At 44.3% G+C, this 139,621-nt stretch overlaps 13 protein-coding genes and 4 pseudogenes across 16 annotated transcripts in view; 6 read left to right on the top strand and 11 right to left on the bottom strand.

Annotated features, from left to right (window-relative positions):
• The window catches only part of LOC133924977 (protein argonaute 2-like), a 4,880-nt gene extending 3,343 nt beyond the window's left edge, over nt 1–1,537 (bottom strand). The window contains exon 1 of the mRNA XM_062370746.1: nt 1,050–1,537. Within this exon, the coding sequence (XP_062226730.1) occupies nt 1,050–1,467 (418 nt within the window). The 5' untranslated portion in view covers nt 1,468–1,537. The remainder of the gene's footprint in view (nt 1–1,049) is intronic.
• A 1,268-nt stretch (nt 1,538–2,805) lies between these two features.
• LOC133924976 (APO protein 1, chloroplastic) lies at nt 2,806–5,525 on the bottom strand. Of its 2 annotated transcripts, XM_062370744.1 has the most exons (6): nt 5,397–5,517; nt 5,171–5,246; nt 4,980–5,084; nt 4,845–4,900; nt 4,005–4,369; nt 2,806–3,860 (listed from the first exon to the last, which is right to left on the bottom strand). In XM_062370744.1, exons 3-6 carry the CDS (start codon nt 4,993–4,995, stop codon nt 3,026–3,028), a joined length of 1,272 nt encoding a protein of 423 aa, XP_062226728.1. In that variant the 5' UTR covers nt 4,996–5,084; nt 5,171–5,246; nt 5,397–5,517; the 3' UTR covers nt 2,806–3,025. The 2 variants fall into 2 exon arrangements, with proteins under 2 accessions (XP_062226728.1, XP_062226727.1); XM_062370743.1 differs by lacking the exon at nt 5,171–5,246 and having other exon boundaries at nt 5,397–5,525.
• A 1,451-nt stretch (nt 5,526–6,976) lies between these two features.
• On the top strand, nt 6,977–8,222 carry LOC133924975 (cysteine-rich and transmembrane domain-containing protein B-like). The gene is made up of 3 exons (XM_062370742.1): nt 6,977–7,329; nt 7,575–7,776; nt 7,938–8,222. The coding sequence occupies exons 1-3, from the start codon at nt 7,296–7,298 to the stop codon at nt 7,981–7,983; spliced, it is 282 nt and encodes a 93-aa protein (XP_062226726.1). The 5' UTR covers nt 6,977–7,295; the 3' UTR covers nt 7,984–8,222.
• A 5,252-nt stretch (nt 8,223–13,474) lies between these two features.
• LOC133925616 (lecithin-cholesterol acyltransferase-like 4) lies at nt 13,475–16,685 on the bottom strand (annotated as a pseudogene).
• A 7,253-nt stretch (nt 16,686–23,938) lies between these two features.
• Nucleotides 23,939–29,202, bottom strand: LOC133924974 (protein NARROW LEAF 1-like). 2 transcript variants are annotated; one of them, XM_062370740.1, is made up of 6 exons: nt 28,746–29,202; nt 26,992–27,518; nt 26,733–26,876; nt 25,792–26,032; nt 24,921–25,421; nt 23,939–24,661 (listed from the first exon to the last, which is right to left on the bottom strand). In XM_062370740.1, the coding sequence occupies exons 2-6, from the start codon at nt 27,469–27,471 to the stop codon at nt 24,273–24,275; spliced, it is 1,755 nt and encodes a 584-aa protein (XP_062226724.1). In that variant the 5' UTR covers nt 27,472–27,518; nt 28,746–29,202; the 3' UTR covers nt 23,939–24,272. The 2 variants fall into 2 exon arrangements, with proteins under 2 accessions (XP_062226724.1, XP_062226725.1); XM_062370741.1 differs by lacking the exon at nt 28,746–29,202 and having other exon boundaries at nt 26,992–28,695.
• Nucleotides 29,203–38,369: 9,167 nt separating this feature from the next.
• On the bottom strand, nt 38,370–40,370 carry LOC133923653 (uncharacterized). Its single transcript, XM_062368940.1, has 2 exons — nt 39,638–40,370; nt 38,370–39,565 (listed from the first exon to the last, which is right to left on the bottom strand). The coding sequence occupies exons 1-2, from the start codon at nt 39,898–39,900 to the stop codon at nt 39,181–39,183; spliced, it is 648 nt and encodes a 215-aa protein (XP_062224924.1). The 5' UTR covers nt 39,901–40,370; the 3' UTR covers nt 38,370–39,180.
• Nucleotides 38,527–39,087, bottom strand: LOC133925614 (uncharacterized). Its single transcript, XM_062371481.1, has one exon. The coding sequence runs from the start codon at nt 39,085–39,087 to the stop codon at nt 38,527–38,529; it is 561 nt and encodes a 186-aa protein (XP_062227465.1).
• A 6,794-nt stretch (nt 40,371–47,164) lies between the features above and the next one.
• Nucleotides 47,165–49,138, top strand: LOC133924973 (probable flavin-containing monooxygenase 1; annotated as a pseudogene).
• An 87-nt stretch (nt 49,139–49,225) lies between these two features.
• Nucleotides 49,226–58,784, bottom strand: LOC133924972 (uncharacterized). 2 transcript variants are annotated; one of them, XM_062370737.1, is made up of 9 exons: nt 58,609–58,784; nt 57,520–57,619; nt 52,370–56,854; nt 52,018–52,242; nt 51,768–51,926; nt 51,149–51,307; nt 50,434–50,592; nt 49,977–50,123; nt 49,226–49,896 (listed from the first exon to the last, which is right to left on the bottom strand). In XM_062370737.1, the coding sequence occupies exons 2-9, from the start codon at nt 57,589–57,591 to the stop codon at nt 49,678–49,680; spliced, it is 5,625 nt and encodes a 1,874-aa protein (XP_062226721.1). In that variant the 5' UTR covers nt 57,592–57,619; nt 58,609–58,784; the 3' UTR covers nt 49,226–49,677. The 2 variants fall into 2 exon arrangements, with proteins under 2 accessions (XP_062226721.1, XP_062226723.1); XM_062370739.1 differs by having other exon boundaries at nt 50,004–50,123.
• A 10,048-nt stretch (nt 58,785–68,832) lies between these two features.
• LOC133924971 (gamma-aminobutyrate transaminase 1, mitochondrial) lies at nt 68,833–74,172 on the bottom strand. Its single transcript, XM_062370736.1, has 19 exons — nt 73,904–74,172; nt 72,986–73,116; nt 72,770–72,854; nt 72,542–72,614; nt 72,330–72,427; nt 72,104–72,196; nt 71,604–71,677; nt 71,376–71,414; nt 71,159–71,247; nt 70,983–71,059; nt 70,819–70,893; nt 70,523–70,570; nt 70,344–70,427; nt 70,170–70,257; nt 69,986–70,064; nt 69,799–69,889; nt 69,633–69,711; nt 69,273–69,388; nt 68,833–69,187 (listed from the first exon to the last, which is right to left on the bottom strand). The coding sequence occupies exons 1-19, from the start codon at nt 73,943–73,945 to the stop codon at nt 69,113–69,115; spliced, it is 1,536 nt and encodes a 511-aa protein (XP_062226720.1). The 5' UTR covers nt 73,946–74,172; the 3' UTR covers nt 68,833–69,112.
• A 1,234-nt stretch (nt 74,173–75,406) lies between these two features.
• LOC133925613 (MADS-box protein ZMM17-like) lies at nt 75,407–78,522 on the bottom strand. The gene is made up of 7 exons (XM_062371480.1): nt 78,133–78,522; nt 77,543–77,759; nt 76,941–77,010; nt 76,679–76,861; nt 76,517–76,586; nt 76,178–76,371; nt 75,407–75,644 (listed from the first exon to the last, which is right to left on the bottom strand). Exons 1-7 carry the CDS (start codon nt 78,302–78,304, stop codon nt 75,561–75,563), a joined length of 990 nt encoding a protein of 329 aa, XP_062227464.1. The 5' UTR covers nt 78,305–78,522; the 3' UTR covers nt 75,407–75,560.
• A 7,946-nt stretch (nt 78,523–86,468) lies between these two features.
• Nucleotides 86,469–88,070, bottom strand: LOC133925612 (peroxisomal 2,4-dienoyl-CoA reductase [(3E)-enoyl-CoA-producing]-like; annotated as a pseudogene).
• An 8,769-nt stretch (nt 88,071–96,839) lies between these two features.
• LOC133924970 (probable potassium transporter 11) lies at nt 96,840–102,463 on the top strand. Its single transcript, XM_062370735.1, has 9 exons — nt 96,840–97,709; nt 98,157–98,382; nt 98,721–98,966; nt 99,068–99,118; nt 99,504–99,767; nt 99,866–99,918; nt 99,996–100,110; nt 100,304–100,558; nt 100,992–102,463. The coding sequence occupies exons 1-9, from the start codon at nt 97,590–97,592 to the stop codon at nt 102,032–102,034; spliced, it is 2,373 nt and encodes a 790-aa protein (XP_062226719.1). The 5' UTR covers nt 96,840–97,589; the 3' UTR covers nt 102,035–102,463.
• A 2,236-nt stretch (nt 102,464–104,699) lies between these two features.
• Nucleotides 104,700–108,825, top strand: LOC133924969 (uncharacterized). The gene is made up of 12 exons (XM_062370734.1): nt 104,700–105,271; nt 105,372–105,459; nt 105,801–105,882; nt 106,066–106,162; nt 106,243–106,345; nt 106,473–106,603; nt 106,740–106,917; nt 106,996–107,153; nt 107,408–107,617; nt 107,702–108,049; nt 108,149–108,275; nt 108,357–108,825. The coding sequence occupies exons 1-12, from the start codon at nt 105,161–105,163 to the stop codon at nt 108,506–108,508; spliced, it is 1,785 nt and encodes a 594-aa protein (XP_062226718.1). The 5' UTR covers nt 104,700–105,160; the 3' UTR covers nt 108,509–108,825.
• Nucleotides 108,826–109,886: 1,061 nt separating this feature from the next.
• Nucleotides 109,887–113,691, top strand: LOC133924968 (uncharacterized; annotated as a pseudogene).
• A 12,361-nt stretch (nt 113,692–126,052) lies between these two features.
• Nucleotides 126,053–130,528, top strand: LOC133924967 (UDP-N-acetylglucosamine diphosphorylase 1-like). Its single transcript, XM_062370733.1, has 15 exons — nt 126,053–126,404; nt 127,054–127,108; nt 127,209–127,360; nt 127,470–127,509; nt 127,832–127,921; nt 128,008–128,120; nt 128,246–128,320; nt 128,544–128,583; nt 128,675–128,757; nt 128,837–128,914; nt 129,008–129,151; nt 129,230–129,297; nt 129,584–129,698; nt 129,795–129,951; nt 130,070–130,528. Exons 1-15 carry the CDS (start codon nt 126,231–126,233, stop codon nt 130,165–130,167), a joined length of 1,482 nt encoding a protein of 493 aa, XP_062226717.1. The 5' UTR covers nt 126,053–126,230; the 3' UTR covers nt 130,168–130,528.
• A 6,974-nt stretch (nt 130,529–137,502) lies between these two features.
• The window catches only part of LOC133924966 (small ribosomal subunit protein uS17-like), a 2,174-nt gene continuing 55 nt past the window's right edge, over nt 137,503–139,621 (bottom strand). The window contains exons 1-6 of the mRNA XM_062370732.1: nt 139,522–139,621; nt 138,842–138,882; nt 138,654–138,754; nt 138,187–138,331; nt 138,002–138,091; nt 137,503–137,768 (exon numbers count right to left, since the gene is read on the bottom strand). The exon at nt 139,522–139,621 is cut by the window's right edge and continues 55 nt beyond it. Coding sequence (XP_062226716.1) covers nt 137,672–137,768; nt 138,002–138,091; nt 138,187–138,331; nt 138,654–138,754; nt 138,842–138,882; nt 139,522–139,533 — 486 coding nt within the window. The 5' untranslated portion in view covers nt 139,534–139,621 and the 3' untranslated portion in view covers nt 137,503–137,671. The remainder of the gene's footprint in view (nt 137,769–138,001; nt 138,092–138,186; nt 138,332–138,653; nt 138,755–138,841; nt 138,883–139,521) is intronic.

Below are 139,621 nucleotides of genomic sequence, written 5' to 3'. Positions count from 1 at the left end.
CAAAATATAGCATGACTCAATTTATATTGACAACTGCCTAGCATACTTATAGAATAACACACTACCAAGAAAAAGCGAAAAAAAAGAGAAAGGTGAATTGTTCAGCGCTTAAGACACAGAGCCCTGAATTTTCACCGGCAATAGTTCTGAGTGCTTTCTCAATACGTTTCCTATCTAAGGATACGAGAATTAAATGATATACCCTGGATCTTCGAAATGAAGCTGGCAAACCAGAAAAGAGGGTGACTATTTTTTCAAGTGTTTGAAACCAACTTATTTTTCTCAGTTGTGATTGGAAACCAAGTTTCAAGCACTTGAAAAATAGCAAAACTAAAAAATATTAACCTCCAATGCTAGCTACATTGGTTTTGTTCTCTAATTTCTCACGTTCTGTTCATCTCGAATGATCAATTCTGATCTCAAAATGGTGGGGTAGGATAAAGTTTGCAAAAGGTGTAAAGTGTTTTTTTTGGGTACGTGCTCATCGCCACACCTCCCTCACTGTGACCTTCTCGAGCTAAGGAACAAAAGATTCTTATGTATACAAGCTGTAAGTGCATAAGGCTAATCAATGACTGCTATGGTGCTACCTAATGCATCCATCCAATTCACAAAAATGACCTTATCATACAGAGAGATGTTCCTTGTTTGAATCTCTATATCTCTATTCGCAAACCCGGAGCACCCATCTCATCTACAACACAGATGCATCTGGAACATATTTAATTCTAGAAACTAATTCATCGCACAACACTAACAATCACGGACTAATCTCGCACCGAGAGAACGCAAATGGTAACCCCTGATGAGAATGAGCACGCGGAAATTGCAAGCACAAGTCCGTAATTGCACAACATAAGCAGTGCCTAACCGTACCATCAACCAACATAGCGAAACGCACCGCCTCGACCCGTCATTCGCCTAAGAGAAATCAATCGGAGCAGGGCAATCAACCATCAGGAAACCGCCTTAGCAGGTTTCGAACATCACGAAGAAAGTAATGTACGAAGCTGCACAATTCGTGCGAGAAAATCCGGAAAAGCACTTACCGACGGACCCCGACGAGCTCGCCGCATCCTCGGTCGCGATCCCCCTCGCCGTGGTCGCCTGCGCAGGCGCCCTCACCGGGACGTACTCCCCTGGGCCGCCTCCGCGGCCTCTCCCCGACGTCGCCCACGCGTTCCCGCCACGCCCACCGCTTGACACGTACGCGTGTCCACCGCCACCGCCAGGGCCACGCCCACCGCGCCCGTCCGCGCCATAGCCCCCTCCTCCTCCGCCTCCGCGAGACCCGTGGTAGCCTCCGCCTCCACGGGTCCCGTTGTAGCCTCCTCCTTCTCCTCCACCCTCACCGCTTCCGTCATGCCCGTAGCCCCCTCCTCCGCGAGGCCCGTAGCCGCCTCCCCTACGCCCGCCACCGCGACCCCTCCCGCGGCCTCGCGCCCCACCGCCGTGCTCGTAGTCCATCGCAGCGATCGATCAAACGGTGAGGGTTTTGGATTTTGGAGCAGATTGGTTTCTAGGCTACTACTTCGCTAAAGGGCAGGCGGGGTGGGAGAGCGGTAGTTTATACTAGGTGCGTGGCGGCCTCAATGACGGTTTTGCCCCCTCGAGGGTTAGCGGATGGTATGCCACTATGCGGACGTTCGGCCGAGGGTAATATGCGGGTGTTTGCAGGGGTAGAATTGGAATCGGCGAGTCAATGCAAGTCAAGTCGTTGTGGACTCCGTACAGGGATGTTGCCGCGTGGAGTCGTGGTCGCCATCTTGGGCAGTGAGGCGCCCGGAAGGAAAGAATCCGCGGAATACCTTGGGGGCAACGCGATGCGAGTCTTCGCGAGTACTCATGGAACCGCCCCGCCGTGTTCTAGAAAGTTCTTGCTTCCATAGCAAGCAACTTTTACCAGGCCAATTCAGGTCCACAGCCGCGTGTCGCACCCGAGATGTACTAGGCCCAGCCCAATAATTTGGGTCCATAGATTATTGGGCCAGGCTCAGGCACTAGTGTTCGGCCCAAAAACAGACAGCGCTCCAAAAGCTAGGTGCTCTCCTCACTTGGGTTACAAGGCCGCTCTCAATGCCTTATTTCTCAAGTGATACCTAGGAGACTAGGAAGAGAGAGTTAAAAATTTCTGTAAAGAAACAAGTTTTCAATATACTATGCATGTGTGATGCTAGTTTTTTGAGATCTTACAAGGCAATACATTGTCTCACAGGAAGATGTCTCCCATTTAGGATTAGCCTTTTTTCATTGAGAAATATCCCATAAGAAACATGAAAATCGTATGCATATACTCGTTCGGAAGAGTAGCAACTCATGCTATTACGGCTTTTATTATGTTTTGTATTTTGGAGACCGTGTTGACGATCAAAACGCTTGTATTCGTGACCAAGGGATCGTGCAGACTGGGATACTAATCACTCAATACCTCTGCTCAATTGTGAATGTAATGAGCGGTGCCGTTTAGTTTGCCTCTCGACATCACTTTAGTTATTCTGTTGTCGAACGAACAAAAGGGTCGAGACCAAAGCAACTAAGCGAGCGCCAGGGTCGTTTGATCCTCGAGGGTGAGCATTGTAACTTGGAAGTGCCTCACGGTCTAGCACAGGCAAGAATAAAGCAGCTGCGGCCATTAAACAAGGTGGTATGTTGTGGAGGCTTTTCACTTTCAGGCTTCGCAGTCGTGCATCCTCGGTTCATGCCTTAAACCTGCAAAAGTAGCAGTCCTATGGTTCATTAGGTAAATGAATTGAATAGTATCGCCGAAAAGGCGATGACAGGATATTCGGGGGTCACCTTCTGACGAATACTTAAACTAGGTCTTTCTATCAATTTGAAACTCTAGCCGATCATGGTTCAGCCATGCTACTTATATTATACAGACTAAGCATGTGTTGCTTCCTGAGCAATACAATTACAGGGCCAACAGCCCCAACAATCACAGCATGCCTAGAAAACGGCACCTTTGATTGGAATCTGGACTCTGGAGAGCTACAGAAGTGCAGGGAAGAGTATAACACTGTTGTTATGCAGCTATCCGAGCTTCCTCTGAATCTGGGATGACAATGTCAGTCCTCATCATCGGCCGATACTCATCAGGTATTTCAGCTCCGGCCTGCACACACAGCTCGACAACAGCCGGAGCTTTGCCATAGAAACTCCTGAGGGAGGATCTGAGAGGAGGGCCAGTGGGGTCAGGGACATGCCACACATAATTTGGGGGGATGACCTCGTCCACAACAGCGTCCTGCCACCCGTGCTTGCCATCCCTCCACTGGTGCTTGAAAGCCCCGCAGAGCTTCACATTGTGTCCCCATGGACCAATATGTACCTCAGAGCAGTACCCGCATGCTTTTACAGTGTACTTGTGCATCAGCTGCCCAACGCCTCGCCGGACATTGAGGTATGCTTCCAGTGTCCTGTCTGCAAGCTCTTTCACATTGGATGGCAACGGTGACTGGCCTTGTTGGTTACTAAATGTGTCGAGTTCAGCAAGCAGCGATACACAGTCTTCTGACCGGTGTGGCTTAGGCTCATCAACAATCCCACCACGGTAAATCACCTTCTTGCCTATCATCCGGACAGGTGCAGTCCGTCGCCTTGAGGGATATTGCGGTAAGTTGACACCAGCCTGAATGCATAGCTCAACGATTGCTGGAATCCTGTCATAGTAAAACCTGGTCTCATGCTTGACTCTCCGCCCAAATGGATCAAAAAGATGGTAAGATTCAATTGGGATGAGGATGTCATTGATGGAACCCGCGATCCAAGAGTGATGACTATTCCGACGCTCGCTTCCTGAACCGTAGCAATCTTGGATCTGGTGGCCAACCGGACCAACATGGACTTGAGGGCACTTTCTGCAAAATCACCAGCCAGCGAGAATTCAGGATGCTTGGCAAATCATGTCGCATGACGATGATTTACAGCATGCCTATAAGAATGTCTTTAGATAATATTGTGCATATTAACAGATTGTGATACACATTAGTATTTTTAGTTACCTGCAACCATAAACTGTAACAACATTCAGAAGTTGAGAGAGTCCTCTGATGAGCACTTTCCAGTTATCAAGGACTTCATAAGCAACAGGGATAAGCTCTGGTACAAGCAAACCGTTCTTTGGGGGCACAAGAGGCTTGTCTATCCTCATTTGTGCAAGCCTCTTATCTCGCCGAGAAGCTTGTAACATCTTTTTAATTGGAACAGGAAAGGGCTTCTTTTTGTTTTTTGGTTGTGATTCTGGGAGATCAACGTTCTGTGGTTGTCGCTGATACCTCCCATGCCTCTTGTTGTTAGCAGTACCAGGAGAGTACTCGCAACATGTCCTTGACAATGCCCAGCCAATTCTTTGTGGTTGGGATCCTACCTGATGTTGTAAACAAAAGGAAGAGTGTAAATTGATCTCAATGTTTGCAAACAAAGAAGATAAGCACTAAAAACTTTCTGTTTGCAGCAGCACCGACCACTCACAGAAAATAATGAATAGATGCTGAAAAAATTCTATTTTTGTAGCATTTCAGTATCGAACATCGCCATTTGTCACACTAGTCTCATCTATTGATCTTAAAATTAGCTACAGCAATAAGGTAGATCAGGGGTGTAGTATTGGTGCCTTACTATATACGACGAGTACTGACAAAGTACTGCTCGGCAATGTGCTGATGCTTATCATTCGTAAGACCATTAACGTTAATTAACTTCCTTTTTTTATTATCTAGAAAGAATGGATGGTACACTTTTTCCTCGATGGGATTAAACCTACAGACAATTTCAGTTTTCTTTTCTTTGAGCGACATTATCGTAACAAAACGAACTGCAAAGCAAGGGCATGAAATCGGTACCTTTACTAACTTGTTTATTCTGGTTCTGTGGATGCCTATCGAGCTAAAGCAAGCACCTGAAATTAAGGGTCCAATAGTAAAGGTAAGAAGCCTGTAATACAGGATCCCAACTAAGATGCTTAGAAGCAAACTTACTGTTAATTATCTCCATGGCAATGGCCCAAGCCCCAAACAGGGGCTAAAACTTTTCTTCGCCAGATAATGTACTCTCCGTGCGATCAATGCATACAAGCACGTGAACTAGATGTTTCAAGAGAAATAGAATGGTTAACACAGGGTAAACTGGGGAAATTTTTTGGAAGAATAAACTGGTTCCAGCACTCAACGCAGCAAACGAATCTCCAACAAACTAAATCTTGAACAGTCCATCCGAGCAAGGGCGGATTTACCGCCCGGCGAGCTCTGTCGGGCGGCAGAGGTGGCCGGCGGAGCAACAACCCCCGGTTGGCAGATACACCACCCCGAGCGAAGCGACGGCGAGGGAGAAAACCATCAGAAACGCAGTCTCTCTCAATCAGCATCAGGCGGGATAGAAGGGGAGCGTGGACGTACTGTTGCGATAGGCGACGCATGCGGAAAGCGGAAGCCGAGACCGAGAGCGCCGGCCGGTGGATGGGCGACGTGCGGGGGGAGGCTGGCTTGGCGAGGTGAATTCGGGATGAGAAGGCACGAGAGGAGAGCAAGAAACAGCACACGGGGCGAGGAAAATATCTACGGTCACATTACAGCTACGTGGGCCTTGGGCTCGTTTGGTTCTAAAACGAGAAAGATATACGGGCCTTACTATGGGTGGCAGTCCGAAGGCCCATTTTGGTACATGCATTTAATTTTAGAGAAAATTTCACAAAATTACAAATTTTTGCACCTAACTATTACAAAACTATAATTTCTGAAATAAGTTTTATAAAAACTACAAGTACGTGTATCTCTAATAACACAAAATTATATTTTTTTAGGTTCACAAAACTACAGCTATTTTTCGTAAAACTATATTTTTTACGTTTCACAAATACAACTATTTTGCGCAAAATAGTTATAATTTTATAAAAAATGTATTTTTAAGTTACTAGCGCACAAGAACTTATAGTTCCGTAAAACTTATTTTAAAAATTATAGTTTTATGATAGTTATATATAAATAGTTATAGTTTTATAAAATTTACTCTTGATTTTAATTCGGACGAGGAGCAGGACGCAAGCGTAGACTTGGATGTGGAAGGGGTGAGCCGCGTGGAGGCGACTACGGCGAGCAGCCCGGCGGGCGCCCATGGCGCCAATGAGATCTCCGCGTCCTAGCGCTCTTATTCGAGGAGGCGGCGCGCTCCGGCGAGCCGGCGATCTTGCAATCTTTTCTCGGACGAGCGTGGCAATAGACGGGCGCAGGTAGCGCAGCGCTACGTGCACCTATCGCCCGGACGACGGGAGAACAAATTTGCAATTTTTTAAAACAAACATATGTATTTGCAAATTCCCAAAATAAAAAATCAAAGATAAATAAAAACACATTTATTAGGCCTGAGCGCATAGTCGGGGGCCAACCCGGAGTTAGTGAACCGGTTTATTTGGTGGCCCATATATATATGTATTAGGCCTAAACGGCTAGACGTGTGGCGGCCCAACGTTATTGAATTGATTTTTCTTATTAAAAAAATCCATGGCAAAAAAACACATGGATGCCTGCAAATGCAAAATAGACGGACGGAAAAGCACATGCAATTTATCTTCGATTTGATGATATGGATGGGCCATGGGAAAGCTTTGAATGTCAACGATGCATCGGTCATGCAATTTATCTTCGATGATGATATGGATGGGCCATGAAGTTCGAGCAACGAATTATTGGTCTAATCCGAAAGTCCGTATAAAACTGAGCTCGGAACACCAATCTCCACCTGCTCGACGACCTGATTCGTTTGGAAGCTGTTTGCGCTGCCCGAGTCAGTAGTGGAGCAGTTTGAAAGGGGTGATGGCCGATGGACTCGAAGAAGCAGCCCCAGCGGAAAAGGAAACGTCCAAATAGAAAGCAGACGTCCCTCCTGTCTAAATCAATGGAGCCGCGTGTGCATGGAAGCTTAGAGGTTAAGGGATTGCCCGGAACGGATGAGCTCTCAGTGTTTACAATTTCACAAGAAAAACAGTTCACTTCTCGCGGGGTCTAGTAAGGTTATCTTATTGGAGCAATCTGAAATCGACGTTTCTTGTTGCGAGCAGAAACCGATGCCCAGCTCGGCCGCGTAAGCGTAGGCGACGCGTTATTGAGAAGAGGAGGAAGAGGAAGCTGATTCAGCAGCCAGCAGGCGCCTAGCGAACCGTCTGGTGCTCCATCGTCACAGTTATATAAGGAGCAAGCTCCGCTTACTTTCCTCCATCCCATCTTGCGTTATTGATCTTGCTTGTCTACATCATCACGGTTCAGAGCCAGCTGGCGTAGCTTGATTTGTTGCCACTCACCATGAGCTACCAGGCTCCTCCTCCAGGCACTGCAGGTACTGAACCATGCTTTCCTTCCTCCTTGGTTCTTGCTCTGACAGGAAAACTTCTGCTCGTTTGCTACCAGCTATATTTGTTTGCAAGAGATCGTAGGAGATTAGTTCTCATGGTATATCAGTTGCTTTCACAGAGATTTCGCAGCTAGCATACACATGCGCATGGATCTCTCGAGAATTTCAGTCGGTCTCTGTTATTGCTGCGCGCGTCTCGATCTGATCTCTTTGAGTTTTTGGCTTCGCAGCTTACCCGCCACCGGGCACGGCGTACCCTCCGCCAGGCCAGCAGGCCTACCCGCCACCGGCCGAGGGCTACCCACAGCCAGCCTACGGCGCGCCGCCTCCCATGGACGCCGGCTACCCGCCCAAGGACGGCACCGCCGGGTACCCGCCCCCGCCGCCGCAGGACTCGCAGAACCGCGGCAACGACGGCTGCTTGAAAGGATGGTAAGAACCAGCTGATGGATGACAAGACTGGCCTAGGTTCCCTGCGTGCTTCCAAACCATCTCATGCACGCGTGCATCATGCCTACTTTTCCTTCTGCTTTTCGCAATTAACCTGATGGTCTGTGTTGCTGCTGATCTGTGTTTGTGTTTCCGGTTTGCAGTTTGGCTGCTCTGTGCTGCTGCTGCGTGCTCGACATGTGCTTCTGAGTCCCCATCAGGGGATTGCGTCAAGCTGGATCTTGCAGGCAGGAGAATCGACATGGTTTAGAGATGTGTTCATGAGTCATCGTCTTTGTTTCCACCGTGTATATGCGTGTCGCTATGAATTTATTATGGTGTCTAGTAGTTAATCCTGGCTTCTTGGAGTTCATGTGCTGTGAAAAAAGAAAAATCCTGCCAATTTGTACGATGATATGGTAAGCATGGTGTGGTGCTTGTTGCCGTAATTCTCGTCTCCTTCTCCTTTGCTGACTTCATGATCTGAAGACAACGAACACTTCGAATTTTCGGCATCCAGTTGTCAGCTCTAGGCCGGCGTTGCACGCCACCGGCGAGAGCAGGAGCTCGGCGACGAAGATGAGGAACTCAGGAACTCACGCGAACACTTGGAAACACGAGAGAGAACGAGTTTGGTGCTGCACTGGAATCACTTACTTTTCTGTTCTATTGATTCTCCTTTTATTCTGTGAAAGATACAGAGAGCAAAGCTCTCGGAGATCGACCGCACGTCGCGCTCTAGCGCGTCCATCCCCACGCGTACGACGCCGTCCACTCCCGATCGCCCAGGCTCGTGGCGAGCTATTCTCGGCCACTACCTCCTACACGCACGGCGTCCACATCCTGGTGCTCGTGCGCATCCAATGCGAAAACAAAGGAAACAAACTCTATCTAATTACAGCACAAGACTTAGCTAACAAATCTCCTCCCTAAGTCTTGCGCGACTGCTTGAGATTGACAAGGCCGAGTTTAGTGCGGAGCTCACAGAAACGCTCGCGCGCCAACGCCTTCGTCATGACGGCCGCCAGATGCTCGGTGGTGGGCTTCTCCATGAAGCGGCTGACATAGCCCACCGAGTAGGCCAGGTCCGGCCTTGTGTTCACTAGATACCGGAGCGACCCGACGATGCTCCTGTACATGGTTGCGTCGACGGCGGGAGCTGTACTTGCCTTGCTTAGCTTCAGGCGTGGCTCCATCGGGATGTAGCTGGGATTGCACCCAGCCAGCCCGGCGTTCTTCAGGATCTTCGCCGCATACGCGCTCTGGCCCAAGGTGATGCTGTCCGCCGACTGTGTCACCTCCAGGCCGAGGTAGTAGTGCAGCAGTCCCAGATCGCTCATCTGGAATGTGGCCTTCATTTGCGACTTGAACTCGTCGATGTTGCCAGCGCTGCCACCCGTGATCACCAGATCATCGACGTACACCCCCACGACAAGGCGGCGTGCGCCCTCGCCGCGGAGGTATACTGCGTGCTCTGAGCTGCTGCGCCTGAAACCGAGCTTGAGCAGGGAGCCATCCAGCTTTGCGTACCAGGCGCGCGGAGCTTGTCGTAGGCCGTAGAGCGCCTTGACAAGGCGCAGAACCTTGGCTTCTTCTCCCTTGAGGACGAAACCGGGTGGCTGCTCGACGTGGACCTCCTCCTGCAGCTCACCGTTGAGGAAGGCAGACTTGACGTCCATGTGATGGACAGCCCAGCCCTCGCTCGCGGCGTGTGCAAGAAGAAGCCGCACAGACTCCAGCCGCGCCACCGGCGCGAACACCTCGTCGAAGTCGACTCCTTGCCGCTGAACGTAGCCCTTGGCGACCAGACGGGCTTTGTACTTGGAGACGATCCCGGCTGCGTCCTTCTTCACCTTGTAAACCCATTTGAGCCCAATGGGTCGTGTCCGCGGCGGTGGGTCGACGAGCTCCCAGGTGCCATTTGCCTCAATTGCCGTCATCTCGTCGAGCATGGCGTGACGCCAGCACTCGTGCTCCTGCGCTTCGGCGAACGTGGACGGCTCAACATCGCTGGCCATTAGCAGTTGCTCCGTCGTCTCCCGATGCGCCAGGCCAGGCGGCGTTGCTGGACCAAGCACGTTGTCGACCCTGCGGAAACGGAGCGGCGCATCATCGTGATCGACATCCAGATCAGCTTCATCGGTACCCAGAGGCGTGGCGAACTCCAGCCCCTGCCCAACAGCTTGTGCTGGAGTGCTAGGAGTCTGCAGCGCGACGTCATGGAACGGCGACAAAGGCGAGGGCGTCCGCGCAGGCGATGTCGAGCTGGACGCCGTGGCTGCTGTAGACGCGGTAGTCGACGAAGTCACAGTGACCACCTGGGGCAAGCCCGCGGTGGCCTCCTCGATGTTGAAGTCATCTGCAGCATCAGCAAGTTCTCCCGCCCAGGTCCACTGAGCGGCCTCGTCGAAGGCGACGTCACGGCTGATGTGAACCCGCCGCGTCGACGGGTCGAACAGGCGATAGGCCTTGGAACCCGCCTCGTACCCGACGAAGATAGTGCGCCTGCTCCGGTCGTCGAGCTTCTTCTGGTTCGGTGTCGTCAGCTTCATGTGCGCGACGCAGCCGAACGTGCGCAGGTGCTGAACTCCCGGCGTGCTCCCGGTCCAGAGCTCATAGGGGGTCTTGCCTCCTATGCTTTTGGACGAGGACCGGTTGAGCAGGTAAACGGCCGTCGTGACCGCCTCACCCCAGAACACACCCGGGAGCTGCTTCGCCTTGAGCATACACCGAGCAGTCCCGACCACTGACTGGTTGCGTCGCTCGACAACGCCGTTTTGCTGGGGCGAGTAGGGCGCCGTGAGCTCGCGCCGCACGCCGAGCTCAGCGCAGTACTGCTCAAAGTCACCTGCCAGGAATTCTCCTCCCCGATCCGTGCGAAGTGCACGGACCCGCTTGCCTGTCTTGCGTTCCGCCGCGGCCTGGATACGCTTGATCGCCGTGGCCGCGCCATCCTTGCTGGGAAGCAATGCGATCCACATGTACCGGGAGAAGTCGTCGACGAGGAGGAGGAAATAACGGTTTCCGCTCGGCGTTGCTGGCGAGATGGGGCCGCAGAGATCGCCGTGCAGCAGCTGGAGCACCTCCGTGGAGCGCGACAGGGCGCGCTGCGGGAATGGTGTGCGCCTGTGCTTGCCCGCCAGGCAGGCGTCGCACATCTGCTCGACCTTGTTGAGCAGAGGCATCCCGCGGACGAGCTCCTCTCGTCCCATCTTCCTCAGCGCGCCGAAGTTGACATGCCCAAATCGGGCGTGCCACAGCCACGCGTCCTCCTTGGCGTGCGCTGCCAAGCACACCGGCCGAGCGATGTCGACGTCGAGCACGTAGAGCCGGCTTGGGCTCCGGTGGATCTTGGCGAGCAGGCGGTGCTCCTCGTCGCGGATCCGCATCACTCCTCCCTCCACGAGCACCTGGAACCCCACCTCGTCGAGCTGCCCGACGCTGATGATGTTCGCAGTGAGGCGGGGGATGAAGTACGCATTGGCGAGGGCGCGGTGCTCCCCGTTCTTGCACGCGAACAGGATGGTCCCGCGGCCCTCGATCTTGACGACGGAGGCGTCGCCGAACCGCACCGTGCCGACGATGCCGGTGTCGAGGTCGGAGAAGGCGGCGCGGGATCCGGTCATATGGTTCGTGGCGCCGGTGTCCAGGACCCAACGCTTCGGGTCCCGGTCCTCAGCCGCGTCGAACGCGGCAAACACCTTCGCCTCCACAAGCTCGAGCTGGCGCGGCGCCGCTGTGGTGACATCGCGGCTGCGAAGCGACGTCGGCGACGGTGGAGAAGGGGGCTGAGTGAGAGACGAACCAGAGACCTCTGCCCCAAAAGCAAACATCAGTGTGGGCTCGTCGTCTTGGGCGACATGGACCTGCTCCTCCGTCTTGAGCTTGCCACGGCAGTCTTTGGCCCAGTGGCCTTTCTTGCCGCAGCGCTTGCAGACGTCGTCTTGGCCGGCGCGACCCGAGCTCGATCCACCGCGCGCGTTGGAGCTGTTACCGTCGCCGCGACCGCGCGGCTTCCCGCGTCGCTTGCCGCGGCCACCAGAGCCCGAACCGCCGCGCCCGGACTCCGTCTCCTTCTTCTTGTACCTCTCCAGCCACTGCTCCTCCGTGAGAAGCAATTTGCCGCCGGCAGCTTGAGGCGGGGAGGGCTCGACGTCGTCTGCCGCCTTCAATCTCCCAGTGACCTCCTCGATCGAGAGTTGCGAGATATCAAGAAGAGTCTCAATGGAGATAACCAATTGCTTGTACCTCGGGCGCACAACACGCAGGTACTTGGCCACCACCTTGTGATCGGCCTCTGGATCGCCAAGCGTCGCCAGGCGTTGGACGATCCCAGTCAGGCGCAGCGCGAAATCTTCAATCGGCTCGCCGTCCCGGAGCGCGATCGCCTCGTACTCAGCGCGAAGGTTCTGCGCTGTCGCCTTCCGCACTCGATCGTCGCCGATGCGGAGGGTCTTGATGGCTTCCCAGGCGTCCTTCGCCGTCTCCTTCGTCGCGAGCGGGGCGACCATCTCCTGTGGAACCGCGCTACAAATGGCTTCCAGCGCAGTACGGTCGTCGTGGAACTCACCCTCGCCGTGCGCGACGACATCCCACAGGTGGCGGGCTTGTAGCTTCAGCTTCATCAGCAGCGACCACTCATTGTAGTTAGTCTTCGTCAGCTGCGGCCAGTTGCCGGAGCCACCAGTCTCCCGGATGACGCGCTCGACGATGACTTCCCGCGGACGTCTTGCGTCCCGGGTGCGCGAACGGCGAGACGGCGAGCGACGCGGACGGCGCGATGGCGAGCGCGATGGCGAGTGCGATGGCGACGTGTTGCCTCCGCCGTGGGCAGATGGCCCCGTCTTGTCGCTGCCCGGCGGGGTACGGCCACGAGGTCTCGTCGGCGACACCATGGTGGCCGCAGGATCCTAACGCGGGCTCTGATACCACTTGTCAGCTCTAGGCCGGCGTTGCACGCCACCGGCGAGAGCAGGAGCTCGGCGACGAAGATGAGGAACTCAGGAACTCACGCGAACACTTGGAAACACGAGAGAGAACGAGTTTGGTGCTGCACTGGAATCACTTACTTTTCTGTTCTATTGATTCTCCTTTTATTCTGTGAAAGATACAGAGAGCAAAGCTCTCGGAGATCGACCGCACGTCGCGCTCTAGCGCGTCCATCCCCACGCGTACGACGCCGTCCACTCCCGATCGCCCAGGCTCGTGGCGAGCTATTCTCGGCCACTACCTCCTACACGCACGGCGTCCACATCCTGGTGCTCGTGCGCATCCAATGCGAAAACAAAGGAAACAAACTCTATCTAATTACAGCACAAGACTTAGCTAACACCAGTTGGGTCAAAGATTGCACTTGTACCTAACATCATGCCAGAAAGAATTGCTTGTTCAACGAATCAACTTCATCCGGAGAAATGGCAGAGTCCAAAGCGAAGCAAGGCCAAGATAGCATGACAAATGTCAGACAAGACAACTAGATCCATTGGAAGAAATCGCATATTCTGCGTACTGTTTTGCAACACATTCGACCTTTACGGCTTAAGAAATGAATAGCGCAGAATATGCTGCAAGGCATATATCCTATCTAGAGTTGCATAAATACAAGGCCTTACCACCTGGACTGAGACAAGCTAAAGAACATTTCAACAATAGATACGAGCAAGTTATAATCCCTTCCTTCCGCGAAGGACTTATAATCCGATTGCGAACATGATGCTCTTTCATTCTTTGCAAACATGATTCCAGTCGCCGTATTTTTCAGTTCCGAACATTTATTTTACAGACAGTATATTTACAGTCCTGCAGACGTACTTCTTAGCCAGGCCTTATGTACACCCCCTTTACAGTTTGTGTTACAGGTTTACTACTTCACTACCAGCGTGTTCCCTATGCCTGGCCACCATGGCTGACTCCAGTGTGCCACCCTTGCCCTCACGACTTGCGGACAGCGTGCTGACCATAGGAGGAAGCTCAGCTGGCCTCATGGTTTTGCCGTCGCTGGGGGAGATGATCTCCCATTCCTCTCTTACTGACGTGAGATCACCACGTGTCTCACGATGCTTCTCGATCTCAAAGACTGTTGGGAGGATGACATAGTCGTTGAGCGGGTCATAGAATGGGTCAGGTTCTCCAGCGTGCAGCCAGTGCTGAACTATCCAGAACACATGCCGACTGGCAATGATTCCTCGGTGGTCAGCAGCAACCCCAACTCTTGCCACTGCATCAAGTCCGTCTGCCTGCAAAATTAACGTTTCCACTCAATTATATCAATAATTGGGTTCCTTCGAATTCTCAATAATAAACCAAAGCACAAATAATACCTTCGCTGATTCTGCTGGGACAGAGATCCATCGCCATCAACATAGATGTATTTTCCCTGAAAAAAAATAACATGGCTCAGATACAATATCAGGGGGATCTGTTCTGCTCCAGGAAGCCAGAAACATGGTTGGTATACACGGAAGACGGAACACAAAAAAATTAGCGGAAGAACTAACCTGAGCATATAAGAGGTGACTGAGATTTGAAATCGGATGATGTTCACTCCCATAGCTGCAAAAGACATGGGTATTAGATTATTAGCACATCCAAATTGCGAACATCCTGTCTAAGTAGCCATCCCACAGAGATGGTTTTTATCATGCCTTAGCGCATGGTCCTGCATGTTTGGGCTTTGTTACATCTTTTGTATTCTAGAATATAAAAGAAAAAACATGTTTACAATTCGTAGTGATACTAGTATTTTGACACTGAAAAACATGCTATAATCTGACACATCCACCACTCCTATTTACTGAGCCATTTATGAACAGGGGTAAACCCATCATCCCACCTAATATCATTGGGGCCAATGGAGATTGTTCTTTGTACATGCACACACACACACACACACAAAATCAGAACTATCCAGATGGGCAAGTACCAAACAGTTTGTGGAGTGTCAAAATCAATCCCGTAAATATTGTAGAACTACACTGATTCTGGAAGCTTTGTACTGGATAAAATGTCATGAGTTTCCTTTGCCCACTTAAATATATCCAAATTAAGGGGCAAGGGAACGTGCATCCCATCAGAGATGATCTGCCATGACAGTTTAATTGTCAGAAGAAAAGGCATCAATGTAAGCTTTACTGTGCCAGAATATGAAATGTGAATGACTCACCTCATGCTTGGAAAGAGCCTTTTCGATCATCTTTATTGCTTCAGCTGGCTCCTACGACTCTAACAAGGCATTTTTCTTGCTATTGTCATCCAGCTTTTCTCTCCAGATCTGTAGTAATGGAGTGTCTTTCCAGTGGAAGTTGGGGTTCACCTCAGTTTTTGTGGGATTAAGGTGTAAGAGGGGACTTTCGTTGTTGAGGATATTTGTTACTTCGATAGTGAAACTTTAGCTGGTAGACACTTGTTGGGAGAAGGTTTTGTAAATGTCTTATAGTGAGAATCCTAGCCGTACACCTCGAAAGTGTGTAATTGTTATACGAACACGGACAAGACAGATAATTACATCTTGTGGATAAAACTATATAGTGTAAAACTGATATATCAACCATGATCATGAGCGCCAAGGAATATCACACATGATTAAATTCCCTGTTTTGGAAAAACTTTGTTTGGATGGGTCATTCATGATTGTGGAAACTATGTTTAGGGTGGTCAACTTCGGTTGAGGTCAAAGGGTCAACTATTGAGGTTATTTAATTTTAGCAATTACTTTCATTTTTATTAAATGTTTTAATTCAAATTTTGTCTTTATGCAAGTAAGCCCCCGCTGTCTTATTATCTGTGAATGTCTTTATATCATATTTTATTATAACTTGCGAAGTACGAGACGTACTCATACTTGATATAACCATATTGCTCAGTCGGAAAATACTCTAAGAATGAAGGATTCTAAGGTGGTGCTCTACATTGACTGCCTGTGGATGAGAAGACTACGCTAGGTACGGTGTTTATTTGCTTTTTAACCCTCAAAGATCCTCTCTATAAGAATGACTTTTCAAGTTAAGATAATGACAATATATTTTGTTACCATCTATAAAAGTCTTCATATATTAAGATCAAGTCCTGTCTCAATATACGGTAAGGATAGAAATTTGTCCTTAGACCGGTCCCGACACATAACCTAGCATGTAGCGCAAGATACTGAACATGGCAAATTTAAAGCAAAGATTCAAAATGCGTGGAGAAGTACTCACATCACTATGAAGGGATATGAAACACTTGACGAGCAACCCTCCCATTGAACGAGTAATGAGATTGATCTTTTCCCCCAGAAGCTGTGTATACTGACTCCAGCTTTTTGGAAAACCTGTCAAGTGTTTCTGAAAGCCTGAAGAAAAGAAGGGTGTCAAAAGGACGGAAAAGATAAAATAACTTATATTACCAGAGAATGAGCAAACCCACAAAAATTATGTCATATACTGAGAAAAGAATGGCTTACAATCAGTAAAGGATAAAAAACTGGGTAACATACAGAAAACAAGAACAAAATGCATAACTCAATGTTACTTTGGTGGAAATCATAACCAAATCCAAATAGCGTTTTTTATTCTTGATATCCTCATTTAATCATTTCCCTTATCATGCCATGATAGTAGTACACAGTTTCATCGCAAATGATCTGTTAATTCAAAATGCAGTAAATGTGACGACCGTTTTCTTGCCGGCCCGGCCAATCTCTTCGCGCACCAAAGCCCAGCCCACTCCTTAGCTCTTTCTTTGACAGCTCGAGCCCGCCTGTCATCCCAGTCACTCCGCTTCGCCCACACCGCACGCAACCGCGCCACTTGATTTCGCCGTCCTCGTCTCTGCGTCCGCGCCCACGATCCCACAACCACCCAGCTCTCCCTCACGCCTATAAATGCTGCCCCAACCCCATCGTTCTCCCGTTCTCCCTCAGCCCCGCCACCCATTCACCCCGAGCCACCATTGCCGGCCACAGAGCTCCACCGAGCGTCGACCGCCGCAGCCGAGCCCTCTCTGGCATTTTTGAGGTCGTCATCGGCTTCGCAGGAACGCGAGGAGTCTTCTCCGTCGCCGCACGACCCTTCCCGCCGAGCTCCGGTGATCACCGTCGCCACCTATCTATCGTCATCCCTTCCCGTTATGCCCTGAAGGTCACTGACCACCTCTTTGGCATCGCAGGACCCTAAGAAAGCTTCGCCGACCTTCAATTTCGTTTCTCCGCCGTCGAGACCGTCATCCTGTCGAGTTCCGATCTCCGTCGCCAGCCACCTCCGAGCTTTCTCCGGCCGTCACGAGCCCTCGGTAAGGATCTCTGTGCACCTCTCTTCATTTTCCGCCGCTCACCGTAGGTCCTAGTGCCCCGTAGCACTTTCCCGCGTGTTGCTGGTGACACTTCTACGAAATCCACGGTGGCGTCGTCGCTTTTCTATCGTCGTCGACCGCCAACCTCCCATTTCGCCCTTGGTCGTCCAATCGTAAATGAGCGACCACGATTAAACCAGCCCGTACCTCTTTGCAGACTAGTAAGATCGCACCACGTGTCACCATAGTCCTAGTCAGCCTTACCACGTGTGCATGCCATGCGTGCACCTGCGTCCCACGTGGCACGACCACATCATTCATTTGAGCCTAGTCAGCTTGCTGACGCAATAATTAGGATTTTCAATTCAAAAATAAATTAGTTATTATCTGAAATTTGGTAATTTTACATTTAGGCTCCCAAACTTTTCTGTTTTCACAAAAAGATCCTTTTCAGTCCTTGAAATTTTACTTTTATCCCCCTGTAGTTTTATTTAATTGCATATAGGTCTTTGAATTTTACAAATAAGCCTTGTAACTTTTTGTTCTTACAAATTAACCCTTGTTCTTTTCAAAAAAAAAAACCATGTAGCTTTAAACCTTCATAATTTTTCTGTTATAGCTCCGTTTTAGGCGATTATTGCGCTCACGCGATCGTAGCAGTGAGTACTATCCATTACTAGGCTTTTCATAGCGTCTTGCTTCTGTTTAGTATAATTTTCTTAGATGTTTGTGCTTGCTTGTTTCCAGTGTGCATGGTTGCAATAGGAAACGAGTAGTACGTGAGATTGCAGGACCAAATCTTTGAAGAGTTTGAGCAACCAGCTGCTAAAGGCATGTGCCCTTGATTACATTGATCCTATTGTTAAAGTGTCTTTTACTTTCTAAATACATGCTTGCCAATATGAATCTCATGTTTATGGTTTATTAGTATTTTTCATGATTATCCTTGTCGCCAGTGTTGTAGTTAGGTGTCAAGGGTAGGAATGCTTAGTTGTGCTGTCAAGTTAGGTAGGATAAATGTTAATTTGATTAATGGTCTATGCAACATAAACTGATTTGGGTAATCTTTTGTAGCAACATGCAACATAGGAATCTAGACAAGTTGGTTTGGTTAGTATGGTTGTTGTGTGCGCATTAGGTAATGTGCAAGTAACTGCTTTAGATCTTAAGGACCGGTTCATGGACATACAACCTGGCATAACAGTGCAACCACGATGCTTATATGATACGGCCTAACCGATTAATTGGATGTCCTCCTTATTCTGTACGTAACAGTGGACGGTTGAGTGGCACAAAAGGGGCCTCTGCAGTGTATAGAATCCCTGTTAACGGTGAAACCTTAGTGGGTGTTTATGGATTTGGAGGCACCTTGTAAAGTCCTTGTAGTGATCTCTCGACATACACCTCGGAAGTGTGTAAGGTACCGACGGGTACTGGCAAAATGGTTGATCAAGACTCGTGGATAAAGTGTGCAGACTCTGCAGAGTGTAAAACTGATCGATTAGCCATGCTCACAGTTAAGAGCGGGCTTATACTTCTTCATGATTAGGATCTTGAATGGTTGATTTTGGGTAGTCGGGTGGTGGTACCTCGATGAGTTGGTAGCTGAATATGGGATATCTGGTGAGTCTGGTAGTCGGATAGAATCCGATGAGTTGTTCCTTTAATGTTGGTATCGTCACATATAGTAAATAGGATTGCTAAGTCATTTTTTAGTCGTAGATTAGGATAGTATAAATGCAATAAACATGAGTCAAGCTTTTCTTATCTTAATCTTTCATATCATATTTTTCCGCACTTGCTGAGTATTGCATGTACTCACGCTTGCCTTCTCCCAACCTCTTAATACTGTTCAGAAGATGAGGACTTCGAGGACATTCTAGCGGATGGAGCTAAATTCTAAACGAAGAAAAACATGATGAAGAGACCTAAATTTGTAATTTTGCTTATCAAGCCAAAAAAAAAAAGATGCTGATATTATTTTTATAACCATTGCCTCTTAAGGCCATGCTGACTTTTGTAAGCGTGCCTTCATTTTTGTTACGTCCAAACAAAGTATTTACTTGTTACTAATAAAAAAGTCTAGCCTATGTTCTTCCTTCAACATTCTTAGGCATTTCGTTTTATTTTTGCCAATCATGTAAAAATAAGTAAATCAATACAATTCATAACGTTAGAATTTAAAGTATAATAGCCCATTCAACCTAAATTACGGCAATATGCAAACTGATGGAGAAGAGCCTTGCTCATACCAATGGAGGCATCAAACGTGGACTAGAGCTTCTCTCGGAACACTCATGCTCCTTGGCAAGGATGCGCACCCACACCCTCTCCTTGTTTCCAGCCTCATCAACAGATTCAAGAATGGAGCCGGCAATACCAGGAACGAGTAGCACCGGGTCAAGGGTGGGATCCACCAAGGGCACCTGCTCCTTAGGAATCCGCAGCCAGAGCTCTATAGTTGTGGTCAAGAGGAGTCGTGACCTCTACCTCAACGAATTTTATATATTTTGTAGCCTATTTTTCTTTTGATTTAACAAGTTTTATGTATTTATACTGTATTTTAAATTTAAATTCTCATATTTTATTAATTCAACCTCATGTTATTCAGTTGGAGCTCATTTGGATTTACCAACCACTGCTATCAGCAGCTCTAAAGTGAGCAGCAATGGCTCGAAAAGATGAGCGTTTTCAGCAAATATCAAGGAAATCAAGAATTCAAGATGAGCCAAAGATGATATTTTTATGAGCAGCTTGCACTTTGCTTCGCAAGCCGAACAGATGATATATTAACGCGGCTCTGGGAGGCGAAATACGGCACAAATCGAACAATCGAATGAAACTGGATCTGGAGCAGTCCAGATTGGCTGCGGCGGCGAGAAATTTGCTCCCACCAAGAAATCTCCAACTCCTCGGAGGAAAGGCGAAAAAAAAACGCCCGACAATTTTGACTCCCCCACTACAAGATGAGCACCGACCAAACCCCGATTGCTCGAGCTGAAACGCCGGGAGAGCAAGAGGCTTCCCGCCAAACTAGCTTCCACGGCACGAACGAAGCCGCAGGGTTGGAGCCAATCAGGAGACGACGACGGAGAAACGGATCGCGGCCGTGGAATCTTCCGGTGCTTATTTACTCGCTTCAGGAATCGGGGCCCCGGAGCCGATCACTACCTCTCTCTCACTGACAGGCGTACCGCACAGGTACCGGGCGCTATCGTCAGTGACTCTAGCTGGAAGCGGCTGTGTGTGATCGGCTCGGAGAAGTTCTAGTTTAGTACGGTTAGGTTACGTGGCGACTCATGCCGATTGGGCTCACATGTCAGTGAAGACGCTTCTGGAGTGGATGAGGCCTTTCGCGGAGGATCTAACGACAAGATATGACCAACGGTTCGGCATATTCGTTCTAATCCTGCCAGTTGATAGTAGTCCCGGTCCATAGACCGTAGACACAGATACTTCGTCTGGTCGTTAATACATGTAGCTTTAGAAAAAAATTCGATCTAGCTTTCAAAATTTTAATTAATAATAACTTTAAAAATACTCCTTCCAATCTAAAATAAAATAAATATTATTTTAAACATAGACACGGTCTCTAAAATACAATTTTAACTACTATTTTTTATTGTAATATTATTGCACATGTTTTTTTCAAAAGAATAACCAGATGCATTCCACGTGTATACCAATATCAGTTTCATCTCACATACGGTGGCATTATAAGTGATATACAGTTCTATATCAAATAAAACAACTTTATTAAAATAAAAATACTAGAGTCTACAAGTCAGCGGCGGAAGAACAGAAAATGACTCATATGGATCTTCTGGGCACACCACATGCAATCGACTGGGGGCAACGCGACCTAGGATGCTCCGTTTTTCTTGTAGCATTCATCTTCCTTGATCCCCACGTAATCTTCTCCAACTGAGCAGCATTTATTATTAGAAATAGCAATTGTGAATACATATCGTACTTCGCAAGTGTGAAAAATATAACATGAGAGCTTTAGACAATGAAGGCTTCACTCAGGTTTACTGCAACTAAGCCATCCTAACCTAGAACTCAAAAAGATATAGTAGCCATATTTAATATGTGTGACAACACTGGCTTCACAAAAACAGCTCATTGGATTCCCAAACTCACCAGATATTCTATATCCGACTACCAATATCGGCTTACCACCACCCGACTACCAGAACCAACCATCTAAGATCCTCCTAACCAAGAAGAAGTCCAAGCCACTCTTGACTGTGAGCACGACTGATCGATCAGTTTTATACTATGTAGAGTTTACATACTCTATTCGCAAGTCATTATTTAATCACCCGTATTACCAGGTAACAGTCTCCATATTGCCATGCTAATCAAGCACTTGCACACTTCCTATAGTGTGCTGCCAGGAGATCACTACAAGTCCTTTATAAAGCTCTTGCTGACCCGTAAACACCCACCAAGGTTTCACCACTAACAGTGATTCCATCGCTATATAGGCCTCCTCTTGTGCCACTCAATTGTCCACTGGTACCCACAAAACTAAATGGGTGGCTAATTAATTGGTAAGGCAATACTCATATAAGCCTCGTGATTGCGTTGTTTAGTCGGGTTACAGGCTTCAGGAACTGGTCCTTAGGTCTCAAGCAAGTACTACCACCAGTCCATAGTGCATAACCACACCTATGCATACCCGCACCATCATCATACTACCTCCTGCTCAGAATTCATATGTTACATGTTGCTACAAAGATTATCCAAACCAGTCCATATTGCATGGACTATTAAACATATTAACATTTAAACCACACGACTAGACAACACGATTAAGCATCTCTACCATTGACACCCAAACAAAAACACAAGTGATAAGGATAATCATAAAAATATCTAGTAAACCCTAGCAATGAGATTCATATTGACAAGCATACAACTAAAAGTAAAGGACACACTTTCCTACAATAGAGTCAATGTGATCAAGGATACTTGCGTGGATGCTGCTTACTGATCTTCAAAATCTTGATCTTGAAGTCACTCGAACTGTTCCAGAACGTTATCGACTAATCACGGGAACCACCGACAAACAACACAAAGAAAATACTAAGAAAAGGACACCAAACAGCAGCAAGGTGCTATAAAAAGCCTACTAACAGAAAATACTCGTTACTACGATCGCGTGAGCGCAATAATCGCCTAAAAAGGAGCTATAACAGAAGAGTTATAAGGGTTTGAAATTACAAGGGTTTTTCTGTAAAAGAGCAGCGACTACTTGGTAAATTAGAAAAGTCTAGGGGCTTATTTGTAAAATTTTAGAGACCTATATGTAAATAAATAAAACTAGAAGGGGTGAAAAGTAAAATAAAAGTACTGAGAAGGGCTATTTGTGAAAACAGAAAAGTCTAGGTGTTAAAGTGTAAAAAGACCTAATTTCGATAATAAAAAGGATTTATTTTTAACTAAAAATCTATATATTGTTTAGGTTGACGTCAGCACGACTGGGCTCAGCTTGATTGCAGCGTCGAACAAAAAGATGATGTGGCGCGCTGACGTGGACCACATAATCTGACTAAGATTATGTGCACACGTGGTGACTTCTAATCGGCCAACGAAGGGGTACGGGTTGTGTTTAATCTCGATTGCTCATCAACGATCGGACAACCCAGATCAAAGGGGAGGGTTGGCGGGCGGCAATGATAGAAACTCGGTGCCGCCGCCTCGGACATCGTTGAAAGCTTGCCGGAAGTTCACCATAGATGAGCGTGCACGCGCTATGAACCAAACGCGGCGAAAAATGGCGCAAAATAGAGAGGGGGTGACGGGGATCTCACCGATGGGTGTGCGCACACTGGAGAGAGCTCGGAGGTGGCTAACAATGACGAGATGGCAGTGGCGAGGCTGGAGCTCGGTATGGCTCGGCTACGACGACAAAGAAGCGGAGCTGTGGGTCGGCAAAGCTCATTGGAGGTCCTGCAAAGCTAAAGAGATGGTCAGCCGATCTCGAGGCGTAGCGGGGAGTGCTGACAACGGAGAAAAGGCGGTGAGGCTCACCAAAGTTTGGTAGGGACAGCGTGCAGCAGCGGAACGGTGTCGAGTTGCGACGGGGAAGGCTTCTCGTGCTCCTACAAAGCCTATAATAGCCTTAGATGCGACAGAAAGGGCTCGGACGTGACGGACGGCGCGCGACGAAGCTCTGTGGCTGGCAATGACGATGGCGCGATGGGGTTGGGGGACGTGAGAACAGCGAGGCTGGGGCAGCCTTTATAGGCACAGGCCGCGAGCGGTTGCGAGGTCGAGGCACAGAGTGGAGGACGTGGGCAACGGTTTCGACCGACAATTGCGAGAGCGAGCACAGGAGGTTGGGGACGACGGCAGATCGCGCGTCAGCAATAGAACAAGAGAAGGAGAAGCGGGTTAGACTGGGCCATGCACGCAGGGAGATGGGTTGGCCTAATAGGAAAAGAAACGGGCATCACAAATATACTCCCTAAATTATATCTAGTGTCTGAATAACCTCAAACTTTAAAACCGTTTATTTAACCCTCCGAACTTCAAATACTGAATCACATAACTCCAAATATCTAAACTCAATACATAAAAAATAATTGGTACCTAAAGTTTGAAACAGTTAACTGCATACAACCTAAAACAACACTTATTTTGAACTGGATAGAGTATTTAGTTTAGAAACCTTAAAATCATATGTCTAGATTTATCTTAAAAAATACTTTCATAATATCACAAATTCAACAGATTTTATAAATATATTCTAATATAAAATAGTGATTAAAATTATACATTAGAGACAATATCTTATTCAAAATAGTATGTATTTACGACCGAAAAGAGCATATAAGATGCTACCAGCAGAAATAGCGCAGTTTAGTTTCGGAAATGAAGACAGAAGATCTCCAGAAACTGGTCATGAAACATCATGAATGATTATAAGGGAAAAGTGATGAAGGCCATCTATCTCATCACTCCCTGCACACTGTTCTCCAAGATAGGGGATTCAGCAATGTGTATATCAAGGTCTCAAGGGCACAGCAAAACTGCTGGGGTACCACCTAACATCCTACAGGGGCTGAATCAAGTTTCACCATGGTGCATGATATGCTTTGCTTCGCCAGTAAGCTGCTGGTTCAAGCTAATACTGCAGGTTCAGTTTGCTGAACCGCAGGGAACCTTTGGACTACCACTTCTGATTGTCCACATGATCATCCTGAGACGCCGAAACGAGCGCTTCACTTCTCCAGGTCGAGCTCTGACTCTGGGTCCGTGCGTAGCCGCTTGGGCTCCCGGTCGCCTAGGTGCAGCGACATGGCGAGTTCTTCCTCCGATGGATTGTTCAGGTTGGCGATGTGCCTGGGAGCATCCTGGTCACGGCGCACGGGGGACATGCCGGCGAAATTTGAGATGAACTGATGCTCTTCCACATTGGTCACAGCTGCGTCCTCCCCTTCAGTTCCAGAGACCGGCAGGCCATCCCGAGGCAGCTGCTCAATTTTGATCCCTAGAGGCTCAAAGATCTCTTCCACCTTTTCTTCAGGGACGGTAACAGCTGCTGTGGAAGACTCCCCAACGGCAGAGTTAGCTGCAGCCACCAAAGCAAGCCTTTGCTGCTGCACGGAATCTTTATCACGGACAAATTCTATCAGTTTTGTATCATGAAACAAAAACAATATAAGTGTGCAAAATCAGTTATGCAACCATGGAAATATCATGAACAACTACAATGCCATCAGCAGGTCCTTTTCAGTTAACTTATTTTTTGTTTGAGCATTTCATCATAATTTTGAAATTTGGACAGCACATTGTATTTTCAAATTATCTGAACAGAACTGCAAAAATGAATAAAACACATATAACTGAAAACAGAGGAAAATATCAACCTTTGAGTGATTCGTTTGTTATGATAAGATCAAGTTCCAGACGATCTAGAAGGCGGCCAAGATCGACTCCACTGGTCCAATTTTCAGGGCCATGATCACTTGTAAGCTTTAGCCTCCCGCGGTTTGCTGTTCCACCCCATATTATTCCAATAGGGCGTGGCTTCTCAGCATCTTGGCCAGTCAGGATAATAAGGCTTCCACTATCACCTTCCAAATCAAATGTTTGGCGGTTCTCACCAACAACAAGGAGGTCAGTGAAGAAGCTTATTCCTTTCTCATCATTGTACTCGAGGGCATAAGCCATCACAGTTCCAGTTGTGTGACCAGAACTTCGGCCGACTTTGCATACTTGCCTCCCTATGAGACTATTAAGCGGACACTGTAGATCTATAACCTTGACATCCCCAATGTCACCAACGCCCCTAACTGTAGTTGTGACAGTTGAGATGTCGAAGTCATCAGCAAATGGGATGAATGCCCCGTCGGCTCGTACAAATGTCTCTGCAGGTCCATTGGAATGTAGCATATATGTTTGGGAATTGGAAGGGTAAGTATAGTCATTTGGAATCATCAACCAAACAAAAGGTAAATGTACTACTTGACCAGTGTAACACAAAAATAAGTTTTATTTAAACCCGTAATAAAATTAATGTAGCTTTGTTTGCAAGTAGTAGTCCAAAGGGCAAATTGGCATTAATTTGGCTGACAAAAATCAGTAGAATCACAAATGTCAAGTCTTGCTTGATACGAATAGATCAATTAATGGCGGCGTCTCTTGCATATTTAAATAGACAATAAATGAACTGAGCAATTAACCCTGTAAGTAATACATAATTTCCTATATTAAACAGATAATCTGTAACTGCTCTACCTGGGTTTGTTCCAGCATAAATTCCATACCAAACATCATCCGTGATGAACGATGTTGCCCTTTCGACAGCCCCAAGATAAACACCAGGCCCAAGATTGGGTGGCAATGGGTGAAACATCTTCTGGTTTGGATAGTCCAAGTCAACTGCGACATGCCGATTGGTAAGGAAACCGACCTGCTTGTTGCCAGTTCGCCGTTTTACTACTGCACCCAAAGTTCCAAAAGTGTCCTGACTTGCAATCTGAAACAACGAAACAAGATCTGTAAGGAGGAAGTGTCCAGAAGCAAGCCCTCTTGAATCATCCATTGCATCATCAAGAGAAGCGCTATCAGCTGCTTTAACTTCAAGAGTACGCAATTCAAGTATATTTTTCCAACAAAAATGCTGAAAGACAAAACAGTCTATTTGTTTCAAAGAGAAGCGATGACTAAGGAAAGAAACACAGCAACACATAAAAGGCCTGAGTGTTGAAGCCTCAGCCAGATTTGTGTAGGTTACCAAGCTTTAAGCACAAAATCCAATCACAGTATCTCAAATGATATGCTGCATTAGCCGCTACAGCAGCGACTTCAACAGGGAAAATTAATTATAATTGCTTATCAGAACATTCAATTGAATGGACTGAACATTTGCAGGATTCAGGGTAGCAGCTTTAACCCGGCATCTTACATGATAAGGCTAACTGACAAAGTAACTGTCAGTCCTTGGCATAATCTTATGCATGACGTACAATTAGTACCCCCCCCCCCCCTTACTAGTAAAATCTTGAGAAAAAACTTGACAAATTTGAATTCCTTGCAAAACTAGTAGTACAGTTGGTGGTACATGATTTTGTCCAATAAAACCATTGTGCACAGCTGCACATGGTAGCATGCTCCGCTTAATCCACGTGATATATATCTTTTTAAATCAATCAATGCAGAAAAGAACAAAGGTGTACCTGAGAGCCTGAACCTATACATTCATCACTGCCGCACAACCTATTAACAAGCTCACTGAACATTTGTTCTTTAGGAGTTTGAGCTGGTGCACCATAGTAGGAAAACTCAACAACATCAACATCACACCAAACACCTCCTGGACCCTGTCAATGATCGAACTAAGTGAAAGCTATTAAGACCATGACAAAACCAATTCAAAGTACAAAAGACAAGCTTTGTCCATTAAACTAAAATACATATGGATTAAAGTTTCCCTACCTCAACAATAGCAGGAAGGCATTCGGTTGGATCAAGCCACTTCCTGTGAACCTTTCGAGCAACAAAGATAAGAATCGCAGGGATATCTGTCAGAACCCCTTTCCTGATGCGGAAGCCCACTGCCGTCCCAAGGCTAAAACGGCGCAATATCTTGCTATGGAAAGCTCTTATAGTCATCAAGTCAAGCAAACTATTTGCTTGCTGGCCCTTGGGCAACCTGCCAGACTTGGGCAGAAGTCCTTTCGAAAGGTTGCCAAAGTAGTTTGCACGTCCCTCGGCAGCACAATGCTGCAGGTTCGACGTTGGCCATAAGAAGTATGCCGCGCTGTTCTCTGTGTGTGTGCACCCAGAAGCAATTGGTTGCATTGATGGAGAACAAGGGAATGACTGCTGATGGTAGCAATGCCCCTCCACATCCAGTGACGATTCTTCCGAATGTGCAAAACCTGAGATTTGTGCCCTGTCATCTGAAGGCCTCATTTTGCCAACAATTTGAGGACCTATAATAGATAGGAGAATATGTGGCCCTAAAAATGAGAAGCAACAAGTCAGAAAACATGATCTTCAAGACTAATAACCTGAGGTAGAAAATGTCAGAAAAGACTCGAAAGCTGGTAATCTTGTGAATGCGCTTCCAATTTATAGACTCATAATGAATCGGGCAATCAATAGTCAAAATAGCAAATCTGCGAATAAAACAGCTACTTGTGGAACAGTCTGCTATTCTTCAGGAATAGATTCTGGTTGCAAGGAGAGCCACGCAAACAAAGCAATCTGAATTTAGTATCTCTGGCAGGTGATAGAATAAGCATACTCCACCAATCAGCTGTATAAAGAAATATGATCCATTTGAATGGCGCATCTGATATAGAAATAAACAGGTAAGAGGAATCTGCAAAAGCCATGGCTCAGGTCTGCACCCCTTGTTCTCTATAGGTGATAGTGACTAGACAAATTATAAAATTAGGGCCTAGAAGGTTAAGGGATGGCACAAATTCTCCCTTCAATCACAGGATGTCATCATTCCACATGACAACTACTTGCAATGATAGTCCCATTTCGGGGCAAAAGGTAGGACCTACACAATTTTAGTAGTCGGCACTGAAAATGAAGTTGGGCAAAGGCATCGTGTACTTTCTTGATAGAGAAAAGTAGAAATAAAAGTCACAAAAAAGCGCCACCAGGAATTGGTATTTGGTAGCAAAAAATGAGCCACTTGTTCTAGCTAAATCTCGAATACACAGATGAGCAATGCTACTTCCATGGCATTTCCCAAATCCATAAAAAACACTGAAGGCAAAACTTGGCAAGGCGGCGATCACACCCCCAAGGTTGTTTCTACAAGGACAGGACCTCACTTTCCATGACATTTGGGGCCCAAAGCAGATTAACAGAAACCAGGAAACACACTTACCAATGCTACGACCGAACTTAAAAGGGGAAAGAAGGGGGGGGGGGGTAAACAAAAAGGCAAAAGAAGAGAAACCACGCCTAGCTGTTGCCCTACTCTGCTAAGGAACATCAAGAACCCGCGTTTCCGTGGGAATAGGGAGCTCGAACAGATGAACCAACTACCCGTAGAATGAATAAGCAGACTCACAAATGCAACCATGAATCAAGAAATGATAAAGAAAACCCCCCACGGAACCAAGAAAGGCAGGAGAAGGCGCCGCCAAGATCCCGCCTTTCTCCATTACCGGGCCTAAAAGATCCAATCTTGGTAGGATTCCAGGGGAGGAATTCCAGCCGCTTACCACAACCGGAAGCAATGGCGAGCGGCCTCAGACTTGTCCCGCTCGCTGCTGGCTGTCCATAATTGGGAAAAGGCTCAGCTTGACAAGCTACCTTTCCTCTTGATCTGGGGGATGAGAATCTTCACTGTTTGGGGCAACGCAGCGAGCAGAACCGGCCAGCTTTGCAGCCTTCCTGCAGTGCAGTGCCCTCCTCAATACAGCCTCCTCTACTGTTCGAGACTGTGCGCCTGTGCGCGCACAACAAGAAGAGGCCGGAGGGGGGAAGAGGAGCGGAGGGGGCGGGAATCTGGGGAGGGAGGAGAGTGAGGGATGGGAGCTCGGCTAGGTGATCATGGATTCATGGTCAGAGATGGATGAACAGAGTTAATACTGTTGTGCTTGTGTGATGACAGCCCGGGTGTTTGTTTGGAGCTGTGGCTACATAGTCCTCCATGTCTCCCGGATAAATGGACGGCCCGGATAGCGTGGCCCTTCCCGGATCCCTGATCCTGGGTTAGGGTTCGTGGGAGGAGTGTTGTGCCGTGGAATATGGCCAGAGATGCTCAATTGGGTTATTTGGGTCGGTCTGATACGAATCTAGTTCGGTATGATCTGACTACGGTATAGTTCGAACAGTTCGATTATTGTAACAGGTTGTATCATGTTGGCCCGTGTGCCTCCCTTCGGTTCACAGTACGGTCCGTCAATCACCGTACCGTGTTGAGTCGGTTCAGGCACGATTGCGGTTCGACGGTACGGTCGGCCTGAGAGGCCTAGAGGCACGGGCGGCCCAGCGGAGGCACGAGCGATCCGAACGGCACGGTTGTGCTACATCGGCCCAACAACACTTCGGAAATAAAAAAATAAAAAATAAAGAAAAATCATAAAAAAATCAAAAATAATGACGACATAATTAATTCTAAAAATGAGCTTTATTGATAGGTTGTCTGATTAAAAAAAATTCTATAAAGGAAAAAAGAGTACAACCTAGCTAAAAAAATTGGAAATTACATGTTCTTAAGTGTCAACAACATCCAGATACAAATTTTCAAATGAAACTTCAAGCTCAGTGTTCTCTGCAGTGTGTTGCATTCGCGCTTTAGCTTGCTCTTAGTCTTTTACTATGGTGGGTATTTTCACCATCTCACTTGAGAGATTTGTTCTTCTCTCTTCGATTATCCTTCCAGTAAGACTGAATACGGCCTCAGAAGAAACTGTAGATACTGGAAACGTAAACAAATCTCGTGCTAATAGTGAAAGCACTGGATAATTCGTCTTATGCTCATGTCACCAATGCAATATGTTAAAATTTTCTTTTTCATGACTAATAACGTCGTTGCCGATGAAGGTAGTTAGCTCCCCTCTGGATGTTGTAATTCTAGCACTCATAGTCGTAGACGATCGTGACGAAAATTCTGAACTTCTTGATGAAGAACCTCTACTAAATATTTTTCCTCACGTTGTCGTTTTCTTACTGGTTGTGGGTGCTAGTGGAGGTCGTTGCAAGCGAACTCCAGCATACTTTGTTTCATATTCACTATAAATATCGAATAACTTAGAACGAACATTAGTATAATAAGTAGAATAATTATAGCCAAGAGCATTACCTAGAATTGTGAGAAATCTAAAAAAACCCTACGTTTTTAGCTCTATGATCTAAAATAAAAGCAAATGCATACAATAAAGGAATTTTTTTCTAATATTTTAAAAATTTAAATTTCATAGAAACTACATAATCTCTCAGAAGATTATTATTTTCATACATGTTTAAATGAGTAGCAATTTCAATAATATTATGCACTACTAAACAAGATGTTGGTTAATAAACAACGATGCAAAAAATCATCAAGATTTCTTCAATGTTAAGACAGCAGGATGACGGTTTTGGACATCTTTAAACAATTGCTCAGATTTTTGGCAACAATTTAAACTAATTTTGCCAAATTATCGCTAATTCTCAATAACTTTGAGACGAGAATGAGAGAAGGAAATAAGAGAACAAATAGTGTTGCTGGTGTGCAATGAAAGGACATAGTGATCCTCTATTTATAGGTGAAAAGTAGTAATTTTTGTAACTTTTTTCCTATTGTTTGAGCTCAAACGGTCACAAAATGCTATAAATTTCAAAAGTATCGGGTTAACGGGTTAACCCGTTTAACCCACGTGCCCCCGTGTGCCGTCCGTGCCCCCACGTGCCTCCGCGTGCCGGGTCCACGCACAACGGTTATGCGTGCCGCACCGGGCCGACCGTGCCTCCTATGCCGCTGCGTGCCTGGGCTGGTTCGCGTCGTGCTCGTGCCTGCTCGGGTTGGGCCATGCTTGTGCCGGCTCAAAAAATACGAGTTGGGCCGTACCAGCCTGTTGTGTCGCGCACTAAGTCCAGGCACGGCCATGGGCCTTGTGCCTTGCCGACCCGACCAGTCTAGCCTCGAACCGGGTCGTGCTTGGTCCGTGCTTACAGTGTCATGCTTCGGGTCAGCCCAGCAGACACGACCCATTTTGAGATCTTTAAATATGGCTCCCTAAGTAGACCTAAGCATGGGTTGGGCCGGGGCCGGGCCTAGGTTGGACCGAAGAAAAGCCCAATTTGTTCTGTGCTGAAAGTGGTTGTCCAAGTTTGATCCAATAATTCCACTGAACAACAAAGTCAAGCCATAGTTGGGTCGAGTTTGTGTTGAATTTTATGTGTAAATATAATTAAAATTAATGTTTTAGATGGATCGGGTCTAATTTTAGGGGCTCATAAACTACTGTCCAAACATGTCCATAACAACTAACATGTCAGTATTGCCGGGCTAGGGGCGGGCCGTGTTTTTTTGGGGCCGAGCTTTTTATGCTCAGGTCTACTCCTAAGAGACGTGGCCTTAGGGACAAAAAGAAATTTAGGATGATAAATACAAGACTAAAACTTCAAATGATTAATAGCCTCGTCACGCTCGCGCCTCGCGCATGTGCAACTATCGTGGATTGCCCCTCCGTGATCAACCCCTGTTGCCCTACGCGATGGCCAATGACGCGCGCTGCCATCACTAATAGTACAATTCGCCATCCAAACCTCCCCCGCTCCTAAACATCTTCTCACTAATCGAAGAATCGGCGAAGTAGATTGGTTGGGTATGTAATTTTGGGTGAATTAGAGTTGTGTTGGGGATTCGCGAGGAGATTGCTAAATTAGGGTCTACAATAAGTAGTTAACTCTTATTAGTTCATATGAAATTATACTGCAGCCGGTGGAGATCGTTATATTAATAGACGACTAGAATGCATTCCTAAGCATATCATTGAGATTCATGGAGGGAACTTGGGAATTTGTCAAACTAGTTTTAATTATGAAACGATTTCTTAATTTCTAGACCACATTTGTACCATTCAGTTTATATTTTATTAAGCAACGACATATCACTGTGTGAAGCTTTTATATTAAATATTCTGTGACACCAATTGTAATGGAAATATGTGTTGGAATCGAAGTCCTGAACATGGAAAACCCGCCGAAGGCTCCTGGATGTGACACATGTTTAGAAGTAAATAGTCTTGATTCCTCCCTCATCTTGGGTACAGTATGACCCTATTTATAGACCGTACTCAACCACTCCACGCTAGAGTTTACAGTTTCACCCCATCACCTGCCACATTCTCGACATATTTGGAGGCATTATGGTACAATCAAGTATATTTACATACTTACAACTTTGCCCTGTGCAGTTAAGTGGGCCTCGACGTTCATTTGTAGTCTTCGGCCAATCTCATGGCTGCGCTGAAGGCTCCTCCCCAGCTTCCAGCCGAAGGTTTGCCACAAGCTTCGCTCCTGCCCTCTGGCGCCGTGAGTCAATCTTCGGCCTCCGGCTGAAGATATGCTAGTACCTTTGCACCCTTCGGTCAGCGGAATTGCCGGTCGACCTTCGGCTTCCGACCGAAGGCATGTCGATGCCTTCGTCGACGCGGGTGGCAGGAACCGCAGATGTGCCAACCGAAGGCCTGTCGATGCCTTCGCCGACACGGGTGGCAGGAACCACAAACGTGCCTCCGGGCTTCGACCGAAGGTCCGTCCTGGCCTTCGCTCGCACGGATGGAGGATATGGGTCAACCTTCGGACTTCGATCGAAGGTACGCCATGGTCTTCACCTATATTTTCTGAAACATCCCTGCAACACTTATGAGTGTTTAGCCACCGGTAGACTTCGACTTACCATACGTGGGGAGAGGTCGGGAGATCATCCCAACAATATGTAACTTTTTTATCCATATCATCATAACTTTATTTATTATTTGATGATTAGATTATATCGATTGAATTTTGGTGGATCCACTTAACTTTATACCTCTATAGTTAAAATCTTGAAAACTGCTGCTAAAAGAAATTTTCAACTAAACGTTACGTTCAAATGAAGAAAGAAAACATGCTCTCAAAAGTAGCAAACAGAGCATAAGCCACGCCTACACGCAAGAGTTTCAACTAAATTTAACAAGAATCTCACAAAAAAAGCCCACGGTAAAACCACATGAAAAACCCACCCCAAGTTGATACTGCTGTAGCAGCTAATGGCTGCAAGCCGTGCCTCCATTTTGCTCTTAGAAAGTGTAGTGCTTCTCCATTTTTCTTTGCCTACACAAGACGAAGGTACCAACAGTCAAATTGCTGCACATCGCATCAGCCATAAGATTGGCAGGCTGGGCCACTTGTAGTACGTAATTTCTCAAAGATTATGAATACCTCTTTTGGAAAAAGATGCACGAGTCTTTCCGTCGCTGTACGAATCTAAAAAAGCTTTTGGTGGCTATATATCTTGCCTGAAATTTGTAAGGCCAACTGAAAGCCTTTTCTTCTGTTGGAAATGCTTCCAATCACCATCGACTGAGATGTGGATGGCAACTTGGACGAGCAACGAGCTGCTCTTTATTTTGGATAAGTTCGTTACGTTTGCTGCTGATTGTGTGAGCCAGAAGATCACAGAAAATATCTGGTTTTCGCTGTAGTAAAATTTTATGGACGTCGGCGGCGATAGTATCTTGTCTAGGATGCTGGATCGTGATGGATGGAATCGAGCTGGAAAGGAAGCAATTCAGCTGCTATCTGATGTGAATGGCGATGGCGATCGAAGCGATTTGGTAGTAAGAGGCTCGCCATTAGAAGCCAAGTAGCTCTAACCCCTCTCTTGATTCTCTTCGCGCTCACCAGAAACGGGAGCACGTCGGTAGCAGCCAGAATCGAGTTGGCCTGGCCACCGGTGTAATGACTCGACCTGAATCGCCGGTCACGCATGCGTTAATAGCACTGCAGTCTGCAATATAGCTTTCCATTTCTGAATCTCTGATGCGTGCTCTGGTAAAGCCTGAATCGTTATCGTGCGAATACATACGCGGCTCGTTAGTTGTCGATGAACATTGATCGTCTCTGATCACGTCCATATCATCCAAGGCAGCAGCTTCCTGTAGACGGATAGCGCCATGACACTGCTGCCGTACGCCCCCCCTCCTCCGGCGCCCCTCTGCGCCCACGCTGATGCCGTACTCTCTCTCTCTCTCTCTCTCTCTCTCTCTCTTAGCGGCATCTTGAAACGTGCGGGTGCCGCTGCTCCGCGTACCAAATGTCTCCGAAAGGGTCATTTCGAACAGTGACCGGTCGACAAATAGACCCAGCCTTGGTGTAATAGGTAAGGGTGCCCCCACTGGGTGGTCCTTACACTACTAAATATCAGCCGACAATTGATATTTCTGGGACCACGGCTTAGGCCGACTCCAGCGGACCCCGTATCCGGGCCGGGAGCGGAATCCACGTCGGATACGGGCCGTTTGGCGTGCGGCTACCGTCTCCAGCAGAGCCCGTTTCAGGTTGAACAGCGATGCGGGGAGAAGCAAAGCGTCGGCAAAACTGCGGACGAATGCAGCGGCTGCATCACTGTGGGCGAGGGCAGTTGTGCGGCGCGCGGCACTCCCGCGGTGGGAAGGAAGCGGAGCTGGAGGGGGAGCGCAGAGGGGAGGCTGGCGGCGTCGGCGGGCGGCGCAGGCGAGAAGAAGCAGGAGGCGCGGGCGAAGAGGACGCGTCCCCGGGTCCGGAAGACTGGGCGGCGGCGGATCTGGCGACCCAGATCCCTGGATCTCCCCCTTCGGTGTGCTCCGCGGCGGTCGTAGGGGGTCCCTGGTACGTCCTCGTCGCTTCTTGTTGCCGCAAGGCGGGGTGGGGAGGGTGTCGGTTGCGGTAGAGGTGCATAGGCGGTGGGCAGGAGTTCGGAGGCGGTGGGCGGAGGGGGTGGACAGGGTGGGGTGTGGGGAGGTCGGAGTACAGCGCATCCGACCACGGCGGGGAGTCCGATTGATGGGGGTTGTTCGGAGAATGTGCTCCTATGGTACATAGGAGTGGGGGAACAATTGCATTTGTGGTCATGCCTTCTGAGTCGGTTGAAGGCGACGGTGGTGGTCGCCGGCGTTCGGTCGTAGGGCCTTGTTGCGAAGGTCGTGCAGGGGATGTAATTGCTGCAGCGTAGGGGACGGTGGGGCGAAGGGCTGCTGCTCGTGCATAGATGCAGGGGAGAAGGCAGTGGGACGATTATGAGATGAAGGAGACAGTAAGCTAGTATGTTGAACGAGTTGTGTGCAATCCATACCGATTTTGTATGTTGAATGCCATGGTTGTGAGCTTCCTGTACATGCACTGATGAATGGAAAAGATGAACACAATTAGGGTGAAGGTGTAGTTGTAATTTCGACTGAGCATGGCACTTGCATGGGTTATACCTGCTGGTGCTTCATCTGTTTTAGGAGGTGAATTTTCATACTCAATGTTTAGGGTGAAGGTGTAGTGGTACTGCTTTGTAAAACATGAACTCACTTCGGGTTAACCCTTTGTGCTATATCCTGCTGTTAATGGCTCTGCAACCATCCTATGGTCGGTTGTCCTGCACCTGTTTTGGGAGGTTAGGGCAATGTTCACATGTGTAGTTAGGGCAATGTTAGTTTTAGCGCTGGACTTGGTGTAGGTAACTGATGAACCGAAGTAGGGTGTGGTACTGCAAGCCTAATGGAGTAGAAGGAAACTTTACAAATTGGTAGGAATGAATTGTAATGGAACTGATGTAGAATTGGGAAGTGTTGAACTGTACAGAACTTTGGGCACTCTTTAGGTACCCTGTCATTTCATTGCAGTAGGAATGGAATGATGAACCACAATTAGGAACCAAACAAGTGGTAGTTGCCAACACATGAACTACATACATTGGTAGGCATTGAGGTAGGCCCTGTTAGGTTAATCTTGTGTGTAGGTGAGATGGTTCCATAATATGGGTTAGGGTGGGATGTCTTTTGGAATATTGGATAGTATGCGTGTTGATGATTGGCCTCATTATAGATGGACGCTCCAGAGCTGTCGGCCCTTCTGTCAACGCTCCAGGACAATGTCCAGGAGGCTGCACAAGCGTTGAAGAAGGTTGCCGTCAACAATTTGACAACCGACAGCTGCCCTGCGGCCATGGATATGAATCGGGCCCTACTTGAGGTAGAGAGCATAGCTCAGGACTTGGAACAGCTTGTGTTTCAGGTAGAAGATGCTTTGATCAGAGCTAGAGAAGGCGACCAGTCAGGCCCCGAAGACAACATTAGCGTACCTCGCTTCGATGAAGCATCGGTTGGATCGGGCAGTGCAGAAGACGATGTACTGTCCGACGAGTGGAGCTCGGAGACCGTGTTGTGTGCTGAGTCCGTCGAGGAGTACTCCATTGAGTCAGACCGATCATGGAGGCTATAGGATGCTATGCTGCCTAGAGGCTACTATAGGCCGATTAACGTAGAACTATGTGCTGTAAACTTATTTGAATCGTGTTTGAAACATGTTATGTACCCTCTCTAATATGGAATGCTACATGCTGCTATTGTTATATATATGTGTGGTGCATGCGCTTATACCAAAGTATGCAGGGATTCTATGGAGTACGCAGATTTTCTGAGAGGGGACGACGATGCTATTCCATGGGATGATGTAGTACCACTGACCCAAGAAGGATTGAGTGGCTCACAGGCCCCAGAGGCCGTGGTGCAGAATGACGATGCACAAACAGATATACCTGCTGGTGGAGGCCGTGGGCAGAGCTACACAATGAAGGAAGACCTCCTACTTGTTTCTGCCTGGCTCAACATTAGCATGGATCCGGTGGTGGGTTCGAACCAAAGTTTGGGCGCGTTTTGGCAGCGGATCGAGTCTTACTACCACGAGCACAAAGACTTCCCGTCGACGCGCAACAAGAAGTCGTTACAAGGGAGGTGGGCATTCATTAATGGGATGGTACAAAAGTTTTGCGGCCACTACGCGCGTGCAATGCGTAGTAGACGCAGCGGTACCACGGAGGGGGAGACGGTACGATGTTGTATGCCACCGTCACATTTCTCTTGTAAATGATGTTGCACTAGTCCTGTACTATAATGGTGCCTTGTTGTGCAGGTTGTTGAGGCTTGCAAAATGTTCCAGGCAGTTGAACATAAAGAGTTCACGTTGCTTCCTTGTTGGCGTGAATTGCGACACCATCCGAAGTGGCAGTCAGAGGCTTCCAGGAAGAAGCAAAAGACTTCCAGCGCAGCAGGAGATGGCAGCCCTTCATTGACTCAGAACATGTCACCATCACAGCCTGCGGGAATTTCACATGAAACAGGAAGCGAAGGCGCAGTCCGAGCTAAGAGACCTGTTGGCCGGACCCGGTCGAAGGAAATAGGGCGTGGTTCCTTGACTGCTTCCAACTCGGCGTCGGCACCAATGAAGGAAGTCTTCGACAGGCAATTTAGTATGAAGGAAAAGTTCGAGAAGGAAAGGGCTGAGAGGTTCGCGGAGATGATGTATGTCGAGCGGCAGCGCCTTCGCCTCGACGAGGAGCGAATGCAACTAGAGAAGGTGAAGGAGGAAATGAGGATAATGAACATGGATTTATCGCAAATGGATGATGACCAAAAAGAGTATTACAAAAGTCTTCGACAGAGTATCATTGCTGCTAGGCGCGCCTCATCGGGTTCTACGTTCTGAAATTTGAAGTTCTGATTTAAACAATGTTTTGTTGGTTCGGACTACTTTCCAGTTTGTATGCAGTTTGTATGCAGTTTGTTATGGAACCATGTGTTCCGAACTTGGATGTCAGTTTGTGTTCTGGAATTTGAGGTTCAAAACTGATAATCGGTGCTGTATGTCAGTTTGTGTTATGTAATTTGAGGTTCCAAACATTGCAGCCATCAGTATGTGTTATGTAATTTGAGGTTCCAAACTAAATTTGGTGCTGTATGTCAGTTTGTGTTATGTAATTTGAGGTTCCAAACATTGCAGCCATCAGTTTATGTTCTGAAATTTGAGGATGTGCAAACATTGCTGTGTTCTGTAATTTGCGTTCAAATCTGACATTGATGATTGCTGCAATGGCAGCGCGTGTGCTGAAATTTGAGATTCAAAACTGATAATCGGTTGTCCACCTGTATGTTAGCTGAATTTTTGAGGGTACATGGTCTTGGTGTAGTGCTGAAATTTTGAGGATGTGCTGAAGTTTTGCCTTCTGATGTGCAGCCTGATTTTGAGTTCTGCAATTGGGGCATGGTTCCTATAATTTTCGTTTATGGTGTCAATTTTGCAGATTGTGTCCTCCAAATTTCAGGTTATTTGCCGAATTCAGAATTTGCAGAATGAGTACCATACGAAACATAGTTCATTGACAATCACGAACTACCACATTACAACAAAGATAGTTTGACACACTATCAGTACGAAGCACAGTACAATGCACTAAACATGCAGCTCCGTACGAAACATAGTTCTTTGACAATTAATACCAAGCCGCTACACGTCGCCTCCGTGTAACTGCCAAAGGTGTTCGACAAGGTCTTCCCGGAGATTAACATGTGCCTGCTTGCATCGAATTGCATTGTACCGTTGGCTCAAGACCATCAATGGTGGCGTCACGTCGTGCGAAGCCTCCACGTCTTCACCTGCTCCCTCGTACACATAGTCCACATCGTCGTCTTCGCGCTCGTCTTCAATAATCATGTTGTGCATGATTATGCATGCGGTCATGATGGCGGACAAGGTTTCCTCGTCCCACAACCGTGTTGCCCCGCGAACAATAGGAAACCGCGACTGGAGTACTCCAAAGGCGCGCTCCACGTCCTTGCGGGCCGCCGCTTGTTGCACGACAAAGTGTTGCCGCTTGCGGCCGACAGGAGCCGGAATGGGCTTCACAAACGTGGCCCATTCCGGGTAAATTCCGTCGGCAAGGTAGTAACCCATTGTGTAGTCCTGACCATTGATTGTGTAATTAACCTTCGGTGCCTGTCCGGCGGCTAAGTCGTCGAGGAGATGTGATCGGTGGAGGACATTGATGTCGTTTAGCGAACCAGGCATGCCGAAAAATGCATGCCAGATCCACAGATCCTGCGACGCGACCGCCTCAAGAATGATAGTTGGAGCGTTAACATGCCCCGTGTAAGACCCCGCTCACGCCGTAGGGCAGTTCTTCCACCTCCAATGCATACAATCAACGCTTCCTAACATACCGGGGAAGCCTCTGCGCGAGTTGATGGCGAGCAACCTCGCAGCGTCCACCTCATTAGGAGAACGAAGGTACTCATCGCCGAATACCTGCACAACAGCATTGACGAAACGACGCATACTCTCAATGATGGTGCTCTCACCAAGACGAATGCACTCATCGAGAGAATCAGCCGGCGCATCGTATGCAAGCATACGAAATGCCGCAGTCACTTTTTGCAATGCTGACAGCCCGAGCTCTCCAGCTGCGTTTCTCCGCTGCACGAACCATGGGTCCTTCTCTTCAACAGCTGCAACTATCTTCATAAACAGGTCGCGTTTCATCCGAAACCTGCAACAACGCACATGTTTATGAACAACACACCCTTTTTAAACACTTTAACAGTTGAGAATGTAACAATACCTGCGCCGGAATATGTAGTCGGGGTACACAGGAGGATCGGCAAAGTAGTCGTTGAACAACCTCATATGGCCATCGTGCCGATAGCGGTTGATACGCTTTCGACCTGGGACTGAGCCCCCCCATGGTCGCCTCTCTGATTGCTCCAGGTCGGCTTGCCAAGCTCTCATACCCTCCATGAACAAATCATCGTCTTCATCGGACGAGTCGTTGGACGGGAAACACAACTCCCTCAAGTATTCATTCCAAGCTTGCCGAGGATCCATTTAGCTACCTTGCATTTGCAACCATCCTCCTGCCTCCTTCTTATAGTGCCTCGAACAAACTTCTAGGGGAAGCAAGCACCCTACCTTCCACGAGAAGCCACTACTCCAAAACCTTCCACGAGAAGCCACTACTCCAACACCTTCCCCTGCAAGCCACGTTATCTTCCGCAACAAGCCCGTCAAAAAATCATACCTAATTTCACGAATTATAAAACCTAATGAATGTCTTCACAAATTTTCTACGTACCATTCATTTGCGTAACATGACCGCGAAAATTAAAAAAAAAATCCTGCACCGGCGGTTATGGCGGTTACCAACAAAACATTTAAAAACATGAAAGAGAAAATAGAGATCCAGATATAAGGGTTCTGCTGGAGATGAATGGAATGGGAGAGGCTGTAATAGTGATAGGGGATGCTGTAATAGTGTTTTTGAGGATGAAAATTTAGAGTACCTGCTGGAGTTGGCCTTAACCCTAAGATCAGGGCAGGGCTCGGTCGAGTAACCCCTGATGGAGGGAGAAAACCTTACGATTAATCTTTGCTGATCGCAGAATAAGTTTTCATATAATTAATCAAATCATATTAAATACTATCCACTTAAGTTTTTTCTTCGCTAGATACCTCCTTTCGGTGAGCATAATTGTGGACATACGTAATGTTGGAGTGACTCGTCCTGTAGTACTCGGCAGACGTGACAAACCTGCAGGACGACCAGAGCAGCTTAGGTGTGCATACCCTCCGTAATGATGACATATGAGTAGTTGGTTTCGTCATAAGTAGGTCTGTTATAGATTTTGACACGGTTCATTTGTATATGCATCATTTCCCCTGTTATATAAAAAGAGGACCCAACTTGTAAAGCGTGATATTTTTTCGGAACAAGTTCATTCAATACATAAGAAAATATATAAAATATAGGGCTATTATCCCACATAAGGTTTCAACTGAGATAAATCTCCACATTCTTAGGTCCATCCAATCTCACATAAAAAACACCGATCAACATGCACACCATCCGGTACACCCCAGATTTATTGTCATGGTATGACATATACATACTTAATGCTTATGTCTACGTGTTAAAAAATAAAATGTTAAATACTACATAAAAATTATATTTTTCAATACAAATTAAGACTACATATGCTTAACTATACTGAACTATCTTATTAGTATTAATATAAATTACGTGCTTAAGTAAGCACCGTACCTTCCTCTATCTAAACACCTTCTCAGTGCAGTTAAAAAAACCTAATTTTTTTTCATAAATATCTCATCTAAACATCCTATTGTATATGCGGTTAGTAGCACTACTGAATAGTGAGAGTGAGAGCTTACTTGTCGGTGATATAGTTCGCAGCACTTCCCCGTACCATGCTTTTAGCGATGTATATATACGTTGGGAGTGGAATGCAGTACGTTGATCCAGACTGAATGACGTCGTATCTGCAACGCCAAATTGTGCTTCCAGTCACCATCGATACAGAGTCATTCCATGTCGAGAAAGGATTTATCATAGAAGATTTTACATCACCAGCGATACCATTCAGCAGCGGTGTAGAGAGCGCGATTAAGCTCGCCATCGCTAGAACTAATCCTTTCCTCTCTCTTTTTTGTTCTCTTTCTCTTTTCCCTCACTCGAGGTGGTCGTAGCATGCGAGGCTATGAACCAAACATGGCCTCGTTGGCTCGTTCTCGTCCTCTTCCTCACCGACTCGAACGCTATATGCGTGTTGCACTGCACTGCTGCCATGCATGGGATATTGGGATGGCAGTGCAGGCTCTGAGCTTTTCTTTTCTGAATCCTCTGGTGCTTTGGTAGATTGTCGATCACGTAGATGGTGTCCATATCATTCAAGGCACAACAGCTTTGCTGTAGACGATGCCGCCGTGGCCACGCTGGAGCCACGACTTCTCTCTTTCTTTCTTTTTAAGATGCAATACAGCTTATTCACATCACATTTACACCCGGGCTAGGTCAAACACAGATGGGTGGGACGACGCCACAACGCACCCACCGCCGAGCTCGTTCGCTCCCTCTTTCTTCTTTAGCAGCATCTGGAATTCTGAAATTCGTGCCGGTGCGCCTGCTCGGCGTATCGACCTTTCCAACGGAGTAGATGCGACGGTCACGGCTGTGTTAAAATAGTTATTAAAGAGTTACACGCGGCACCGTCAGGGTTTTAGTTACCGTTTTACAAATGATTCTCGGTCTCCGGCGGTAATCGCATAGTAATTCGATTGAAATCGGTCGAATTTTATCAAATTTTTTATGTTATCTAAATTTAAATTTGATCGGTAACTACCGGTTTATAAAATCGGTGGGGACCAAATCGTCTAGTAATTACGATAAATAAATGGTTACCAATGATATTAGTAACCGTGTGCACCGTCCGATCATGATTTTCAACGGCTGACGTGACGAGGCATGGTCGAGCGGCTTCGATCGATAGCTTGACGGTTGGAGGGTCCCATGGACGATGGACCTCTCTACGCTCATACTGTGCCCCCCTTTTTGTGTTTGTACGTGTCTGACTATTGATTAGGAGCGAGCGATCAGGGTCCTCAAGGACAGGACAGAGGCGTACCTAAAACAAAAATTGATTGGAGGTTTATCTTACATTGTTGTTTCGGAGCCAAATAATTCATTTGTGTGGAGACATACATGATAAAAATTAGTTAAATGATATTGTTTAACAAATTTGAGTGAACATCTATGCTCCCGGTTAAACTTGAAGTAAATTTTACTGGATCATGTTCTATGAAAGATCTTCTCTTCTATGATAATATATATCTACTCTATCACTCTTCTCTTTTATTTACTATTAGATCACAAAATGTATAGTACGAATAAGATCTAGTAAATATCTTTCTGAATTCGCTTTCCATCGGTCTTAGGAAGAAGAGAACAAAAGAGAAAGCAGGATCTAAGGGCAAATTAGGGGAGAGCTGACCGTGTGCGCATTGCACTGCACATATATAAAATATGCGGACCTGCTGCAAAGGCGTGCAGCAGGGAACAGGATAGGGTTCCAGCTGCAGCAGATTGGGAGACCACAGCAGCCTGCCTGCCTGCTGCTTGGCCTCACCTTTGACCACACTCATCTCTCTCATCATGGCAATGGCGATGACGGGCCAGGCCAGGACCTTGGCGCATTGCTGGAGAGCATCCCCAACAGTGCCACGTCCTTCTCTCTCTCCCCCGACTCGTCTCCTTTTGGTCGACATCCTGGCCGTCGGATTGGAAACGAGCGAATGAGATGAAGGCAAGTTTCCTCCGTGCGCTCTGAGGTACAGGGCAGTATTGGCCATGTTTGTCACGGTTTCAAGTTGTCCTATAAATATTTCAGATTCGTTTTCTCACAAGAAACGTTTATACGATGAATCATAATTAAATTTTGTAGTCGTTTGATTAATTTCATAGATTTGGATTCTCGAAGTTTGTACGTGTGAGCGAGAGATGATTCTAACGAGAAACGTCATTTAAATGATTGTTCGGCTAGTACAAAAATCAGAAACGTTTCAACATAAACCAAAATATCTATTTGGCAGGAATTTGACTGTTTCTAGCCAAAAACGCACCGATAGCATTCCAGCCTTTTCCAAAATGCATTTCCAGCCTCTTCGGAACTCGCAGTCCTCGCTGTAAGTTTTAGAGGGTTTCATATGAAACAGTTCAACTCCCGTAAAATAATTTCGAGAAAAACACTGCGTGCAAAATGCGCCTCCTCGTTGCTGCAGAGCATGATGATATATGAATATATGATGCGGAGGTGTTCTTCTGTTGTTCCGACTATTAGTCAAAATGTTGTTTCAGTCATCAATCACCGATGTGGGTGAGGATGTTTGTTTGATTGCAAGTGGGAGGAAACTAGAGCTTTTTATTTTTATATTTCAAAAATCAAAAAAATTACAAAACTAAATATCCGTTCGAAAAAAAAAATGCAAAAATAGACTATCGTCATCCTTTGAAGGGTGATAGTAGCCTTTCTAATGAGTGATAGTCTTAAAAAATAAAGATATCATCATTTTAACAGACGACATGTTAAAAAATAAAAAAAATTATGTTCCCTTACTCATAAAATTTAAAACACTACCACAATAAGAATGATTTTTTTTATAAAAAAAGTATGTTGTAGAGGATGCTATAAACTATCTCTTAAAAAAAATTCAACTCAAACAATTACTTTTACAATGAGACAGACTATGTATAATAAAATTTGTCTTTTTTTTTCTCATTTCACAAATCATATGTTTGTCTGAACTTTTTTATAGGTAGAACATAGTATCCTATTTTTTGTTTGAATTTTCATTGTACACCTTGTTGTAACTTTTTTAATGAGCGATAGTAGCCTATTTTTACAATCTTTTCAAACAGATGTTTATTTTTACGATTTTTTTATTTTCGAAATATAAAAAAAATCGAGGAATCGGTGTATGCTGCTGCTGTGCATCCCATTTTGAGCCAATCCAAGGGAAGGAGCCACATATCATATCATAGGGGCGGCATGCTATTCCCTATCCCACATTCTCGGCCTTTGCCTCCTTTCACTCTCCCCACTTTTCCTCTCAAAAAAGTTCATTTGGGGATCTTGTGAAACGAGCACCATGTAGGTGTGGTTGCAACTTGCATGTGTGTAAGAACTAAGGAGCTATCTGTTTGGGTTAGTGTGCATGAAAACACACAAGAAAACTGGTGATTAGTAGATAGCACACCTTACAGATGTATAAAATGATGAGTGTCCTATCCATTCATTTCGTCTGTGCAAAGTGTCAGGATAACACATTTCAGAGGTTAGATGGAGGTTCAGACCAAACACTATTGCAAAGCAGCATGGGTTAATAATAGTAACCCCACTACTTAACCCACAGGACAAGGTTGAAAGAACGCTGATGGACTTAGTCACTGAATTTGTCGTATAATCACATGGCTGTGACCAGAGCAGGGTCCTAAACATTTTATATCATCATAAACAATACAAACCACACCAAAACACTTGACCATACGGACTAAAACCAGAATAATGAGCCAGTTATTACAAACAATATGCAGTGAAATTGGAATTCAGAGATCACAAGTACATCATCATTTTGGGTGGAGATTAACAGCGACGAAAAGGCTCACCGTGCAGTACGAATACATTCCATGCAACTTGAAGACAAAAAAGAAAAAGAATGGGTAGGTCTTGACCAAACCTTCAGATATACTTCAAACTTTCAAAGGGTAAGCATTTCAGAGGAACTCCTCCAAACTGGTTTTGCTCTGTCAAACTACGAAGCTCGTAAGTAACAATCACAAGGCAGCCACTGGATTCAATTCACCGGTTCCTGACTCACAATCGATTCAATGGAGGTTGGCTGGAGATCCATCTGCTCCCCGTGCGCAACCGATCCATTCAACTGAATCCATGGAGGAGTTCCGAGTTCCCAGGGTCCTAACATTTTTTTTTTGTCTGAGGTAGAGAAAGAAGAAAAGAGAAAAGAAGAAGAGGAAGATGAGAAAGGGAGAGAAAGGTGGATGAGCCCTAGCTGGTTCCTGTACGTCCGCCACTGCGAGTTCCTCTCTCTGCTCTATCTTTGTCAATGTCATGGCGAACACCACGGCTCAGTCGGTGCGGCTGCCTTGCGGAGGAGCTTGCCGCTGCATCCATCCTCTTGTCGCCATCCACCGGCAAGAAGAAAACGGCGGCGCATCGTCCTGTGCCCGGGCCCCGCTTCAAAACTCACCTTGCACCCTTGTCACTTGTAAAAAAACTCACTTCGAACGCATGGATTTCACTAGATTTTCATATGATTTTTACAATGAAAATTGAGCTCCTATATGAACCGAAAGTTTTTTTAGATAGAATCGAGAAAGTTAGGTGTAGAGCACCCCTGCCCCCCCCCCCCCAAAGAAAAATATATCAAGCATCAGAAATGAAAAATTAAATATGACAAATTGCACAAAGATAATAGCACACATCCATTATCATTCTCGTAAAATATAATAAAAAGGTGTAAGATTGAATATGCGCAAAATAATTAATCAGAGGAGGTGAATGATTGCAGAATCTAATTTCAAATTTTAAATTATCTAAACAAATCTATAATTTATTCGTGAAATTCAGTTCAGAACATACAACTATCACATCACTAAAAGTGATTCCCATGAAAAATCAACTATTGGATTGTCCGTAGTTTTTTTCTATAGAAACTAGACAATCATATGAATATCATAAGAATCAAAGCAATTGGATATCTGATATTAAAGATATGAAATTTACAGACAAACTCTAAAAATAGATCGAACAAAAATATTGTAAGAATTACTAAAATTTGACCGACCAAATTTCTCAGAGTTACTTGATACTTGATGATGATTTTGGATGGATCAAATCAACACAAAACCGCAACGAACAAGTGATCCACCCAAAATCGACGAAAGCAATGAACATGAAGAAAAACTTACTAAAAATTAATGCAAACTTGCATAAACCACCTAGATGTCACTTGGTTTTTGACTTTTCATCTTGTAACCGATTTTGTTGTAAATGTCTCTATGCTCGGCTGAGTCGGTGGATTTTCGTTGACGTGGAGCTACATCAATCTAGCCCAATTTACCAACAACGCCAAATCACTAATAGCACGATTCGTGGCCGTTGCAACAGATCAGATACTAAAGCACATGAGCCACAAAACCAGGCCGCACAAGCCAACCATGCATGGCCACACGGGCCTAGCATGCACAGTGCACTACACAGTGCACTCTTCCTTTTTATTCTAACACATGCATGCTTCGAATAAATCCTTTTGCAGTATCACATGACGTAAATTTTCACATTATATATTTTTTATGTACCTCTTATAGTACGATCATTTTTGCATGTACCGTTTCTTAGCTGAATGTCTCAAGTGACTTTTCTGACTGTCTTGATCTTAGTTATTCTAGAAAGCTAGTCTCAGTCGTGTTACTGATCATGTTTACACTTAGGACAACATCTACATATGAACAAAACTAATAACCAATCAAAACACAAGTTTCACAAACTACTCACGTCAATCCATATAACATCACTTACGAATATGTTGTGCATATAAAAAAACACAAATATAATCTTGCTACCCTGAACCTATCAAGCAACATATTATCATCACATGTATATTAGCAAAGCCATCATCATATGAAATGATTAAACGTTACATGAACCGTTAAATCACTTTGTAACTTTTGCTAATTTTACAATTACATCAATGTACTAATTTTTTAACGCATGATCTCACAGAAGGAAAAAGAAAAGAACGAGCACTCCGATCCGTCGATGGGCGCGACCAAGAAGCGCGTGGCCATCGTCGGCGCCGGCGCCAGCGGTCTGGCGGCATGCAAGCATGCGCTTGCGAAGGGCTTCCGGCCAGTGGTATTCGAGGGCGTCGGCGGCGTGTGGAGGCACACGCTGGCCTCGACGAGTCTGCAGACGCCGGCGTTCAGCTACCGGTTCTCGGACTTCCCGTGGCCGGCGGGCGTGACCGAGGTCTTCCCGCGGCACGACCAGGTGGTGGTGTACCTTGGCGCCTACGCGCTGCGCTTCGGCGTCCTGGAGTGCGTCCGGTTCGGCAGCAAGGTGCTCGGCGCCGAGTACGTCGGGGTGCCGGAGAGGAGCAGGTGGCGGCGATGCATTCGGCGACGGCACGGGAGAGTGGCTGCGGCTCACGGTGCAGCACCGTGGATCGAAGGTTACCCAGGTAATTAATCAAGCTACCGATCATAGACTCGCAGTACCTAGGTGGAGACTTCAACAACTCTTAAAGAGAGGCATCGTTTTCAAGCCGATGCAACTGGTTCATCGAGATTCGAATGCCGATAGATTTGCAAAATAATTAGTTTACAAAATACATTTGTGCCTTTTCAAAAAGAAAATTAGTTCAACACCGCAGATCGAAGAACTTGTACAGTCGTTACCGAACAGAGACACCTTGGTGTCGTGATACTCTGCATCGGGAGGTTCGGCGGAGTCGCCAACATCCCCGTGTTTCCACCCAACCGAGGGCCCCAAGTCACTAAGTGTTCCACAGACAAGTGCTTCACTCCGTGGAGTACTCCGACATGGACGCCGCCGAGCTGATCAAAGGTAAGCGCGTCGCCGTGGTCGGCTCGGGCAAGTCGGCCTTCGACACGGTCACGGAGCGCGCCGGTGTAAATGGTAAGAGCCTGGACTATTTGTGATGGCCGGCCGGGCTCTTCACCCAAGCAAAGCAAAGCAGAGCTTGACCAGCTTGCGTTAACACGCGCGCGCATGCATGCATGCATCGATAAGGTGCCAGGTACCCACGCTCCATGATCTGCAGGAGCCCGCGGCGGAGGGTGAACGGCGGCTTCGTGTGGGGCGTGAGCATCGGGCACCTCTTCACGAACCGGCTGGCCGAGCTGATGCTGGCGATACTGCTCGCCTCGTCATGAATGCATGGTACTAGCCAGTGGAGTACTGATCAGTGTGTGCGTACGTCTTCAGAGATGGCTGATGTCGAAGCTGACCGAGGCGTACTCCAAGATGCACATCCCGATGCGGGAGCACGGGATGGTGCCGGACGAGAGCTTCTCGAGATCGATGTCGGCGTGCCGGCTCGGGGGTCCTGCCCGACAGGTTCTACGACAGAGTCGGAGCGGGCAACATCGTCACGTCGTGATCTAGAGGGCCAGAGCCTTCAGCTTCTGCGCGGACTGGCTGGTGCTGGGCAACACCGGGGAGCGCGTCGAGGCGGACGTCGTCGTGCTGGCCATCGGCTTCCGCGGGGATGACAAGCTGAGGGACATGCTCGTCTCGGCAGGTTCAAGGAGACGGCGGCAGGCGGGCCAGACGCCCCGGCTCCTCTGTACAGGCAGTGCGTGCACCCCCGGATCCCGCAGACGGCGATCATCGGCTACCCGGACAGCCTGACGAGCATATATACCTCTACGAGATGATGGCCAAGTGGGTGGCGCATCTCCTCGACGGCGCCTTCCGGCTGCCCGTCGTCGGGCGGATGGAGAGGAGCGTGGCGGAGTGGGGTGAGTACGCCAATACCTGGTACAACGACGAGCTGCCGGGACATGGGGTACGATCCGCGGAGGAATCAGGGGCTTCTTGCCTGACTAATGCCGATACCCGGTATCCGCTGAAGCAAAGTGTCAAGAGTTCTAAGGTGAAGTAACACCGAGTGTTGCGTCTAAGAGAAATGCAAGTAAAAGCTTCACCGTGCAGTACAAATACATGCAATTTCAAGACAGAAAAGAAATGGCAGGGCTTGAAAAGCCTTCTGATCTAAGAGGGAAGTAGTGACATTTCTTGCTGACAAGCAAATTCAGATGTACATCAAAAGCACTGGAGTGATTGAATTTGTAAATGATTACAGAACTTGCACTCTTCATATGAACATATCACCAAAGGCTTCATGTTTTGACTTTTGAGTCCCTGCACTTCAGATCTTTTTTACAGAGAAATGTAAACGAAAACCTGATGACGGCAAAACCAGTTACATGCAATTAGCCTTTTGCATGCGAAGGGTAGGAATGAACAAAAATCAAATTCCTAGCACCTTACCCAAAGAGAAACTAAAGGGAAAACTCAACAAGAGGAAAAAAAAGCTTTCAAGATCTCCGACTTCTCCCTAAAAGTCATCGGTCCATTCCAATAAAGGCTAGCAATTCTTTCAAACTTCGGTTGACTAAGGACTGTTCAGCTAGGATAGCTGAGGTTCATTGAAAGCAATATTGACAATGAGATTTCCCATGGGCACCAAGAGACTTTCACAAAAGCAGCACTAGTAGCGCTTTCCGAGAAATACGCCAACAAGTATGGACAGCAGGGCAACTCCCAGGATGAACTTGAAGGCCATGATGCCAGAAGGTTCTCGCAATTCTTGTTGAGTAAGGTTTGGAGAGGCTGTGTCAGCAGCCTGAGGTCTGTCAGGTTGTTCATTTGCCAGTGTTGATGAATCGAGGCTGAATTCTCGGGATCTCGACTCCACAGCATCCTTTGCCTGCAAAGAGATGATGAGATTAGTTGCAAATAACCACTGACTAGAGAACTAAGAGATTTCATATCCATGTATCTGCTTGCCTGTTCATCGGATTTGGAATAAGCTACCTGCAGCTTCTGCTCAAGATCCTGTACCTTCTTCTCCAATTCAACATTCTTGCTTAATTTTTGTGTCAACTTGTTGAACTCCGTAGTAACCTCAGAAAGCTTATCCCTCTCTTCTGTGACCTGGAAAACTCAGACAATTCAGTGCAAGGGGGAAAGAGTAGCAAACTAGCAAATGCACCATGTATATATAGAGAAAATCTCGAAACTCTAAATTGGTTACTTATGCAAAGGCAAACTGCCCTTCATCAGTGGCAACAGTGGGCACTATGGAGTGAATTTATCATCCTTTTGACCTTTGTATCAGCAAGAATCTATAAGCATGACTACCACAAGATTGTAAAGCTCTATTGTGCTTTTTTAAATATTTGCTGACCTCGTGTATGATGATGGTCTTTTTACTACTAAGTATTGCTGAAAGGATGGTGTTTACCTTCTGCTTGTAGTTTGCTTCGGCTAATTCTAACTTCTGTGTAAGAGCTTGGATTTGTTTCTCCAAGTCTGTGGCATACTGACGCTGAGCTTCCAGTTCACCCAATGAATGATTTTGATCTGCTTCCCATTGAACCTCTCTTTGAGAAACTTGTTCTTCCTGTGGAAAGAAAGATTGTCCCTTTGAGAAACTTGTTTTTCCACCGATATAAGAAATACAAAGTATCCAAGTAAAACATCAATATTGTGACAAAATATAGCTTTCAGTATCTCATATAGTTGCCACAAAAGATGCGTATTCTCTCAATCCATAGTCATGCAAGCCTTCAGTCAAGAATCACAATGCTTCCATTTTGAATGAGAAATAACACAGCAACAAACTAGATGCCTAAGAATCTAAAAGACTTTAACATCAAAGGTTGTGGAGACTTAAAATAGATTTGAGTAAATTTCGCAAAACTGCACTACGATCGTCAAAACTATCATAAAACTACATTTCCCTCCTATTTCACAAAACCACACTTACTTTGCATCACTTTATCATAAAACTACACTTTTCTCCTCCCATTCTACAAAACCATTTTGTATCACTTTATCACAAAACTACATTTCTGTTATTGTGAACAGATCTGACAAGATCCTTGATTATGGAGCCATAACAGCCTTTGTTGGTGAACTAGCATTAGCGTAAAACAAGAACTCAGATAAAACCACACCTTATGCTTGTAATGAATCTCAGCTTCATGAAGCTGTTGTTTAAGAGCTGATACTTGCAGTTCCAGCTCTGCAGCATGCTGCCGCTCAGTTTCCAGTTGGTCCTCTGAATACTTCTTAAATGCATCCCACTTTATCTCCCTCACCGAAGCTTGCTCTTCCTGCAAAAACAAAGATTTTTCACGTCAAGGCTAGCTCAAACAATGATACAATTTTTGTAGATATCAAAATGTTTAAATGCTCTTGACTCCTTGAGTCAACAACTTCAGTACATATCAAGACAGTTGAACACAAGGCAATACAAAGAGGAAGGCACCCCTTTGTGATCATTTTTAGATGTTCTCAATTAAGCTAGACTACGAATATTTCAACTCTGTGAGCCATGTGACCATTTTGGGATAGGTTTGACAATTTCTGATTGATCTATAAATTGAGACAGGTTTAACAATTTATGAGTTCTCAATAATGAAAGGGGCAAGCTCGCAGACATAGAAGCAAACCCAGGACATAAAAGTTTCATCTGTAAAAAAGTAGGAAGTGATAGATTTGGCAGTCCCTTTCACTTAGCAATAAGGACTGAACAATATTATATTGGAAATATATTTAACAACACCAATTTACCTGATTTGCTATGGTATGGTAAGCATCATCCAGTTCCTTTCTAACTTCCAGCAATTGCTGTTCCAACTCATCTTTCTCATGCAGTAAGTTTGCATGTTCCTGCAACTTGGCTGTTAGTGCTTCATCCTTTTCAGTTGTTTCCACTTGCATGGTCTTGATCTGAAAATATTGTATACATTAGACATATTGAGATAGCATTTCCAGAATCAAACATCAAATAGTTTGGAGGGAGACAAACAAGGACAAATACCTCCTCCATGTATTTTATCTCAGATAATGTAATCTGTCTTTCCAGTTTTGAGATGTGCAACTCTTTTTCTGACTTGTCTACATTCATTTTCTCCTCCAACATTGCTATTGCTTCCTCGAGCTCTTTCTTTGCAGTTTCATATTTATCATTCAATACCTGCTTCTCTTCCAGTGTATTTTGGTACATGCTCTTCAGTTCTTCGTGCTCTTCCAAAGTAGAAGATACCTGAAAAATGTTCTACTTTATTTAAAGAAAAACAAGCTTCCTTTTCTACTGCTATGTAATGGTATGATAACATATTTTGAAGCTACAAGTAAGCAGATGTAAAAATTAACAAAAAACATTTGGTCACCTGGACTTCCAATTCTTCTTTACGCTCAATCATTCCTTCTAGTGTTTTTCGCAATGCATTAACCTCTTCAGACACTCCCTCTTTTTCTGCTACAGCCGCAGCAAGTGCACGTTGTAATTCATTCAGCTTCTTCTGATGTACTTCCACTTCCGCATTCAAACTACTATTTGCAAGAGTCAAGCTTTCCTTCTCCGTAAGGAAATGCTCAACCTCACTTTGTGTTTCTGCAAGTTGTTCCTCCAGAATCTTTATTTTCTGCACAGCTTCATCAAATTTAACCTTATGATTTTCTTCAGTGGCAGCAGCTTCAGTTGCCTGCTCCTCGTAATACCCCAACTCAATTTCCAGAGCATCCAGCTTCTCACTCAAGTCTTTAACTTCAGCTTCTTTCCTTGTTATCTTCTCGAGAGCTTCACCAAGCTGAGCTTCAATTTCTTCATTCTTTGATTCAGCTGCAGAATTGAGCTCCAAGCTCCTTGTGTGCACCTCTGTCAGGTGTGAGATTGTCCTCTCATGAACAACTAGCTTCTCTGCAGCTTCTTCCTTCTCAGCATGAGTAGAGCTAAACCGCTCCTGTAGCTCATTAAACATGGTCAGTTTAGCATCCACTTCCCCTTTTAACTCCTCATTCATACCAGCCAACGTTTTGTTCTCAGTTTCAAGCAAAGCCAACTTCTCCTTCAAGCTTGTAACTTCGGCTTCTTTATGTGCTATCTCCTCAATAACTTCATGCAGTTGACTCTCAATTTCTGCATTCCTTGATTCAGCTGCAGATCGGAGCTCCAATCCTCTTGAATGCTCTTCTGTCAAATGCTCTATTGTTCTCTCAAGAACAGCCAACTTTTCAGCAACTTCTACTTTCTCAGAATTTATAGAACTACACTTCTCCTGCAGCTCATCAATCGTGACCAGCTTAGCATCGATTTCCTGTTTCAAGGCTTCATTAACATGCGTCAAACTTTCAATCTCGGACTCAAGTGCAACCAGCTTCTCATTCAAGTTTTTCACCTCAGACTCTTTCTGTCCTACTGTCTCAAGAGCTTCGCGCATTTGAGCTTCAATTTCTGCATTCCTTGATTCAGCTGCAGATTGGAGTTCTAAACCTCTACTGTGCACCTCAGTCAAATGTACTACTGTTCTTTCATGCTCAGCTAGCTTTGTGGAAACTTCTTCCTTTTCAGCATGAGTAGAATTAAGCTGTTCCTGAACTTCATGAAGCATCGCTAGCTTAGCATCAAGTTCCTCTTTCAAGGCCTGATTTGTTCCACTCATCATCGCAAGCTCAGCCAATGCTTGTTCTGCATTTGACTCAGCATTGGAGACCTTGGTCTTGAGTTCTTCAATGGTGGTCTCATGAGTAGAAATTTCCATTTCAAATGCTTCCAGCTCCACCTTCATGGACTCCGCCTCTTCAGTGGCTGCAGTTGCTTTTGATTGATAAGATGCTGCTTGTTCCTCAATCAACTTCAACTTTTCAAATAGTTGCTGGCACTCAATCTCCTTCTGAGTTAAGTTTTCTACTGAGTGTTGAAGCTTCATCTCTGTATCTTCAAGTAAAGACTGATAAAGAGCTTCCAGGTCTATTTTCTTGGAAGTGACATGTTCCAATGCCCTCCCTTTGTGCTCCAGCTGCTCTTCTGCAGATTTGAGCTTCTCAAGCACCGAGCTTTCCTTGATACCCAGAGACTGGAGCTCCTCTTCAACCTCTTCCAGTTTACCTCGGGCAGATTCCAATTCACCCTGTAAAGTTTGGATCTGCTTCTCTGCTTCCAAATGCTTTATGGTTGTTTTCTTTGACAGTTCGTCAAGCTTCTCATTTTCTTCAGTAACTTGAGCCAACTTCTCTGACAACTCAGCCTCCGTTTGTTTTGCTTCTGCTAACGAGCTTTCAAGATTAGTTGATTTCTCCTTGTATAATTCAAGCTCCCCAGAAAGTTCATCAATCTTCACATGGCAATTGCTGCACTCTGCTGTAGCATCTTTAAGCTCTTGCTCAAGATCTGTGCTCGTCTTCTCAGCAGATGCTAACTTTGACTCAAACTCAGTAAGCTGCAGCTTCAAACTCTGTTCAGAAGCAGTTAACTCCCGAATTTGAGTTTCAAGCTCTTCAATCCTCTGTATTGCAGACTCTGCAGCTGTTTTGGATGCAGTGTGCAGGTCACTAAGAGATCTCAGATTCAGCTCCAGTTCCTCCCTGTGTGATTGTGCTTCGGAGAGCAGTGACCTTGTTTTGCTATGATCATCCCCAGCCTGGCTTAATTGGGACTCCAGTTGATTGTACATTTCATTCTTACTGGATAGCTGAAGGTTAAGATCAGCTATGGTGTTTTCATGGCGTTCTTTTTCCTCTCTCAGTTTCACCAACTTTTCTTGTAGATCCAGCACCTTTGATTCTTGGCTCTGCAATCCCTCTTCAAAAGATTGTTTTTCCTTCAAGTGTTCTTGAAGTTTAGCTTCATGCTCTGCTGTTAGTTCTTCAAGTTTCTTCTTTTCTTCAGTTATTTGGCTCAGTGACTCCATAAGTTCATTCTCTTTCCCGCTTGCTGCTTCCACCGCAGCTTCAAGACTAGCTGCTTTTGTCTGGTAAGCTTCTAAATCATCAGAAAGTTGCGAAACCTTGCTTCTGTACTCTTCTAGTTCTTCTTCAACCCCCTTGAACTTTTCATATGTGCTGTTCAGCTCCTGCTCCAGCTCTTGTGTCCGGGAGTATGCACCTTCAGCATCAGACTTTGATGTGTGAAGTAAATCCTCCAGCTCAAGGCTTCTTTGCCGAACTGAATGAGCTTGTTCTTGATGCTCTGAGCATCTGTCGGACAGGTCCTTGACTTCTTGTTCAAGTAGCTGATTTTTAGATACCGAGGAATCTAGGGACGATTGCAACTCATTGATTTTTTCTTTGTATCCCTCTACACTGGCCACTGCTTCTTCCAGCTGTATTCCTTTTTCTGCTGATAAAGCCTCTTCTTGTTGAACGCGCTCTTTCAGCAACTCTATTTCTTCACTTGATGCAACTAATTTATTCTCAATGCCGCTGAGTTGTTGCTGAAGGTCCAAACTTTTCTTCTCTGCAGTTTCCACACTTGCCCCAGCTTCTTTCAGCTGTGACTTGACAGCCTCTTCAGCTGCACGCATTGCCTGGATTTGTGCTTCAAGTTCAAGAATCTTTTGGTTTGCATTTTCTGCAAAAGCTTTGGACTCACCATGCTGCTCACTGAGAGATTTCAGATTTACCTCCAATTCTTCTTTATGTGACAGTGCTTCTGAGAGGAGCAACTGTGCTTTAGCAAGCTCATCTTCAGCCTGACTCAGCAGGGAGTCTTTTTCTGTACGTTCTGAATTAAGATCAGCAACAGTACCTTGGAGAATTTCATTTTCATACTTCAATTTGTCTAGCCCAGTCTGCAAGTTGAGTATCTGCTCATTTTGCTTCTCTAGTGTATCTTCACTTGTCTGTCTTTCTTTTGCCTGCTCATCGAGTTTTGTCTCCATTTCATGCAAATTCAAAAGCTTTGCTTGTAGCTCTTCATGCACTGTAGCAAGTTCATTCTCTAGTTTAATACTCTTATCTTTAAGAGATTGTTCAGATGAACAATGGAGATTCAACTCTTCAGTTAGTTTACTGATGCCAGCATCCTGAGAGGCAAGCTTCTGCTCCAAATCAGCCACTTGAGACTTTGACAACTCCAGTGCCTCTTGTACCGCCTTGAGTTCTGAGATTGTGCTTCCCAGTGATTCTTCTACTTGCTGATGGTCTGTGGCCTTATCTTGATGTCCCTTTATCTCCTCTTGAAGACTACTAATATTTTGTTCCATCTCTTTCATGTTTGATTGTGCCAGTTCCAGCATCTTATCAAGTTCTGTGGCCCTCTTCGCCTCCTGTGCAGCATGCAAACTTCTTTCATCCTTCAGCTCTTCAAGTTTACGGAGCTTATCTGCTGATGAATCTAATTCGGCTTCAATTTCTTGAATCCTCCTTTTGGAGCTTTCAAGCTCAGACCCCAGCTCCTTCAGTGATTGTGTTGCATCAGCCAGCTCCTTATCTTTCATAGTGAGAGATCTTTGAGCTTCTTGTAGGGAATTGTAGTGCAGGCTCTGCTTATTTTCTGCTTCTGTCAAGTCTTTTACCAGTCTGTCTTTGTCAGATTCAAGCTCTTTAATACGACTTGTTAGGTCTTCCAACTGTTTTGTTTGTTGGTTCAACATGGAAGTCTCTGGATGTCTCAAGTTTCCTGCAAGTTCCTGTTCTTCAAGTGCTGTCTTTTTCTCTGCATCCACGGGACTTTCCTTTGTAACAGGTGAGGCATCAACTGTTCTTCTTCTTGGGGCTGCCATTTCTTCCTCCACTTTTGTAGAATCAAAATTCTCCTTCATATCTATCAGCTCAAAACCATCAGATCCTGCTCCATCATCTTCATCATTGTGTGCTTCCTTCACTTGCATATTTGAATTCCTGTTCAGTAGATTTTCTTTTTCATCACCATGTACCTGCAAAAGTGGAATTGTAAAAATTCAGTGATCTATTTGGAACTTCAGTGCAACATAACAAAGTTTTTGTCGAGGGAAGTGAATACCAAAAGCATAATAGTAACAGTGTGCAGACTTTACTAATTCTGACTCTAAAGCCCTGCTTTGCTGGTGTCTTTCTAATCTCTACCCTCTTTCTATAACCTTATTGATGCAATGGATGCAAATATTAGGCTCTGAAACTGAATATAGCATTTAACTTTCTAATATAACCTCACCAAACAAATAGTGAAAACCGCATTGCAATGTTCAATACACAGTGCAGTGAGATGTTCATATTTTTCTTGTGCCCACCAATTTTCATCTGTTTTTGCAAAACACCAGGATCTAAAAATAACGAGGATACCAGAGTGGTGGAGATCAGAATAAGGAACTAAACATGACGAAAACAACGTATAGAAAAAAAATGTTCAGAAAGAGTACTTTTCTGTACCTCAAGGAAATGCTTGTACGGCAGTATTGGAAGCTAAATAACTCAACCAGACATGATAAACAAGCTATTACGAGGAACATGAACGAAACATCGTAAAGGAACTGACGGTTCACAACAGCACTTGTTACTCAATGTGCACTAGCAGTGGCAAGCATGAACTCGTCAGTCATCACCAGGGGACATATTTTCTTACAGGCGTCTTATCAGGCAACATATGAGCAGTCGTCTCTGGAGTCCTTACTTCCGCAGCCTGTTCGACTTCCATATTGTGTAACTACCTTAGCTATCCTTCCCTGCAAATTACAGTAAGAATCACTAGCATCAATCCCTGAATCATAGATAAAATAAGCACTGAGCTAATGTGGAGTACTTCCGCAGCCTACTGTTCAAAGCAGGCTCTCTTCTTTTACAGACTGGATGATGAAGGATACAGAGGAAAAGGTAACAGCCAGAATCCAATATCTTCAGTAAAGCAAACATTCTGGTATTAAGAATTAGTTTATCTCTTCGTCCACCAAAGCTTACCAACTACACATAAAGCTGACAGGCAATCGAATCATGCAAAAGTGTTCAATAACAAATTGAAAAGATCACAAGGACATCGAAGCACACAAGATGCGATCGATTTTTTTTTTTTTTTTGAAGAACTTCAATTCGATCTAATCTCACTGACACTTGAAGAACAAGCTTCTAGCTACCAAACAAAAGGATCAACAAAAAGCCTAGCAACCAAACAAGAAAAAAAAAACTAAAGACAAAAACGACAACCCCAGCTCACCAACTATCCCACGATCGTTCGCAGCCTACCCCGAGCAGAGACGTTCCACCTGCAGCACTTGCGAGGTCAAAAGGAACGATCCGATCGAAACTAATAAAGCACCATCGATTTCGCATGAGCAAATCCACCACCACCATCCTCCGCCGCCACGAGAGATCGTACCGGAAGGAACGATCGAGCAATCCAAGAATCCGGTCGAAATAGCGAAAGAAGGCAAGAAGGGAATAAGCAGGGAACCAAAAGGCAAACAAAGAAAAGAGCAGCAATCCTAACAGCTCCTTCTGTACAAGCACGAATCGGAGAAGCCAAGGTGGCCGCTCCAAAACCAAATCAAATCAGATCGAAATGGCAGCAACAGTAAGCAAAGCCAACGCTCTGAACTAACCAGTGGGTCGCTGATGGACGATCGCGCAATCGAAACCGAAAAATGAACTGAAAAAGATCGAAAAAATCCAATCTGTCTGAAGCAAGGAAACTTTCTAATCGAAGGAAACGAAAGGTCACCTTGGAAGAGGTCCCGGTGGTCCGATCCTTTCTCGGTTCTCCGTTTCGCTTCCCTCCCTCGCTGGTTCAAGCAATCAGCGACCAAAAGCCAAAACTAAACCCCCCAAGAAATCGAGGGAGAGAAATGGAGAGGGAGAGAGAAAGAGAGAATCTTCTCCCTTTTATTTTGTGGGGGTTTTTTTCTTCGTTAAGGGTTTATATGTAGGTGGTGCGCGGTAGGCGGATACGTGCTGCTGAGCTGGCCTAGTCCGGCGCGTGGGACCCGTCAGCAGGCCAGCGGGGTAGCTCATGCGCTCACCTCCTCCGTCAGCAGTCGCTGCCTGTGGGGTCGAAGCAAACTGGGTCCCTTATGTAAGTGAGAGAGAGGCGAGCAGCGACTTGGTGAAATTACTAAGTTACCCCTGGGCGCGACAGCCTGCGTATGTTGGGAGTGGGGCAGTGAGTGGAAGTAATTTTGCAGCGAGGAACCTCTGAAATTCACCTTGGTTTTGTTAAGAAACTGCTGTTATTAGTGATTTTATAAGAGGACGATGGTAAAAGAGATATATAATGTAAGAGAGTTTTTTTTATCTATTTATAATGAAGTGTGTTATCCCGTATATATAGTACCAAATATTCATAAGAAATATAATTGAATCTTTCAAAAGCTCGAGAGTGGTCCACATTCGGTTATGAAACTTTAGTTTTAACACTTCCCCTTGTACACTTCTTGCGAAATGCATATGTCTCATTAAAACTCTTAAAAATTCAGTATGAAAAATAGAGAGAAAGAGTACATTGCTTACGACATGGTCACACGAATTGCCTTATTAAAAACCTTAACATTAGAAACTTCAGTAAAACTCATTTAAAGAAAAAAGAGTACAATTCACCTAAAAATACTTCATATAATTTTCATAATTAACTTTGGACATTTAATCTTATTGACTAAGATTTAATTCTTTATATCGGTATTATGTGAAAATTCTCCCCCTGAAATGTGCAACTCTCTAAACCTCATCATCCTAATGTCATGAACACATCTGTCAAAACTAGATGCGGGGAGAGATTTAATGAATAAGTATGCAAGATTTTTCACATGACTTGATATGCATTACCTTTATTTCGTTCATCTTATGCAATTTATGAGCATAAAAGAATTTAAGGTTGATATGCTTAATTAAGTTGCTTTTCACATATCCCGATTGTTGTGCAACATATGCAGCATTATCTTCATAGATAATGGTATGAGTAAATAGTGTTCAAACCACATAACTGTTGGATATGATTGATCACTCTTCTAAGTCATGCGTATTCCCATGTGGTTTTATATAAAGCTATTATTTCTGAGTGGTTCGTCGAAGTAGATACAAGACTTTACTTCGACAATTTTCAGAAAATTGCAGTTCCACCACATAGGAAAACATAGCTAGTCTGTGATTTTGTTATATACGGGTTTGACAAGTATCCAGCATCTGTGTATCCAACCAAACTTAGGTCCTCATTCTTTCTGTAAAATAGTCTCAGATCTTTACTACCTTGCAAGTCATGCAAAATATCCTTCAAGCCCTTCCAATACCTTTTTGTGCGCTTTTTGCACTGTATTGTGGAAGTAGGTTATTGCAAACACTATGTCTGGTCTAGTGTAATTAGCCAGATAAATTAGCTCACATATTGCACTTAAGTATGAGAATTTCAGTCCTGGTACTTCCTCCTGCTCTTCTCTAGGTCTGTAGGGATCTTAATCTGCTTGCAATGATCTTCTGACTATGTAGGTTTTAGCGGGAAATGATTTTTTTAAAACCAATCCGCTCTAACACCTTCTAAGTGTAGTTTGATTGATGTACAAATATTCCATCTGCCACATGCTCTAGCTGCAAGCCCAAGCAAAACTTAGTTTTATCCAAATCTTTTATTTCGAATTCAAACTTCAAGTATGAACTTGCTTCTTTAATTTCTTCTTCTGTACCGATGATATTTAGATCATCTACATATACAGATATTATGCAAAATTTATTATAGGACATTCTTATAAATACACAGGGACAATCTGTGCTATTTGTGTAGCCTCTTTTTCTAAGAAATTTACTCAAATGATTGTACCATATTCTATCTGACTGTTTCAACCTATATAGTGACTTCTTCAACTGTACGCTATAAATGTGTCTATTTCCTCTATCCTGATTTGACAATGGTATTCCTTCAAGTACCTTCATATAAATTCAGGTACCCATATAACGACTTCTTATTTATAACTTTGTTATGAACTTTATGGAGTTGCAACACATCAATCAATTCAGAATACTTATTATAATTCGATTGACAGTGATTGCGTGCGGATTCTACCGCATTCGGGTGGAAAGTGGAGAGAGTCTTCTCAATTTTCTCCTCTTCTATGATCTCTTTCCCACAGAGACACAATAGTGTGCAAATGCGGTGCAGCGCGAAGTTGTACTCTCTGATATGCTTGAAGTCAAAAAAACGAAGTCAGGCCCATTCTTGCTCTGTGAGAGGCTTGATGGTGTATTTAAAGCGCTCAAAACGCTCATGCAGTGCATCCCATAGTGTCTTAGCGTTGGTCATTGCCATGTACTCATCCTTCAAAGTAGGAGAGAGACGGTGGCGGAGAAAATAAAATACCTGATTATTCTCATACTCTATGGGAACCATTGCACTACTTGTTCCTAGGCCAATTGCAATGCGAAGTCTTTTTGCTTCTGGTATAATCCGGACATCCGATACCCAAGTGAGATTGCTGTGGCCATCAGCACTTAGCTCAATAAACTCCTTGTTCGTGATGCCAGCTGTTGGTGATATGGGATCCGGGGGTTCCCGAGGTTAGGACAGCGCAGTGCCACATGGCGCCTACCCTCGGGGACCACCTCCTCGAGGGCCCGAGGGGAGCACGGTCTGGGATGGGTGCTTGGGGCCGAGAACAATTGGTCCCCGAGTACCCAGAGAGCCCCGAGGACCCTAAGAAAAGCCATGTCCGAGAGTAGACGCTCGGGGCCAAGGGCAGTTAGTCCCCGAGTATCCAGAGTGCCCCGAGGATCTGAGAAGAGCCAGGTCTGGGAGTGGACGCTCGGGGCCAAGATCAGTTGGTCCCTGAGTACCCGGAGTGCCACGAGGACCCGAGGGAAGAAAGGTCTGGGACTGGGCGCTCGGGGCCAAGAACAGTTGGTCCCCGAGCACTCAGAGAGCCCCGAGCACCCGGTAAGCCCCATGCTGGTGGACCCCGCAGGGACTCCACGATGAGGTGTCGGTCGGTGGGAGGCCTGATGCTGCATTTAATGGGGAGTGTAAATGGTCACACCTAACCACTTTCCCCCACGCCTGCTGTACTGAATACGTCAGTCCCTGCCGTCACCTGGCAAGAAGGCGTTGGCACAATTAATACAGCAGGTCCCATCGCATGTCCCCTCGCGGGGTCCATAAAGAAAGATGGCTTGAAGATATCTTCAATGGACTTGAGGCTTATCGCTTATCGCCCTGTTACATCAGACTGTGTCAGACCTACTCTGACCAGATGGGCATGAGAGAGCACTCAGAGGCTGGACGGTGGGCGCTCCTGCGCCTGCTAAAGCTGAGACGTGAAGACCGATGGGGCATTCGAGGGATGTATTTTTAACTCTTTGTAACATCAACTGTAGACCCATGATGGTCGCTTTCTATTTATTATTTACGGGAATTTGTGCCCTCATTCTAGGCGCTCCCTAGAGGGGCCCCCTGGTAGATAAAAGGGGGGGGGGGCACTTCGTAGAAAAGGGTGTTCAGATAGCCGAAAGATAGATCCCAGAAACCGAAAGCTAGAGATCGAAGAAACATCCGAAGAGTATTGATAACATACAGAACACACAGGAGTAGGATATTACGCCTCCGTAAGGTCTGAAACTGTCTAAATTCTTGGTGCATTCATTACTGCTAGCCGACGACGATCCATCTCGCCTAAGTCCCACACGCATTAACCCCACGTACGAGGTAGTTCCAGGACCAGTCCCCCGGCCGAATCTCAAAGGGGGTCCCTCTAAATCCCTGCTCGCGGTGTTCATCCACTGACACTAGCCATCTACATATTTAATAACGCAAGCATTACTACTATTAAAGTTGCATCATATTGCTAAATTTGATTAATGCAAATTTTCCGATATTTTCTATTCTATTATACGAATTTTACTAAATTTAAATGCATAACAGACAATTTAAACAGTAAAAATAATAGTTAACATCATAGAAACAATAATAACTGAATTAAGTACTGCATAATTGCTAAAATACGTTAAAAATTGAATTTCAGGGTACTTCTATTAAAAAAACAGAGCATTTGGATAATTTTTAGAACATCTAGGGACCTAAACGTAAAATTTTAGGGACTATGCTCAATTAACGATAAAAACCTGGGGGGCTAAATGTAAAAAATAGATTTTTTCCTATTTTTAATTTTTCTTTTTTCTTTTCCACAGGTTTTACACATGGGTCGACCTGCTTAATCTTTTGGCCGGCGTGGCCCAATATCGCCCGTATATTTGAGAGGGACGGCCAACCCTAGCCGCCATTCCTTTCGGTGGCTAATCGGCGGCACACGACACTGTGAGGGGTGGCTGACACGCTGGCTGGGCAGGGCAACGCCGGGCATGAGGCATTGGCGGCTTCCGAACGGGCGAGCACAGGCGCGTGGCGGCAGCGCGCACCTGGAGCAGCCTGATGGCTCGGCGTACGTGCTTCAGGCGGTGTGTTCGAAGAGCGGCAGCACGCAACAGTGGCGCTCATGCGAGAGCTGCGAAGGCCGACAAGGCAGCGTCATCAATCGGTGTGTGGTGGCACCAACGAGGGCCAGTGCGGCGCTACGCGGCGGTGCTCGCTGGGGCTACAACGTCGCTCGGTTCGGCGGGGCGTGCGGCGTGGCAGAGCTACGAGGCCTCCGGCTTCATGCCGACAGTGGGGCTTCTTCGAGCAGAGATCTGCTAACGGTTCGGCGGCGCAGCAGCTTCAAGGTGGCGACGTGGTGGAGGCAGCTAGAGTGGGGGACGGCGGAGAAGGCCGTCGGCTTCATGCCGGCAGTTTGCCCTTTTTTGTGGTGGTGGCCATCGAGCCACCATGTACTTTGCTGGCTACATGCTGTCGGTGGTGGTGCGGCGAGCTCCCCGACTTTATGCTGGTGAGGTACCGTGCACCACCCTCCTTTTTTCTTTGTTTATAATTTGTGCAGGGGAGTTTGTTATCGGTTTGCTGACTGGCGGCGCTCGGTGGTGGCTACGGTCCCCATCAATACGATGCGATCTGTTTGCTACTGTTGCGATTACTACTATTCATGCGATCGATTTTCACAACGACGATGCTACACGATATTATTAGATATGTTTGCTACTGTTCATTGCTACGAGCTAATGTTCACAGATCTATTTAGTCATAAAAACGGTAGCATCGAGAAAACGTACCGGAGGATATTGTACCTTTCAATCCTTACGAGCGAGACGATCCGATTCTCTAGCTTCTCCTAACAGAGTCTCGTGCTGATAACGTGTTAAGAAACTGCTGCTACCAAGCGTAGTCCAGTGATTTTACGAGAGAACAATTGCAAAAAAGAGATACAATAAAGGAAAAGACTGTCTATTCTTTTTTCATCTGTTTATAATGAGGTGTGTTGTCTTATATATAGTACCAACCCCCCCCCTAAAAGATAATATTGAATTTTTTTAAGATCGAGACAGACTAACATCCGATTGTGAAATTCTAGGTTTCCTAACAGTTTTCAGTTTTGTTATTGTTGAAATTGAAGAGTAGGGACAGTAGTTGATCCACATGTACAAGCAAGCTCTCCTCTTTTTTTTAAAAAAAAATTCTTTTTCCTCCTATTCCTTTATCTTTTTTTCCTTCTCTTTCTCCACTTCTTCTCTTTTTTCTTTCTCTTTCTATCTTCCATGCCCAAAAAATTAAAGGGGGCTTAGGTATGCCGGGGGTTGGGGCTTGAACTCCCCTACCCCTGTGAATCCGTCACTAGTAGTGATAGTGATTTTGAAATAAGTTAGTTTGAAGCACTTGAGAAATGTCACAGCTATTTGTTTTTCATAGTTGATGCACTTGTATCTTATTTAATTGGTATTGAGCTGAGGTGGAACAACATAGATTTTGCTGAGTTGGAAAAAAAAACTATACCCATCTATCGCCTGCAAATGCTTGGTGCGTGATGAATGTAAATGATTTCACTCTGGATTATAGAAAAAAAGAGCAATTTTTTTTTTCAGGATTTCACTTTTCAAGCACCGTATATAGAATTAAGAACTTATGTCGTAAAGTCATGTTGCCGCATACACATGTGTATAGACCGTAGATGGGGGATCCACTGACAAAGGGATCAGTCTATTTCTCTCTTTTTCTTTTCCACACTGTCTAGTCATTCATGGGGTCCAACAAAAAAGATACAAAAGATAACAATTTTGGGCGATGAAAATACAAAGAAAAACTTGTTCCCACACCAAGTCATTTTCAGATCCCACTTGAAGCCTTCTCCTTTTGAGGACCAATTCTCATTCAAGGTTGATTATAGGAAACGATTCATCGATAATGCACCCTAAAAGTGCTTCGATCGCGCACGTCTTTGTAATTTGGATTACCTTGCAAGCCTATCTTCCTGTTCATCCGCAAACAATAAACTCCAATCATTTTCAGGTGTGCTCTCACTGCCTCTATCAGCAAGTAGCTCATATCTCCTATTCTCAATTTGAGTCACCTGAACCGATTATTTGGGAATTATTGGATTACTTGATGTAACTAAAATCAATATGTATGGACCTTCTCTGGCTGAATTTGTGTATGGAATTGTCTCATGCGATCGAAGGCTCATTCTCAGTTCATGATATGTGAGAACTTTTCAGATGAGTGCAGATGAAACTATGAATCATTCAAGATTCTTTGTGACTTGATGTACTAAGAAAGTCCACTTCAGTACATAAATAGAAGTTAATACAAATAGTGACGGACATAAAGACCGTGAGTAATAGTTCTTCCTCCTCCGCCTTTTCTGCTAGGAGGGGGGGGGGGGGGCTTGATACATTGGACCCAAGATGCAGTGGATAATCTAATGGAGAAAGTGCTGACAACCCCGGCCATGTCGTAAGCTTATCTTAGAAGCATGCATTTGCGATAACCTTCGAGTCTGCATCAGGCAAGATATAAGAAATCACTGCAAAAATTATTGGAAATCTAGGCATCTATTTTCTAGGATGATAGGGGTTCCCCCCACCTTATTAGTTAAAGATAGTGTTCAAGGTTGTACCAGAGAGAAGAAAAGAAAATAGTAGTCTCTGTGGCCTGTGGGTACGTGATAGCATCATGGCACAGGCCAAAGCTGGTCCAGTTGAGCACAGCCAATAAATCCATGAAAGAAATGAAAATGGAGGAGAGGAGATGATACCATTGGCCTTTGCATCTCGTTTGGTTGGTCCCATTGGGTCCACGATGCAGTGGACGGCAGCTGATAATCTGCCGTCCAAACCGACCACAGAGATTGCTTTCGGCATGCTGATGTTGTCACTGCCTGAATGCAGTTGTCTCTAGCTCAGCTCAAGAACATTAGTAAATGGAGTATATAGTTTAGTCCAAAAGCATACCATATTTTAGATTCTCATTGCTTTGGTAGCTTCTTCAACCTTTTTGTCTGTATATTCTTAATGTAGATTAGAGTTTCAGATCTCAAAGTATTCCACATGACACTGTTTTTGTAACAGAACGATCATATCTGCATAGCTTTCATTAGAGGCCCGAGGCTGAGTGCGGGACGGAGAGATCCAACCTCTACCGGCTCAGCTCCTACCTTGGAGCTTTGCCACCAGCCGTGCCTGTCCGCACCACGTGACACTATTTCTCAATTAGATCCACAAATTGGTAGCTTTGATTCAACAAATAATTACCAATGGGCAGCTTAATCAGGAGAACATTTGCAGAGCATGACTCCTGAACATCAACCGGAATAAAATCAAATTCAGTACTTCTCAGCTAGTTGCAGCTGGCTAAAAGTTAAAACTGATCAGAGCAATGTCCAAATACTGAATTACTCCAAGTGACAGTGTTACACGTGATATGTAACTCATCAGATCGATCATTGCCTGCTTTAGTCTGTTGTTTGCCATTACTGATAGCAATTTATTCAGAATCTCTGCTACTGTTCTCCTCTTGTAATCTTGCGACCTCCAGATCTGAAACTCTTGGAACACCACGTGTGCTGCCTATTGATGCTGTTGCATCTCGGGATCATGCAGGCTAAAATGGTTCGAATCGTACGCAGCTTTTGGCAAATTCTTGGAGGCAAGGGTGTAAAGCTGCGACCGCAAGTGACTTGGTCCATGTGGACATGCATCGATGCATGTTCTGCAACCTGAAGCACGGAGAAACGGAGGCCGATGCAAGATTATGACACGCTGATTTTCCATCCATAAACACACTTTCTAACCGATCAAATTAGTATGTTTTGTCGTAATGAACCAGGAGTATCATATATTAGTTGGTTTTGGGTCGTCTTTACGTGAAGAAAAGCATGCAGGTCGGCCTTTTTCCAGGTGGTCTGAATCTCTGAATTCGCCTGCCGTTTCGTTCAACCTCGTCAGAAAAGTTTCTGGTAAACCATTTCACTCGTCCAGCATCAGCTTGGCTGAATTTGACAGCCTCCAAACTATGGCCGGCGGCTAGGCTCCAGACCGGTTCCGTCAAGGTGTCCAAACGCCTTTCCCTTCTTTTCCTACTGCCTATCTTGTCAACGACCGGTCTAGGTACACCGCTGAAGAGAGAAATGCTCAGCCGCCCATACACATATCTTTGTCGTGTCGTCGTCTCTGTCAAGGTTCAGCTTGAAATAGGTAAAGATTGTGGGCAACTGACGCAACTCCACGGGAAAAATAATTGCGAGGTTTCATCAAGGCCCGTTTGGAACACGAGAATTCGACGTGGAAAACTAAATTGCTTAACGTAAAATCTTCGTAAAGCGAATTGCCTGCGAAATTCCATGTTCCAAACAGAGCATGAACTGTGTTGGCCGTAGTAGGTGAGAGTCGCCTATCTGCTGTTTAGGCTGTTACGAAATCAAAGAAATCACCATTATCTGTTGAGAATAGATGTTTTCCTAACAAATAAAACGAATATTCATTGTGTATATATGTTCATTAAGTTAATAAAAGAACATTAGTATCCCATTCTAACAGACGGAGCGACGATTCATTGTATTAATATGTCCATCAAATTAATAAAAGAACATCGATTTGCATTCATTCGACTCTACTGTCTCGACCGTACTCTAATACAGGCCAAGAGGCGGCCGGTTCTTTAACTACAGGCACCGAAAGGCGGACCGGACTGTCCATTTCCATGCTGACGTGGCCGCGACTCCTTTTTCAGGGCCCGCCGCCACCGCCCACCGGGCTTTCCAGCCGTGACTGTCCTGCGCGGGGCCCACTTTGCTGGCCCAGCTGACTAGCTGCGCACGTCTTCGCCCTCCGACGACGTGCGCGCCCAGCTCGCCGGTGGAACAGGGCCCTCCCGTGCACTGCGGGGAATAATTCCGTTCCGTCGCCGCTTGGTCCGCATCTCTGATCTCCGATGAATGCTGGGACCCGTCGGATTCCGCAAGAGACAGTTCTTCGCGCGGGGGCCCGCCGACATGCGGGCCCACCTAAAGAACCCGAAAGCAACCCTTGACTGCCTACCATTTCAGCTCACCGATGAACCAGCTTTGCCACACTTTGTAAGGGCGCGTTTAGTTCCTCAAAGTTCTAGAGCTGCATCCGATAAGTAGAAGCAATCCGGGCAGTAATATTGGTTGAAAATAAAAATATATTAGTTGTTTGTATCTGTCTGGATAGATTAAGCTAAAATTCTATTTAATTAACTGAATCTGAGACCGCATAAACGGATGTAAGAGTTAAGATTATAATTGATTATTTGTATGAAAAAATTTTATGACACTGATAGATTGAACCCACTTACATGAGCAGATATAGACTGCATCTACCGAGCTAGGATGACACCAGATGTTTGCATCCACCAGGCCATGTTGAAACAGTAGATACAGACAATTAAACATATTTCTTTGATATTATACACATTCACCCAACCACGCTAGGAGAGATTCAGATAACCAAACACACCCTTAACGTATAGTTGAAACATATAAATTCCACATAGGGAAAAAACATTCCTTCATATTTTATATGAAATTATTTTTTCCTGCCAAAAACTGAGAATGCTATGTTCCAGAAATTGCCCAACTGTGTCTACCTCCAATTATTTCCAGAAAATGCAGCGAGGGAAACTTAAGAAATCGTCCTCACCAGAGACAATATATATCTCTGTCCTGTAACAGTTGCCAATCACCATGCATTGCTTGGTGAAAGAAGAACAGCTGTTTTGCACATCAAGAACATTGCTCGTTCCAGTACATTATTGCCATGTAACAGCAATGAATTATTCTTCTGTACATCAGTCGAGATCATCGCCGCCGACATTATCATCATCATCGTTGCGAGAGATGGTATATTGGCTAATTCTTCTTGGATTTCAGCTCTGCAACCCTCTCCTCTGTGGCCTTCAGGGCTTCTCCATATATGCTCACCAGCTGAAAAAACATAGTTATGAGTAAAGGTCAATATCACTGGATTATTTGATAGGACAGTGGTGGTACTGTGGATCTCTGATCTTACTTCGTCGACTTCACCAGGTGTCAAGATCAGTGTTGGTGACATCATGATGGTGTCGCCAGCAACCCTAACCAGCATGCCACGCTTCTGGCACTCCTCTCCAAATATTGCACCAACTCCTGAAAAGCATCATCCGACATCACAGACCTACTTTGAGGCAGATTCAGGTCGCGCTTTGGTTCCAAGATGATGACTTCTCTAGGTATCTTGGAATATGACGGGTGGCTCCAACTTTTTTAGGATGGTAAAGCTAGCATAATTCTTCAGGTTATAGTTCAAAATAATGATTTTTAAAGTAGTCAAAACCATAATTTTAGAAGTTGATTTAATTGTACTACATGTAAACATGTAACTGTTACTTACCCCATTCAACAGGGAATGGATCATTTGGTGATTTGTTGTCCGTGAATTCGGTTCCCAGTATCATGCCTAAACCGCGTATCTGCAGTACATGAGAACAGTAGTTATGTATTTCAACAAGAGAAGAACCTCTGGGTACGTTTGGCAATTCAGAAATAGAGATGCATACCTCCCCAATAATTGGACTTTCTGCAAACGCCCTAATTCCGTCCTGAAACTTTGGAGCAATTTGCCTGACATGACCAGGAATATCCCTTTCCCTAATGCAATTTTTGCAAAGGATTAATCAGGAACAAGAAAATAAAGAACTCAAATAGGCGCAGAGACACTGTGATGTTACAAAAAGTGCAGCATACCGATAAATTTTCAGAGCTTCTATGGCCACAGCACAGGCAACTGGATGACCAGAGTACGTAAATCCATGAGCAAATGAACCTGTAACAGAAGGCAACATCTCAGCACATGCGATGTTTCAGGAAAACTCACTACATGTCAATGCAGAAACAATAGACTTGAGCTCACATAATCGCATTAACTTACCGAGCTTATTGCTCTGTGAATGAATCACATCTGATATTTCTGGGCTAACAAGAATTGCTCCAATGGGTACATAGGCATTTGAAAGAGCCTGTTACAGTGAAATTGGCATGACTTGCTCTACATCAGATAAGCACTGTATGATGTACGGTGGTACACTGGTACTGAAAAACTCACCTTGGCCAATGAAACTAGATCCGGCTTGATGTTATACATATCGGATCCAAACATAGTTCCCAACCTTCCAAATGCAGTAATGACCTAGAATGAACTATAGTCAACAATATCTGCACAAATAAATTCTCTTCTTCTTTTTCTAGACATTGTTCGATTTCATGGGAAAGAGTGTTAAATACCTCATCTGCTATGAAAAGGATGTCATACTTCTTTACCACTGCTTGGACCTGTTGATAGAGAACAAAATGACGTAAGATAAGCAATCAGAATAAGAATTCAAGTCTTTGGGGCGGACCTTCACATGATACACCAACTCTAATAGTTGACGAGCAACAGTATTTTTGTGGAATCACTACAATGAAATGATGGAAGTAAAAGGGAAGAGGTAAAGAGATATAGGTGAACGAAGAAACTATACACTTTCAGGAAAGTTCCAGTTTGTTCATATAGGAGTTATCAAAATATTGGAAATAACCTTCTCAAAATAGGTCTTTGGAGGAGGGATGACACCACCAGCACCCATCACAGGCTCAGCAATGAAAGCAGCAATCTGGACAAATAAAAAGATAGTACATAAGGAAAGTAGTACGCTATGGACCTATTGACAGCATAGAAGCTTTAGTGATAAGAAAACTTTACTGTTTCTGGTCCTTCTTTGAGAATAAGATTCTCCAAGTTGTTGGCAAGTCTAGTTGCAAATTCTTCTTCTGTCTCACCTGTTTCTCACCAAATAATTTATTAGCAATATGGGGGGCTGATTGTACAGCAATTTTTCTTTCTGGAATTCATCTAGCAAAATTTTAAAGCAATAGTACCAGGAAGATGGAATCGCCAGTAGTGAGGGCAGTCTGTGTGCAGAACAAAAGGTGCTGGTAGATCAAACTTCTGGTGCAGGGCAGGAAGACTAAAAGATAGTTGCAATTAGAAAATTATTAATATTAAAATGAGACAGACGGTGATATCCATTTAAGATCTATCTATGAGTGCTCTTAGGCATGGTATAAAGATGCATTTCTGTAGGACTGTACTCACCCAGTTAGGCTCGCTGATATCAATGTTGACCCGTGGTATCTGCATCAAGTGTAACATGCAGTAAGAATTACATCTCAAATGCCTCCAGGTTTCATAGAACTAAACAACTAGACATCAGAGATACTGCAATGTTGAGCTGGAACGGACATTATGCCAACTGTTTACTGAAGAAGCACAACAAGACATCTTGGTTTGAATAATAAAAGTTGATAATGGTACAAAGCTTACGCTTTTGATCGTGCAATAAATTTCTTCTTGTGTGGCCTGCCCAATGCATTGTTATAATACCATACTAGTTTGACCTGAAAATATAAGTGTCACCAATGAACATGTCAGAAACAACGCCATGAGTAGATCAATACAGGGGGGGGGGGGGAGAAAAACACATTAACAGACCAGAACAAAAAACCTCAAGTGCTTGCCAATTAGCTAGATATATTTCACTAATAAGAAAACTAGAGGAGCAATGGCCGTCTCTCAGAAAACGATGATTGATGAACCAACTACCATTTACTAGTAACGAGAGAGAGCACAAACATCTTTAGCGATGTGTAAAGACCACATAAAGTCACAATTCCATCTAGTTTTTATGTTCAAGAGCTTTTAAGATCAGTGGCTCGGGCAACAGTCACTATTTAAGCAGTTTCAGTTATTTGCAGTATCACCATTGATAGAATGACAGGGTACTGTAAACTGCAGAAAATGGTTGGTGCTGTAAACAGCCACACCTGAGAGTCATTTGCTTCTGAACCACTATTTGTGAAGAACACTTTTCCCATTTCCCTTGCAGTGAACATGTTCAGAATATCCTCTGCAAGATCCTGAAAGTAGCAGCAAAGCTCCAATTGTCAGTATTTGGAAATTTAGCAAGTGATTTTTCACAAAACTAGGATAGCCGCCACTGATTTCAAATATGAATGAACCAATGTTTTATGAAAGATTCAGAACATGTACCAATGAAGGTTTGGTTGTACGGTTCCAAAAGGAGTGGTAGAAGGGTAACTTGTTTAATTGCTCAGTTGCAGCTTTGACTAGTCGAGGCTCGCTACCACCTGAAGGCATTACGAACAGCTGATGGAGAAGTAATAGAAGCAGGCTCTAATATCACTAAAGCCGCAGAAATAAATGGTGGTACATTGTCACAAAAGATCGTGCTCTGTACATACCTAAAGCTGTACACCATAGTCCTGCAAGAGAATCTAGGTACTTATTTCCGTTGATATCATAAACATAAGAACCCTGCATATACAAGTAATAAGTTAGACTGAGAAATATAGTTCACCGCTATGAGATAAAATACAAAATAGTCAGCATTCTAAACTTACTTTTCCAGAATTCAATACTACATTTCAAGAGATGTAAACCAAAATAATGCTAAAGTTTGGAGTCACAACCTCAGATCTCTCAATAATCAGCGGATGCAAATCATTGCTCTGCCAGCCAGCTGTGAATGGAGCCAACATGCCATGCCCCTTAAACCTAGAAAGATCACACATTGTATGTCAGTAATAGTACTAGATATCTACTGTAACACAACTCTGCATACAACACAGTGCATGTAACAGAAAAAAAACTGTGCTACACTTCCAGACGAGAAAATAATTGCCTACCCATTTTCTTCAGTTGAGTCAGATTGGGGAGGTGGTACTGAACTAAAATGTCTGAATGATGCATCTGGCAAACTATCTGCATGCCCTTGCAAACTTCCAGTTCTAGTTACATACTTTACTAAGTTGCTTGCCTGTGAATGAGGAGGAAAAAAGGATCACATGTGAGCTGTGACAATGGCAAATCTCGCAGGTGATGTCTAAAGTAAGAACGGCGCCAAGTAGTCGAATATTCATGTCAAAGGATCTCAAGCCATTCACTGTATAGCACTGAACAAAACCATCACACTTTCAACATGAAAATCAAATACAAGAATGACAGACCCCAAACACAAGGAGCCAACTTTTCAACCGATCGAATGATGATATCACATACAAGCTGTAATAAATACTAAGCGACGAACGGAAAAGGTAATGGAAAAGAACCAGGTACAGTAAACTCACGTGTAATCGCAAGCATAAAGGGAAAAAAAGGTTCAGTAAACGTACTTGAAGACAATAATCTACTTCTTTCGCTTAAAAGAAATCTACTTCTTTCTCCCAAACTGAAAAACAGGTGTTTCTTCTCCTCTCAAGGCCGCGAGTTAAATGGAGACTCTAAAACACAGAAGTTCGTAAAATATAATCCGGTAACTCGACTGCTAGCTCCGACCAGTTGCGATTTCCGACAGGAAAATCGTACAATTATCATAATTTGCAGAACATGAGAAGCAGCATAATTCAGGCCGACAGAAGGGCTTCTCTTTTTAAATCAAACAGGCATATTATCCAACTCGAACCAATCAAAATCCCCACTTTTTTTAAACGATGAATGCCAAGATTCCTACAAAACATATTCGCCGTTTGAAATTCTGCCTAATACACGCAAGAAAAGATTTCGCCTTTTTGCATCTACTAGGACGGAGGCACAGGAATCGTCACCTGGGCGGAGGCATTGGATCGGAGCAGGCGGCGCGCAATCATCTTTCCCCGAGACGGACGGACGCCGGCCTCACGAGGTCTTGGAGGAACAGCGCGAGAAGTGAGGGGGGCGGAGACTTGTGCACAGGAAGGAGAGCGGAGTTGCGGAGGGAGACGTGGCCAATTTTGGCAAGAAACCTCTTCCCCTGCTCCACTTGTGACGGCAAATCAAACGAAGAAGGGGGAGAGAGAAAAAAGGGTAAGCGTATGGTATATTATACTTGTGACGTATGGAATCTCTCTGTCTCCGGTCTCAATCGGGTCATGTTTGAATTACCATTATTTAATTGGATTTATTGGGAAAATGATGGGTAATTGAGCGTGACGCCGTGACCCTCCTCCATTCCGAATAAGTCATGATGCAGAGTTCTCTTGCTTGCAGATGATGTAACCGGCCGCACGGCGAGGACAGCCCCGTGACTGTCGATGACAATGCCGGCAGGTGGCTGGTTGAGGGGGGGGGGGGCTGCTAGGGGAGGTGGTCACTGGAGCATGGAAGCGGACAGGCACGGTGGAGATGGTGGTGCGACGGGGAATGCCCGATCGGCCGCCGGCGTTTTGTTAGGTGCGCAGCCCTTTTCTTGTCTTGGCACGCATCTTGAGAACGTTGAGGCACATGGCTGCGTCACGAGGGGATGAGGAGGACATAGCCGCCAGTCTTCACGAGGGACGAAGGGGACGTAGCAGGATATCTGTGTCTATTTTTTTAAAAATTGAATATTTTAAATTAAAGTTGGAATTTAATATTCGTGTTGGATTGAGTTATATTTTATGTGTCTAATTTTTTTTCAGTAACTATATCTACTTAACAATGGTGTCCGTACGTCTTCATCAACGGTCGATCGGCCTTCCTGCCGCGCCATCGACGGTGGCGTGGCGAAGGCGGCGTGCGTACAGCGGCACCGCGTGATGACGGACCAGTTAGCGGCTGCACCTGGCCCTGGCCTCCATCGACGGCGTACAATTTCAGCTGCCGGCCGGCTCGCAAAATTGCAACTCGTCGCCGTGCTCGGTGGTCGGGGAGCGGATGCCGACCATGAACAATCCCATCCCATCCCATCCCTCCAACCTGCTCTCCCTCGTGATCTCGTCGTGCACGCGGCATCACATATCTCCGTAGAAAATGAACGCAGGTGAAGTGCAGCACCGGTTAAGCAGTAATTTCTTTTTTTTAAACGAGGTTAAGCAGTAATTTCATAAAACACGCAAGACGCCTAAGTAAAAGTCAGCAATTAACTGAGTGCAACTTGACAAAGGACTCAAGCCAAACATATATAGAAGTAGTTCTTGAAAGCACGCAAGCAGGTGATTCGATTACTACGGTCAAACATAGGGAGCAATGCGATAACACACAGGTGCACTAAACTTTTTTCAGCCGGGGCTAGACTGAAGCTGTAGAAGTAGAACAGGTCCGGAAGAGAAGAGGCTGTGGAAGCTGCTCAGTTGCGCCCATGGTGTCCCGCCGTCTCCCGCGGAATCTGCGGATGTCCACACACCAAAAAGTCAGATAATTCAGTTTCATGACTGACCAACCAACACATTCCAATTCCAAGCAGGCATGGCATCTTCAGAGGTTCAACAGTTGAGTAAGAGCTGCACACAGCCGACAGATAGCGCCTCACCACAGCCGACGAAGGTAGCCCTGGAGGCTGGCATCCTGCAGGTTGGGCTGCAGCGGCTGGAGATTGAACTCGTGCAGCTGTAAACATGGTTAAATGGGTCATTTGGGCCGGCTCGGCACGGACCCGACTCGGCACGGTCCGGCTACGGCCCAGCCCGAACAGCTCATCTACTGTAACCGGCTGTACCGTGTCGGTCCGCGTGCATCTCCTCGGTCCACGGCATGATTTCGACCCGGCGGCACGGTCGGCTCGAAGGACCGAAATAGATAAAAAAAAATATAGAAAAAAAAAATATATATAATAAAAAATATATAGAAAAGAATATATAGAAAATAGATAAAAAATAGCTATAAAATTAAAAAACATATATAAATAGAAAATAATCAGGTATATGCGTGTCGGACCGGATCATGCCAGGTCATGCTCGTGCCGGGCCGTCGTGCCGCGCGCTCGGCCCAGGCACAGCGTTTGGCCTCGTGTCGTGCCGGCCCAGGCACGGCCCGTGGTCTCGTACCGTGCTAGCCCGGTTCATCTCGAATCGGTTCGTGCCTACAGTACCGTGCCTCGAATCGACCTAATAGGCACGATTCATTTAGACATCTTTATGCAGCTGGGACGACAGCTGCAGCGCCGTCATGGACGACTCTGCGTCCTGGCCGTGGAGCTGGCTGCTGCCACCCACATCCCACCACGGGAACAGCTTCGGATTCGCCATCTCGGCCGCCTGGGTCTGCTGCCTCAGCTCGCCGGGTTGTTTTTCATGGACACAACCAAGTTCAGAAGAAGATAAATTGGAACAGAGATTCACTTAGGAGAATGTCGATATGTCAGTCTTACTTACCATGAGGCACAGATAGTCGTTTTCCTCCTCCAAAATGTGCATTTCCTATTGGAATTCGGAACCAAAAAAACTCTGTCACGGTTTAGTTCTGTTGAAAGGATGTGTACATACAGATGGAAGAACACGGAATTGAGCGTACCCTGTGACGCATGTAACGGAGCTGCTGGTCAAAAAGCTCTTCCTGCAAGAAACAAGGGTGTTAGCATTAGCACCGAGGAGCTAGTCTCAAAGAGTTTTGTAGCATAAAAGAACCTGCAACTATTGCATCAAAACTGTCGACTTGCTACTTGTTACCTTACGGAGGCGAACTTTGTCCTGCGAGAACTCAATCTGCTGTTCAAGGTTACCTAGATCTTGCAAATTCAGTGAAGCCAGGTCCTCGCCCGTATACTGTCTCATGATGATCCTAAGCATGTTCCTCTCATCCTTCATCTTTGTCATCTCATGGATGATTTTCTTTATGGAAAAAGGAAGATTATTAGGTTACATCAATGGAAAAAAGAAATAGCATCTTGGTTTAAAAGAATCGGCATACCTGCTGGATGTCCATCTCCTCGAAACGGGTGCTAGGGGCTTTCAGGTATCGATCGAAGATGTTTGCTATTCTACAACCGAAAAGACACAATAATGTATGATATAAGAACGTTTAACTGGAGGTAGAACTCCTGATGGCACTCGATTATGAAGGATGTCTTTACTGAAACTAAATAATCAGGACATGGTACCAATCTTATGCCACTTAGTTGATCATCGTCACTTTATCTTTGCAGACTTCAAATGGTCTATACTTAGTAAAAAGGTTGCATGTTGTATGCTAAGTTATTGTAGTAGGCAGAAATCCATACAAATCAGTTCAACTGCTCACAAAATTGTGGTGTCATTACTAAAATCTTACTGCAGAATAAGCTGAATCTTGTATATTATAAGAAAACATGTCCAACAAAAAAATTTAAAACAATGTATATACAATTTGTAAAATTGCAAGATGCTAAAACAAGCTTAAGAAATTTCTATCACAAGATCTGTACCTTCGAAATTTGACAAGACAAAGCAACATAATGATAGCTACATATCTGAAAGTTCTACTTGCCCTCAAAACGAAAATGAACAAACAATGATCAATACAAAGGGATAGACGATAAATGAAATGGAAATGAATGTTTGCACATCTTGCCACTGCCAGAGAATATAATAACTACAATTTGCGCATCGCAAAGAATGGCTAGCTCTTTTGCCTTCTTGAGCAGCCCCGTCCGACTCTTGGAGAAGGTAACTTGGCGGTTTGTTGGATTCTCAATCTTCTTAAGCTCTATTTTTCCCCGCCCCATTGGTCCAGTCAGGTGCTTCTTTTCTCCTATTCAATACCAAAGATCAACCGTGATAAGAATCAAATAAAGATTTCAAATGCATGAGAAGAGATGAAAGCAAATGGATTCAAACAATCAAAATCATGAGAGATGAAACCAAATGGTTTCAGATGCAGGATAGGATGGAAAGTATGCATACAGGCACAAATGCTAGAAGGAAAGTATGCATACAGGCACAAATGCAGGAAGAACTTGTAGTGCTCATAAGTTATAACAGTTGGCCCGCAAAAATCAAACTTTCATGAAGAGGTCGAAAATCAACACATACAGACTACATCATTTGCTAGACATGTTCTTGTGCTAAGTTACAGAATGAGAGCATTTGAGAAAATGAGAGAAGTTCATGGAGGAGTTACACACCTGTATCTGCTTCTTCAGAGAGAAAGAGAGAATTTTGTAGAGGAGTGGTATCACATGTATCTGCTTCTTCAGAAGATAGCGAGGGAAGCAAAGGGGTTTGGTCACCTTTATAATGTACAAAACAGACTTTTAGCCTGGCATGTACTCTACAGATTTCTCTCAGACAAATCATCACATGCAACAGTATGTGCTTAGACAATTCAGATAAATGACTCAAATACAGGCTAGTAATGCATTCTGATGGAGTATGTGTTTGGTTTTTTGTGTGTATCAGAGATGGCACCAGAAGACTGAAAATGGTAATGCTGAAAGCCACAGTCGACCTTGCTGTGGACTGGTAACTGCCCCTTACGTAGCATAGCAGGTGACGAGCTTGCAACCAGGCTTCCTCTCTAAGATGGCAAAGCTAGAATTGACCAAGACATGGAATCACTAGGACCAATAATGCTTTCCATTTTCCATAGGTAGCTTCTGGTCCACACTACACACCTATTGGATGTCAGGCGCAATTAAATACATGAGATATGTCAAGTATACCCTACCATCATTTGTATTTTGTACCAACCTAAGTCCCTGGGATTACCAGTTTTGCGTGTCAAAACATAACAAATGATCAACAGAGTTTCATCTGGAGAAAGAAATTTCATTGACTATATCATTGCAAAATGCACTTTCATAATAGAAGAGAAGATAAACATGGTAACTTTTGTTAATGAGGTTAGTAAATTCTAAGCGGAAAGTGTTGATTCATATATTCAAAATTCAATTAGAAATTTTGAACTGGTAGTATTAGGATAAGCACCGCTGAGAAGCTAGGTAGCGTTGGCTGCTAAAAAAGATGTTAAAGACTATTGGGGAGACAAGACTATGAGAAGGGAATTGAGAATTAGATTGATTTCTCTAGCTTCGGTTACAGAACGGTGTTGAGAGTCTCGATGAACCCATGACGCTCTTGCTTGGGCTCGAGATAACAAGCAGGCTGCGGCGGCGACGACTGGACAACCTTCTCCATCACCAAAAGGGGAGAAGACAAATTGATCATCTGTTGTTGCTAGGTTGCCGCCGGTGAAGGGGTTATTGTATTGGAGGGCGTGCCGCTTTGCAGCACGCCCAGCTAACTTGTAGTGCACAACAAAAACTTGTTAACCACCACTAACTGCGAGGACATGGTAGTCACCTGTGAGGACATGGCAGGCATTTGCTGTGATAAATCACAAATTTATTGTTGCACTACTACATAAAAACACATCACTGTCAGCTCCAAAACCCCTTACACTGTCAATTTTGGAACTTGCAGTTTCAATACATATGTTGTCCATATGTCGATTGTAAGAACAAGAAACAATTTTTCACCACCTAGCAGATACATTCCTACTTGATGTCAAGGGGCTTTATGCCTGGCTATACCTGTTAGACCGAGCATGGTTAAGCTGAGATTGTATAAGAAGAGCAATACGTTGGTAGAGAAGACGATGACTTGTGCACCGATATGCCGGCTGGAGAATACACCGATATGCTATCCGTCGGAGATACGTTGGTCGATTATGATCTAGGGGAGATGTTGGCCGATGCCGACGTTGATAATTTGGATCAGATGTTGCGCGATGGGGAGAAAAACTTCACCAATGAAAGAGAGTTTCAAAAGTTTCAGTGTATAATAGAGGACTGTAAAACAGCGTTGTTCTCAGGCTACAAGAAGGAGCACACAAAGTTGCGTACCGTGTCTTCACTGCTACAATTGAATGCAAGCAACGGGTAGTCTAATACAAGTTTCATAGAGTTTTTTGTTCTTGAAGAAATTACTTTCGAAGGAAAATATGCTGCCAGAAAACGCGTACTAGGCCAAACAGGTTGTGTGCTCATTAGGGTTGGAAGTGCAGAAAATACATGCATGTCCAAACGATTGCATATTGTTTCGCGGAGAGCATGCAGACTTAGAAGCATGTCTCGTCTTTGGTGCAGCATGGTACAAGCGTGACGATGATGATATCGATGGTGAAGGAAAGAAGAAAAGGCCTCACATCAAGGTGATATGGTATTTTCCTCTAATCCCCGTTTAGAGCGTTTATTCACGAACAAAAGGCATATCGAACTGATGCGATGGTACACCAATGAGCACAAGGATGATGGAATGCTGAGATACCCGTTGATTCTACACAGTGGAGAAACATTGATAGGAAATACAGTGAGCCCTTTGCAGAAGATGTGAGGAATATAAGATTTGGGTTGAGTACGGATGAGATGAATCCATTCGGCAACATAAACAATAGTTATAGTACTTGATCTGTGACTCTATGTATCTATAATCTTCCTCCTTGGTTGTGTATAAAGCGGAAGTACATTATGATACCGGTGCTGATATCAAGGATGAGGCAACCTGGCAACGATATCGATGTCTACCAGAAATCATTAATGAAAGATCTTATAATATTGTGGAATGATGGTGTGAAGGTATGTGATGCATACAAAAGAGAGAAGTTCACCCTATTCGCAATATTATTTGTAACAATTCAAGGTTGGCCAGCCCTTGGTAACCTATTAGGCAAGACTATCAAAGGTTATTGTGCATACGTGCATTGCTTGGATGAAACAGAGAGCTTATGGCTGAAGAACAATCGAAAAATAGTGTACCCAGGTCATTGTAAATTTCTTCATAAGGATCACCTGCACCGCAGTAATAGGAGAGTTTTTTATGGGAAAGTTGAGACTCGATCATCTTCTAAGCATCGTACCGGGAGACAGGTATATAAGATGGTAAAGGGACTTAGGGTTATCCTTGGAAAGGGACACGGAAATACATCGGTTCCGAAATATAATCTTAGTGCTCCTATGTTCAAAAAGGACTATTTTTTATGACTTAGCTTATTGGCCAGATTTGGTGGTTCGATACGCAATCAATGTCATGTACATTGAGAAGAACATGTGTGATAGCTTGATTGGTACGTTACTAGACATACTTGACAAAACAAAGGATACACTCCAAGCACAAAATAACCTGAAACATTTGAAACTCAGACATGATCTAAATCCCGAAGATATGCAAGAAGACGGCAAATATCTCGGTCCGCTAGCTATAGTCTGAGCAAGGCAGAGAAAATTACAATGTGCAAGTGCTTGCATGGAACCAAAATTCCATCCGATTACTCCGCCAACATAAAGAGACTAGTAAACATGAGATATTTGAAATTAACTGGCATAAAGTCTCATGATTGTCATGTGATGATGATATTGATGCTTTCAATTATAATTAGAGGTATTCTGTCGTCGAAGGTCCGAAATCCAAATCATAAAGTTGTGTTCATTCTTCAATGTGATATCACAGAAAGCCATCAATCCGACCAAGCTAGATAAGCTGCAGGAAGATGTGATCGAGACTCTATCATAGTTTGAGGCATGTTTTCCTCTATCATTTTTTATATCATGGTGCATCTTATTGTTCACATTGTGGAAGACATACAGATTCTTGGCCCTATGTTTCTGCATTAGATGCACCATTTCGAGAGGTTCATGAGAGTTTTGAAAAAATATGTTCATAATCGAAATCGGCTAAAAGGCCGCATGGCCAAAGGCTGGGTAAACGAGGAGGTCATTGATTACTGCGTTGACTACAAGAATCTCAAATAGATTGGTGTGTCTGTATCTCGCCATGAGATAAGGCTACATGGGAAAGGGATGATAGGTGCAAACTCATTCCGCACTAATGACCTTGTTTCATTCACGCGAGCACATTTCGTAGTTCGATAACAATCAGTTGTAGTAGACCCGTATGCCGAAGAACATCAGAAGATGCTACGAACCAAATACCCAGGGAAGTCTGATGTTTGGATCACGCGAGAGCACCGAGATTATTCTGGTGTCTGGTTACGTAGACATGTGATGGATAAGTAGATAGAGTGTGCTTAGTTGAATGTGTTGACTCACGGACCGTCAACTACAGGTCTCACATTCCAAGGATGTGATATAAATAGCTATACATTTTATACGAGAGCTCAGGATAATAAGAGCGCCAACTAAAATAGCGGCATCTGTATAGATGCCTACGTCTGCAATAGAAATAGGGAGACCTACTATGAATTTATAGAGAAGATCCAAGAGCTCGACTATGTAGTGTTAAAGTTTTCTCTTTTCCGGTGCCAATAGGTCAGAATTCCAAAGGACATGAAGATCGATAAGTACATTATAACTACAGTGGACCAAAAACTCGTTGGATATAGCGAAAAACCATTCATACTAGCGGATGATGTTATTCAAGTCTTCTATGTAAAATATTCAGATCTGGCTAACAAGGAGGAGTGTCACATGGTTCTTCAAGTAAAAAGAAGAATTGTTAGAGTGGAGAATGTTGTTGATGAGGACAACATATGTATTGAGACTGTGTATTTGACTTGTGCACCGTGCCAGATACCCGAAAATACTCCACGCTGATCTTGTACTCTGCGCTTTATCGTACATCCATTTTCTGTCCTTCTACAATTATATCATTATTGTAAATCCAAATTCATATCATCTAGAAGATTTTACAATCGCTAACAAATAAATTATCTCTTCATCTCCCACCAGCAATTAGCCCGAGTTGGAGGAGCTGTCTTTTGTATGCTTTCGCGTCCGCTTCTAATGAGTGTTTGTTGGTGCCATCTCTAAAAAAATTCATTATTATTCAACCCTTATGTACGAATAATTAAGTAAAAATATAATTGGAGCTTGCTACATACCTATATATCATGGTTAACTTTTCTAATTAATTAAAAATCAATCATAAATATGCTCATACCTAAAGTTTCTATATTAGAGCTTACTAATTAATTAAAATATAAAAAATATAATTGGAGCTTGCTATATACCTTAATATCTTGGCTAAATTTTCTAATTCATTAAAAATAAAAAAATGCTCATGACTAAAGTTTCTATATTGGAGTTTGTTAATTAATTAAAATATAAAAAATATAATTGAAGCTTGCTATATACCTTAATTTTATGGCTAATTTTTCTAATTCATTAAAAATCAAAAATAAATATGCTCATACATATAGCTAATGTAAATCAATAATAAAGACACTTTTCACCATAAGCTAATTGAAGCTTACATATCATAAATGAGGTATAATTGTATCTACATTATCTTCAAACATCATAGCTATAGGTTCATCTCCATCATTTCAAAATCTAGAGAAATTTAGCAAACAAAATTCAACTAGAAATATATTGGAGGTAAAGTTACATACCTTGGAACACCTAGGGCATAAGGATTTCTCAAATTTTTGAAACCCTCAAGAACTAGGTGAGCAAAAATGGTGACCACCGAGTAAGAAAACATAGCTCCTCCCAGTTGTGCTTGGACTTGAGGAAAGAGATGACCACTTTTATATAGCTGAGACATCACTGCATGCTCAAATCACCAGCGACAGTGATACCCTTATATCACTGTCGGTCGGTGTCTTCAGCCGATAGTAATGATGAAGCTGACATCACTGTTAGCTCAAACTATCGGTCGGTAGTGATAACCCTTATCACTGCTGGTTCATAAGTCACGATAATTGGTTCTTCTCGCGCGGCGTATGAACCGGCATTGCTACCCCATTACTGCCGGCCCATTAGAAACCGACTGTGATGTGATCGGCATATAAGGTCGGTTCTATAGTAGTGTTGCATGCTCTTCTGCAAGTCGACTACCACCTTGGCCAAGGGCTTGAGATCTAGCATTCTCCCTAGAGTCGAAACTTGATATCTTTGATACCAAATATTAGGATAAGCACCGCCGAGAGAATAATCAGGTGGCATCGGCTGCTAGGGGAGGGATTAGACTCTAAATTGAGAAGATTTGTAATATTAGGGGATACTTAGATTAATTCTTTTCTTATTTGATTACAATGGATATTGTGTCCTCCTTTATATAGGAGCCGGCCTTAACAATTTAGACTAACAAATCTTATCTCTAAATAATTCAGTCTTATCTCTAAATAATTCAATCTTATATTATCCCTAACAACTAATCTAACTAATCTTATCTCTAACCAATCTAATCCAGTGCTATAGTAACGCACCTTGCGATAACCCGCGCGCTACGGTAACTAATATTTCTTATCTATTTCAGTCGCCCATAACAGGTAGCCTTCTAAGAAAGTTCCTGGGTGAGCTTTTCTGAAGGGAACATGTGAATGGGCATCATCAGAGTTCATATTCTCATCCATGAGTCATGATCAAGGACCAGCAGAACAAGATGGTAAAGGAGTTCCATGCACCATCATAGTCACTGTCGGTGTATCAGGAACCGGGGGTCCCCGAATTCCGAGGCCAGGCCAGCCATCCGCCACATAGCGCCATCCCGCGGAGTCTCTCCCGCAAGGTGAGAAAGATCGAGTCCCAAGAGAGGGCGCTCGGGGCCACAGTCGGTGGCCCCCGAGTACCCCAGTTTCTCGATGATCCACAAAATCTAAGTATCGGGAAGAAAGTGCTCGGGAGGGTGTACGGTGACCCCCGAGCACCCTAGTCCCCCGACGACCAGGAGAGATAAGTACCGGGAGAAACGTGCCCGGGGCCGCCAGCGGTGGCCCCCTGGGCACCCAAGTATCCCGAGGACCCACCGAAGGAAGTTCCAGGAGAGAGTGCTCGGGGCTGCGTGCAGCAGCCCCCGAGCACTCGATTCCCCGAGGATCCGTACAAGTGTGCCCGGGAGAGAGTGCTCGGAGAGGTGAACAGTACCCCCGAGCACTCGGTTCCCCGAGGACAAGAAAGGGCATTCTCGGGAGAGAGTGCTCGGGGAGGTGAGCAGTGACCTCCGAGCACTCGGTTCCCCGACGGCATAGAAAGCCCCCTAGCAGAGGCCCCCGAGGGGCCCACCGATGAGGTGTCAGCCAGTCAAAGGCCCGAGGCCGCATTTAAAGAGCGTGCGTGGCCTGTCACTTCCAACTGCTCCCGCCGCGCTCAGCGTCAGTTCCTATCACGTTCTGGCAGAGAGGCGTGGGGTTATTAATTGCACGGGTCCCGTCTCGTGCCATCCACCCCGTCTCAGGATAACGTCGTAAGGGCCGATACGTTCCGTCTGCCGCGCTGCTGTGGCAGGGGAACAAGACAGGGCGGGCACGCTGGGCCGCTCTGCGGCTGCCCGGTGGGCCCTCTCCACGGCGCCCGTTGCCAGGGCATTTATGGTGACAGATGACCGGGCGTGTGCCGCATTTTTCACCCCCGGTCACTTCGCCCAGAGAAAATGATGACGCCCTTTCCATTTATGGTGTCTCGAAACTCGTGCCCCCCTCCCGTTCGGGGCACGTTGCTGCCGGTGGGTATTTAAAGCAGCCGGCGGCACAGAAGGAAACATGTATGGAAAAAAGAGAGGACACACAAGCACAGACAAGAACACAGCACAAGAGAAACAACGGCTGTGAAGTGAGCAGCACGAGACATGCCGAAGAACAAAGAGCCCCAGGCTCTAAGATAGACCAACATTCTTGTAACCAGCAACATCCTTGAGGGACTTCCTCAGGGCATTTATAGTATACATATAGGAGTAGGGTGTTACGCCCCCGTACGGTCCGAACTTGTCTAAATTCCGGTGCATTTACTTCTTTTTGCACTAGGTCGTTCCACCACCACCGGCAGTTGCATTCATTCCCATTTATTTCTCCGACGAACATACTCAGGATCATCCCCCGGCCGAATCTCTAAAAAGGGGTCTCTCGGGATCCCTGCGACTGGAGTTAATCCTCCGACAGTCACTTATAAGGTAAAGAAATTGTTCTCTTCTTCTCATGAGGCAGTTGAGACGCAGAAGGAGCCTCACATAAATTTCCCTGGCCTATCAGTATCTCGCTTTGTTTCTCTTGGAGATTTCCATCGTGTTCACACCTGGTAAGGAATATAGTTGTTACATGTTTTGTTACACATACAAATTCTCTCGGTTTCCTGAATTATGCTGTAGTTACCACATTGTAGAGCCTATTTTCATATGTTTGCCACATATTTAATCCTAAAATGAATTTAGATTTTGGTCTAAATTACTTGTGGAGTTGCAACTTGCAACATGAAGGATATGGAATTTGTTCAAATCATATAACACTTCATCTCAACAATATGAAAAGACTTGTTATGTCTTGATCATAAGATATCATGTGAATGTTTGGTACTAATAAACACTTTTGGGGCTGCGATCCCATATCAATCAGAGTATTTCTCATGCAATTTGGAAGATACCAAGAATGGTAAACATTTGAACTTGCTTATCTAAACAAAGTCTGCTCAGCAGATTACACGAGTCACATAGACAATAAAGTTTGGTGACAACAATTTTGGGGGATGATACAACACAAGACACAGAAGGGTGACATAAACCAACAATGCCATCATAATTTGCTGGATGGCACACCAATACCAGAGGTCCTAACCTTCTTCTCAACAACTTTAGAGAGCTCCTTCACTTCCTCGTTAGGAATATGGCAAGGGTGACTTAACCAAAGGCCTCCATCAACAATCATTGTAGTCCCATTTACATATTTTCCTACAAATCAGATTGTATGATACATCAAATGGCTGAGTTTCAGGTGAGCTAAAATGTATTACTGTTTTACTAGTAATACAGTCAACAATGGAGGTTACATTGACTATTTAAGAGACAAGCATAAACCCAAAGCAGTAAACACCACACTAACAGAGCTTGTTAATTTTATAACAATGGGCACAACAACCTCTTCCAGATAACCTCCAGATATGTGGATGCTCAGTACCAACTGAAATTCTATGTATAAGTGAACCTTTTGACAACTGATTAGAAAACAGGAAGAACACAACAAACCTGCATCAGAAGCAAGATAGAGTGCAACCATTGCTATGTCCCATTTCTCCCCAAACTTAAATAATGGCGTCATTTCTTGACGCCCTTTGCTCATTTCGTCAGGTGCAAGCTTCCTCAATCCTGGAGTGTCTTGAATTGGTTCCGGTGCAATTTCGTTGACTCTAATGTCATAATCTGTTCCCCATTCCAGAGCCAATGATCTTGTGATACTATCAACACTTGCCTAATCAAGCCGATCCATCAGAAGTCTACTTATTTCACTGATTTTCTCTAGTGGTGCAGAGAAGATCCAAGTACCTTAGCAGTAGAGACATGAATTTGGTACAAGACGCAGTGTAATGCAGTGTCGTACTTATGTAAATGATTAGGCCACCAGTGGAGGGGCCTTTCCCTGGTCCGCCCTTTTTCAGGTACTTCAGGGCTTCATAGCACATTGTGTATGTACCCAGTGTCAATGTCAACAACTGCAGATAGAAAATTCGGTAAAATTCAACTTTTTTGAAATAATAGAATATTAAGCTGGTAGCATGATACACAAGTTCATAGCACAGTGGTGGTTGAGCTAGCAGCCTAGCACAATTGCATAAACTACTAAGACCAAATGTAGTGCTGATAGTGTGTGCAAAATTGAAACAAAGAGCATCATTGAATCAAAACAAGAGCGTGTTTTTGATGAAGTACCGGTTCGGAATTCCTTGGGCTTTAAATCCTCTGGGGAAGCAAGGAAGTTTCCTGCTGCACCGTTGACAAGAATGTCAAGCCTGCCCAAATGATCAACTGTTGTCGTGAGCACTCTCGTTGCATCCTCCTGTTTGTGGACATCTCCCTCAAAACCAACAGCCTGCACGTCACACCAATCTAGCTAGCATTACTAGTTTGGCAACTTTTGCTACAGAACATGCTTGAAGTACTGTCTTTGTTGTAGGATATGAATTTTTCAAATTTTGCTCTTAGACATTGATCAACAGTGGTAATTTGGTACCATACACAGTATTCATTATAATAGTCATTTCCTGCTTATGAGGAGAGAGAAAGGGTATGAAAAGTCTATTTTTCCATTAGTTAAGGTGGGGTCCACGAGTCAGTTTTCCTCTCTATCGTCCGTGTGTACGAGCTGTAGCTAGGGTCTTCTCCATGCCCGATCAATCTCCATGGGCAGTGGCAGCAGGAGGAGCGGCACGGGTAGCATCCACAACCGTGTTTCTTCTCATCTCAATCTCTGTCGAACTCTGTTTTCCTAGATCAAAAGAACAAGCATAGCATCAGCTGCATCCATGGATTCACACCACATGCACTGATCTTTCATCCATGAGCAAATCGACCACCCCGTTTATTTTCTCCACCTCCCTTTCTCTATGGCGCAACACCAAAATAGGAGCATATCCAAGTTCATCGCCGTATTGAAGCCTGAGAGCTACTCGTCAATTGGGGCCTCGCCGGTGCTAGATCTCCAACCAGCTGGAGAAGCTCCGCCATCACCTTTTGAAGAGGTCGCCGCCATGGGAGGCATTGCAGCAGAGGACTCTGCCTCGTCGTTCGGCCACAGCTCCCAGGCAGGGGCAGTGGTGGCTCTTAGGCAGGGCGAAGGCGGAGGCGGAGGGATGGCGATGGGGAATGAGACGGGAGGGGGCGCTCTCGCGATGGGGATCGAGACGAAACAAGTGAAGGCCATGACGCCGCTCGCGCAATCCACCACGCGAACACAGTGCGTGCCGCTGCTCGGTCACGCACCGCACCTCGCTGTCGTGCCATCACCACACGCACGGCCGCAAGCACGCACAGCCACGCTGCGTCATCGGTCCGCGCCGCCACGCCACCGCGTCGTCCCCTTGCGCCACTCGACCCGCTCTTTGGCCATCTACCTCTCCGCTGGTGCCTCTTTTCCCCGACGTCGCCCTCTCCTCTCTGTCCTCGCTCTCGTGTCGCTGCGATTGGCCAAGGCCGTCGCCGCCACTGAGTTTATCGCATCGCCCAGCTCCTCCCCTCTCTGGTCTCCTTTTCTCTTCCCACCAGCGCCACCTCCCTCTGATCTTTCTCACCCCTACACGGCCTCCGCTCTCTCTCTGAGCCGCCTGCACACACACGGGAAAAAATCCTGCCGGCCTTATCTTCTCTGCCTTCACCGATAGTGGGCCCCACTGGGTCAGAAGGGCAATGAGGGCATTTCAGATTGTTTCTCCCTCCTAATTAGTAAAATATTATATTTTAATGGTTAAAGTGTGTTATGGAAAATAACCATATTTTAGTAGTGTTTGATATCATACATTAAAAAAACCATGTATTGCAGCAAAGACCGCAATTCAAGCATGTCTTGTAGCAAAATTTCCCGACTAGTTTACTACAGGGTAATGCTACTTTATCCCGAATATACCTATTACATATATTAAAGGGCCAAGAGTTAAGAGGCCAACCGGGGTCAAGTTATTGTAGCTACTATTCATGCGAGTCTCATGTATGTATACGTATATATATATATACATATGTATATATGCGTATAATATAATTTTTGTTTTCAGAAAATTCTAAAAAATATCAAAATAAATATTAATTATATTGATAAATCGGCTGAAATAATCTAAAATATAAAGAAAAATATCTAAAAGTCAAAAAATATGAAACAAATTTTGCTAGGTCCGTATTACTGTCGTCTACATATTAAAATTATGTACATATATAAAAGTATTACTATTTTCCTTATAATTAAATGAATGTGTTAAGTATAAATATTGAGATGTCCAAAATTAGTGGATACAATTTTTTCAGCCTCCCTTTGTCATGCTCCGTGTAAAAAAAAAACAGATACGGTGTAGACGTGCTAATCCATCTTGTTACATAGATTAAAAGGCCAAGATTTGGAACGATTCTACGAGAGCAAGTTACTATATATATACTGTTCATGTGGGTTCATGTAAAGAAAAATATGTGCCGTGCGCGCGCAACACGAGCCGCGCCGCACGCAAGCTAAGAAGTTCGGCAGTTTGGAAGCGCACGGGCGCCATGCAAGCGGCGCCAGCGCGGCCGTCCTACGCGCGCCAGCGCCATCGAGCACGACCGATAAGAGCGACAGCCGCGCCTCCAAAGTCCAAACGCTGCGCGCGTCCGTGGCCGTGATCCCATCGATCCCCACCTCGACGTGCCGCTCGCTCGCACACCCGCTCGCTCGCTCGCCGTCTCTTTCACTCGGCCGCCAGACGGGCACACCTGCTGACTAACCAGGCGCCTCTGCCGTGTCCACATCGTCGCCGAGGTCTTATCCGACTAGGCCGGCCGTGGACGCGCGATAGAATTCCGGCCAAGACGAGCCACGTCGTTCTCGCTCGCTTCTCCTCACACAGCTTAGCGTCGTCGTGCCATTATTAACTCGATCGGCGCCACGGAGCCGTCGCGTCGGAGTATGCGGGAATATACCGCCGCGGGCTAGCGACCATCGACATGGCGCCGTCTCGAGTAATAACCTCCGTCTCTCTTCGCTTTCACCTTCAATTCTTTTTCTGGGAAAATAGAAGGTCCTCCTCCTCCTTGTTTTTCTTCTTTTGCTAATATATGTTCTTGAGGCAGGGGACATATCGTTTTCGTGTATAAATTGCCGGAAGAAATCGTTTGCACACGTAGGTACGTACGTCCGTCACGGCAGCTGATTGATGCTGCGATTGCAGGCTCCACGTTATGATTGATTGGTTTGATTGATAGAGCACGGATGTTTTTGGTGTTTTTCTCCCTTTTTTTCCTATCTTTTTTGTGAAAAAAATGCAACTAACTAGAGTTTCTTTCCTTCTCATCCTAGCTTCGTCAAGAACATTGATTATGATAGAGAAACACGCACTTCCAAATTTAATTAATTTCTAAATATAATATTAATAGGAATAGATCAATTAGCATTATCATCTAACATGAGTTTATCTAAAAAAATATCTCCGTAATATATTCCAGATGAAGGTAGCAGGAAAACATGCATGACGGATATGATAGATTATAATAAACATACCTGTCGGTAGCGTGAGATATAGAGGCTCTCATGATGGTGATGCAGCAGACGATGATAAAGAGAACATAGAGGAAGCATATCATGAGCACTGTTGCGCTGAGCGTTTTTCAAAAATCTTATTTATCTCTCCCGGTGTAGAATACTAAGAGCGATGGGTTCTAAATATCTGCTCTTTCGTTCGTCGGTACATATCGGCATAACGGGATGGAGTAATCTACCGGTGACAATGCAACAAAGGGAAGAGGTAAAAAACCTAATTGTATATATCTTTTGCGGTGACGGCCAGTAAAAATATATAAAAAGAGAATTGCGTGATTGAAACGTGTTACGATTGAATTTTTAACCGATATGATTTTCATAACAAAGTGGGACTAGAAGATATACGATCACCTCCGTTTAGTGAGCCTTTAAATTTATTTAGAATACTTCTTAAATATAATAGGCTATACCTATATATGTACCAGATTGTACTGGATCAGCTAAATGGTCCAAACCAAAGGTAAATGTAGGGCTCGAGAAGCTAACTAGGACAAAATAATTAGGCGACATCTCACCGGACACCTCACATAAGGACGATGAAGGAAGTCATTCTCGATGTCAGACAATGATAATGCTGCATACCAAATCGAAATGGAAAATTGAGAAATGACACGGAGAGAGTACATGCGGAATAAAGCTTCCAGAAACATGTGGAATAAAGCTTTTTTTTTTAAATAAGTGGCCCTTGAATTTCTTGAAAAGCTGCTTCATGTAGTGCCATGCATAATTCTTTTTTTTATTCATAATTCTCTATATTTTTTTAAGTGTTGTTGCCAAACGATAACATGCATGCTGTACTATTTTAACTTATCTTTTTAGAATTAATTCGTAGTACTGCGTTGACAAAATGATGAGGATATGTGCAATCGAGTATAATATTTAAGATGCAAATACCACTAGCAGCCCCACGCGGAAACGTCAGGCACTCACAATACAAATGTCTTATAGCAATATCTACACTCCTTCACGTCACATTAACACTAGTGTACAAATTATTTCCCAAACACAAAATTTCTTCAACATCTCAAAATATGTGCCCCATCTATTTTTCTACTCATTTATTTGCTTGTTTCATACAACACATGAACATTAACATTAATCATCTCAATATATTTCTTAGCTTCTTTCTTATGCTGAATATTGTGACTATCTTATGTCTTAGAGAAGACACTAGTTACAACTCTCTTCTTTAATTTATTGTCACATCATAAAAAAATTTCAGTGACATGTTCATTTAATACATAAGAAATAAGTCAAAGTAGAGCATTGGGACTTGCGTAGTTTGGTTGAATATCTAACACATACACTAACTCTATTCTGAAATAGATGTCATCCAAAATATGTGCAGTTAAACTTTAGAAACTTTGATCACGAATATATATAAAACTATTAGGATTTGGCACATGAAAATAATAGTAATTAATTTGTCATAAAAAATACTTTAACATCATTTAATTTTTATCAATTTTTATCAAGAGCTAGTTGTCAAAAGTAATAATCAAACTTCCTTGTTGGAGACCATATCAATATCCTAAATGATAAATAAAAGAGAACACAGGTAGTACTCTCTCTAGTTTGAAATAAATGTCATTTTAGACCTCGTCACGGTCCCCAAAATACAACTTTGACTACTACTTTTTGTTGTAATATATTAATAAAAATAGCAAAAATACACTCACTCCATTTAGAAATAGTATACGCATTTCTTTGTGCTTGGTCTTCGAAGTTAGATTTTGACTGAGAGTTTCTCATAAAATATATCATTTATAGCTATAAAACCTATATAGTATAAATTTATTTTGAATTGTGAACTAATTGTATAATTTTTATACAATATATATTCTTATAATTTAATTAAATGTTAGTCAAAGTAAATAAAATTTGACTTTTTCATAATAAAATACGTCTACTATTTTTGAACAGTGTGAGTACTATTATGAAAGTATTTTTTGAAACAATCTACTTGTGTTATTTTTAAATATTGAAACTCAATACATAAAAAATTATTTACAGCTAAAATTTAAAATAATTGATTGCACGTAACTCAAACCTATGTTTATTTTAGACTGGTGGGAGTATTTGCCAACTACTCCGTACGGTGTACCTGTATGGATGCTGTTTAATTTGTCAACAAAGAACTGCCCCATGTGACCTAAAACGTTCCCAAAAATCACCCATACTTATACTGCCCCATTGTCTAAGGAATCAAAATGCTGTTGATGGCGATACAAAGTTAGACAATTCCAAAACAAAAAACTCTGAGTTAGTACATACGTAGTACTAGACTAGGATGCCTTGGTACATCCAAATATGATTAATCCCCGAGCTAACCATCTTAGCAGTGCGCGCATTATTATTTATTTGCTGGTGCTCAAACCAATACGTACGGTTCTCATGTGCTACACTTAAACAATGGATTGCGCTCTCTCCTCTCTTTTCTTTTTCTCCCCGCAACTTCACCTGTTTACATCATAGTTGACTATCACCAACTATATAGATTAGTGGTAATCCTAGTACTAATCTCTATCTAGGATAGAACAACAGGCATTCATAAGACCAAACTCCAATATGTGATATTAAATTAACAGGAGCCATCGGCCTGCACGTACGACGTAAAACCTTTGTGTATGTATGATTTTTTTTTTCGATAACACGTCTTACTCCTTCACCAGTTCTATAATTTGACTACTAGTACACGTATTCACCATATAAAATTTAAAAATATACTCCATCCAATAATAAATGCATGAGTTAGGGATGACAACGGCACAATACTTGCAGTAGAAACTAAACAAATATGTACCCGCGAGCTAATTCCGAAATATGCGCTCGCACCTATTGCTCACCGTGAGTAAGAACTGGCACCCGCGTCCGTCGCCCACGGGCCATGGGCATGCCCGTATGCTAGGTGGGGTAGACAGGGGCGGTGGCAGCCAGCGTGGTGGGGCGGCGTGATGTGATAGTTTATATACCACTAAATAATTTATGCTCATATATTAGATGCTTAGAGTGAGTACACGGACGAAGCGGGGCACGAGTATGACTATTTCATAACCGTTTCTCTCTAACATTTATGTTTAATATCAAACCTGCACATAGATCCATGTATAAAAAATATATCATAAACCCGCACCTATTAGTTTTTTTACCCATAGGCACGCGGGTAAACTATGTAAGATGTTTTAGAGTTAGGCACGAGAATTAAGAAGATAGGTTAAATGACTATAGTATCCTTAGTTAGATTAAATGATCGTATTGTCCTTAGTTAATTCCATCTAAAATGCACATTTAATGTTACCAACACACTCTCTCTTTGCACGAGGCATTGTGAAAGAGAGATGGGAGTTAATGATAGAATTAAGGGTAAGACCGGAGCAAATGAGTTGTCTAAGTAATAATAGAATGGCATACCTTTAGTAAATAGTGAAAGAGAGACTAAAACTACGTATATTTATGATCGGAAAGACTATTACAAACTTCTCAAATGCAACTTAATATGATCTAGAGCCAGATATATACAACCAAAAGACTATCATGGTCCTTGGTCTTATGGCGGCGGGACCGATCCTTACATTTTTCTCCCATGGCCAACGAAAAGCTAATCATGATACTCCAATAATTGGATATAAAATAGCTCCAATAATAGTCGCTAGCTGAAGTCCCTAATAATTATGATGCAGTATACGTTAGCAACAAATTTTTTGTAGTTTTCTGTGAGTGCATAATGCAAAATTATTTTCGGAGATGCTTCTGTTGACATTCAAATGAACTCCCACGCCAAGCTCTCTCTCTTGTTTTCTTCCCTTCCACTTTTACGTTCCGCTTGACGTCCAGGTCATTGTTGTGAGATAATTCCGATGTGCTTAGATTATTGCTCATGATGGATTAATTTTCCAACATTGAACATGAATTAATAATCTTTCTTCTAGATTAATTTGCGGCGAGAAGAAAGTCCATGAAACAGTTAATAACGTTAAAACATCATAAACAGACAGACTAATTATTCATCACACTTTGGAACATTATAGTGGTTTGACGGTAACACTAGCTAGTCGTGAAATTAGGTCAGATCATAAAGCGCACTTCAGTCTAGTGGACCCTCTATCTCGTTTATTCCCTGCATTATGTGGCACGTTTAGGGCGTTCTCTTGGATCTTTCAGTAAAAAGAAAACGGAAAATTGTGGTTTTACAGCGTTAAACTTAACATCATTTAGCCCTTTACAAATTCAAAAGCATCCGTGTCCTTTATTTAGTTTCTAGATAGCGGAGATATTTTCCAATGAAGCAGAGAAAAGAAGAGATGATGTCTCCACTAAAGAACAGCTTCTGCTCCTTTTTTCCCTGATGCAACTTGACCAGGATGAAGCTAGATAGCTTATTGGCCAACACACACACACACACACACACACACTGGAAAAAAAAAGGTGAAACGGATGATAGAGAGAAGAAGATAGGCTAGTGTGAGAAGAACCATAATCCTACCTATCAACCCATCGACAAGCATATATGGTGGTGGAGCATCACACCACACCACCTGCAGAGAATAACGCCCACTAAGGCACTGACACTCACTGTCAGCTCTCTTGTTCAGAGAAGCCATCAGATTGTCCATGACTTGCTGCGCCCTACAAGCCATGCCTTCCAGGTGCTCTCGTCTCACCACGCCTCCTTATTGGAAGCGTCGTTTTCAGGAATTTGATAAGGTTAAACATACATGCATATATACATGCCTGGTGATGTATGCAGATCAGTCAGTTCCGTTTCTGCACCTGCACTAGCCGCCGCTCACGTTCAGTTCAGCATGCAGCGACCGATGCTTTGCCTGACGCACATCTTAGCATATTCAGAACTAAAATGGAAGGATAAAACGGCAGGGTTTGCAAACATGAACATACTAAGGCCCTGTTTGAAATGCTAGAGTTTTTTACGAATACTACGAAAATTGGATAATTCCTACAAAATCAGTTCCGGTGTGCACTTGTGACTTTTACATGAGGTGGTGAATCACTTGCACTTGTCAAGAAAACAGTCTTAGATTTTTCGACAGCGAGAAAAGTAGGGAATTAGTTCCCAAGCATAGTTCCCCTGCATTATTACTTACATAATCATCACATTCCATTCCAATCTCTTGCATAATTGAAACACTTTTCTCTGAAGAATATATGGCACAGACACAGCAAGATTCTTATCAGTACGTTTCAGGGCTGGGCACCAACCAAACTTTCATAGGTCTCTCTGAAGGGATCAGCTTGCAGCTAATTTCAGATGTAACTGTGTTTATCCGAAATCGTGTTTCACATTTAGGACACGTGCCAAGCTAGCATGGATGGGGAGATTTGAAGTAGGTATATGCTAATGTTCTTGTATAATAACATTACTACATACCAAATGGGGAGTCACAGCTCACAAGATGCATCTAGTTACTGGCAGTTTCAAATGTGCTTCGTCTTTTTATATATATAAATATAGGGGAGTATAAAAATAATAAAGACCAATCAAAATAAGGTGGATTCTGACTGCAGATCACTGAATTATATAAATGGCATCCCACTAACTAACCATTGGCTGATGATGGCAGTCCAGAACTGAAGATACTACAGAAAAATCCCCAGCACATAAGAAAGTCAACAATGTCAAACAACAAACTTTTGATATTCCAACTTGCAAGTGAGCAAACACAGCCTACTAACAAACAAGAAGCAACTCAAAAGTACTACTAATTTAACAGAGAAGGTAACAAATCTGGATCCCCAGACCAACAAAAAGATTAGGAGCTAATTAATTAAATACTACTGAACTGTAACTTGTCATGCCGTGATGCCAGCATCAGCATTTAAGCAGTTTTCACAGGTCTACAGCCATATAGCACTTTGGTTTAAAAAAACAAAACAAAAAAACAGCCATATATCAGTAGCAGCCAGACAGAAGCAAGCTGCAAGAAGCACAAAACTTTTCCTTTGCTCTCTCCCTCTCATCTTCTTCTTCTCCTTGTCTGTAAGTAGTTGCAAACTTGCAATCATTCATATCCAAAGCCAGTAATTTTTGGTCATTTAATTCTAGACCGAATTTGTGGGGCGCCCCACCAGCGTGCTCTCCTCGCAGTGCCCAGGCATCTGCTGCTCCTGGCAGTATTTCCTGCCTTCTTTTGCTCCGTTCGGTTGGGTGCTGCTTTGCTCTCTCCACCTCAAATCCTCTTCTGCCTCCTCCTCGTTCTCTCCTAGCGGAGCTCTTGTGTTTCGCCAGTTCGGGGTGGTCTCCGGGAGGAAAAGTTGGGTTTTGGGTTGGGATTATTCGTGGCTATAGGAATCTGTGGCCCATTTCTGTGTGGTGTTTTCGTCCTGTGTACGAGTTTGCTGGGATTCTCGGCGCCTCGCTGTTGGACTAAAGATTCCATTTTCGTTTCTTGCGAATACCAAAGCGGTGGAAGCAATTCTTCTGGGAGCAGAGAGCTGCTTACTGGGGAGATTCGGTTGGAAGCTTGGCGCCTGCTCCAATCTTTCTTTGATGCAAGAATTGATCGCGCTGATGCTAGTGACGAGATTCGAGGCTGAATTTTCAGTTTGAGATCAAATAGCTGTGGAGTCTGAATACTTGTTCGTATGCCAAGTTTCCATTCGAGGAACTGTCGCTGAAGGGAAAAGAGATCAATGGCGTCACTGTCAGAGAGTGAGGCGACAAACAGGGGGAGCATGTGGGAGCTGGATCAGAACCTTGATCATCCCATGGATGAGGAGGCGGGCAGACTGAAGAATATGTATAGGGAAAAGGTCTGACATTTCTTTCTTCAATTAGTCGCATGTTCGATTTTAATTTGTTGTTTCCAAGAATTGGATATTTTCAGAATACTTGCAGTAGATGTAAGATTAGTGTGTCCATGTGACAGTTCATCTCATTGTGCAGTCTGTTCTCTGGGCACATCTAGATTCTAGAACAAATGTGCCTGTTCAAATGGATTCTACATTTTTACTGCATGAACATGTAGTTTGCCATTTGTAGAGCACGATTGAAGAAAATTGGTTTGAGTCATGTGATGATATTACCGTTTTCCTAACCAAGGAACCTATTTGTTTTACGCAAGTTTGTGGCTCATTTTACCCTCAATGAAATAACTACCGGAAGAATCTTTGGTCGGAAAGAAGATTGCTAGTTTCTGATTTTAGTAAATAGATTGCTAAGTCATGAATTTCTTTTGACTGTTATTTCCTTTCATGCAGAAGTTATCATCAGTTTTGTTACTACGGCTCGCATTTCAGAGCCTTGGGGTGGTCTTTGGAGACTTGGGCACATCGCCTTTGTATGTGTTCTATAATATCTTTCCTCGTGGAGTAGACGACAATGAGGATGTTATTGGAGCTCTTTCCTTGATTATTTACACCCTCACTCTCATTCCACTTGTGAAATATGTTTTTGTTGTCCTGAGGGCAAATGACAATGGTCAAGGTAAGATACTTGATCCTCACAATGTCTAACCAAAACGTCGTTTCTTATGATCTGATTGGTAAAAAAAGATGGAAAACTGACTGCAGTGCTTCCCAAAACGTGTGATTTAAATACATTAGAAATTTATACGTGCCAATGATTTGTGACAACTTTTGCCATCTTGTTCTGTGTAGATGCCAGACTGCCTGCTAAATTTTAGTTTTCCAATGATTAAACTTTTGACTTGAGATCATTGTACTGTTGATTAGAGTTGGAAAGATCAGCAACTCTACCGCTTCTTCACTTGCCATCTTGTTTGCATATTTTGTAAGGTGACAACTTATCGCACTTTCTTACAGGCGGTACATTTGCTCTTTATTCCCTATTATGCCGTCATGCAAAGATCAGCACCATACCTAATCAACACAGGACCGATGAGGAACTGACAACATATAGTCGGCAAACTTATGAGGACAATTCAGTTGCAGAAAAGATAAAGAGATGGCTAGAGGCACATGCATATAAGAGAAATAGCCTTCTTATTCTTGTTCTCATTGGTACTTGTACAGCAATTGGAGATGGAATCCTTACTCCTGCTATATCTGGTACACATCATCACTTTTTTGTAACAATACAAAGCATCACATTCTTGTTAGAAAATGTGATGGTTTTTGGAATGTGGTTTATGATTCTGTGTTTTTTCCAGTTCTTTCTGCATCAGGTGGAATAAAAGTTCAGAATCAGAATATGAGTACCGGTATGTTTTTTCCATTTTATATTATTTTAAATTCTTGGGTACTGCAACTTCTTGATTGTCAATTCAAAAATAGTGTAAGCAAGCAAAAGCTTGTTCTTACTGCAACGGTTGAAGGAAATTAGTGTCATGCATATCTATTTTTTGTTGATTTGTGTATCACAATCTCATCATGCATCAGGCCTCCTTTTCTGTCTTACTACAATGATTCCAAAATCCCAATCTATCTTTTACATAATTTCTTTATGAGGAGCTATTGTAATAAGGACCGGGCTGCGTACATCGTGACGATGTAGAGGCCGGAAACAACTTCCATTATATAAAAAATATTTTACATAATTTAATATTGCAAAATTGTTTGATCTTTGCTTTCCTCTGCATCTTACAGATATTGTTGTACTTGTCGCTGTGGTCATCTTAATCGGATTATTTAGCATGCAGCATTATGGCACAGATAAAGTGGGATGGCTCTTTGCACCAATAGTCCTCCTCTGGTTCATTCTAATTGGAAGTGTCGGAGCTGTGAACTTACACAAGTATGATAGCTCCGTGTTAAAAGCATACAACCCAGTATATATATACCGGTTTTTCCGACGGCGAGGGAATTCTGACATCTGGACCTCTCTGGGAGGAATCATGCTTAGCATCACAGGTCAGAGTCAGACCACCTTACTTTTCTTTAAGAATCAGAGCTTACCTTTCATCAACCTCTAGTAAACACATTGTAACATTAAGCATTTTTCGACTCAGGAACTGAAGCATTATTTGCTGATCTTTGTCATTTTCCTGTATTAGCGATTCAGGTAAAATGTCTTCAATATCGAGTAATCATATATTTATGTAATTACATGTTCGCTAAAGTGAACATATCTGTTTGCAGATTGCTTTCACCTTGATTGTATTCCCATGCCTTCTACTGGCGTACACAGGGCAGGCTGCCTATATAATTTCCCACAAGAATCATGTGGCTGACGTCTTTTATCTCTCCATTCCAGGTCCCCCTCAGCTATGACATCTTACCATACTATTCACTAATCTTAAGACAAAGGTGTCAGTGTGCCACCACATGATGTCTGTTTGGTGCACATTGGCATATTGCATAACGCATTATTGATAGTGCGTACTGAGTAGTGAGTACTAGTGCTGTTTGTAATTTGGTGCTCACAGTGATATGTTTGATCATTGCAGATGCCATATATTGGCCAGCCTTTGTTATAGCAACTGCTGCAGCAATTGTTGCAAGTCAAGCCACCATATCTGCAACCTACTCAATAATAAAGCAAGCTCTTGCACTTGGCTGTTTTCCCCGTGTAAAGGTAGTCCACACCTCGAAGAAATTCATTGGGCAGATTTACATCCCTGACATCAATTGGGTCCTTCTGATTCTTTGTATTGCTGTAACCGCTGGATTCAAGAACCAAATCCAGATAGGAAATGCATATGGTAAGATTTACCTTTTTTATATGAATTATGATGGTGCATTTTTATTCTTTGGACATGTCATGGAGCAAAGGTGGACTAAATTTCTGTGAAAAACAACACTTTTTTTTAAAAAAAAAAAACAAGTACTACATAGTGAACTAAATTTTATAAAGCCCATCCAAATCCATTTCAACTATGCACATAATTGGCAGCTATGCATTCTGAACTCCCAATGGTGCAAAATATATTCCGGATTTCCAGGAGTTCAGTATATACCACTGAGTTTGGAGTAGCTGCATAGACAATTGAAAAAAAAAAAGAAGCTTAGAATATGGACATTGAATGCTAACCTAACAGAACACCAAACTTATTCTGAAATGAGAACAGCCGGTACTGAATTTTCATGATATGACATCAGACGACACTTATTTCCGCTTTCATATTGTATGAACAGGTACTGCAGTGGTTATAGTTATGCTGGTTACAACATTCCTCATGGTACCGATAATGCTGCTGGTGTGGAAGAGTCACTGGATCCTTGTCGTCACCTTTATCGTGCTCTCACTGATGGTGGAGGTTCCCTACTTCGTGGCCTGCATACTAAAGATCGACCAAGGCGGTTGGGTCCCACTTGTCATCGCAGCAGCCTTCTTCATCATCATGTATGTGTGGCATTTCTGCACCGTGAAGCGGTATGAATTTGAGATGCACAGCAAGGTGTCGATGGCCTGGATTCTTGGCCTTGGTCCGAGCCTTGGTCTGGTCAGGGTTCCAGGGATAGGCTTTGTGTACACCGAGCTGGCAAGTGGCGTCCCGCACATCTTCTCCCACTTCATCACCAACCTCCCTGCAATCCACTCGGTGGTTGTCTTCGTCTGCGTCAAGTATCTTCCAGTCTATACCGTCCCGACGGACGAGCGGTTCCTTGTGAGGAGAATTGGGCCAAAGAACTTCCACATGTTCCGTTGTGTCGCAAGGTACGGATACAAAGACCTCCACAAGAGAGATGAGGACTTTGAGAAGATGCTCTTCGACTGCATCGTGTTATTCGTCCGGCTCGAGAGCATGATGGATGGCTATTCCGATTCCGATGAGTTCAGCGTGCCAGAGCAGAGGACCGATGGATCAATGAGCAATGCATTCCTGGCTGAAAAATCTTGCAACACGATGTGCTCAAATGGTGACCTGAGCTACTCATCGCAGGACTCAATCGTGCCTGCGCAGTCGCCGCTCAGGGGGGACAGCCTGCTGAGGTATTCAGGCCAGGCCAGCACGGTCGGCGACGAGCTGGAGTTCTTGAACCGGTGCAAGGACGCCGGCGTCGTGCACATCCTCGGGAACACCATCGTGCGCGCACGGAGAGACTCGGGGATCGTCAAGAAGCTTGCTGTGGATTACATGTACGCCTTCATGAGGAGGATCTGCAGGGAGAACAGCGTGATATTCAACGTTCCTCACGAGAGCCTGCTCAATGTCGGGCAGATCTACTACATATGAGACATTTTTCTTCCCATCTTCTTGCTTCCGATTCCCGGTAGGCGGCTCTGTTGTAATAAAAAGTGGGGGCAGATATGTGCAGTGTCTTGTACACAATAGAATCATGAGTTGCTTGTACATTGTCAGAGATTACCACCCATGGTCGGGGAACGGACTCTACTCGAACTCCGGAGGTCGGGCGGAGAAGGGGAGGTGGACGCGGAGCATGAGGAGGGCCAGGGAGCGAGTGGACGACCCTCTTGCACCACCGGCCGCCGATGTCCGGCAAATCCATGTCACGTGCGGCCTCGACGGCGGACGGAAGCCATGGCCGCAGGTGCAAATCCGATTTAAGCTAGGGGTTATTATGAAAATATTTGGATTGCGATTAATAATCACTGTCCAACTGCACCACGCCTTTCGTAAGTCGTAACTGATTTTTTTTCTTTCTATTTCGTTTTTTTTACGTTTTCTATATCTAGTTTTATCTACTTAATTAATGATATCTATTGGGGGACACGATGAAAATCATGCATAAGATGAGCACGCATCAGCTCTTGAGCTAAGAGGGGAACTTCAACCAAAACTCTTTCTCATACTACAGTACCCGCAAATCATTGTGCCGAGTGTGGATGTGGATTGGAAAGTCAGAAAAAGCATTTCAGCGGAGTCGCTATCCTTCTGCAGGGTTGTGAAAGGAAATGGATAACTGCAAATTTGCCGAAGTAAAAAAAAGAGGCTGTATCACTGTAGCTGAGGATGACTTTGGTTAAGGAGAGATAAAAAGTAATGAAAGGTAAAAAATATGTTAACGGCTGAAGATGAAAAAATAAAAAATATTATAATAATATTAGATGATACTGTAATAGTATTATAAAAATAAAATTTTAAAGTATTTACTGAAAATAGTCTAAGGCTGGAGGGTGCAGTGGCAGCGAGCTTACCGCGCGCGCCGCGAGGGAGTTGGAGGTGGTGGTGGCGCTGGTTCGTTCCAGGAAGGAGCACGTACGCGAGCGGGGAGACAGGGACGGCGTCGCGCACCTGAGCGAGCTCCTGGGCCGCTTCGCCAGAGACATGGCAGCGTGGATCGTGCTCGGGACGCGAGCGGCGAGGGGTCGAAGGGTGGACGGTATTTCATTTGCCGTCCATCACTGCTGAAAATTCTCCTTTTCCGTTCCCCCTCTAGAGATCATGCATGCAAGAGTCTGAAATTTTTGTGTGGCGCTTAGGCGCTGCATTCCCCAACTCCAAGAATTTTTTCCACGATTTTAACGCACCTGTGGCACCGTCAAACGGGGGGTCGTTGTTTCATTTACCGACCACCCCGTGCAACAACAACTTCTCTTTTCCATTGCTCCATTTATAGGTCGTGTCGAAATGTGAAAATTCGTGTGATGTTGTTCCACACCATGCCCCGTCTCCATGATTTTTTTTAAAGGTTTTTGACGCTTCTGTGCCGCCCTCACTTTGTGTCTAAGCCACGCGCCGCAAGGATGGCGTCGAGACTGGCCCAGTTCATTGAATCAAACGTGTTGTGAAAATCAAGCTTAAGGATGACGGTAAGCTTTTTGCGCTTGTGACAGCAGTCAAGGAGCTCAGCTGTGTAAACAAAGTTTTCAGCAATGCAGCGCCGGCAAAGAAAACTTGATTGATCAGCATCCACAAGGGCGGGAACAAGAGGTTGCAGCCGGTTCGTCATGGCCTTGGTGAATAGCTTCATGGGGAACTTTTGAAGGGAGATGGGGTGGTAGGCGCAACCTCCGTTTCTGAACACTTGTCCATTTTAATCACTTTATTTTTTTCCAAATATTTGGCACTACACTCTTTTCAAGATTTTATTTCTAATTTTACCCCTAGCACAGGTTGTGGAAAGAGTGCAACGGCCAACGGCAGATCAGATCACGCGCCTGTTCACGAAGATATCCAGCTGCATGCAGCGCGCGCAGAGGCGAGCAGGACAGATGCAAAAGCACAAACGGAACGGAAGTCGCAGAGCTCGGTCGTCGGTGTCAGTCACCATGCCGTCTGATGCCCAACCGGCGCCGACTTGGCTGCTTTGGCCGTTGGCAATGGCGCACGGCTCCGTGCAATAGCCGCCGCGAGATTGGCCCCGTCGCCGCGTGCAAAACATTACGAGGCAACTCACCGCGTGTCGTAGCTTGAAACGACGAGATCCGCGCGCGCAAGAGGGCAACCGATGCGCACATCCTCTTCTGCTTCCTCCCCTCCGCGGCGACGGGGAGGCAGCCGGAGCCGCCTCGGCCGCGCGCGCACTCCCCCTCTCGGCTCTGCTGCCGCTCCTCCGGTCCACGCGGCATCGGACTAGGCCGAGCCGACGGCAGGCCGCATCTCGGGTCCTCCGCCCTCGACAGAAAAAAGGGCACGTGATTAGGAAGGAGCGTGATCAGACGACGGGTTAGCGATAGGATTAGAGCTTTGGGTTGCCGATGGCAGATTCCTAATGGGCGATAGGTTTAGAGGAATGTCAGCAGCGGTAAATTGGTCTAACGGAGGAGAAGGACGTGGGGTGCGGCAGCGATGGATCCTCAGGCGGGAGTGCCACCTGAGACAGGTGGAGGAGAGCGGGAGGCGGGGGCGAGGATCCGGTGGCAGGAAGCATCGATGCGGTGAGGCGGGAGGCGGGTAAAGATAACTGGAGGTTGAAGATGCACGAGAGCCGTTAGATTATGATCTGACAACCCAGATTTATCGTGTTGTTTTTTAAAAAAAGCAGGCGTCTCACATATAATATTTGTCAAAGAAAAAGATGTCACCGCACGGATGGCCGTGGCCCAACATGTTCGTTCAGCCCGTTGGCCCGCGCGCATCACCATTGCAAATCTTCCTTGGGCCACCGGTCGCGCACACCGGCACGAGCAGCGCAACGCAAACCTGACACGGCGGCACGAGGGACTGCGACTACGACTGAGAGTGCACCAAAGGAAGGGACCTATGATTCTATGAATGAGAGCCAAATTTTGATTCGCCGAAATTTTGAGAACTTTGGTTAGATTTTAAACACCGTGGACAACAAAAACTTTTTTCAAACGCTTTTAAATACAGCCGTTCTTTCCTGTACCTCTCGTTGTTTCTTTTTGCTCTCGTTTTCCCTCGAAGCGCCGCCGCCCAAGAAACAAGCCGCGACAGATGCCGCTCCATCTGCTCTCGTCTCCCGCGGCCGCCGCCAAGCTCGCCGCCGGCTTGCGCGCGACCCCTCTCCGCAGCAGCCACAGCTTTGCCCCCGCTCCCCACCACCCGGTACTCCCACCACCGTCCCTACCGCCAGTTCCTTCCTTCTTTACTCGTTTCTCTTATCGGGATTTACTGACCAGGGAACGTGGTGCTTGGTTTCTTGCAGGAACGTGTGTTTCTGGCGTCGTCCCTGTCGGCGGCAGCGGCGCGGTCTCCCGGGCCCGCCATGGCAGCGGCCGAGGCCAAGCTGAGCGGTAAGCGTCTTTTCCTTATTTTCTATGTGATGTTTCGCTCTGGTTTTGTCGTAGGACTGTGGGAGCAAAAGATTGATTGTTGCATGATATTACTGGAGAATGTTTCGTTTTACTGCGATGATTTACATTTAATCGCTTCTCGAATATGCTAGATTTGACGCTTCTCACAGCTACTTTCACTATCTCCGAGTAATTGGATTCAGTAAGGAATTAGTAGTTTTTATGAATATCTATGTTCTAACTGTCCATAAAATTGTGCGCGTGTTCGTTAATCCACCTTATTTTCTAACTCACTGCGTAGTATTACTTCCGGTTTACTAACTGATGGTGAAATCCTACAGTGTCAGGAATGAAACAAGTATTGATATCATTGTCGGATAAAACAGACTTGGCTTATCTTGGCAACGGTCTTCAGGGCTTGGGGTAAGCAGCATTCTGTCTTTGTCACCTGTTTTCTGAATTTGTCAGTAAGGGTGTTGGTAGAATATGGACCTATCTTGAATAAATTGGTACCTGTAGATGATGTATAGTAAAAAAGGAGGATGGGTGCTTAACTAAAAAGTGATAACTCAGCAATGAAGCATCTTATTGACATTTTTTTTATAGATACTCTATCATCTCCACTGGTGGAACAGCATCCAGCCTGGAAGCAGCAGGAGTCAATGTAACAAAAGTTGAAGAAATCACACATTTTCCTGAAATGGTACTAAGGCCTACAAAATGTTGTTAGTACTAACGAGCATAATTCTTTGTTCATGTTCACATATTGTCTGGTTATTTCAGCTTGATGGAAGAGTGAAAACATTGCACCCAAGTATACATGGTGGTATTCTTGCCCGGAGAGACCAGGAGCATCATTTGAAGGCACTGAAGGAACATGGAATAGGTGAGTCTAATTAGTCCACCATTTAACATTGCATACACAATTATTACAAGATGAGGTCTCAATCTTGCTACTCACTTTCTTGGCCATGTAAGTGTATATTAACTAAAAACTCCTTTTTGGGGCACAGGGACATTTGATGTGGTTGTGGTGAATTTGTATCCTTTCTACGACAAAGTCACCTCTGGTGCCGTTTCTTTTGAGGATGGGATTGAAAATATTGATATTGGTGGGCCTACATTGATCAGAGCTGCAGCCAAGGTAACTAGCCATTTTTTGGTTTTTGAAACTATTTTCTTAGCAACTTTTACAGGATGATTTTAACTTATGCATACATGTATTCATCATATATTGTCATGCTGATATTGGCATGTGAACCTCTGCGTTTGTTTAACAGAACCATAAGGATGTTCTTGTTGTGGTGGATCATAAAGATTATCCTGCTCTATTGGAGTACCTTCAAGGAGATCAGGATGATCAGCAGTTCCGCAAGATGTTGGCATGGAAAGCCTTCCAGCATGTTGCCTCTTATGATTCCGCTGTTTCAGAGTGGTTGTGGAAGCAATCCCACAAAGGTAATGCTTCAGTAATTGATAGAAGAATTTGACTGCTTATATGACTATCTAACATAAAGCAAATTATGTTGTTTGTAGGAGATACGTTCCCCCCAAGTTTTACTGTGCCTCTGGAGTTGAAGTCTATGCTTCGGTATGGTGAAAATCCTCATCAGAAGGCTGCCTTCTATGCTGACAAGAGCCTTTCTCTAGTCGGTGCTGGTGGCATTGCAACTGCTATTCAACATCATGGAAAGGTAAGATTGTCGGTTACTAACTTCAGTTGCTCAAGCAGTGAAGCAATTGGTGAATTAGTGAAATTTATAACAGGAAGGCTAATACAGAACCTAATTAGCATAACTTGCAAGGCATACTTCTAAGTTTTAACCATGTACAGTTACATATAATTTAATTGTAATGCGCTTCTTACTCTTAAGAATATCCTGTTATACAGTATAATTTATATTCTACATATCTTGAAGAGCTTTAAACACTAAATATTCCTTTACAGGAAATGTCTTATAACAACTACTTGGATGCGGATGCTGCTTGGAACTGTGTATCGGAGTTTGATAGTCCTACTTGTGTCGTGGTGAAGCACACAAATCCGTGTGGAGTGGCTTCACGACAGGATATTCTTGAAGCTTACAGATTAGCTGTAAGGGCAGATCCCGTTAGTGCATTTGGCGGAATAGTTGCTTTCAATACAACAATTGATGAGGTATTCAGGACTCTGCCACTTTCTCTCTCTTACTAATTTCTTCTATCACTGACCACTTCTATTTATATGCTGCTATATGTTCAGGACCTTGCGAAGGAAATTCGTGAGTTCAGGAGTCCTACAGACGGTCAAACACGGATGTTCTATGAGATAGTGGTTGCACCCAGCTATACAGAAAAGGGTCTTGAGATTCTCAAAGGGAAGTCAAAGACGCTGAGAATACTCGAGGCGAAGAGAAGCGGAAAAGGGATGCTTTCGCTTAGGCAGGTTAATGGTGGGTGGTTAGCTCAAGAGTCTGATGATCTAACCCCTGAAGACATCACCTTTACCACAGGGTCTGAGAGGGCTCCCCAAGAGAACGAGCTTTCTGATGCCAAATTTGCCTGGCTTTGTGCGAAGCATGTCAAGAGTAATGCCATTGTGATAGCCAAGGTTTGTGTATTATTCTCAGCTACTGCATAAGTTTGTCAACCTCACATACCTGTTAAATCACTGAACTTATTAACGATGCGCTTGATGCTGTCGCTGCAGAACAACTGCATGTTGGGAATGGGGAGTGGCCAGCCAAACAGACGAGAAAGTCTTAGAATCGCCTTCAGAAAGGCAGGAGATGAGGCCAAGGGAGCTGCATTGGCAAGCGACGCCTTCTTCCCCTTCGGTAAGAAACAGCACAACTTATTTCCTCCACTCTATCCGGCTCTTGTTGTTTTGGCAAGTGACTGGGCTGTCAATTTTGCAGCTTGGAACGATGCCGTTGAGGAGGCGTGCCAGAACGGCATTGGAATCATCGCTCAGCCTGGAGGCAGTATCAGGGACGACGACGCCGTCGCGTGCTGCAACAAGTACGGCGTGTCGCTCGTCTTCACCGGTTTTAGGCACTTCAAGCATTAGCACCATGTCCATGGCTGCTCGTCTTAGCTTAGGAAAGAAATGAGCTCGGAATTCAGCAATAAGAGTTCGAACTTTGATTATGTAGGCTGCCGGTTGTAAGAGCTGCTTCTGATGAGTAGCTTTCGGCACGGTAAATTTTGGATTCGGGCTATAGCCCTGCTTCTGATGGGAAGGCTTTTGTTCGGTGAGCTCGAGGGGAACATTTCTCCTTCAGCTGCATAAGCTGATGGGTGTATCATTAGTGTCAACTGTCCCAAGCTAAATTCCTTGCAATACTTACAGCTGATGCCGAAGATTTGGATTTGGATCTGTGGAAATTTCAAATGTTCGGGTTTCAGATGGAAAGAGGGTGTCAGCTTAAATAAACATCTATAGTACTGTACTAACAGCCAAGAACGTGCGATCCATCGTTTTCCACGTTTCAGCAGCATGTGGTCTAATGATCCGCTCAAGTCGACATCTGGTGATCTTTCTGGTCTAACCATGTCATTACATAAAGCTGGAAGCTACAGATAGCAGGATTCCTTACCTTCCCGTTCCTGTCTGCCAATGAGCAGGATCCCTCTCCTTTTGATCGTTGCGTCTTCCCTTCAGAAACTCTTGCGTCTTCCCTTCAGAAACTCTATCTCATTCGTCCGAATTAGTGGCTGTCACACATAATCCCCCGCAGTTAAGCTTTCATAAGCTTGCTTTGTTTATTCATCCCATCTGCCTCTGCCACACTTTAGACTTGCCTGTCTGCTCATGAAGATTGCAGGTGTGACTCAGATGGCCGGCTTCCTATCAATGGGTATCTTTCATCCGTAGCGATTGATTTGAGCCAGACCTCAACTATAGAATTAAGGTAAGTAGAGGATGACAGTTTCCTCCGTCTGTTCCACGGGTTTCAGACTCGGTGGGGTAGAAGCAGGCTCGGGTGGAAAAACAGTTCTACGAAGCAATCGGATCGGGTCGGGGTTCCAACCCTAACCAGGTTTAGATCTATTTTTTTATCCGTGGTTGCCACTTAACGTCAGGTATTGATTTCAGACGGAGCCAAGTTTAAAAAATCCGATTTCAATTTAGGTACGTTCTTGCTTTATTCGATCTAGATAGGACCCGTTGTCACGCTTAGTAAAGAGGGAAGGCTGGTGTAGTGGAGTAAATAAATTAGTACGTACGAGTACTGGAGTAGTACTAGTAATGCCACAAAGCTGCCACACCATGCAACTAGAAGCAGAGACAACGTTGACTGAACTACCTTCAGAGACCAACACAACCAAAAAGATGGAAAAGAAATGTGTGTGGGAGCTAGAAATAATTTTTGGATCAAGCTGATGATTAATTTGCAGTTCTGCATTCTGCTGCCTCATTTACGTGGTTAGCAAAAGCCGGTGCCGAAGGAAGGAGAAAATGGTCGGCTGCGGCATTCAAGATTTCCTCTCAGACACAGAGAGCGCAAGAGATCAATGTTGCAAGGACACTGTCACAATCCGCACATGACACCACCACCACCACGACGCACCACCTTATCCTATCACAGGAGCGGACAAAAGTCGCGGAGGCGCGGCGCAGGTAAAAGAAAGCTGCTGCCTTTCCTACTAGTGCGTGGAGGTGAAGCAGTGGAGCTACAGCTACCTTGCCGTCGCCTCCTATTCCCGGGTCTCCTGCTCTTGTCCCTGATCTCCTTCTCCAGGCTACTAGGCGAATTCGAGCTCGGTTCCATGGCCGTATCAGCTGGGCCGTAGCGCGGGTCGGTGAATGCTTTCTCGCTCGGTCTTTCGTTTCTTGGCGCGCGGTGCTAATTTGAGGCGGACAGTGTGAATTAACTGTTTTTAGCTCATCTTTTAATGTGTTCCCTAGGGCTCCTTTCGGAAAGTTAGCGTTTGGATTGTTAGGAACATGGGCAGGTTCTTGGTGATAGCATGCGATCCCTTCGGTGGCTTCTGTTTCTGTACTGCTTTGTTAAGTGATCTGTGTGAGATTTTGGATCTGGATGCAGAGACTGTACGAAAAGATAGTTTTTTTGTGCCGGTTGTGTGTGACTTGCTTCAGTAGTTCACTAGTTTCGGTAAGTTAAATAGCTCAAGGCAGCCCTAAAAAAACTCAATACTAGGATTTTATGCTTGAATTGTTTGGCGTGCTACACATGAAGCACCATGCTAATGTGCGATTTGGACGGTCAAAAAATAACTGAGCAAAAGGAACACCTAGGTTCTTTTATGGGTTCATTTAGGTATTTAGAGCTTTATTTTAGAACTTTATGCAGTTAATCTTCAAAGCAAGTTGCTAGGTAGGTTAGATGAGCTATTTCTAGAGTGGTGGCAGCCCCTGCTAAGATTTAGCCCTCCTAGTTAAGAGTATTTTGGTCCTTGCGGAGTCTTAGATTATATGGTGAGCTGGTTCTATGAAGTTCGGTAGCTCACTGCTAACATGAGCGTAGTTGGTTATCTCATCTCTAGGATTTGCTTCAATTATCACGTTCCATTAGTAGCTGAATAGGTGAATTCTAGTAAGGAGTGGATGAAAACAATTTCAATTTCCCTGGTTCATTCTGATCCATGTAGTGACTTCTAAGTCGTGCTCCATGGCCGTGTGATCTTGTGCCATTGATTTTCTTTGCACGAGACGTGAGGCAGAGCATTTCATTCAAGAACGTAAGTACTGACCGCACTAAGCTATTTTTTGCAGTAAATTCCATGCACTCCCTTAACATACTTATCGTTTGCTTGCACGATCTAGTAAGTTTTAGTCAGTGTTTCTCGGAGGTAAAAAGGATCTTCTGTCCTTTGTCTTATCCAAACAGGTTATAATTATGGATTCTTGTGAGGGCTCTCACCCTATAGCTCGAAGTGGGACTGTCAGAGCAAAACCCGGTGTCATGGTATGCAAATTTGAAACTCCTTTCTTTCTTTTTTTTTTCTTTTATCTGGCCGGTCCTGTTTAACAACTTTGTTTAAATTCCCACTTACTAATACTTGCTTAGGCTGATGGCAAGAATGAGCCTGCTGGAGAGGGGTTGCCTGATGGTTGGTTCAAAGAGTGCAGGCCTAGAAAGAATCGATATGGATCTAGAATCAAGGGTGACATGGTATATTGTAGTTTCCCATGATTAAATTGTGGAAATGTCTTGAATTGATAGTTTCTTTTGACCTTATTTTTCTAACATTTTATTTCGTATGTATTTATGGTTTCATTCCGATGCCTTACTTTCTTTATAGCCCTTTGTTCTGTAATTGTAACCGGTCGATTCATTTGCTGCAGTTCTATATTGATCCAGTCAATGGATATGAATTTCGCTCTCTTAAGGACGTGTACCGCTATCTTGAATCTGGAGACATCAGTCAATGTGTTATGTTGCCAAACAAGAGAAAAATTGAGGACCTGCATACTGCAGCGGACCACTCTCATCATGTAAGTTGTTTCTTCGAATTTTGACCCACATCTGTATTTCCCCTTGAAATCTTGTGTTAGCTACAATATTGGATCTACAAAGTAGATGCAAATAAAAAAAGAGTTTATTTTTAGGTAGTATCAATTTCAGATTTCCTATATGCAACTAAACACAAGCATTGTTCTTGATAGACGGTGGAAATTTCTGGGTCTGTGCACGTAGTCATGCACATCTATAATGGTTGATGTACGATGCATCTTATGTTGACATAGGCGTCATGCTAAATTATGATGGTACTGTTGTGCTCTGATTTTTGTATTATAACTGAGTGAATTGGAAGGATTTTTTCTTCTCGCTGTTTCACTTTCTAGTTTTTTTTGTGAGTATTCGCTTTTGTAGTTGACTGTTACTACCCCAACTGTTGATCTTTCTTTTGTAAAATTCAGATAGGAAAACCATCAGATTATACACAACTGGATACTGATGATGAGTCTAATCAATATGATCTACTAAGAGGTACCAAGGCACTGAGAAGTGGAAAAAATGCTGAAAATATTCCATTGTCGAAGCCTGACGGTATAAACCCAATCCAAAGGGAAGCTGTTCGAGTTGAATCTTCAGAAGGCAAGATTATCCAATCAGGCTCCATAGAACACACTCCAGGGAAATCTGAATCTGTTACTGGAGAAGGAGCAAATGTGGAGCAGAAACCAAAGGAAAAGAAACAAAAAACTAAACCTGTCAAAGGGATTGCTACACCTCTTCGATCATCACCTCGTTTAGCTGCTCTGAAGATTACCGAGGAAGCAAATAATGCACCCAGAGAAGGACCTATCAGCACACAGACTAACACCACCAATCAGTTACAACCAAAGCAAGTCAAAAATCCTAGGCGAAAGGCTAATTCCTCTGTACTTCCTGAGAAAAAAGATGGAGCACCTGCTTTGAGTTCTTCAGAGAAGGTCGGAGACAATTACCCTTTAGTTCCCAATCAAATACAGGGAGCATCAGTCCCATACTCTTCAGCAGATGTTGGATGCCAGAATGCACCAACCGGGGCATCTGTTCTGCCACAAGAAGTTGGACTAGGTGAAACAGCTGATGATATGCATGGATCTGCCCTGTCATCGCTATTTCGACAAGTCTGGTCAGACCCATGTCTTGAGTTTGCATTCAGGATTCTCACAGGTGATATTCCTGTTCTTGGTGACACTCTGGCTGTTCCAAACTACTTTCTTCCACCACAGAACTTGAATAAAGGGGCGACACCCAACTGTTCTTCTTCGGCCTATGATGGTACTAGAAACCATGCGCAAGTCGATCATGTTGGCCTGTCAATGCCAAGGCCGTCAGATAAGCTCTACGGCAGCAGTTGGTTCCCTCCCCAGTAAATTTCATCTGGGGAATAACCAACGTTCTTACCTGCCAAAGGCAAATCAGAAGCAAGTTCAACTCCTAGTCTTAAGTCTTCTTAGCGCCCTTCGTTAGGTACCTTGACAAGGACGCAGTCTGTAAACAAGACTGCAGCTTCTTGTAACTGTGTAGAGGATCCATCACTAATAGCCTAATATAGCTGCCTTATGCTACCTTGTGGCTTGTGCTCATGGGATCAGTCTTGTTCACAGGAAGCTGTCTGGTGGTAGACTTGACAATAATTTATGTTGTTCGTGTTTGTGTAGTAACCTGTCAGTCTTATTCACTTGTTGCATTCACTAGTTGTAACCTGGTCGGTATTTGATGTGCATTGCAGCATTGGACTAAGTTCTACCTAAATTGGCTTCTGTTTTACTGATCAGAGTTTTTCTTTTCATTCGATATTTCATGTTGTTGTTGGTATGTGTACACTCTTCATTGATTCTTGAAGTACCTGTGAGTGCGGTGGCATTTCGCTTGAGCTTCGTTTGGTCTACCACACTGTAGTTGGGAAATAAATTGTGGATGGCTACATCAGTTGTTGCGCGATGCATTGGATGCCATGGAAAGTACCCAAGTACAGATCACTGGTCTTATCTCTGCATGTGGTCCTTGGACTATTTTCAGAACTATGATCAGAACAGCAGAAGAATTTGGTGTAGTGCCCTTTGTTATGATTTATCAGTTAAAATTTTTGGGAGATAATTTTGTAATAATGCAAGTTTTTTTTCTTGAACGCGCGGGAGAGCTAAATCCTAAACCCTAGAGAGCTATGTGTCATTCTATTAAAGAAAAAAGCGTACAAAAATGTATAAACTCACACACTTCACACACTCAAGATTAAACAGAAGGTATGCGCCAAGAACAAGAAAAAACGACCAACAAGAATCAACACCACGGGGCACCTAGATGAGACTCCGGAGGTTTTGAGCCCCGGCCGCACACCACAGAGCTCCCTCTTCCTCCACGTCCGAATTATAAAGCTTACACTCGGAGTGGTCTTGTTGAAAACGCACTCATTACGATATTTCCAAATCTCCTATACCACTAAAATGATCAAAGAATTAACTCCTTTCCTTCGATCCTTGGCAATACCTTGGATTGTGGCACCACCAGGTGGAGAAAACAGTCGTGTCTGGCTGCGGCTCCAGACCTTGCAACCCAAGCTTTTGGAAGAAAAAAGAACCACACCTGCCGAGCCACCACACAAGAGGCAAGCAAGTGCTAAATAGTTTCATCAGCTTGGTTATAGAGGGGGCAAGACACCAAGTGTGGCAACCCACGCTTGGCCAACCTGACCACAGTCCAACAACGATTAAGCACCGCAAGCCAAAGGAAAAATTTGCACCGTAACGGTGCCTAGGATTTCCAAATGCGTCTTCACGGGGTAAATCTGATAGATCCTTCAAAAAAGGCTCGGTAGGCTGATTTACTAGAATAGGTACCAGAACTAGATAGCTTCCAAATGTGCTGATCCAGGGAACCTTATTGTAGAAAAACCTCCTCCACAAATGCCCAAAGCTAAAGGTATTCGTCCAAAGCTTGCACTGTGAGGGCTCCCCTAATGTCAGCCACCCATATACGGTTGTTGACGGCATGATCGACTCTTCTTTGGTTGATGATGCGACGTGGAACCAAAGCTACGAGGTGTGAAGCGAGCTCAGAAATGGTCCTACCGTGCAGCCAACGATCCGTCCAAAATAACGTATTGGATCCATCCCCAATCAAGGTCATAGTAGCCATGGCAAACAATGCTCTCGTATTTTGGTGAACCTATATTTGCAGCCTAGCTCATGGCTGACTAGGCTTTGTCTTCTTTAACCATAACCATCGCATTCGAAGCGCCCAACCGTGGGTGGTGAGATTATGAATTCCCAGCCCACCAAATTGGATTGGCCTACATACCCGAAGCCAAGATACCACACTGTTACCACCATTGGCCTTGTCTTCACCCTTCCACAGAAACCCCCTTCGTATTTTGTCAATCGCTTTGGTGACCCATTTAGGGAGATCCATGGCGATCATTTGATAAATGGGAGTAGCAGTGAGAACAACTTGAACCATAATTAATCTGCCCGCCTTGTTCATCAATGATACTTTCCAACCCGGTAAATAGTTGGCTACCTTGTCAACGAGTGGCTGCAGCTTTGCTTTGGTAGGCTTTTTGACTAAAAGAGGAAGCCTCAATTAGGTACAAGGGAAGTCCTTCACCTTACAAGGGAGAAGCTCATGTAAAACATCCATCTCCTCCTCTTTGCATTGGATAGGTGACACAAAGCATTTGGAAATGTTTGTCTCAAGATCGAAAGCCTCTCCAAAAAGCTGCAGAACTTGCTTTATTAGCCCCAAATCATCCACAACTGGATAGGAAAAGAGCACCACATCATCCGCATACAAGGAGACTCGATGATGCAACCCTCAAATGGAAATGACCAGAAGAGCCAGCAACAAGTCATGCTTGATAATCGGCCAACATGACTTGTAAAAACAGCCAGTAAACCCATCAGGACCCGATGCCTTATCCTGAGGTAAATCCTTGATTGTTGACCATAACACCTCCTCAGTGAATAATGCATTGAGTGCCTCCAAATCAAAGTGATGCAAATGAAATTCCTCGAGATTCAGAGTGGCATCTCTCTGCTCAGCTGTACCAAACAAATTAGAGTAGAACTCAAGAACAACAGCTTGTTTGTCCTCTTGGTGGGTGACAACATGATCTTCCACCATGAATTTTGGCCACAAAATTCTTCCGTTTCCGGTAACGGGCCTGATGATGGAAAAAAGAAGTATTAGTATCCCCTTCCTTTAAGAAGAGAATCTGGGAGTGCAATCTTGCAATAGTGTGCACAAGGGATGCTAAACCGAGGCAATGCATTTTTAGCTTCTTGCACAGCCAATCCTCCTCGGGAGCAAGCTGTCGAGAGTTCCGAGCAATCTCCAAACGATGAAGTACCTCCTTAGATATGGCGAGCTACGATCTTATATTACTCACCTTGCGCTGGCCCCAACTCTACAATCCCCTGCTCAATCGTTGCAACATAACAAACAGACGTTCCAGCGTGCAAGTGGCCGAAATAGGAGCCTCCCAATTTTGCTGCACTGCATCATGGAACCCTTCAAGATTGGGCTAAAAACTTTCAAAGTGGAAACAAAGTTTGTCTCGGGTGTAAACTTTTAGGCCAAGTAACAAAGGACAATGGTCTGAGATTGAGGAGGCGGAGCTTTGTAGCAAGGAGTCTGGGAAAATGTCTTCATTCGATCTAACCTGACAAGGGTTAGGGATGCCCATTCATTCGACCAAGTGAATTTTCAACCCAACAGAGGAATTTCTTTGACTTCGACATCATCCAACAAGCATCGAAATCAGCCCATCATAGCCCAATTAAGATTATCGTTGTTTTTGTCAAAAGTATGGTAGATCAAGTTAAAATCCCCAACTACTAGCCATGGCCCGGCGCATAGCGCACGGACATCTCTCAGCTCTTGTAGAAACAACAACTTATCTGCATCTTCCTACGAGTCATAAACAGCTATGAGCCACCAATTGTTGTCTTCCAGCTCGGTGAACTGAAATAAAACCGAGTAATTTTGCACACGTGACGCAAGAGCCTGACATATAGCACTTTTCCATGCAATAAGGATTCCGCCTCTTGTGCCCTCTGCTGGTAGAGCCACATGGCAATCAAAATCAGCACCCAAGGACGAGAGCAAGAGCCGAGGAGTGAGAGCTGCGACTTTTGTTTCTTGCAAGCAAACAATGTCGGCCCTAGCCAACATCACCACACCCCTGACCGCATTACGCATATCTAGCTGGTTCAGGCCATGCGCATTCCAGATAATAATGGAGGATGGATCAATTGGGAAAACTGTGTAGAAAAAATGACCAAGAGAAAGGAACTTTGACGCTCAAAATGCTCCCATCAAGTCGTCCATCGCCTTAACCTGATTAACCTCCTCTGGTGACCACCCAAAGATGGCTACCAAAGCAGTGATCTGTGCATGGTTGAGAGGTGAATCAAAAACCCTACTATAGGCATCAAGTGCCTATTGGTCGATACGGTCGTATTTTGAAACAAATCCCAAACTATGCATGACCCTCATATGAGCGTTCATCAAGCTAGGACCAGGGCAGGGAGCCAGGGGTGGACCCTTTCTTCTTCCCTTAAGGATGATGGGTTGGGGCAGGAGGCTGTCTACTGGATGAGACACTTGGGAGAAGAACACTTGCCGGGCTGAAGGTGCCAACGTTGGAGGAGCACCTACACAATCGGCCAGGACAAGCACAGGAGGGCTCTGCCTCGCCATGAGATGTCATTGGAGGGAGTACACTTGGACCAATTTTGGTGCAATCTTATCAGCAGCAGAAGATGTTTTGGCTGGCGTAGAGAGTAGCGATTGCGCCCCGTGCACTAAGGCCGTGGGCAGGTTGGTGAGCATGAGCGACCCGTCGAGAGTCACGAGCGCCATCCCCTGCGCAACGGTTTCCAGACTAGCCAGCGCGAAGGAGTTCAAAGGTGCATACATGGGAGCAGGCTCCAGCCTGCACTCTAACACAATCTCGAGCAAGGAGGAGCACAGAGAAAGCCCTGGGGTGCTGGAAGAGGCTCCAGCCTGCACTCTAACACAATTTCGATTCTAGCCTAAGCAGTGAAGGCTCAAATTGCCCGGAAGAGGCAAAGGTGAGGGTGCAATGTATGTTGAGTTTTATCCGGCAAGAGAAGCCAACAAATCAAGCGGCATACAATGAGTTCTAACACTATGACTTGGTGTTTTTGGAACGTGCTGCGAGTTTTCAAGTGTGTTTTGCAGAGGCAAGGAAGTTGATTTTGAAGGGCCTTAGATGACATGAGGGTCTGCAACAGTAGGGATGATGTTCAATTGGGCACAAAGTGAAGGCCTCCTTGTGTGCGGCGAGTTTTCATTTGGAGCGTTGAAGTTTTCATGCATGCTTGTGAGCCTTCTGTAGCTCTGCTGGTTGACTTGAGGGCCTGCAACGGTAGAGATGATGTTAGCCTAAAAAATCATAGGGTCACAAAGGACCTCCAACATCTGGGCAAAATCAGGTGAAAGATTCTCTTTGTTGATGGCTTCAAAGCTCATATCAAACATCTGTTTCCACCCTAAAGCTTTGTGTAACTCTGTCCTCGTAGAGCTGTTGAACTCTCTGTCTCTCAGCGCATAGGCCGTCGCCTAGCTGCTATGGCACCGGGCTAGCCTTGTAGTTGCTCATGTACACCTTATTCAGAGCCTCAGACCCCCGCCTACATCATGTGCCTCTCATTACTATCGCCACTGTCGAGGTGAAGGTGACACACCTTCTTGTCCTCAGGTCCTCTGGTAAGTGTCCGCCTCTCACAGAGGAGCGTGGCGCATGGGATAGAACCCCCCCCCCCCTGTGCGACAGTGGGCTACCCTGCAAGGAAGGGCCAGAAAGAGCGTGACGCCTTCCGAGATCCCGATGAAGAGGCCTCCCCCGCTCCACTCTACATGGCACAGCGAACCCTAGGTCACGGTGAGCTACACATGACCAGGAAGAAGTTCTTTAGCGCCAACGAGCCCACCTTATGTCATCCTCTCTGTCTTCATCTACTCTGTCCCAACCCTGGCTTGTCTTTGGCTGTCTGCTAGAGTGATGAACCAACGGCTTCATGTTCAAACACTCAGCTGAAGGGTCTCCCTGGAACAACTCCTTCATCTCTGAGCACTTAGTTGAAGGGTCTCCATCATCGGTGGTTCCTCCGCATATCATCTGGGGTGTTGGACTGGCGGCATCGTCTTCAAACACTCAGCTAAAGGGTCTCCCTGGATCGGCGACTTCAACTTCAAGCACCTAGCTGAAAGGTCTCCATCAACTGGCACCAACAACTTCAAGCATACAGCTGAAGGGTCTTCCTGGAGTGACGCCTTCATCGTCAAGCATACAGTTGGGACCTTGCTTAGGTCCTCTGTGTAGTGATTGGGCTGGTGTAGGTTGTTCAGCAGGGCTTGGAGGTGTTGTTGGCTGATGGTGGGTGTGAGTGTATAGCCTGGGATGCTGGAGCTTAAGAGATTGTAGAGGGAGCAGCACACTGGAATGCCCTATGGCCTGAACCCCAACACCTCCAACAACGCATGGGATCTCTGCAAGTCGCAACCATGTGATCCGTCACTAGTAGACAATTGAAATATTTACTTTGCATCTTCTTCTTGTAGCTCTCCTTCCTCTACTGGGCACTTGTAGACTGCTGGGAACTAGCTGGAACTTGCATCTTAGGTTGAGGAGCCTTCCTCCACTAGAATCTACCTTTCATGGTGCGCCACCCGTCATCACTCGGAAACTCCCCACAATCTTCCGAAGCCTGGAGTCCCGAAGCGGCTATCGGCCCTGGAGTTGCTGCCAAGGAAGAATGCTCAGCGCTCCTGAGGGTCTAAGGTCGAGGACTCCTGAAGTATCTAGGTCCATAATTCGTGTTTTGGTAATTAATAATAATATGTATTTTGTGGACTAACATATTTGAATGAGTTATTAAAAGGTTAGTCACTAAGATATTGCGGAGCTAGAAGATGCATGAGTAGAAAACATGAAAATGACTAGCTTAAGGCAAAGGTATAATCATATGACATTTTCTTTTGCTGATCAAAGGAGATTAGAGAAAAAAAATTGACCAGATTGATAGGATAAGTGTCATACTAATAAGAGAGGTTGATGTGCGTTTCCTTGAGATATTTATAGTGCCATTCATATAGAGTGAGAAATTTAGTTTGAGAGAAATCGAGGAAAAGCTATCTTTGGGATTTTTTTGAGCTGTGACAGTCTGACCGTCGGAGAGGCCGATTTGACTATTGTACAAACTTGGTTGATACTTAGTAGAACTCAGTCCTAGTCTGATCAAAAAGTGTGCCGGTCTAACTTCCAAACGAACAGAGGGGTTCAGACCCTCTGGTCTGGCTGGCGGTCTGGCCGCCGGCATGACCGGTCTGACCGCCCCGGGAACAGAGAGTTTTGGCACTCTGTTTTCTGCTCACGGTTTGACTGTGAGGGGTCGCGGTCTGACCGCCAGACGTGTGCCTGAGTCATCATCACGTCTTTTGTAGCCGTTGTATTTGCGACGGTCCGACCGTCGTGTGACCTGCTGTCTCACTGCCCAGTGCGCAGAGGTGTCAAATCAATAGTAACAACCATATTCTTGAGTATAGGCTATAAATAAGAGCTTGGCTGGTTAAAGGAAGGGATCTAGCACTTCACTACAACTCATTGGAGCTCTTGCCTTCCTCCTCTCTCTCTCTTGGCTTAGTGGTTGTATTTTTGAGAGTGTGAGAGCATCTAGTGCATAACTTTAAAAAGTTTGAGTATTAGGGCACTAGTGATCCTTCAAGCAAGCGTCATCAATTTGTTACTCTTAGAGGTTGTCGCCTCCTAGACGACTTGGAGGTTGTTGCGTTGTTGAGTCCTTCAAAGAAGATTATGAAGGAGCCACGGTGGTGATTGTGAGAGGCTAAGTGCTACTCTAATGGAATCGAGGTATTGAGTAGTTCTTATTCTATTCTGGCTTAAGATCAAGTTGCTCGGTATGAGCCCTTTCTCATGTGAGAATTAGATACTTGATAGAGAAGCGGTTAGAAGCTTGAACTCACCTCAATATGATTAGGGGTGATCGGAAAATCACTGATACCACGAGATAAATTTTGTGTGTCATCATTTGAGAAATTTACTTTATGTAATTTATCTTTCTAGAATATAAATTGTTGCATGTCACCCTATGATTGCAAATCTTGACATAGCTCCTAGTTGTTTTTATATTGTTCTAATGATCTTTAGTTTGTTTCCGCAAGTTTGTTGATCACTTAGCAATTAGTTTTAAATACCACCTATTCATCCTCCCTCTAGTCGGTATCCTAGATCCTACAACTCTGCTAAAACACCAGACTAGGGGAGGGGCGCCGAGCAAGATTGATCTCGTGTCTGCTGAGGTCAGCCTAAGGTAGAAGTGGCGCAGCTGGAAGGTGGAATAAACGCTTCTTCAAGGTGGGGTGTTGTCGAAACTTTTGCAGAACTTCCCGAATTGTGCCAAGTTCCTCCTCAAAGCCCTCCTTTGCGCTTGCTACTTACAGAGAATGTTAGGGTAGTTCTGAGCTCTTGATGGCATGATGGCTCTCTGCTTGCTTCGTCGTTCGCTTCCGTGCCGCTCTCGGGAAGAGATTACTGAAGATGCCTTCTTTACTCCCTCAGCAGGAGCATCGTGAGCTACCAGGTGCCTCCAGGAGAAAACACAAAGTGACATCTCAGGTTAGTGTCCCTGCTTCGCCGCCTTGCCATGGTCGTCCGTCATGCCTTCCTTCATCACCTGGGGAGGAAACAGGTCCACATCTAGAGACGATGCATGTAGATCTGAATGGATGTTGGCCTCTTGCTTCGTCACCGGGATGAAGAACTAGGGGAAGAGGACAAAATCCGGAGGGAGGAGAGTGAAGGAAGGCCGGAGGTTGAAGATCTCTAGATTGGAGGGCGAGAAATCGATGGATTGAGGGTGGATTGATGGATCTATGTGGTGGCTTGAGGTGTCACCTGTAGAGTCGCCAGAGGGGTCTAACGGCTCCATCCAGTCTTTCGAGGCTTACCATCAAGGTTTATCAATAATGCAAGCTGTCTGGTGGCCCTAGACTTTATCATCAGGAAAAGCAGTGGCTTAACTACTTAAAAGTTCTTAGCTCCTGCAAACAAAAGCTAATTTGGCCTCCAAGTGGAGTATGCAGATAAAAAGATAGTCAATGATCGTAGTTACTCACTGAAACTGCAGCTGCCATAATAAGGTGAAGATTCGGCCTGATAATCTGATCCGACAGTAGCTGATGATGAGGCGCAACTTTTAACAGAATCATATCCTAATCCACACATTTTCTTTGGATATGTTATAATATACGCATAGTACATACAAAGCTAAGAGACTCTTTCTAGCAACTATGCATTTGTTGTGCTCTAGTTCAGCTGTCAAATTTTCAACATACATTTCTTCTTATCTTTTCTCTCTCCCTTTTATGTTATCGTAACCAGAACATATATATTATCATGATCGGAAAATATATGTCGCAGTGACTGAAAAATATATGTTTACGTGATCAGAAAAATACATGTTGCCACAGCTAGAAAATATATGTTGTGTGATTGGAAAATATATGTTGGTGTGACCAGAAAAATGATTTGGCGTGACTAAATAATATATGTTGCACGACCCAAAAACATATGTTGGCGTGATCGAAAAATTTATGTTGCGTGACCGAAAAATATATGTTAAAAAAAGAAACAAAAAATTTGCACTTGTTGATTCATTGGACAGTAACACCATATATGGCTTTAAAATGTGAAAATAGCCTGTGGGATTACATTCTAAACAAGAAAACTAATCACATAATTAGGAAAACGATCTCTAGCTAATCAAAAAATAATCTCTAGCTATTTTGGTTGGCAATAATAGCCTACAAATTTTTCTCTTTAAAAAAAACTAATCATACAATCAGGGAAACAAACTCTAACTAATCAAGGATACAAGCTCTAGCTAATCAAGGAAATAATCAGCTAAGACAAGGAGATTTCATACACTGATGTGCATGAATTCTTGGTCGGCTAACAGAATCAAACAAAAGTGAAAAAAATATATTACAATATATGATTTACTAGATTTTAGTGCGAACAAGACCAAACAGCACGCAGCCGCCACATTGCCGTCGCCGCCAAGTACATCGATTGGGTCGACGGTGGAGATTAGAGAGGTGTGAGCAATGGACGGAGGTGTCGATGGAGATTCTACATATACAACCGTGCTTGCATAGATGGACAATGTCTCAGGCTTGTCGGTGATCATTGGGGGCAAGCATAGCGAGACGGAGAGATACATGACCTTCTCAAATCGTTCCCACCAACATTGGCTATAAATCTGAATCTGAAGATCTACAACGGTTTATAGGGGATTAGATGGAAGAAAAGGAAAAAACCGCTATTTAAATGCTAGTTGTATCATAGGCTAATGTTTTTTTTGGTTGTGGGAGTGAAACTGCGGTATTTTCTGGTTGTGAGAGCGAATGACGCGTTGAATTTTTATTTAACACGCTAGATGCATGTATGTATATCGATATGCACATTCGCTTTCCCTTCCATAATTCTTGGTACACCGACAAATAAGTTTTCATTTGCAGAGATTTTTTTTCGTGACCTGTGAAACTGCTGTTCTGCAGTGCAGATTCAGCCCCAATTCACAACAAAGAGACCAGACAATGTACTGAGCACTGACCACCACCAGTAAAGACCCAATAAAAGGAAAATCAAAATTGACCCTGCTTAAGAAATTATATATAGGTTAGACTAAACAGGACGATTTGGATAAAGAAAAGTCCCATATTTCATTTTTTAATAATAAAAATAGTTCCGGTCTCTGCATCACATAGTCAAATTCACGTTTCACTAGCTCCTAGACCAAGTTCATGCCCATGTAGACATTCCCTCACATTTTCCTAGAAAACGGTAACTAAACTCGAATCAGGGCCTGATGCTAATTGCTAATTATTCAACAAAGGTTCTTTAGTTCAGAGGTCAAGGTTGTTGAAACCATTGGTCGTCGCATGACATCGATTTTCAGACCTATGAATAAAATGAAATGATGATGAGTTTATGAGTCAGAGTCAGTACAGCACTAGTCGCTATAACCTACGCCCAACAGCACAATGCAATTGCTAAAGCTCACCGGCCACAAGATTAGGAGCACCAGAAACCAAGCTTTGTTTCTTAAATTATCGACGATAAGGCCGATAAATCTGGTGTTTTGTGGTCCATGACCACTGAAATGATGAACGCTATCAGGAAAAAAGTTTCAACATTTTTCAGTATCGTCCTTCAGAACTTGTGAGATGAATGCAAAAGCCATCTCGTGAGCGCTGCTGCTGGTGGTCATCGGCGTCTCTTCCATCGTGCGGCGAAGACCTGTCGGTCAGCAAAGGCATTCCAAAGAGAAGCCTTCGCATGTGTATATGCTTGCGTGCCTGCAGAGCAACAAGCCAATGCAAAGCCTGAACAATTCGCTCCCCTTTTCTTTATTTCCCCGCACGATCCGTTCCCATGCATGCATCGCCCAATCTGTGAAAATCTTTTCGTGTCTGATACACTACCGGTTGGCTGGTTGGTGCTTGCCAGTGCTGTTGCATCTGCCGTGCAGTGACTGACAGGAAACTCCTTTTCTAGCAGCTAGCAGCGATGAGCTCTTTCGGCCACTTGATGGTCTGCTAGGTTGAGTCAAGTGACATGCCACCAAACCAAAACCACTGCTTGATATGGTTGGTACTTGGTGCTACAACAATGCTCCAACTAATTATAAAAAATCAAGCAGATGTAGATGCATTTCCAGCTTTCAGTTCATCTATCCTTCTGTTTGTTCATGTTTTCACATCATGGATTTACGTTGCTGTTGAGTGACAAGTAAGCAAGTCCCGCCTTTTCTTTTTCCAGTGGAAGAAGTAAGCGAGTGTGGAATGCAATCGACGGAAGGAAAAAAAAAAAAGCTACATCATGCATGTAGTGACAACTGACAAAAGAGAGGAGGAAAAAAGAGGTTGTAAAAAAGCTACTGGTGTCAGTGGATCAACATCAACTAGAGGGAAAAGACAGAAATTCTTCTTCTCTGGTAGAAACTAGAAACTGACTTGGAATGCAAGCTTTTCATCCAGCAGCTTGGTGTCGGTGATCGGCTGTAGATCGATCTGCCGGTCCCTTTTTCTTCTGTACTACATTTACTGAACCACACAACATACACATATTTTCTGAAAGCTGCAGTATACGATGATCATGCATATGTTCAAACTGGGATTTCTCGATTTGAGACCGTCAAGGTTGTGAAAAGAGCACAATGAGGGGAACAACAGATGATATGTGCCAAAAAAAACACTTTGAAATATTTCTTGCTATCATCCATGTCTTTTTGCAGCATGTAAGGGCGTACTAATATCTGCTTCATGAATCTTTTGCGTGCTTGGTAAACAGTCATGTAAATGCAAATGTGGGCCATGAAATGCATGGGAGCATGAATGCAAGTTATTAGAAACTCTCAACTGTGAGAGGTAGCAATGAAAGCAGATATGCTAAAAAAAGGGGAAGTAGACCATAACAGTGTACTATTTTATTACACATGCAATCTACTGCTGCTCCTGTCTCTTGTTCAGTACAAAGGCAGAGACGTGGCTGCTGACTGGGGTACCCTCTTAGTGATCCACCGTGTCCACCATGTCAGTCAGACATTTGGTTGGGTTAGTGAGTAAGCTGGTGTTTTTATTCCTTCTTCATGTGATTAGCTGGTTAAGAAAACAGAAACAGGACGGTCCCGAAATGGGCAAGCACGGGTAACGAGATGGATGTTCTTTCTTAGGCAGCTCTTGGTCGTTGGTCAGGAGTCTGCTTCTGTTCTGATGTCTGAATTCTGCAAAAATAAAAAATAAAAAAATCAGTTGTAGATCAAAATTGCCTGAAATTTGTTCTTAAAATTCTGCCGAGCCTTTGAACAATAAACGGAGAACTAATTCATACTTAAGGAGGGTCAAAATCTTGATCAATATAGATCTGTATCGATATAGAAAAATACAAAATGGGGGGATTAGATTTTTGTTGGAGGAACATCCGACGGCGTGCAGTGTCATCATCTGATGTAATCTGCTCCCGTCCAAATTAATCCAGAGGGATGGATCATGGATGAGACACATGCAGAGGCAACACGCGCGGTATATAAACATGCAAGCGGCCCACCCACCGGCGATCCAAGAACAATCCGCCCGTCCGAGTTGGCATCTTTGGCCGAAGAGTATCATTACCCAATCACAGATCTCCTCTCTCTAATCTCCCTCCCTCGCTCCCTCTATCTCCACCACCTGCCGCTGCTTCCTGCTTGCTTGTGCACTGCGGGGAGGAGAGAGAGAGAGGAGATGAAGGAGGAGATGGTGGTCGGCTTGTCGGCGCCGGCGCCGGTGGGGAGGTGGGGCGCCGCGCCGCCGCAGGCGCTACTGGAGAGGATGAAGGACTACGGCCAGGAGGGCGCCTTCGCGCTCTGGGACGATCTCTCGCCCGAGTACCGGGAGCTCCTCGTCCGGGACATCGAGGTGAGCGCCAATGCGCCGCGGCTCGGGCTGGGGGGGTTGGGGGGGGGGGGTGCAATATTTCGCGTCCCGCCAGGGAAAGATTTGGTTTTGCGTCCGAATTTCGCGTAAAACTCTGTTCTTGCGTTGGAATTGTCGGCGAAGTTGTTTCAAGTCGGCTTTTTGTTGATCAACTATTTCCCTCGTCGAGGCAGCGCATGAACCTTAGTTTTTTTTGTTTTGTTTTTCTTACTAGTGACGGAAAAACTCTGCAATCTGCATAAAGCTTTATCTTTGCGTTGGAATTCTGCGCAAAGGCTTGGTTTTTGACTTGGAATTCTCCATATAGATTTTATTTTAAGCTGGAAATTCGTCTCGAATTGTTTACTTGATTTGATTTTGAGACGTGAGTTAGGCTGAGATTTGTAGAATAAGAGGATGGTTTTATTAACAGTTTCCGTTAGGCTTCTCTGGGCAATTTCCAGTTCCCCACCAATGATTTCCATCAGTTTCTGCTGCAATTTTTGTTCATTCAGCTTACCATTCTGACAGTAGCTAATTTTTTGATAAAGGAAGCTTTTATTAACCCACATCGTTACACCAATGATTTGCATCGTTACATCTGACAGTGGCTAATGTTGCTATTCATATTGCGTACTTCGTTTTTTTTCAGAGTCTAGATCTTTCAAGGATCGATCGGATCATTCGACGCTCCCTTGGATCACAAGGCGAGAGATGGACAAATATTCATTGCTCCAATGTAGAACGCTATGTCATGTTTACCTTTAAGTGGCATCCGCAGTTATGTGGTGTTCTTCCTAAACACAGGCATCCCGGTGCCTGCCGTCGAGCCTGTGCCGGAATCCAGTGTCTCGAAGGTGGAGGGCAGGTCTCCGGAGGACAAAGAAAGATGGTGGAAGAAGGGGCTGAAAGCCATTTCAGAGGGGAAGCTGGCCGTTCTCCTTTTGGCCGGGGGTCAGGTACTCTGAATCCTGAAAAGTCTTCTCCTAGATAGCTATCATATCTATCTCTGCATTGAATTGAGAAACACTATCTTCATGGTTTGATTTCTTCTAATGTTGCGTGCAGGGTACTCGGCTTGGCAGCTCAGATCCTAAGGGATGTTTCAGTAAGTTGATTCAACCCGAGTCCTTGCATGCTACTTACTTGACTACATATGTCACATGTGTAGTGGCTTTTTTTTTGTGGAACCATAGAGATGCATGCTATTGCTGCTGTGAATTATTTTTTGTTCCAAATGTTTTATACTTTTTTTGTCAGAGACCAGCACTGTATTTCACATGTTATCTACTTTGCATCTATTTGTGTAGTCATAAAACTATTTACTTCCTCATCTTTGTTCATCCATATTAGTGTGCAATTTCCCCTTTCCTTATAAGTTGAAGTCCTATTTTGTTTTGATGGATATCCTAACTTGTGATTTTGTCCAGGCATTGGACTTCCATCTGGAAAGTCACTTTTCCAACTCCAGGTTGAACGGATTTTGTGTGTTCAAAAGCTGGCTGCTCAATCTAGTGAAAGTAATAGCTTTTAATGCAACTTCTGTTAGATTATTTATCTGTTCTCTGCTTCACATCCTTACCCTCAAATTGAAAATAACTTGCAGGCCCAAGTAACATTGTGCCAATCCACTTGTACATAATGACAAGCCCATTTACTGATGCTTCCACCCGCAATTTCTTTGAAACCCGTAGATATTTTGGCTTAGAGGCTGACCAAGTAAGAGCAAGTACAAAATTCTATGTTCTGTTAAATATTCCATGGACTTTCAACAAAATGCACAAGATTACTAATTCACTAGTAAGAGTTTCTTTCATAATTTAGGTTGAACCCTTTCTTGGCAGGTGACGTTTTTCCAACAAGGCACTCTTCCATGTGTGTCTGCTGATGGAAGATTTATTATGGAGACACCATATAGGGTACCATCTTCTTTTACTTATCTATCTACTTTTGACCTTGTACAGCCAGGAGACAGAATGTTTTGGTTTTTGCAACTTGTTTTCTAGGTTTGACTAATAGAGTACAATCACTGAATTCAAATGTTTTTTTTTGTGCCTACAAAGTTGTTTTGGTACTGGGTGTCTTCCAATGCTAAGTTGTGACATTCTTGTTGTCCATACTATTCTGACTGCTGAACACCAGGTGGCAAAGGCTCCCGATGGCAATGGTGGAGTTTATGCTGGTAATCCCCATAAAAATGTAACAGTATTTGCATATCATTTGTTAAATAACCCTTTATGATGCATAGTTTTCACTACAATGACATCTCACAGCACTAAAATCTAAAAAGCTGATGGAAGATATGGTTGCACGAGGTGTAAAATATGTTGATTTTTATGGAGTTGACAACGCACTGGTGAGCATGTGCATTTGGAGAGAAATCCTTCTGTTTGTTTTGTTTCCTGTTCATTTTCTAATTAATGTCATGCATATAGGTCCGTGTTGCAGATCCAGCATTCCTAGGGTACTTCATTGACAAAGGTGTATCTTCAGCTGCTAAAGTGGTTAGGAAGGTACAGTCAAATATTTCTCACTCTTCATCGACTGGTGGGCTACCATTTACCACAACTACGCACCTTGTTGAAAGTCAATTGAATACTCAACAGGCCTATCCACAAGAGAACGTTGGAGTATTTGTTCAAAGAGGTCATGGTGGACCTCTCTCTGTGGTTGAGTACAGTGAAATGGATGCAGCTATGACTACTGAAATTAATCAATCAACAGGACGCCTTCGTTATTGTTGGAGCAATGTATGTTTCTATCATTCGCTTCTCACTCCCCCTCCCTCCCTCTAAAGTATAACAGCTGCATATTATTTTCCTTTGTAGATCTGCCTGCATATGTTCACTTTGGACTTTTTGAATCAAGTGGCAAACAGCCTTGAAAAGGACAGTGTGTGAGTATTCTCTAGTTTGCCCCTTTTCCAAATTTTGTAAGTCTGTCATTGACAATACAACAACATCAGTTATCTAGTTGCTAAGGATGTCTTTTTACTCTTTCATGAGAGAGTGGCAACTATATCTAAAACTTGAAGCACATGATATATTATAATGTTCCACTTTGTGATTTGTTGATAATCTGTAAGACATGTCATGGGAAGTAATTTTACCTGGCAATAGACAAGTTCAATCATACATTCTATTGTATTGTAGGGCCTGACATTTGGAAAATTTTGTGGCCAGATATCACCTAGCCGAGAAGAAAATTCCCTCCATCCATGGGTTTACAACGGGCCTGAAGCTTGAACAGTTTATATTCGATGCTTTCACTTACTCCCCATCCACGGCACTTTTTGAGGTTTGAATTTTCAATGAATCAAATTTTACATGTTGTCTATTTTTTCTGTTCTTAATAGCAGGAAAAACTTACTGGTGCATTTCTGAAAATTTTCAGGTCGTGCGGGAAGAGGAATTCGCACCAGTAAAGAATGCTAACGGTGCAACGTATGACACCCCAGATAGTGCGAAACTCATGCTGCTCCGTCTCCATAGCAGATGGGTAGTCGCTGCTGGTGGCTTCTTGACCCATTCTGTGCCCTTGTATATGACAGGTAATTTTCTGCTGGTGCTTATACTCGGAAACTTATCAAGGACTTATAATGAACATCCAAACAACATGGAGTTCCCTGTATCATTTCTCTCATAGTGTTTCCTTGCTTTTATTCACAGGCGTCGAAGTTTCTCCGCTTTCCTCCTATTCTGGAGAGAACCTGGAAGCAATCTGCCGTGGACGGACATTCCATGCGCCGAGCGAGATATCGTTTTAGGTGCACCGGTTCATGACAGCAACATTTCTGTAACTGCAAAATGGATGGAACAGTGCCGTGCAAGGACTGCAGGATCTGCCTGTTTCCTTTAGGCATGAGATGGATGGATAAAGGCCGGAACAATTTCCATTTTCTAAAAAAAAAAAAATGAGATGGATGGATGCATTAGAGTTTCACATACTGGCCAGGTTGTTGTTGTATACTTGAATGTCCGATGAGGATTGTAATGTAGAGCTCAGATGCCATTTTTAGCTGTTTTGTGTTGTTCATGTGTAGATCATTTGCAAGTCTTTTGTCAACTCCATGTCGAAACAAGTCTTTGGATTTTGGAATGCCCATGGCTTCGGGTCATTCGTGTGCATTGTGGCAGTTTTTGCGCAGAACTTGCAGGTCATTTGTAATCTTTAGCACGGCGAGGCTGTGGAGAAGCTTGATCGGAGCAGTCTTGGCTGGGTGACTGTGGAGATGCTGCTTTCACTGAGATGGCCAGTGCGACTGGAGCTGTAGAAGCAGCGAATTCTCTGCGGCAAAACTTCGGTGACCGGCCAAGCAGACCACGGTAAACTGTGGTGACAAGGAGACTGTCGGCAAAAATCTAAATAAAACCAACAAACGTAACCATATTTATTAAAATAGATAATATATCAACGTATTTATAAAATCTAGCACATATATTCGGTACCTTAAATATAAAAATTGTTTCTGGTACTTGAGGTACTGAAAACTACTGTACTCGGCACTTCAGGTGCTGAATACGACACTGTTTACCATGTTTGGCATCTCAGGTGCCGAAAACTCCTTGTAGGCTTAAAACGACGGTCGCGTCGGTAGGTGCTTTCAGCTCGATAGGTCACGTCATGTTGCGTCATTTCGCTTTTACCGCATTTTTAAACGTGCGCGATGTCGTGTTTCGCTATAAAATACGAGCACGCTGCCGTGTTCCACTATAAAGAGCCGCAGCGCGACTAGAGAGCAGACAAGCAGCGTGAGCAAGGGAGGAGAGGAGAGGAGAAGCAGCAGCGCAGCGCGAGGAGAGGAGTAGCAGCAGCAGCAAGACGATGAGGAACAGTAGCGCGAGTTATACTAAGTACTTAAATTATGTATTTAATTAATATTTGTAGCAATAATAGTAATTAGAGTAAGTATATTGTTTAATCTGTTCAATTACATTTATATAATTATTTAGTTAGTTTGATTATATGAATTTGATTATTTGCTTAGTCAGTGTAATAGTAATCAGTGCGAATTTATATAATAGTAATTAGCGTGAATTTGTATAATAGTAATTATTTGCTTAGTTAGAGTAAGCAGATTGTATAATAGTAATTAACATGAATTTAATTAGTCAGTGTAATTAGATTATTTAATTAGTTTAATAACATGATGACCTAGTTGTGGCACTTTGTACTAGTGGTGGTGTAAGGTGGTGGTCTAGTACATGTATGCTCTCTGTAGGTGAAAGTAGGGTGTTGATGCAATAAGAGGAAAGATAGAAAAAAAAGGTAAAGAAAGGGTAAAGTATAAAAAATAATTTTAATAAGATTAAAAAAAAACTTGAGTTGGATAGAAAGATTTGATGCAAATCACAATACATCAAAAAATTATCAAATTAAATTTTTTTAATTAAGTGCGCCTATTTAATTGGTATGTTAATTCAATCTATTAATATAGTGGTGAGCACAAGATCTCATGCCCTTAGTTAAAGAAAAGAAACAGCTATGAAGTCAAATAGAACAATATTTTCAGTGTCTTCTACTTATCGTAGACTAATCCCTTTCTCTCTTCAGCTCACTCAGCATAAAGAAATCTACGAATAGGTTAATAGTGTATTGTTAAATATGAGCACTGAAATTTTGCTAGAAACTATAGGTATGGTAGTATTCACCGTAAAAAGGAGATGATCACCCGGGTTGAGAGCGTTATGCTGATACTTCTGACTTCTTGAGGAGTAAATGTGGTGTAAGAAAGCTAGCAAAACTAGTTTTCAAAATAGTTTTGAAGTCAATTTATAATGAGATTGAATATTTGGTCAATATAAATTTCATGTTAGTTTAATTAATATTTTAATTCAATATTAATTATTAATTATTTTATTTGAATTCAATATTGATGATTTAATTAGCATTGTTAATTACTTAAATATTTAGCATTGTTAAGTATAGTATTATTTAATTTGTATTGTTAATTTATTTATTATTTATCAAGGGCATAATTAATTGTGTATCATATATATATATATATATCTAAGTAGTTATTTTATTAGATGTATTTTGTTTAGCCGATACAGTATGACTTTCCATAATTATTACGGAGAACATTCCGTAGTTTTGCACGAGAGGCTCGTAACAATTCAGAACTGTCAGCACATAGAGAGTTCGATTGAGGTAACTAATGATCTGGATGGCCTGAAATCACATGTTATGAGTATTTTGTGTGTGAATCGGTAATCCCATATTGTTGTCCTGAGGGTGTGCGATCATGGCTTTCCTCTATTATCTTGACATGATCTGGGTATTCGATATATATACACTATGAACTATGCAAATGCTAGGCAAGACTATTTATTTTGTTTACAAATTATTTGTGAACTTTTTTTTTCTAATCAATATGATGGTAAATTTATTATATTAACGTACTATCCAAGCACAATTCTTTCCAACATATGAAAGATATTTGTGAACTCAGACTTTAGACACGTCAATGTATCACCAGCACCTCGGGGACTAACATTAATTGCAACTCTAAAATCAACAATTTGATTATATGAACCGTTCAATCTCAAGTTGTGCTTGCTTTAGGATGAATGCTTAAAGCAGTCTTCGACTTTGGATTAAGGTCAAAGGGATAGATGTTACTTTTACACCCACTCAAAATCAACAACTTTCACAGGGAATACTTTCACATGATTCTATACATCCATCCAGAGGCAATAATAACTCATTGCAGAACTTTTACAGAATAAAATGACTACACAAAGCAATAGTTTTCACTGGGAATCTCTATCAAACATCAATGCCACAACTTTTTCAGCTTTCAGAGGAAATCATATGCTTCAGCCCCCAGCCAAGCTCATTCACTCAGTCTATACACTAGCCCCCAGTCTCATCTATGGATAGATCACTCCTTCCTCAGCTCTCTCAACTATAATATCTTCCTCAGTTTTACCAAGCTCACCCAAGAAATATTAGAGGATTTTCATCCCCAAAGGATCGAACCGTTGATGTGCTTCTCCGGCTATCCTTGTAGGCTTCGTGAGTCTCAGGACATCCCCTACATCTATGACCTATGTTTCTTTATGTGTGCCAACTAACAGTATGACAAGTCTCGATATGAAACGTACGAGTACCCACCGGTATAGCGATATATATCACTAATGTGACACTTTTGTACGATTCCATACACTATCTTACTAATCTACCATCTTGTTTCATTTGTCCAGTCTCCTGCGCCTATTTGTGACTTCATATAATGGTTGGAAATGGAGTAAAATACGCACCAGAAGCGGTGGGTTGACATGAGCATGCGGTGGAGGAGGGAAGCGTACGAACGTCAAGAGTACGAGCAGCAGCATAAGGAACTACGGCTCAAGCGCCAGAAAGATGAGCGTATGAGGAAGATGCCTAGGAGCGTGTCGTGGCTGAGGCACGCAAACCAAAGAGAGAGAGGAAGCGGGAAAGGGCAAATATCCTAGGTGCACTCGGTAGAGAGCATCTATTGTAACCCAGTCTATGTTCATTCCCTAAGGCATGTTTGGTTTAGCAGTGACACGCTATTAAGTTAGTCTTTAGGCCTATGTACATGCCAACACTTGTTGTTACCATCTCTTTATGGTTAGGGTATGTCAGTGAATCAGGAATCAGGGGTCCCTGAATCCCGAGGCCAGGTCAGCAATCTACCACGTGGCGCCCTTCCGCGGAGATCATCTCCGCGAAGTACGAAGAGATTAAGTCCCGAGAGGCGGTGCTCGCGGCCATGAACAGTGGTCCCCGAGTACCCGAGTTCCCCAATGATCTGCGGAGACCAAGTACCGGGAAGAGAGTGTTCGGGGTCATGAACAGTGGCTCCCGAGCACCCAAGTCCCCCGACGACCAGAAAAGCCGAGTACCAGGAAGGGTGTGCTCGGGGCTGCGAACAGTGGCCCCCGAGCACCCAAGTACCCCGAGGACCCAAGGAAGGTAGTTCCGGGAGAGAGTGCTCGGGGCTGCAAACAGCGGTCCCCGAGCACTCGGTTCCCTGAGGACCAAGAAAGGGCGTTTCCGGGAGAGAGTGCTCAGGGATGTGAAGAGTGACCCCCGAGCACTCAGTTCCCCGACGGCCTAAGAAATCCTTCGCCGGTGGCCCCCACAGGGGTCCAGCTGTGAGGTGTCAGCCAGTGAAAGACCCGATACCGTATTTAAGAGGGCGCGTGGCCTGTCACTTCTAACTACTCTTGCCACGCTCGGTGTCAGTCCCTGCCACATCCTGGCAGGAGGGCGTGGAGACATTTAATGCGCGGCTCCCATCCCGCGTCATCCGGCGCGCCTCGGGATAGCATCGCAAGGCCCAAGGCACCCCGCCTGCTGCTCTGCTGTGTCAAACAAACAAGACCGGGCGAGCACGCCGGGCTGCTTTCTGGCTGCCCGGTGAGCCCTCTCCACAGCGCCCGTTGCCAACGCCATCATGACGACTGAGACCGGGCGGGGGCGCGTTTTCAACCCCCACCCTTATCACTTCGCGCAGCAGCCCATGATGACTGTCTTTCCATTTATGGCGCCTTGAAACTCGTGCCCTCCCTATCGGGGCACGCTACCGCCGGCGAGTATTTAAGGGAACCGGTGGGCACAGACAAAAAAGACACTCTCAGAGATTAAGGAACTCTGGAACACAGACGCCAAGACTCGAAGAACACTCAGTACAAGCACAGAAGCTGGGACCACCAAAGAACAAGGAGCCCGAAGCTCTAGGATAGACAAACATTCTTGTAACTAGCAACATTCCTGAGAGACATTCTCAAGGCATTTATAGCATCCACACAGAAGTAGGGTATTACGCTCAGTGCGGCCCGAACCTGTCTAAAAACCTCCAGTGCATTTACTTCATTCAGCATTAGATCATTCCATCCCACCTGCCATCGCATTTACACCTATTTATTCCTCCTGCAAACATATTCAGAATCATCCCCCCGGTCGAATCTCAAAAAAGGGTCCCTCTGGATCCCTGCGATAGGAGTTCACCCTCCGACAGGGTCCATTCGCGCAGCGACGAAAAACCTCATATCACATGTAATGTTTATCAACGTATGCAACATCTATACTGGGTTATATGATACTCGTACTTCACAACTATGATTGTTCAATAAATTAGATTTTGTATCCTCCCAATGTTACTTCCTTAAAAAGTTACCTACACAAATACATTAAATGAATAATAAAATATTGACAAAATTACAACACACTCACTCATCAAATTTATTTCTTTATTTATTCACCCGTGCCCTGATAAAACTAAATTGTGCTACAAAACCAACTCGCTCGCATTTTATAGTGAAACACGGTAGCACATGGGTTCAAAGAAACGACAAAAGCGAAACGACGCGAGCGTCGCTTTGGGCCGACCTGTAAGATGCCGAATACGATACTGTTCACCATATTTTACACCTCAAGTGCCGAATATAGGGAGTTTTCAGTAACTAAGATACCGAATATGATGAACAGTGTCGTATTCGGTACGTCAAATGTCAAATACAAGAGTTTTTGGTACCTCAAGTACCAGAATCGATTTTTAGGTGTTTAATTGCCAAATACAGATGCTAGATTTTCAAATACACTGATATGTTGTCTCAAGTACCAGAATCGATTTTTAGGTGTTTAATTGCCAAATACAGATGCTAGATTTTCAAATACACTGATATGTTGTCTATTTTAACAGATACAGTTGTTGTCTATTTTAACAGATACAGTTACATATGTTGCATATTTTTAAATTTTTGCTGGAGACTATCCCATAGAGCACGCAAGACATACATTCGAAGAAAGAGTTGTTAGCATTGCTATACTAAGATGGTGCAACTTAGGTGTTGTTTGATTGGGCTATTTTGCCCTGTAAAGGGTTCATAATGGCATCAAATACCGTTGCTTCCCGTTTGGTTAGGTTGGGCTATAATCGGTTCACAGCGATACTGAAGACCGATACTGCCCACTACCCAGCATAAACGGGTCACATTACCACCAGCGATCATCTCCTCAACCTCGTCCATTTGTGAGCTTGGACAGTAGCAGTGATCCCCATCCCAGCACGAGCTTCACCACTTGTGACTTGCTGCCTCCATCGCATCCATATCGGTGAGGAGCACCACCGCTGATGGTAACGTGATCCATTTACGCTAGGTAGTGGGTGGTACCAGCCTTCCATAGCTAGGTATTAGATCACGCTATGAACCAATTATAGTCCAGCCCAACAAAACGAGAAGCAACAGAATTGGATGCATTTTTTAAAAGGCCTCATGGACCTCAAGTCACGATGCATTTTTGAAATCTTTTGCAATGTATTAGTATATAAAACATGAGTTAATTCTCGCGTTACTTCTTCCCCTATTCTACTCTCATCTAATAAAAAAATCTATAAAATTCAAATAATTTACCCAATTTTGGTATCCACTTTCATCCTCCAACCTCGTTACTGGTTATGTATATGTGACCCGTTTTACTAATAAAAATCAATAAAGAAATTAGAAAAAAAATAGTAAATAATCTCCTTTTTTTATCCTAATCTGAAATCAAACTATAGCATAGCTCTCGACATATTTATTCGGTGATACTCTCGTAACATATCCACAACTTCAGTTTATACTTGATGTTACCATATTCGATGTTTATGATTTCGTGCAACATCTGAATACTTAGCTAGTTTATTAGTAAATTTGACTTTCCATTAAAACTCAAAGTAGCATGCACAAGGATAGCAATTTACGTGGGAAAAACATCCCCAATGTGAGGATTAAAAAACCACGGGACCATCATGGTCCTTATCTTCCACTATCAGCAATAACACTTAGGAACCACACTAGCATGACCACCATAACATCAATATACGATCCTGGCACAGTATTTTCTAAGAAAGTGCCGGTCCCATACAAGCTCTCACTGTTTCAGACCGAATGAACATTATCGTCACCACTCAAATTTATGCAGCAGGGAAAAATGGACAAAAGAGAAACAGCACCTAATCGCAAGATTGCAGGATTCCAGGCAGACGACGGCGCAAAAAGCCATGTTGCTTCAATTGATAACGAGGACAGGATATGGCAACGAAAGGCGCTGCAACACAGCAACAACAGCAGAGGGGAAACCATGCAGATGTTAAAACTTTGCACGACAAGGTTCCATAAAGAGCAACATGTTCAGATGATGGGAATTCATTTTGACGGGGAACAATCTCCAAATTATAGTCCAAGACACCAGCCTAGCGGGGATTTTAAGCAAAAAAGACTTCATTGTATAGACTACACATTAAACATAGTCTAAGCTCAGGCTGCAGTGAAGGCCTTCTTCCCGCCGCTACCACCGGTGGTTCCAGCTGGAATGACTTTCAGGACGTTGAACCTCACAGTCTTTGACAGGGGCCTGTTACAATACATAAATAGTACTTCAGTGACAACAATAATAACAAAGCAGTACAGAAATAATACTTTCAGCAACTAACAATATTCCCCTGGCATGCAATTATCAAGTGAGCTGAAAACAACTAAGTTTGAAACAGAGATAGTTTTATTTTATCGGCGAATGTTGGAAGGCTAATATAGAGCTCATTTAATTGATCTCGTCAATACCAAGTTACGAGAGCACGCAAGTATTACCTGCACTGGCCAATGATGACATGGTCACCTTCCTTGACACGGAAGCATGGGGAGATGTGAGCTGGAATGTTGGAATGCCTCTTCTCATACCTGCATCGCATACAGTTATTGCATGTATTAGAGAAATGGAATTTGACGTGGCAGATAAAAAAAATAAGTCTAGGTTCCGCAAGCAATTTACTTACCTCTGATATTTCTTAACAAAGTGGAGGTAGTTCCTGCGAACAATGATGGTTCTGTTCATCTTAGCACTGTGGCATGTTCCAGCAATAATTCTGCCTCTGATAGAAACTGTTCCAGTGAATGGGCACTTCTTGTCAATGTAGGTACCTGTAAAAGAATATAAATTAATCATCTGTCTAACACTTACAAGAAATAGTGCATATCCCATAAGTGTATTATCCAGGAACATCATAGTGCTTGACATCATGACCTAATATTGTTTTCTAAATTAGCAAATGAAATTTGGAGCCACACTAACAATTCAAGTATTTCAACACTGCAATTCTTTCAGTAACAATAGGCAACTAATTAGAACAGAAGAATTTTATGGAGGCCACCTCTTGTCCATCATTATCTTAAATAGCAATGTCCATCATCGAATACTAGGAATATTTGAAGACAGAGCTAAAAAAGAAAGAACTCACTATACCTTCAATTGCCTCCCTGGGGGTCTTGAAACCAAGGCCAACGCTCTTCCAGAATCGGTTGCCTCCCTTGCCTGGCTTCTTACCCTTGTCAGATTTCTTTGTGCTAAAATTAAACAGAAAATTTAAGTTAAGATATGTATATTGCTCATAGATAATAGAAAGCATGAAAGGAGAGGCAAAAGGCCCTCACCTGAGGAACACCTTTGGCTGCTTGAGGAAAGCCTTCTCAGTCTGAAAATTTGGTAAAGATGGAAAACATAAAAACTGTGAGACAACTAGCAGATAACTACATAAACTGATTATACACTGGAATAAATCAAAAGCTTGTAAACAATATGCAACTAACTCAGCAATTGCTATGCTCCACACAAACGATAAGTGATCACACTGATTAATGAAAGGCTCTCACTAGCGCACTGAGAGTTTAGTAACTAGAACAGACATTACACCATTGGCATGACATCTGAAGCAACCAGAATTACCTAGAACAGACATTACGCCATTGCATGACATCTGAAGCAACCAGAATTTCATAACATAACATATCGACAGACTTCAATGCTGCTCACAGTACACTAGTGACACAATAATCGCGTGCTGCCAGCGGCACCCCAACATCAACAAATGATAAGTGTGATTTGCATGTGCCCGTACACAAAACAATCGCACCTAGTCCACCAAAACCACACCAAATTCTTGTGGCCTCAAACTACAAATCCGCAACGATCAGGAGGCCTGTTCAAGGAGTGCAGCACTAGATTCTACAACTAACACGCTCATCAGTTCAGATGTATCAGTTTACGAACACCCCCCGCGAGCGACGCCGAGCGGCGAAGCAGATCAGCAGGGGAAGAGAGGGAGATGCGTTACCTGCTCCGCCATGGCTGCGCAGTGGTCGTCGAACGGCAAGGCGGCGGCCGCGGTGCGCGGGGAATCCGGGCGGCGGCTGCGGAGCTGAGACTCGAAAGGA

The sequence above is a fragment of the Phragmites australis genome, chromosome 7 (genome assembly GCF_958298935.1).
Source record: "Phragmites australis chromosome 7, lpPhrAust1.1, whole genome shotgun sequence".
Taxonomy (NCBI): domain Eukaryota; kingdom Viridiplantae; phylum Streptophyta; class Magnoliopsida; order Poales; family Poaceae; genus Phragmites; species Phragmites australis.
The sequence above is the reverse complement of the archived record's forward strand: the minus strand, read 5'-3'. Positions and strand labels throughout refer to the sequence as shown.

Bases quoted from the DNA above. Each gene is read 5' to 3' on its own strand.
- LOC133924967 (XM_062370733.1), top strand. From the start codon at position 126,231: ATGAAGGAGGAGATGGTGGTCGGCTTGTCGGCGCCGGCGCCGGTGGGG. The intron at 126,405-127,053 runs GTGAGCGCCAAT...GTTTTTTTTCAG, and splicing joins TCCTCGTCCGGGACATCGAG to AGTCTAGATCTTTCAAGGAT. The intron at 127,922-128,007 runs GTAATAGCTTTT...AATAACTTGCAG, and splicing joins GGCTGCTCAATCTAGTGAAA to GCCCAAGTAACATTGTGCCA.
- LOC133924974 (XM_062370740.1), bottom strand. From the start codon at position 27,471: ATGAGGCCTTCAGATGACAGGGCACAAATCTCAGGTTTTGCACATTCG. The intron at 25,422-25,791 runs GTAGAGCAGTTA...ATGGACCTGCAG, and splicing joins TTATGCTGGAACAAACCCAG to AGACATTTGTACGAGCCGAC. The intron at 24,662-24,920 runs GTTGATATTTTC...TCCGTGATAAAG, and splicing joins AACAAACGAATCACTCAAAG to ATTCCGTGCAGCAGCAAAGG.
- LOC133924971 (XM_062370736.1), bottom strand. From the start codon at position 73,945: ATGATTGCGCGCCGCCTGCTCCGATCCAATGCCTCCGCCCAG. The intron at 72,855-72,985 runs GTAGGCAATTAT...TGATCTTTCTAG, and splicing joins GACTCAACTGAAGAAAATGG to GTTTAAGGGGCATGGCATGT. The intron at 69,712-69,798 runs GTATGCATCTCT...CATGTACTGCAG, and splicing joins AAAGTCCAATTATTGGGGAG to ATACGCGGTTTAGGCATGAT.
- LOC133925614 (XM_062371481.1), bottom strand. From the start codon at position 39,087: ATGCCTGGTTCGCTAAACGACATCAATGTCCTCCACCGATCACATCTC.
- LOC133924970 (XM_062370735.1), top strand. From the start codon at position 97,590: ATGGCGTCACTGTCAGAGAGTGAGGCGACAAACAGGGGGAGCATGTGG. The intron at 97,710-98,156 runs GTCTGACATTTC...CCTTTCATGCAG, and splicing joins AGAATATGTATAGGGAAAAG to AAGTTATCATCAGTTTTGTT. The intron at 99,768-99,865 runs GTCAGAGTCAGA...TTTTCGACTCAG, and splicing joins AATCATGCTTAGCATCACAG to GAACTGAAGCATTATTTGCT.
- LOC133924975 (XM_062370742.1), top strand. From the start codon at position 7,296: ATGAGCTACCAGGCTCCTCCTCCAGGCACTGCAG. The intron at 7,330-7,574 runs GTACTGAACCAT...TTGGCTTCGCAG, and splicing joins TCCTCCTCCAGGCACTGCAG to CTTACCCGCCACCGGGCACG. The intron at 7,777-7,937 runs GTAAGAACCAGC...TCCGGTTTGCAG, and splicing joins GACGGCTGCTTGAAAGGATG to TTTGGCTGCTCTGTGCTGCT.
- LOC133924976 (XM_062370743.1), bottom strand. The intron at 4,370-4,844 runs GTACCGATTTCA...TTACAACATCAG, and splicing joins GAATAAACAAGTTAGTAAAG to GTAGGATCCCAACCACAAAG. The intron at 3,861-4,004 runs GTAACTAAAAAT...GTGATTTTGCAG, and splicing joins GTTACAGTTTATGGTTGCAG to AAAGTGCCCTCAAGTCCATG.
- LOC133925613 (XM_062371480.1), bottom strand. From the start codon at position 78,304: ATGATTTGTCTGAGAGAAATCTGTAGAGTACATGCCAGGCTAAAAGTC. The intron at 77,760-78,132 runs GTGTGTAACTCC...GGTATTGAATAG, and splicing joins CTCTGAAGAAGCAGATACAG to GAGAAAAGAAGCACCTGACT. The intron at 76,587-76,678 runs GTTTTGATGCAA...TGTTTCTTGCAG, and splicing joins TAACAAGTAGCAAGTCGACA to GAAGAGCTTTTTGACCAGCA.
- LOC133924969 (XM_062370734.1), top strand. From the start codon at position 105,161: ATGCCGCTCCATCTGCTCTCGTCTCCCGCGGCCGCCGCCAAGCTCGCC. The intron at 105,883-106,065 runs GTAAGCAGCATT...TTTTTTTTATAG, and splicing joins AACGGTCTTCAGGGCTTGGG to ATACTCTATCATCTCCACTG. The intron at 106,346-106,472 runs GTGAGTCTAATT...TTTGGGGCACAG, and splicing joins ACTGAAGGAACATGGAATAG to GGACATTTGATGTGGTTGTG.
- LOC133924972 (XM_062370737.1), bottom strand. From the start codon at position 57,591: ATGGAAGTCGAACAGGCTGCGGAAGTAAGGACTCCAGAGACGACTGCT. The intron at 51,308-51,767 runs GTAAATTGGTGT...TTGTTTTTGCAG, and splicing joins ACCATACCATAGCAAATCAG to GAAGAGCAAGCTTCGGTGAG. The intron at 50,593-51,148 runs GTGTGGTTTTAT...TTCTTTCCACAG, and splicing joins AGATTCATTACAAGCATAAG to GAAGAACAAGTTTCTCAAAG.
- LOC133923653 (XM_062368940.1), bottom strand. From the start codon at position 39,900: ATGGATCCTCGGCAAGCTTGGAATGAATACTTGAGGGAGTTGTGTTTC. The intron at 39,566-39,637 runs GTATTGTTACAT...GCGTTGTTGCAG, and splicing joins GACTACATATTCCGGCGCAG to GTTTCGGATGAAACGCGACC.